General features: G+C 36.0%; 1 protein-coding gene across 1 annotated transcript; it reads right to left on the reverse strand.

Annotated features, from left to right (window-relative positions):
- Nucleotides 1-61,214: 61,214 nt before the first annotated feature.
- Nucleotides 61,215-121,438, reverse strand: SLCO4C1 (solute carrier organic anion transporter family member 4C1). Its single transcript, XM_058536128.1, has 13 exons — nt 121,011-121,438; nt 117,508-117,771; nt 89,467-89,649; nt 81,979-82,075; nt 80,419-80,540; nt 79,148-79,266; nt 76,945-77,089; nt 76,335-76,530; nt 70,582-70,735; nt 66,768-66,958; nt 65,102-65,166; nt 63,409-63,546; nt 61,215-61,517 (listed from the first exon to the last, which is right to left on the reverse strand). Exons 1-13 carry the CDS (start codon nt 121,354-121,356, stop codon nt 61,357-61,359), a joined length of 2,181 nt encoding a protein of 726 aa, XP_058392111.1. The 5' UTR covers nt 121,357-121,438; the 3' UTR covers nt 61,215-61,356.
- Between the last annotated feature and the right edge of the window lie 458 nt (nt 121,439-121,896).

Genomic DNA, 121,896 nt, shown 5'->3' on the forward strand with positions numbered 1-121,896 from the left:
TTTTTAAATTTTTTGTTTATTGCAGTAACATTGGTTTATAACGTTGTATAGATTTCAGGTGTACATCATTATACTTCTATTTCTGCATAGATTACATCATGTTCACCACCAAAATACTAATTACAACCCATCACCACACACATGTGCTGAATTATCCCTTTCGCCCTCCTCCCTCCCCACTTCCCCTCTGGTAACCACCAATCCAATCTGTCTCTATGTGTTTGTTTATTGTTGTTATTATCTACTGCTTAATGAAGGAAATCATACGATATTTGATCTCCCTCTGACTTATTTCACTTTGCATAATACCCTCGATGTCCATCCATGTTGTCACAAATGGCTGGATTTCATCGTTTCTTACGGCTGAGTAGTATTCCATTGTGTATATATACCACATCTTCTTTATCTCTTCATCCCTTGATGGGCACTTAGGTTGCTGCCAAGTCTTGGCTATTGTGAATAACGCTGCAATGAACACAGGAATGCATCTGTCTTTATGCATCAGTGTTTTCACATTCTTTGGATAGATACCCAGCAGTGGAATAGCTGGATCGTATGGTAGTTCTACCCTTGATTTTTTGAGGAATCTCCATACTGTTTTCCATAGTGGCTGCAGCAGTTTGCACTCCCACCAGCAGTGTGTGAGAGTTCCCTTCTCTCCACATCCTCTCCAACACATGTTGTTTCCTGTCTTGTTAATTATAGCTATTCTGACGGGCGTGAGGTGATATCTCATTGCAGTTTTGATTTGCATTTCCCTGAGAGTTAATGATTTTGAACATCTTTTCATGTGTCTGTTGGCCATCTGTGTATCATCTTTGAAGAAATGTCTGTTCAGGTCTTTTGTCCATTTTTTAATTGGGTTGTTAGTTTTTTTGTTGTTGAGATGCATGAGTTCTTTATATATTTTGGAGATTAAACCCTTATCAGATGTATGGTTTGCAAATATCTTCTCCCAATTGTTAGGTTGTCTTTTCATTTTGTTGATGGTTTCCTTTGCTGTGCAGAAGCTTTTTAGTTTGATGTAGTCCCATTTGTTCATTTTTTCTATTGTTTCTCTTGCCCGGTCAGACATGGTGCTTGAAAATATGTTGCAAAGACTGATGTCGAAGACACTACTGCCTATGTTTTCTTCTAGAAGTTTCATAGTTTCAGGTCTTACATTCAAGTCTCTAATCCATTTGGAGTTAATTTTTGTGTATGGTGTAAGGTAAGGGTCTACTTTCATATTTTTGCATGTGGCTATCCAGTTTTCCCAACACCATTTGTTGAAGAGACTTTCTTTTCCTCATTATATGTTCTTGGTTCCTTTGTCAAAGATTAGCTGTCCACAGATGTGTGGGTTTATTTCTGGGCTTTCGATTCTATTCCATTGATCTGTGTGTCTGTTTTTGTGCCAGTACCATGCTGTTTTGGTGACTATAGCTTTGTAGTATATTTTGAAATCAGGGAGTGTGATACCTCCAGCTTTGTTCTTTTTTCTCAGGATTCCTTTAGCTATTTGGGGTCTTTTGTTGTTCCATATACATTTTAGGATTCTTTGTTCTATTTCTATGAAAAATTGTTGTTGGAACTTTGATAGGGATTGCACTGAATCTATAGATTGCTTTAGGAAGTATGGACATCTTAACTATGTTAATTCTTCCAATCCAAGAGCATGGAATATCTTTCCATTTCTTTGTGTCTTCTTCAATTTCTTTCAACAATGTTTTATCCTTTTCTGTGTACAGATCTTTCACCTCTTTGGTTAAGTTTATTCCTAGGTATTTTATTCTTTTTGTTGCAATTGTAAATGGGATGGTATTCTTAATTTCTCTTTCTGCTACTTCATTGATAGTGTATAGAAATGCAACTGATTTTTGTATGTTGATTTTGTATCCTGCAACTTTAGCGTATTCGTTTATTACTTCTAAAAGTTTTCTGGTGGATTCTTTAGGGTTTTCTATATATAAAATCATGTCATCTGCAAATAGTGACAGTTTCACTTCTTCCTTTCCAATTTGGATCCCTTTTATTTCTTTCTCTTGCCTGATTGCTCTGGCTAGGACTTCCAGTATTATGTTAAATAGGAGTGGTGACAGTGGGCATCATTGTCTGGTTCCTGTTCTTAGAAGGGTAGCTTTCAGTTTTTCACCATTGAGGATGATATTAGCTGTGAGTTTGTCATATATGGCCTTTATTAGGTTGAGGTACTTTCCTTCTATACCCATTTTATTCAGAGTTTTTATCATAAATGGATACTCTATCTTGTCAAATGCCTCCTCTGCATCTATTGAGATGATCATGTGATTTTTATTCTTCATTTTATTAATGTAGTGTATTACATTGATTGATTTGCGAATGTTGAACCATCCCTGCATCCCTGGAATGAATCCCACCTGATCATGGTGTATAATCTTTTTAATGTATTGCACGCGATTTGCTAGTATTTTGTTAAGGATTTTTGCATCAATGTTCATCAGTGATATTGGCCTGTAATTTTCTTTTTTTGTGTGTTGTCCTTGTCTGGTTTTGGTATCAGGGTAATGTCAGCTTCGTAGAATGAGTTAGGGAGCTTCTCCCACTCCTCAATTTTTTGGAAGAGTTTGAAAAGGATAGGTATTAAGTCTTCTTTGAATGTTTGGTAGAATTCACCAGGGAAGCCGTCTGGTCCTGGACTTTTATTTTTGGGAATGTTTGTGATTACTGTTTCGATCTCCTTACTGGTGATTGGTCTATTCAAATTCTCTACTTCTTCTTGATCCAGTTTTGGAAAGTTGTATGATTCTAAGAATTTATCCATCTCTTCCAGATTGTCGAATTGGTTGGCATATAGCTTTTCATTGTATTCTCTTATAATCTTTTGTATTTCTGAGGTGTCTGTTGTAACCTCTCCTCTTTCATTTCTGATTTGACTTATTTGTGCCTTCTCTCTTTTTTTCTTGGTGAGTCTAGCTAAAGGTTTGTCAATTTTGTTGATCTTTTCAAAGAACCAGCTCTTGGTTTTATTAATTTTTTTCTATTGTTTTTTTAGTCTCTATTTCATTTATTTCTGCTCTGATTTTTATTATTTCCCTTCTTCTACTGATTTTGGGCTTTGTTTGTTCTTCTTTTTCCAGTTCCTTTAGGTGCATTGTTAGATTGTTTATTTGAGATTTTTCTTGTTTCTTGAGATCGGCCTGTATTGCTATAAACTTCCCTCTTAGAACCGTTTTTGCTGTATCTCATAAATTCTGGCATGTCGTATTTTCATTTTCATTTGTCTCCAGGTATTTTTTTATTTCTTCTTTGATTTCTTCATTGACCCAGTTGTTGTTCAGTCGCATTTTGTTTAATCTCCACGTATTTGTGGCTTTTCTGATTTTCTTCCTATAGTTGATTTCCAGTTTCATACCATTGTGGTCAGAAAAGATGCTTGGTATTATTTCAATCTTCTTAAATTTATGGAGACTTGTTTTGTGGCCTAATATGTGATTAATCCTGAAGAATGTTCCATGTGCATTTGAAAAGAACGTGTATTCTTCAGTTTTTGGATGGAATGCTCTGTATGTCTACTAGGTCCATCTGTTCTAGTGTGCCACTTAAGGCCAGTGTTTTCTTATTGATCTTCTGTTTGGATGATCTATCCGTTGGTGTAAGTGGAGTGTTAAAGTCCCCTACTATTATTGTGTTACTGTCTATTTCTCTTTTTTTGTCTGTTAATAATTGCTTTATATATTTAGGTGCACCTACATTGGGTGCGTAGATATTTACAAGTGTTATATCCTCCTGTTGGATTGTTCCCTTGATCATTATGTAATGCCCTTCTTTGTCTCTTTTTACAGCTTTTGTTTTAAAGTCTATTTTGTCTGATATGCGTACTGCTACCCCAGCTTTCTTTTCATTGCCATTTGCATGGAGTATCTTTTTCCGTCCTTTCCCTTTCAGTTTGTGAGTGTTTTTAGGTCTGAAGTGTGTCTCTTGTATGCAGCATATATATGGGTCTTGTTGTTTTATCCAATCAGCCACCCTATGCCTTTTAATTGGAGCATTTATTCCATTGATGTTTAAAGTAGCTATTGATAAGTATGTACTTACTGCCATTTATTAACTTTTTTTTCTCAGTGTTTTAGTAGTCCTCCTCTGTTCCTTTCTCCTTCTATACAGAATTGATTGTCTCTTTAGTTTGACCTCTGTCTGAAAGCTCTACTCTTTAACTCCCCTTCTCCCTCATTTTATGTTTTTATTATCATATCTAACCTCTTTTTTGTGCATTTGTATCCATTACCCTCTTATCATGGAAATAGATAATTTTTCCTATTTGTGGTCTTCTCTTTTCCTCTTAAATCAATCCCTTTAACATTTCTTGTAGCACTGGTTTCTTGGTGACGAACTCCTTTAATTTTTGCTTGTCTGGGAAATTTTTGATCTCTCCTTCCATTTTGAATGATAACCTTACTGGGTAGAGTATTCTTGGCTGTAAGTTTTTTCCTTTCAGCACTTTAAATATATCGTGCCACTCTCTTCTAGCCTGTAAGGTTTCTGCTGAGGAGTCAGCTGATAGCCTTTCCTTTGGGGTTTCCTTTGTATGTAACTTGTCTTTCTCTTGCGGCTTTTAGGATTCTCTCTTTATCCTTAATTCTGGAAATTTTGATTATGATGTGTCTTGGTGTGGGCCTCTTTGGGTTTATCTTGTTTGGGGCTCTCTGTGATTCCTGTACCTGGATGTCTGTTTCCTTCCTTAGGTTAGGGAAGTTTTCATCTATTATTTCTTGAAATAGATTCTCTGCCCCTTTGTCTCACTCTTCTCCTTTCCGGGACACCTATAACACAGATGTTAGTGTGCTTGATGTTGTCCCAGAGGTCCCTTAGACTGTCCTCACTCCTTTTAATTCTTTTCTCCTTGACCTGTTCAGCTTGGGTAATTTCTTCTAGTCTTTCTTCCAGCTCGCAGATCTTTCTTCTGTATCCTCTACTCTGCTTTTGAGTCCCTCTAGTGAATTTTTCGTTTCCAGTATTGCATTCTTCATTTCTGATTGGTTCTTTTTTATATCTTCCATTCCTTTGTTGACGTTCTCACTGAGTTCATCTATTCTTCTCCTCAGATCACTGAGCATCCTTAACACTCTTAGTTTGAACTCTCTGTCAGGTAGGTTGCTCACTTCTGTTTCACTTAGTTCCTTTTCTGGGGTTTTGTCCTGTTCCCTTACTTGGAATGTATTCCTTTGCCTCCTCATTTTGCCTCTTTCCCTGTGCTTGTGTCTAGGTATCAGGTAGGTCAGCTACGTCTCCTGCTCTTGGATAGGTGACCTTATGTAAGTGATGGCTTAGGAGGCCTGCAGTGTGCTTCCCTCAGTTCTCAATGTTCCAGGGGTGACCCCTATGTGGGCTACGTGTATCCTTCTGTTGTGGCCTGTTTGCTCTCCCTGTATGTGCCCAGGGAGGCCAAGTTATGCTCCTGGCCAGCTGTTGTAATGCTCAGCTGCTTGTAGTTGTTGTGGGCCCTTCAGTCTCTTTATCAGGTGTGGGGAGCCCCAGCACAGTTGGCTGTAAGTTCTAATACCACATTTGTGTTGCAGTATTTCTTTTAAGTGAGTAGGCCCCCAGCGTGGCAGGTTGTTAGGCTCAGGGCCTTACAATTGCTATAAACCTCCAGGCTTTAGGTCTCTTGTCAGCTCTCTGAGGATTGCAGCTGGGTGGGGCTGGCCTCAGGCACGGGAGCACCCAATTGTTTCAGGCTTTGGAAGTTGGGGCAAACTCCCATGTGGGTCTTTGAGAAGCACAAGTCTTCTGCAGCTGACAAGCCCTGCCACCAACAGGTCCACACACACAGTCAAAATAGTCCTGCCTTGTTTGCATGCCCCAACCTCCTGATGTGGAACCAGTCTCTCCACGGCGGGAGCCCCACACACTCCACCACTGCCCCACACTCTCCACCCGCTCCTTGTGCATGCCCTGCCCCACTGAAGTGGGCTCAGTTGCCAGGCTGCAGAGAATCCAGACACCAATCTATGCAGGCCCACAAGTTGCCTGAGGCTTATTGTTGGGTGGGGCCAGTCACTAGGGTGGGCTGCCTCCCCTTGCTGAGCTGGATTAAATTGGTGCTCTAGTGGGTGGGGCAGACCTGGGCTAGCAGGCCCCAGGGAGAACTCCAATGGCATCTGTGTCAGCATGCCCACACCAGGCCACAACAATGGGTGCCACCAATGTCCCAGTCCCTGGACAGGTCTCACCCCTCACCGAGATGCACTCAGGGCCTATTAGGTGAGTCTCTTTTCACCAAAGCACTGTGCACCTTTCTTTCTGGTGATTTTTGGTTGCTTTCTGAAAGGGGTGAGTTTGAGTGTGGGCCCTTTAAGAGCCGGTTTTAATTTCTTTGTGAGCCAGCTTTTCTGGGGGTACTCCCCCATGTTTTAGTAGTAGGCAAAGTCAGATATTATGCCACTCATCTTGACTGTGCTGGGTCCACAAAATGCCCACAGCGGGGGTGATCCCCGGCTCAGGGCCCCGCTTCTCCAGGGAGGGCTGCGTACCTGTGGGCTGCTCCCGGGCGGCTGTGAGGCGCTGTAGCTTGTGAAGGTGGATTTTTTTCTCTCCAGAAGGTTGTTTCTGCCTCTTCCACCTCAATTAGGATTGTCATTTTTTGCAGGAGTTCCTCTTATCCAGTTATCAATTCTGTCTCAGGGGTAATTTTTCCACGAGTAGTTGTAAATTGGCTGTGTCCATGGGAGGAGGTGAGTTCAGAGTCTGCTTACGCCGCCATCTTAAATTCTCTCCTAGATTTCTTTACTAGGAATTATTTTAAAACACACAATTCACAAATATGTTTAATGTTATATATTTTTGATGATCTAAGAAAAACGAGTTTTAATTTATTTTCATTAGGGGCTACTATAAAGAATTAAACTGCTTTGTCACATATAACAGAAAAATGTCATGAGAAATATCATGTTGAATTCAGGCTAACTAAATTCAAGACTGTGTGATTTGCCTTATTGTTGATCTTTATCCTTAGAAAATAATTCCATTGTAATAGAAAAAACCATGAGCATTAGCCTTATAAAGAACTCCACCTTCCCTCTTTCCTCTGCTTGTCATGGTTCTTGATATGTACATTCATTTATTTAGGCATGATATTGGACATAGATCTATTGCTTCATCTGGATTTGATTCCCCATTTATATTCTACTTCTTTCTCACAACAATGATTGCCATGTTCCTGTTACTGCTCTATTTCTATCTTTATTAGGCAACTGTTACTAATTTTTCTTAGTTCGCATTTTCATCCTACACAAAGAAAATAAAAAGTGTTTTGAACTTTACTTCAAGCAGTTTATACCATTTATAGTCTCATGGTGTAGATACCTATCTCTTCCAAAAGCTCAGATAATCTTTCCATTGTTAAAAATCAAAAACAAATGGAGACCAGCCTTGAAAATTCTATGTGCAGACAAAACCAGTTAGGCATACAAACAAAGCTGAATTTAGCTTAATTTGCAAGACTAACTTGACCTGTGTCATTTCTTACTTGTGCCTCTGGAAATCATAAGCAAAACTTAAACTGTTTCCCAAGGTTGACATGAGGTAACCACTAACCAATCCCCTATCATTTAAGAAAATTCTACTATTATGATCAATCCCTGTGAAGAATGAACAGTCACTGTCTTCTCAGTATATAAGTTGCTTCATAAAAATACACTCCTGAGCCTCCTTCCATGTCTTGGTTTGAGTGCTCCCAGTTCAAGAACTGTCTTTTGGTGTGTGCAAATAAACTTTTACTAACTACTATTCTGGTGATTCATTGGCTTTACTTCAGTTATGTCTGAATTTTTGACACCATCATCTCCAAAATTCAGGTTTTAAAAATATCATTGTAGGACTCCCACTTCTAACTATAGAGGATTAAATTTTATTAGACCAATCTTCCTAGTGAGAAAAAATAGAAAATACGGATAAAATATTTTTTAAAATCTCTTTGACAACATCAAAGGGGTACAAAGGCAGGCAAGTCTTGTAGTTTTAAGGCGTTTGTGGTAGACTGACTTCAGAAACTCCCCAGTTCGCCACTCCTCCCATTTGCACCCACTCCCTTTGCAATTTGACTTTGTAAATCCTGGCATCAAAAGATGGACTCTTCCTAGCCAGAGCAATCAGGCAAGAGAAAGAAATAAAAGGGATCCAAATTGGAAAGGAAGAAGTGAAACTGTCGCTATTTGCAGATGACATGATTTTATCCATAGAAAACCCTAAAGAATCCACTAGAAAACTTTTAGAAGTAATAAACGAATATGGTAAAGTTGCAGGATACAAAATCAACATACAAAAATCAGCTGTATTTCTATACACTAACAACGAAGTAGCAGAAAGAGAAATTAAGAATACCATCCCATTTACAATTGCAACAAAAAGAATAAAATACCTAGGAATAAACTTAACCAAAGAGGTGAAAGATCTGTACACAGAAAAGGATAAAACATTGTTGAAAGAAATTGAAGAAGACACAAAGAAATGGAAAGATATTCCATGCTCTTGGATTGGAAGAATTAACATAGTTAAGATGTCCATACTTCCTAAAGCAATCTATAGATTCAGTGCAATCCCTATCAAAGTTCCAACAACATTTTTCACAGAAATAGAACAAAGAATCCTAAAATTTATATGGAACAACAAAAGACCCCGAATAGCTGAAGGAATCCTGAGAAAAAAGAACAAAGCTGGAGGTATCACACTCCCTGATTTCAAAATATACTACAAAGCTATAGTCACCAAAACAGCATGGTACTGGCACAAAAACAGACACACAGATCAATGGAATAGAATCAAAAGCCCAGAAATAAACCCACACATCTACGGACAGCTAATCTTTGACAAAGGAGCCAAGAACATACAATGGAGAAAAGAAAGTCTCTTCAACAAACGGTGTTGGGAAAACTGGATAGCCACATGCAAAAAAAATGAAAGTAGACCCTTACCTTGCACCATAAACAAAAATTAACTCAAATGGATTAAAGACTTGGGTGTAAGACCTGAAACTATGAAACTTCTAGAAGAAAACATAGGCAGTACCCTCTTCAACAACAGTCTTAGCAACATATTTTCAAGCACCGTGTCTGACTGGGCAAGAGAAACAATAGAAAAAATAAACAAATGGGACTACATCAAACTAAAAAGCTTCTGCACAGCAAAGGAAACCATCAACAAAACGAAAAGACAACCTAACAATTGGGAGAAGATATTTGTAAACCATACTTCTGATAAGGGTTTAATCTCCAAAATATATAAAGAACTCATGCATCTCAACAACAAAAAAACTAACAACCCAATTAAAAAAATGGGCAAAAGACCTGAACAGACATTTCTCCAAAGAAGATATACAGATGGCCAACAGGCACATGAAAAGATGTTCAAAATCACTAACTCTCAGGGAAATGCAAATCAAAACTACAATGAGATATCACCTCACGCCGGTCGGAATGGCTATAATTAACAAGACAGGAAACAACATGTGTTGGAGAGGATGTGGAGAGAAGGGAACTCTCATACACTGCTGGTGGGAGTGCAAACTGGTGCAGCCACTATGGAAAACAGTATGGAGATTCCTCAAAAAAATCAAGGATAGAACTACCACATGATCCAGCTATTCCACTGCTGGGTATTTATCCAAAGAACTTGAAAACACCAATGCGTAAAGATACATGCACCCCTGTGTTCATTGCAGCGTTATTCACAATAGCCAAGACTTGGAAGCAACCTAAGTGCCCATCAAGGGACAAATGGATAAAGAAGATGTGGTATATATACGAAATGGAATACTACTCAGCCATAAGAAACGATGAAATCCAGCCATTTGTGACAACATGGATGGACATTGAGGGTATTATGCAAAGTGAAATAAGTCAGAGGGAGAAGGTCAAATACCATATGATTTCCTTCATTAAGTAGTAGATAACAACAACAATAAACAAACACATAGATACAGAGATTGGAATGGTGGTTACCAGAGGGGAAGGGGGAGGGAAGAGGGCAAAAGGGATAATTCGGTACATGTGTGTGGTGATGGGTTGTAATTAGTATTTGGGTGGTGAACATGATGTAATCTATGCAGAAATAGAAGTATAATGATGTACACCTCAAACTTATATGATGTTATAAACCAATGTTACCGCAATAAACAAAAAATTTAAAAAAAAAGATGGACTCTTTTCCCACAGCTCTTGTGTATACATAGATCCGTGATATGGTTTTAGCCAACAGGATACAATTGAAGACATGCTGTGCCAGATCCCGCCTAATCTTCAGGAAATTTTTGAGGTTTTCTTCTGTCACTCATGGATCCCTACCCTTGCTGTGTGAACGTGTTTACTGGACAAGACACACATGTAAGACAACACATGTGGGGAACAGCTAAGGTGCCAGGCTCACAGCCAACCAACCTTCAGAAGAAGTGTCTAGTTACTTGTAACTGATTTAAGATAAACGAGGAAACTCAGCTGAAACAAAAACGTCCTCAGCAGAGGCTAGCCTAAATTGCAAACCTACAGAATCATAGTTAAATAAATGTTTGTTATTTTAAGCAGCTAATTTTTGAAGGGGTTTGTTTCACAGCCTTTTCCTCTATTCGGGAAAACAGAAAAGGACTGGTGCAGCGGTTCTCCCTTTTAAACACATTTAGATTCTTCTCAAAAGAACTTACCCCTTTTAGCTCTCTTTGTTCAATGGGTAAAATTAGATGCATGTTGATCATTTCTATGATTCGTGGGATGACTTCTCCCTGCCCATTTGATAGTCTTCCAATTCTATAGGTTAAAATAAAAAGGGCAGTGATAAGTTTTAAGGGTTGCCCATGACAAATAAAATAATCAAAAAAGTCCCTAGATTTTAGGCTTTCAGCTTGTGCAAATCCATTTAATTAGGAGAAAAAAACTACTTTATTAAGAATGTAGCTTTTCACCTTAACTTTAGAAGCACAGTAATAGTTATCCCAAGCTGTGATTAAGCTGACCTTAGATTTAGTAGGATAAGCTAGAAGAGGCGAGTATTTGTGTTAATGGAAAAAGCCCAGGTCTCATTTATCTGTGTCAGTTCATTTGTTGTATTACGAATTAGTTTTTCATGCCCTTACCTTTAGAATCCACATATTCCCCTTCCCACTAGGCTAGATCTCAAAGAGGCCTTGTTTTCACTCTCCTATGCCTTTTAAGAGTGCTAAGTGTAGATTATTTTATCACTGGGACACAATACTACTGCCCCAAGGTAAAAGTCAGTTCTGGTCAATCAACACACCAGCAAATATAAAAAAGAAATCTTTCTCTTTTCTGGAAGAGTCTTGTCCAACAGTTTTCCCATTGCTGCACGGTTGTTGGGCTCTCCCTTCCCTGCTGGAGAGGAAGAGATACTCAACAAAGGAATAGTACACATGCTCCTACTCACGTGCTAGGAGGTAGATTCTGGAGAGTCAACTTTTCATTTGCCCAACTGTGTAGCAGCTCCATTGCCCAGTCTTCTGCACATACCAAGTATGATATGGGATTAATTCTCTGTCAGAGTCACTTCCACCAGAGCTGAAGAGTTGCTGTGACTCTCTCATATATCTCTTTTAAGAGCTTTATGATAATAAGGGTGTGATGCTTCTACTGAACTCTCTTATCCTAGCACATGCTTCAATAGTTCAAGGAACTTGAAAAATACTTTTCTCTTCTTTCCCTTACTCCATCCCTATCTTTACTCTGCACACTTACTGTAAAACATTAGTATAATAAGAATTAAACGGCATGCAAAAAAAATAGCTAAAGGGAGTTTTTCAATCAAAAAGTGAATGATGAAAGGAAAGAAACAAAAATGGAAAGAGCAGAAATATGGGTGCATGCAATAGACTATCTTTCTTCTCATGAGTTTTCTAAATCATATGTGATGACTAAGACGAAAATTTTAACACCAAATGATACTCAGGATGATGGTATTTAAAATGGAAGTCCCCAGTGGAAGTAATTTTTCCACACTTCACTTGAAATGGTAAAACATTGGTGTTAGTAGAGTCTGATGTCACATGTATATTGTAATACTCAAACTAACCACTAAAAAGAAACTATACAAACTATAAACTCAAAAATACTACAAATAAATCAAGATGGAATCCTAAAAAAATGTTCAATGAACCCACAAGAAAGTATGAAAAGAGTAACAGAAGAATGAGAAACTGAAGAAACAAAAGGAAAACAAACAACAAAATGGCAGATTTGAACCCTAACATATCAACAATTATTTTAAATGTAAATGATTTAACAACAATTAAAAGGCAGAGATTAAAGAGTGCATTAAAAAAATAAAATAAAGGAAACCTGACAAATAACATCACGGGTAACATCAACGGTGATAAGTTATCCTGGCAGTGTGTACCCTCGATATGATGTAATGAAAATGCCGCATTACTTCTGTGGTATTTCTCCCCAAAACCAGTAATTTCAGTCTTATCAAGAGAAAAACAATAGAAAAGTCTCATTTGAGAGACATTCTACAAAATACCCAGCCAGTAATTCTCAAAACTGTCAAAGTCATCAAAAATAAGGAAATTGTGAAAAAATATCACAATCAAGAGAGTCCTAAGGAAACATAACTATTGGATGAGATTCTGAGGGGGAAAAATGACATTGGGCAAAACTGAGGAACTCTGAATAACATATGGATTTTAGTGATTAATAACATATCAATATTAGTTCTTTAATTTTGATAAATGTACCAGAATAATGTAAAATACTAACAGAAAAAGTGGGTAGAAGGTCTCCGGGGACTCTGGTTTATTTGCAAATATTTTTGTGCAAGAACTCTGCAAATCTAAACCTGCTCTAAAATAAAAATTTTATTTAAAAAAATTAATCAAATTATAACATAGCATAGTTTTGTCTTATATCCTTTCTCCTTAAAATCCTGTTTTATAGCAGCCCTAAACTAAGCAATGACAATAAAGCAATCAAATTTGTGCATTTGGAAAAAAAAGAGATACTATTTAATATCAAATATCAAAAACTTAACCTTAGATTTATCATCTTAGAAAATTTTTAAGTATACAGTACAATCTTTCTCTATGCTATAGATCTCTGGGACTTACTCATCTTATATAATTCAACTTTTGTACCCTTTGTCTAATACCTCCCCATCTTCCCTTCCTCTCAGTCCCTGGCAACCACCGTTCTTCTTTCTGCTTCTATGAGGTTTGCTATTTTATATTCCTCATATAAGTGATATGTAATAATAAAGAGAATGAAGGAAACTTTTATAGTGATTGATATATTTATGACATGGATTGTAGTGATGGTTTCACAAGTGTATACTTATCTCCAAACTCATCAAATTGTATATATAAAAAAAAAGTGTATTACATGAAGAGCAATGCAGTGATACATTCTCAATGCTATTGTCAGACACATTATTATATTATAATAATATAATATATTATTTTATATTGATAATAACAATATACAATATTATTGAAAGGAATTAATGAAGGCTTAGATAAGAATAAGTGGAGGTATATACCATGTTCATGGACTAGAAAACTCAATATCATAAAAATATATTCTCTTTAAATTGGGCAAACCTAATCAAAACCTCAGTAGGATTTTTGTAGGAACTGACAAGCTGATTTTAAAACTTATAAAGTTAGACAAAATATCTTGAAGAAGGGAAAATAAGTGGAGGAGTTAATCTCCCAGATGCAGAGATTTAATTTTAAGATACAGTGATTAAGAGTGTGTGGTATTGGTGCAAGATTGGATAAATAAACCAATGGAACAGAATTGGCATATTGATACTTGTTTTATTACAAAGATCATAGTGTAGAATAATGGGAATTTTTTTACAATAAACAGTGTTGGGTTAATCATATATCCAAATGGGGCAAAAAAAATCTTAATGCATACCTCAAACAGTACACAGAATTTAACACCATGATTGTTGAACTTACACATAAAAATTAAAACAATAAAGTTTCTAGAAGATAACAGAGGAGAATATCTTCACGATCTTGGTTTAGGGAAATATTTCTCAAATGGGGCATAGAAAGCATAAAAATAAAAAAGTTTATAAAGTAAGACTGTATTAAAAATGTTTCTTTTGTTTATCAAAAAAAAACTACATCAAAACAGTGAACCAGCAAACTACATTCTTACAGAAGATATTTACAATACAAACGCTTGAATCTTGAATATAAGAACAATATTCTACAATTCAATGAAATGTCAGACAATCCAACAGAAAAATGAAAAGAGATTTAAAAAGCAACTCTACAAAAGGAGATATACAGATGATCAGTAGGCATTTGAAAAGATGCTCAACTTCATTATTTATCAGGAAAATGCAAATTAAAGCAAGCGATACCACTATACTCCCAGTAGTTTGGCCAAAACTTCCAAGACTGGCACTTCCAAATGTTGGCAAGAATGAAATGCAACCAAAATTTGCACTTTCATACACTATTGAGGGAGAGTAAACTGACAAAACCATTCTGGAAAACTGTAATTATTTTATGAACACGCATATACTACACACCCAAAAAATTTTTCTTCAAAATATGTACCCAATAGAAATGGATAACTATGTGCATAAAAAAACACAAACAAGAATATTAATAATAGCATTATCTGTAATCATCCCAACATGAAAACAAGCAAAATGTCCATTTACAAATTATGATATATTCATATAATGGAATACTGTATGAACTATAGCTACATGCAACCACTAGATATTGTAAATATATTGTGAAGAAATGGCATAACAACGTCATGTTTTAATTTTTGTAAATTCACAAACTTACAAAATTAATCCAAAGTGTTAAAAGATACAATGTGTTACTTTTCTAGTAACTTGACGTGGATAATAATTACATGAGTGTATTCATTTGGTGTACTTTTTTCTGATACTTATGTTATTCTCTAATAATAAAAAGGCATATACAAACCTACACATGTAATAAATTTGCACAGAACTAAATATAGGCATGAACACACACACGTAATTGACTAAAGTAAAATTGAGGAAATCTGAATAAAATTGATAGATTGCATCAATGTCAAAATCTTTGTTATGATATTGTAATATAGTTTTGCAAGATGTTACCATTTGGGGAAATTGGGTAAAAGGTACACAGGATCACAGAATCTTTTTATATTATCTCTTACAACACCATGTGTATCTACAATGATTTTAAAATAAAAATTTTAGGGGCCGGCCTGGTGGCGCAAGTGGTTAAGTGAGAGCGCTCCTCTGTGGCGGCCCGGGGTTCTCTTGTTCGGATCCCGGGCACGCACCGACGCACTCCTTGGCAAGCCATGCTGTGTCGGTGTCTCATATAAAGTGGAGGAAGATGGGCATAGATGTTAGCCCAGGACCAGTCTTCCTTGGCAGAAAAAAGAGGAGGATTGGCAGATATTAGCACAGGGCTGATCACCTCACAAAAAAAAAAAACAAAAAATTTTAATTAAAAGTACTGAATAAAATCTATTAAAATTCAATGCAAAATGAATATGTTTTCAGACAAAAAAGAAACTAAAGGAATATTTCCCCTGCAAACTCATCCTATAAGAAATACTGAATGATTTCTTTGACCTAAAGGTAAATGATCCCTAACAAAAGCAAAGTACTTCAGGAAGGAATATATAGTACAATAAAGAATAAATATTTGTGTAAATATAAAAGGATGTTGATTTTCTAAACCAACTTTTATATCTAAGTATTGTGAGGTTTATTAAATATGTGAAAGTAAGATATAGGACAACAAATACAAAAAGCAGAAAGGGGAAAAATGAAGTTCAACTCTCGTAAGTTTCTTGTATTGTTTAGGAGTGGTAAAAGTAATAATTTAAAGCAAATTTTAATAAATGAAGACTGCATATTTTAATTCCTAAAACAAACACTATAAAAATGCTTATAGAAGAGATTAATGGGGTAAAAATGTCTGATGACTACAAAACAATACAAGAAAAGTGGTATAAAGAAAGAAATAAAAGAACAGACAGGAAACATATAAGACAAATCTCAAGAGAGTAAATTTAGGCCAAATTCTGTCAATAATTATATTTTATATAATTAGACTAAACACTCCAAAAATTTTTTTTCCATTATATGGCATTAAAACAAAACCAAATTACATGTGTTTTATAAGAGATACAGAAAGATTGGAAGTTGAAGAATGAGAAAAAAATATAATATGCTAAAACTATCCATAACTGAAAGTTGTTGTGGCTATAATAACATCAGATAATGCAGACTTTAAGCAAAATATATTACTAGAGATAATGACAAAAGATTTGATCCAGTAGGCTAATATAACATTCTAAATTTATATGCAACTAATAACATAGCTTCAAAATCTACAAAACAAAAATGAACAGAACTAAATGAAGAAAAATGCAAATACATTATCATAGTTACAGATTTAAATGCATCTATCTCAACAAGCTTGATAGAACAAGCAAACCAAAAAAAAAATCAGTAAAGATATACAAGATTTGAACTATATTATTACCATCCTTCTTATGAACATAATTTTTTAAATGTTATCAGCTCAAACCCAGCAACATGTAAAAAGTATAATACCTCATCTTCAAGTGGATTTTATTCCAAGTAAACTATTAAGGGTAGTTAATAATTACAAAAGTAAACAATTTATCATCTTCTTAAAGTATTCGAAATCATATAATTATGTCAATAAATGTCAATAAATGTAAAAAGTATTTGGCAAAATTCATTCATGATGAAAACTATTGGCAAAGTATGGAAAGAAAGAAACTTTCTCTATCCGTAAACAGTATCTATTAAATTCTAACAACAAAGTCATATTTAATGATTTACTGGTGAAATTTTGAGAGCTTGCCTACTGAAATTGTGAATGAGACGTCTCTGACCACTATTATCCCTTCCACTCAATATTATACTGAAGGATCTAGCCTATGGAATAATGTAAAAGCCAATTAGATGTTTTGGAGACAGAGAAGTGAGAGGGATTATTTTCTTTTTACCTTTATCCTTATGTATCAGTTGAATTTTATACTACGAACAAATATTACCTTTTCAAATATAATTTTAAAATATTAATTTAAGATTCTACTTTTGTAGATTTATTCTCTTGGCTTAAGGCAATGTTTTCTGAAAGACACTGTGTTTGTCCGGGTTCTCCAGAGAAATAGAACCAATAGGATATGTGTATGTATAGAGAGAGATTTATTTTAAGGAATTGACTCATCCAGTTATGGCAGGCTGGCAGTCTGAAATGCGTAGACCAGGCCAGCAGGCTGGAAATCAGGCAAGGTTTCTATGGCGCAGTCTTGAGGCTCTTAACGGCTTCAACTAATTGGATGAGACCCACCTACAATACGGAGAGTAATTGGCTTTACTCAAATACTGATTGTAAATGTTAATCACATCTAAAAAATGTGATCTAGACTACTGTTTGACCATACAACGGGGCAGCATAGTATAGCCAAGTTGACACAAAATATTAACCATCACTAATAGTATGTGAACAACTAATTGTGTACAGATTATTTTAGGTGAGACATTAACAAACTTTTTGAACCAGTTATGTATGATATTTGTTTTAAGGCATACTTGAAAAAGCATAAATAAAATATTAAACCCGTGATATTAAGCAGATTATTGCAAAGAATAATTCCAAAGCTATTTAAATAAAATAAATGTATTAAGTAACAGTACAAGTTGTATGTGGCAAAAGTGTGAAGGTGGTACTAAAATGACTGACGTTTAGAACTCTGGCCTCAGACCTTGTACCATTACAAATGAAAGTATTCCTTTAATGTTAATGAAACTAGTAGATACTTTCCAAGGAGTGGATTTCAATTAATGAAAGACATGTGCTAAGGATAGCATAGGAGACACAATCTTTGCAGTTAGAAGTGACCAATGAGATAAAAGTGGAAATTAGGTAGGGCTTCTGGGAAATATTTTGCCCCCTGCCCTTTCTTTTTTCAACGGCTAAAAAGAGGATATGATAACTCAACAGCCATGTTGAACCACAAGGCAAGCTTAGGATGAAAGCCATGTGCTAAGGATGGTGGAGTAGAACGGCAAAACTAGTCAGGGGCCCTGATGATCATAACACCAACATACTAGTCTTTGGCTGCCCACCTCTAATTTCTTATACATGAAGAAAGAAAAAAACCTCTCTCTTGTTTAAGCCACTTTAAGTGGACTGCAGCTTCTGGCAGCTGCATGCCATCTCTAACTGCGACAGGAAGGACTTCTAAGGAAATCGAAGAAGGAAAAACACCGAGCAGCAGTTAAGTTAGGAGGACACGTTAGAGACAGGACATAAAAACAAACTGCTAAAACCAGCCCTGAAACAGACAGTAGCTCAGCTAAGAAAGCAACAGTTTTTGAAATATTTAAGACTTGTTGACAATACCATTATAGTTTTTTTCTCATTCTACCATTTAATTCTTCTTGAGTTTTGTTTTAACTGAAATGTGATATAGAAATGTGAATATGGTTGCCCTCAGAATTCTCAACCAGGGGTCGGCCCAGTGGCGTAGCAGTTAAATTCGCATATTCTGGTTCTTTGGTTCCCCGGTTCAGATCCTGGGCACGGACTCACCACTCATCAAGCCATGCTGAGGCGGCGTCCCAGATAGAAGAGCTACAACTCTACAACTATGTAGTGGGGCTTTGGGAAGAAAAAAAAAAAAGAGGAATATTAGCAACAGATGTTAGCGCAGGGCCAATCTTTCTTAAAAAAAAAAAAAAGATTGAATGTTTAAAAAAAAAAAAAAAAGAAATCTCAATGAGACTTTAACCTTGCACAGTTCTGGGCAGGGATAACCTGAGACTGAAAAACTGTAAAAAGAAATGTGAGAGGGTCTGTATGAGCTAAAGGATTAAACACACAAATCACAAGAACCCACAATAAAATAATGAAATAAAAAGATCACTAAAGAAAAATTAACATTATTCTTCCATTTTATGGATGAGTTACTGATTGACAGCTTTTCATGGTCTTTACTACTGTGTTAAACTCTAAATAATAAAATCTGAACTCACTAAATAGGCTACTTTATATTTTTCCAAAAACTTCTTCACTTTCCATAATAAATTATTATTGGATTACTTTAATAGTGAAATGTTCTTGTGTATTGAATGATATAAAACAAAACATTAAAGTGAAATAAAATAATTTCTACATAAGTACTTACTGGATGAATGAAGAGGACAGTACTTTGCTACACAGAGGATGATTATAAGCAGTTTCTTAATTGGAAATAATATTAAGATATGAGGTAAAGTAGTAACTCTTTATAGTACACATGGTAATAACCACAGGGATGAGCTATTTCGATAATGAAGTTTCCTCCTCTTTAGTTTTTAAAGCAAACTATGTCCTCATTTTTAATAATGTCAGAGATAGTACTATTTTGTTACCTGCAATTCAGTTCTTATCACATACTTTGTTTTTCAGTTTTATTTCTTTCATAGCTGCTTGCCTCTTACTTTCTAGACTAAGGAGGTCAAGGAGAAATACATGAGACGCGAAGTAGACGTAAATGAGACACATCATTTAAGATTATAGGAGGAAATAAAGTCAAGAAAGAAAGTCAGAGTTCTTAGCTCAGCGCTCCCGGAGCAGACTGTATACGTGGAAGGAATTGCCAGTGGTCAGGACAACACTCTCAGAAGCTCTCCTTCACTGATTTCTCCACCACTGCCTGGGGCCAGACATCAGAATGATTCACCTCAACAATCCAAAAGCTCAACAGAGATCTAGTAAAAAGAGCTTTGTATTTCTTATTATCTTGACTTGTTTCCAGTGGAGAGACAGATCATTCAGGATAAATTGGAATGTATGAAAGTATAAGTATGTAAGTAGATTGGATCAGAACCTTTATTGTCATTGGAGGAGAGCCTGATACGTCAGAGCTTTTCATGAAATGCAGATATTACACAGTATAATTGTGTGAAACTATAGTTCTTAGAGTGGGAAAGTTATCCTAAAGAAGTAGAAATTTATTAATTAAATGTATAGATTGATTTCCCACACTTCACATAAACTTTAAAGTGACATCCTACCTTTGCATTTTGTCATATTTAAGTCTGGAGGCCTTGTCTTTCTAAATGTAATATAAATGAAGTAGTATTATTTTCCCTCAAATCTACAACTTAAATCAAATCACTTAGGACACTGAAAATTATCATTGTATGGATTTTTTGTCCTAAATACTACTAGAGTTTGTGGTGATACCCAAAAGTTTTAATCTAAAGTTATTCAAGTCATAAAAACAATCTTACATTTCAAGTTCTCATATATATAACATCTGAAGTTAACAAATGTCATCACAAATGACCCTGTCTCCTCCAAGTTTATTTTCCTGCTTTTACCTCCCTCTCAGATCTCCTCAGTTAGCATAGTTACTTGAAGTTCTTGTGGTGAATTAACTGAACTGGGCTGGTATTACAGTACCCAGGTGAGGGGCTATGTGGCCGGGGCCAGTGTGGCAGCAGTGGGAGAAGTGAAAGTTACTCAAATTCAGGGTATATTTTTGAATATTGAGATGACTGAATTGCTCATGGTTTAGTCATGGTTTGGTTGTGACGTAAAAGATGCCATTTATTGAGACTGAGAGACTGTCAGGTTTGTAGGCAAAAAAGGTTTTAGGATATATGAAGTTGGTTAGAAAGGTCTATTAAACATTCAAGTACTGAAGTCAAGTAGGCATTTACAGTTATGGAAGTCTGAGTTCAGCAACACAATGAGTGCTTGAGATATTAAGTGGGGAATTACAGGTATAGAGATGGTTTTTGAAGCTATGAGGTTATATCAGATCATCCAGGATATGAGTCTAAACAGAAAAAAAAAAAGATGCAGGGACAAGTACCAGGTGCTCTAATCTTTAGCAATTCAGGAGAAAAGAAGAAATCAGAAAAGAGGTGTGAAAAGGAGCTACTAGTGAGGTAAGAGGAAAAGTGTTCAAGGTTCTGAAGAGTGTTGTAGCCCAGAAGTCAAGTGAAGAAAATATTTTAAAAAGGTGAAATAGATTAATGGTGTTAAATGTTATTAAGATGTCTAGTAAGGGAACACTGTGGATTGTCCATTGGGTTTCAAAGATGGATATCACGGAACACTTTTGCAAGAGAAATTTTAGTGGAGTAGTGGAAATGAAACTCTGATTGGAGTGGGCTGAGAGATTAAGAAGTGCGGAAGGGAGAGAATGAGTATATCTAAGTCTCTGGAGGACTTTTGCTATAAAATGGATTATGCAACAGTAGCTGGAGGGCCATGTTGATATAGGAGAATTATTTTTAATGGGAATTATTTTAATGCATATGTATATATTTCTATACAATATATAGCTAATAATTACCCAGTAGAGAAGGAGAAATTGAAGATGCTGAGGAGTAATGGGATAATTGCAGGAGGTTCTTAGAGTTAGACTGGATGATATCCAATGGTCACATGATGGGCAAGACTTGGGTGGGAGCTTAGACTATTCAACCAAAGCAACAAGAGAGACAGCAGAACAAAAACATAGTAAGTAAGTAGGTATGCAGATTTGCAAGTGGGAAGATAAAATAGTTTTCTTGGGATTGCTCAAATTTTCTCAGGGAAATAAGAGATAAAATCAGCTGAGATTAGGAATGTGTAGAGTGAGTAGAGGTTTTGATTGAGATGAGAATAGGGGAAATAGTTTTCTTGGAAGTAAGAGAGTGAATGGAAACTCTGCCTACTCTTCTGTAACTATGGTTGAATGATCTGTGCTTCTGCCCAAATCTTGCCCACCGTGTAACTAGTGGATATGACCCAGTCTCGCATCAAGAACCTCCTGTAATGAGCCCATAGCTCCTCAGCATCTTCCATTTCTACCTCTTTACTGGGTAACCGTTTTGCTAGACAGTCCTGAGGACTCACTTGAGATGTATGGGCTTAAGTTAAAAATGAGACCAGTAAGTTGGATATTTCTCCCCAGTAACATTCATCCTGTTGGGTACAGTAAGTGAGTGGATAGATATTTGGATTTAAAGAGGTTAGTGTTTTGCTAGATAAGGACAATTGCTGGAGAGAAGAGCAGGGGCGTTAAGTGGTCCTCTGCTTCAGGTCCTCTCAGTGAATCACCAATACCTCCTGCTATCCTTGCAGCTCCTTGTATGTATGCGCGTGCACGCGCACACACACACGCACACACACATCAGATGAACATAGATTTTAGGGGTCATGAGAATCCTCATAAATTTGCTGTGTACAACCCTCTAAAAGTTTTTAAATCATTTTAAGCAGAACTCTCATGAAGGAGACAAAGACACAACATTTGGCTGACAAACTGAAACAGCTCTTAATCAACCCATGAAAATCCCTGGAAACCAGGTAACAGATATAATTTCAAGCATACAAACAAGATGCTGTGTGAATAATTTATGGTGCAAAAATGATGACCAAAGCTTCTCCCTATGAATAAGAATAGAAACATCAGTGAATTTACTTTTGTAGGAGGTATATTAATAGGTAAATAAGTATGATTGATGGGAAAATATAAATTACAAATTTTAAAATGATTAATTCTACACACAATTCCTAAAATTCCATTGTTAAGGTTGACCATGTTTAGCTAAAGAGATAATAAAAAATTATTTGGCTTAGATCTAATACTTGTGAATGTTGGTTTTGGCCCTCACTGTAGCATAAAATTATAGGGAAAAATAAGTACATATTGTGGCTACTAGAAAAACCTCATTCAGATATTTTCCAAATGTTCTGAGTCAAAAACAGGCATGAATAAAGATGTTCACTATCCTCTCAACACTGAAGTCTCTCATATTATTATATATAAGTGACCCTAAATGTAGTTGAAGGTCCAATCCCAAATTGTATAGCACTATACAATTTAGAGTTGATAGACAGAAAGAGAGATAGAATAGATATATACCCAAATGCGTGAAGAATGGAACAAAAGGAGATGATAGAACTACTTGTGTGGTAGAAAGACAGTTTGAGCACTTCACAAGATTGCTAATATCACAATATTATTCTTAAAATGTCTTTCTGTTTATTTTTCACTTATCTAAATCACTCATAATCATGATGTTTTACCTAATTTATTTGAGGAAAAAAGAAAGAACTCGTGAATATTTTAGCATTACTAGGAAAAACTAGGCAACAATCCACTCTTTCAAGTACTTATTTATTGGTATTTATTTATGCAAGTAAGAAAATAAAAGTGGGCCATGTGTAACAAGCAAAATGTTTGTTGAATATTACCTGATTTATAGTCTCCTCTTTATAAGCTCATTTCTTCCTCTCAATCCCTACCTGCCGCTGGGATCTCAAGAATAGAAACAGGGTAAATACCATTACAGAAAGGAGACATTGACTTAAGGGAATTCCTGGGGGAGGAGAAGAGAATGGAAAAGCACCCCCTGAGTCCCCAAGAGATGCTAAAAAAAAAAGAGACACAAAGGTGGTGAGAGAGGTCAACCTATGTCCTCGTTTTTCCTTTCTGGAAAATTCCTGCTGGGAATGGCAGATCTTGAAAATAGGAGAGGGGGAGAAAGGATAGTAACATGCTTACGCAGGATACTCTGGGAGGCTGCAAGAAGCCTCTAGGGCAGGAGTGAGCAAATCTTTTCTGTAAAAGTCCAGATATTAAAGATTTTAGGCTTCGTGTCATATATGGTCTCTGTGGCAACACTCAACTCTGCTCTTGTGGCATGAAAGCAGCCATAGACAACATGTAAATGAATGAGTGTGGCTGTGTTCTAATAAAACTTTCTTTACAATATCAGGTGGCAAGTGGATTTGGCCTAAGGCTGTAGCTCACGTACCCCTGCTCTGGGGGAAGCCTTGCACGTGGCCACATTCAACATGGCATGTCAGGAATCACATAGTATTGGCGCAAGGAAGTGATCAGAGAGATAGCCTAAAGTAGCCCCCTCTTCTGGTCACCTCCAACTATGGGGGCTGTGGAGGAGCTTCAACACTTTTATTATACCCTGGCAAAGAGAAACAGTGGATCATCAGAAGCCTGAGGGTTTGGGATCAAGAGAATGCTATCTGTAGGGATTTCGTGATTGGTGGCAAAAGGTGGAATCTATGCACTCCAATAGTAAGTTTCAGCACAATGCCCTGTTAAATTAATTAAACAAGGAAGCCATTAAACTGAAGTTGCTCTCATGCCATGGCGGCATACATAAGCAAACTAAAATCTAAGCCTGTAAATGCCTCAAGGTTACAAAATTGAAACCTAAGGACAACCCATCACAGACAACCAACTAGGCTTGAAGCTATAGCTGGTCAATAATTTCTTTACTTTACTTCTGCCTTTTCTCTATAAAAGTCTCTCCCCGAGCTCCTGTCGGTGGTGGAGCGTTCCTAACAACTTCTGGCTTTGCACTGCCTGACTAGATTTGATTTTTGCTCAAATAAACTCTTAAATTTTTTAATATGCCTCAGTTTATCTTTTAACAGCCCAAACATCTATGGATCCACCACGGCAATCACTAACTCAAGGAACACACAGGACTAGTCACTCCACAGCAGAGATCGGAGAAAATCAAGAGAAAAATCACTTGATTCTCCTGACATCACCATGTGGTCACATAAGCCCCACATCATATGTACCAGAAGACATCTTAGCAAACTGCTGGGATAATAAAAAAAATTTTTTGAAATATCAAACCATCCCAAAGAGAATAAGTTACCAAGTTACGTAAAGAAATTGTTTAAATTGCTGAATTTGAATGATCTTACTGTATTGTAAATTAATATAGTGAGGTGGGGGGTGGGAGGACATGAGAACTCTATTCTACCCTACAAGGTCTTGGCATTGTCAGGAAAATCAGATAGATTACAGGAAGCAAAGAAACACTTTTACTTGAACAGAAAAGTATAAAAAAACAAATATTCAACTGTATTACATGATTTCACATAGGGTATTTCTCATTCCTAGAAAATTTATTTTGTGAAGAAAGGATGTCAGTCCAATGCCTATCCTCACAATTCTACACCCTTCCTACATATCAAGATAGAAAAATAATCCCCATGCAACTTTTCTCCTTTAGATCAAAGATTGATACAACTCTAATAGGAAGAGAAAAACTGAACAAATAATGCAATCCCACAGAATAAGAAAAAAATATTCAAACAGCTGGATTTATTTGTAAGGTTAGGAATTTGCTTCAATTTCTCTTAACAGTAGCCTCTCTACTTCCAAATTTCAAATGATAAAATGCAAATATGAGAATACTAGGAATGATCAAAAGGGTTTTTTAAGCATGTGACTTTAATTAAATCTAGATGGTATGTTAAACTAAGAGAAAAAAATTGATTTGGTTAAAGTAGCTTTTCCACCCTCAGTAGGCTTGCCTTTGCTTTTATGACACTGATGTGCTGCTCACTGCACTAAGAAGACAATTTGCCCTTGTCTGTAGATTAAGCAAGACTTATCCTTGCTCCTGATGGCTATTGCATGTCATCTTTGTACCACAATGGTGTTATGGAAGAAAACACAAAGTTGATCTATATCATTTTAAAGGCAATCTTTCTCTAACTATTCATTGATGGGCCAGTTTCTAAAATATTATAACTGAGGATAGAAATTAAGCTCCATTTTCCCAGATGACTCTTGTAAAATATGAATGACGGAGTTAAGCAGCAAGAATCTGGAAGTAGGACAGTATTTTATAGCTAGAAATTTGTTTTATTTTTTTCATTAATTCTAAAGCTTTTCAATTAGGATGTTCCTTTAAAGAGTGAGTCAGTGATGTCAAGAACTTTCCAGAAACCCCACGTTCTAGTATTGCGTGACTACAATAAAGCTTTTGCAAAGACCCCTGCTATTTATTTACTTACTTAATTTTTTTGCTGCATGAGGAGAAGTCTCATTCCTGAAGGCAGAGATTTGACTTGATTTCTCTAAGTCATTAGAATATTGTGCAAAATGGAAATAAAAGATCCCTGGATCTCAAAAGTTAGAGGTAACTGATAGTATATGAAAGAACAGGGCCAAATATTCAAAGCAAATAATAAATACTATATTATTATGGTAGTTATTATTACAAACAATTAGTATCATATTATGGTAATAATACCACGTTTAATTATATAAATCCATATTTTTTCTCATAATTTTACTTTAATTGAAGGGTAAGTGAGTGGTATGCAAGAACCCAGGTTCTGATCTCTGGCTCTTAGCTCTTAACAAATCCTTTAAATCTCACCATAACATAAAAAATAATGACTGCATTTAAGAGCTCCTTCTATTTAAGGGCATAGTTAATTAAAATAAGAGTACCCTTAATTGATATCTCCATTTCCTAATATTTATTTCTTTTAACTGCCTAATTCCACAGAGTATAATGTGTCTAATCATGATAAAAGAAAGACAAATCATCAGAGCTTTAAGTTTTGAATTTGGAATTTTCAAGAAACTTTGTTCTCCGGGATAAAGAAAAACAGGTCAATATATTTGTACTCTCTATAGTTTACCTTTTCCTGACTTCAAGGCTTTAACTAGATCTTTAGTATTGTCTTACTAAGAGAGTTTTGCAGGGTAAGAAAACAAAATCTTCTTGAAGTCAAGTCTTTCCGCTGTCCTTTGAAAAACATCAGTCTAATGAAGAGATTATTTTAAGTATGATGAGGTGGGGAGAGAAACAGCCACATCTTCCAGAGGGTCATGACCCTCAATATTGGGAAATAGAATATTGGGAAGAATTTTCTTCTCTCTGAGAGGACAACAATCCTGCAGAGTATCTCTAAGCTTTTTTCAATGCTCCTCAATGCTTCATATTTGCCAGCAGTGATAAAAGCCAAGAGAATGGATTGAGAGGGAGGGAAGAAGGTCAATTGGAGATTAGAGGAAGATAAAGAGGCGTCTGGCGGGGAAAGTAGCATTCGTATTTCCAGTCTAGATTCCCTGACAGTGGCAATGCTGGGCTCGTTATCTCTGATGCAATATAACTTCATTTCTGATTTATCTTGTGAAGAGAAGTAAAAGTTACAAAAGATAAATAGTGATTACAATTGATGTATTTCATATTTCTGTTTCTTTCAGTTCATTTACCAGGGAAAAAAAAGTCAAACATTGTCAAATAATCTAGATGATTTCCTATGGTCTTCTACTTATCCAGGGTTTCTGTTAGTAAATTTTATGATGCATGCTGTTATTTCTAAGTATTGAAACTCATTTCCTGAACTATACTTAGTTATAGAGCTGTTAAGAATAATTATTTACTATAGATCCAAGGCTGCATGAAAAAGGACAATTATTTACTGGATCCAAGGCTGCATCAAAAAGAAAAAGTAGTTTTCCTTTTGTGTACAGGAAAGAACGAGTGAGGTCTTCATGTTACTGTGCCTACACAGCCCTAAAGTATATTCTTTCATTCATTTTATAGTAGTTAGTTTGAATAACAGTCATTTAACCCTCTCAAATTTCCATTTCCTCATCTATTAAACCCACCCCAAAATGTTGTGTAGACTAAAGAAGTTAATATATGTGAAGATACGTGAATTGGTTTCAGAAACACAGCAGATTCTATGTCCAAACCCTATTGATTCGTTAAGTGCCAACTATGAGATAACTGACGTGAAAGCATGCAAGGATATATATGGCACATTCTCTACTCTAAACTTCTGAGGCACATTCATGACTAGGTCAGGAGCAGAACTTAAAGCATGACCAATAAACTTGTTGCATATCAGCATTCTGTCCCCGACAATGGTTTATTCAAGGTGTTTTACGTGCTTCCTGCCTGGGCCATGGGAAGCCTTTCTACTGGGAGCCCAGAACTCTTTCAGCACTCACTGGTCAGCAACACCAGCACTGTCTGCAGTTTAGGGAGATTTAAAGTCATCTGGGCTAGGCGTCTGAGTAAGGCACCCTGGACCAAGTTCCACCATGCTTCTCTTCTCCCCACCCACGGTGCTCCATCATCGTTTTAGTCATGACTTCGCTTTATTGCTTATGGAAAAATTACTAACAGGTCATAGATAAGCCACATAGAAAACAGCAAGCTCATAATAAATATGCCATGGAAGAAATGACTGGCAGATAATGTCCTGGTAATGGAACTAGGTGGATAGGAGACCCATTCACTAGATTTGTGTGACAAGAAATATAATTTTTATGGTGTGTTTAAGGCAGGGATTGTCACATCTTCTTTAAAAGAATGGTTAGTATGATAAAAGAAATGTATGTTTTATGCCAGCACTATGAGGATACTTTGACATTTCATTTTCTGAAAGATATTTTCCAAGTTTCTCTCTAATATTTCCATAAATCAGTAGCTGAGTATATAAAATCGTGATTATGTAGTCTCTGTGAAATCACAGAAAACCTTCTCTAGGTGACTAACTTCAATATTTTCAAAATCTGTATGTTTTAAATAGTAGCTTAAAATGTTAGTTTAAATTATAAGCAATCAAATTTCTGGCCCTTCCAGCCTGCTCCGTACCTGGGTCAAACCCGCTCAGATAACCAGAGAATTGCCCCAGGATGCCAGTAAGTATGGCAACTATCTTTGTGTAAGCTTCTTGGGATGGGCCGAGGGATGTGGCTGGGCATTGACAACATCTTAGTATAGTAAGGAATGCTAAAGAGTTCAAAAGATTTAAGACAGTTTGAATCTGTGGAATCAGATTCAAGTAATAGAATAAGTATAGTCAAAAAGAAGAGGAAAGTGTAGACTCTAAATCCAGTTTTGGTAGCACTGGGTATCTGATGCTTACGGGACAATCTGAAATGTGTGCCTGGGACTTGAGAACTGATTTGGGCAACTCTTATATAGCATAAATAAGAAGATGGGTTGGAAACAGGAGAAAAATTGACATCTAGGAGGCAGGAAGAAGGCCCAAAAAAGGAATAAGCTTAAAGGTTGAAGAAGCACCAGATATTAATGAATTGTTATTTTTATTGACATTAGCAGCATTATGCTAGTTTTTCAATATTAGAAGTTTTTATCCGAGATAATTTGCCTCTAACATTAATTTGGAGATGTACTAAAAGTTTATAGAGTATTTGGTTTTGCAATAGTAAGCTTCATTCATCACTGATTAGGAGTGGGTATAAGAGGAAATGTACAGACTAATATTTACAAAAGTAGACATCATTCCCTGAGACCTCAGTTTTCAAATATTGCTGAATAAATTCTTCTTCAACTTTCAGAAACATTACCCTCAGGAAAGCTTGAGAACAAAGGTCAAAACTTAAGTCAAAACTAGGTTTTATTTTAGTTAATTCCAAGTGATTGAGAACAAGGTATTTTGTTGAAAGCTAGTTTGTAACTATAGTTATTGTATTCATTATCACATACTCCATAATAACATAGTCATTTGCTCAAAATGACTTTGCCTTTGTTTAATAAAAATGCTGTTTCAATGTTTCCTAACTCAGAAATAACCTAAAATAACACTGTCCCTGCAAAGTTAGCCATTGCTGGGAATGCAAGTGTTGCTCCCTAATCAGTGTCATACTTCAGGTCCTAGCATTCTTGTGACTAGAGAAAATATGATGCAGTAAAAGCACGCCAGAAAGATATTAGTAGGAGGAAAGAGAAAAAAGACTATGAGGTCCTATTTGGGAGACTCTTCAGGCTTATTATTTCTCATGGTAGTATCTTAGCAGCATTTTCCATTAGTTTACTGTTAAAGCTTCTGATAGCTAGATATTAAATAAATTCAGTAATGATTTTAGTAAATTATTTCTCATTTTCTCAGCCTACTAGCTTAAGGCTGCTTATCAGTAATGGAGAAAGAATGATTCCTTTGATTTTCAGAGTGCTTTACTGTTATTTACACACAGGTTTTTGATTAACAAAGCTATGTGGAGCGCATAACTCTTAAGGCACACATTGAGCTAAAATTTATCCCACGTGAACAAATCAAAGAGCTTGCCTTTTTGACCGACTCCTGATTGTTTTCACGCCATAAGCTGCTAGTATTTAGTTTTCAATTAAAAAAATGTAAGGTTGTGCTTCTGAGCATAAAAATGAAGTATTCTGTTCTGATGTATTTCTATTACTGAGGTCAAGAAACTTTTTAAAAACACAATTTGACTCCTTCTATGAAGGAAAAAAAAAGAATATACGTGTGTGTGTGCATCTGCAAAGGCTTGGAGTTATGCTTAACCATTCCATAGCAAATGTATCTAAACACTTTTGTATAAATTCTAGAAAGCACTGCGTTTGTATCTATACGAGATGAAAAAAACTTGGCAATGAGTCAAAAGACTTTTTGCCTTCCCTTGAATGACTAAAATCTTCCCTTTTTGGCTGATTATTCTAACATCATGTGCAGACAAAGGGTTAGTATCTTTTCCAAATTTTACAAATTTCACAAATCACAAGTTTCAGGAAGTCCTAAACTATATGCTTCACTTTGAGATCCAGCAATTTCTGTACATCTTTTTCATAAATACATGGGAGGAGTAGAGTGAAAGAGGATGTGCTACGAAAGGTATATCAAAGTTTAAGGAACTGTAACTGAAGGAAAATTTTAGACGTTCCACTGAAAAACCCACAAAGTCTTTGTGAGTCAATGTTTTTTCCTAAAAATAATCAGTTTTCCCATATAAATTAATAGGTTTTTAACTTTAATTTAGTCTTTATATAATATATACACAGACTTTGAAATGTCAAACAGTACTGAAAGCTTAATAAAAACAAGAGTTTCTGTTAATACCTACCTCTTCACCCTACTTCCACCCACGTACACCATCCTACTGACCAGAGGTAATTATTCTCGTCTGTTTTCTGTTTCTTATTTATTTACTTCTCTATTACTAAATAATATATTTGCAGTTAGTTCTTTGTTCATTAATTTTAGGTGTTATCCATTGACTTCTTGTGGTAGTAGATGAAACATATTTCCTACCACATATTTTACCCTCCCCTCATCCACCTACTATAATAATTTTTGCCCAACCTTTATTCCATCGTTTACTATTTGTATAGTCACATGTTTCTACACCAAATGTTATATTACAATTATGTTTCTTTTCCTGTCAACATTTGTAGTAGTGGTGTTTTTCTGACAGTTATTTTTTCATTTGCATGTTATTTATTTTTGAAGTTCAGGCTGCTATCCATCACTGTGTCCATCAGGGTCTAAAACCCACTACTAGATTCTATTTTCTAGGCACACAAGTTACTACGCACAATTTGTTTGTTTCCTTATTTTCAGCTCAGATCCTCACTTCTGCTCTCATTCGACTAGTTGGGTCTTCTCTGGTTAAATTTCCCTGGAGATTTTATCTCCCTTATTCTGATTATTTTTGAAATACCTAGTTGAGACTATTAGAATATATTATAACATAAAGAGTTTTGAAACAAGTCAGGAAATTTAAACCAATTCAATTAATAAACTTACATGAGTCGTTTTCTCAAAAACCTGCTTGATTTTCTGCAGGAGAGGATGGGAGGAATTTTGGGGGCATGTAAAGGTGTACAAAATAATAACAACAATAATAAAAACTTTTTCCTTAGTTCTTACAATGTACTCCCAGATACTATACTAAGCACTTTGCACAGAGAAGCATTGGGTAAAAAGAAAGCTGTCAATCTTGCATGAATATTAGAATCTTAATTTAAATTAACATCTCTAGGGGTAGGCCTCAGACACAACATTTTATAAATCATTGTCATGTGCAAGCCAGGTACAAAATTTGAGGCCACGAGAACCTGGATATGGATCCCACTTCCACTGTTTGATTGCTGTGTGACAATCTTAACTTGTTTTAATTCCTTCATCCATAAGAGAAATTATGTTACCTGCATCTTAGAGTTATTTAAGAATGACATATGAAATCTAAAATAAGAATTACTATTTATTCAGAGCAAAACATGTGTCAGGCACTGAGCTAAGCAGTTTTACATATAGCTTTAATATGCATTTCAACTGTACATGGCAGATATCTGCTTGATTTAAATATAAATAAATAGAAGTTTAGAGATGTTAAAACTGTCACCCAAAATCACGAAAACAGTATTCTAAGAAATGATTTTCAAATGCCACCACTGTCATTGAAGAACTGAAACTCTTGGACACCACCTTGGCAATGATAGGCACTTGATAAGTACTGGATATTTTTATTTTATTTGAAGAGGTTGGCTGGATTATTGGGATACTTGGCTAAACTTATCACCCCCACAGGATAAGAAAACGTTCCTGGAAATGCCCTCTATTCCAAACAAATAAAGGGACTTCTCCTGTTACTCTAGTGATGTTTCCCCAAAGGACTCTCTGCCGACTACTGAAGCAATTGGTTAAAAATTGGATTACTCTTACTGTTGAGATTCAGAAGGACAAGCTCCTCAGTCTAGTTTTTAATTGTCAAACAATAGAAATGATCTGAAACATTCCTAATGGGACAAATCATCGAAACTCTCTGAGCCTGAATTTATTTATCAGACAAAAAATGAGGTTTGCCTAAATGATTTCAGTCTCCAAAGATTCCATCTAGTTCCATGATTTTCTGTCATTTTTATCACATTATCTCTTCTTTTCTATCTTACTTTTAAAAAACAATATGCCTGACATCAGCATCATGCCAGAGTGTCTTGTTCTCTTTGTCTCTCCCCTCTAAGTTACAACAATTAGGGCATCCATTGACCAACAAAGAACTCCCTGCACAGCACACCAGAGCACCTGAGGGATCCATACATCTATACATCTGAAGGTGGGTGGACTAGACCTTTGGAAGGCAGTGGAACAAAGGGAGCAGCCTCCGCCCCCTCCCCAGTGGCAGTGATCCAAAACACAGATATCCCCAGCAGTGGCAGTGGTGCTCTGACCTGAGGTTTCAAAAAGCATGCTGTCAGTGGAAACCAGAGGGTGTAGGAGCAGCAACGGCACTCTCAGCTTAGCCCCAGCCCCTCCTTTAGCAGTGGCACCCACAACCTGTGGCTTCAGGAGTAACAACAGAACCCATGACCCAGCCCCCAGTGGTGGTACTCCCAAAAACAGCCCTACCAGTAGAACAGGCTGCATACAAGACCCTGGGCCCCTGGCAGTGTCACTGACACCTATGAACCCAGTGCCACTGGCAGTTGTGCTGGTCAGCACCCCTGATAACCCAAGAGTAACAACACAGATGGTGCAGAGGGCAGCAGCACCTGAGCCCTTGGAGAACTCACAGAGAGCCAGTGGGGGAACACAAGACCCATGGTCACCTCGGAGGCAGCAGAAGTGCTTGTAGCCTGGTGATCCCAGGGGTGACACTTGAGACTGCAGCAACATCATAAGCAGCAAGACACTAGCAACCTCAGAGGTACAAGCAACACAAGGAGGGCACTGTCAATGCCTCTCACAGAAGCAGTGGAGGGTGAAAAGTAAATGCTCTCAAATGTAACCAGAAGGAGTTCAGAATCAAAGTAATCAAAGCTATACCCAAACAAGAAAGATGTTTACTACCACAAATGTGCCAGCAGATGATCAACTCATCAAGCACCATGAAGAACTACAGTAACACTGTAGAACAGAAAGAAAATGACAATTCTCCAGAAACCAAACTTGAAGCCACAGAAGATTACAATCTGACAGAAAATTCAAGATAGCTGTCATGAAGAAACTCCACAGGTTACAAGAAAACTCAGAAAGACAGTTCAATGAGCTCAGGAATAAAATTAATGAACAGAAGGAGTACTTCACCAAAGAGATTGAAACTCTAAAAACAAAAACAGAAATTTTTAAGATGAAGAACACAATTAATGAGATGAAAAATAAAGTAGAAAACATTGGAAATAGAGCAGACCATGTGGAAGAGAGAATTACTGGGCTCGAAGATAGAAATCTAGAAATGATTCAGTTGGAGGAAGAGTGAGAACTAAGATTTTTTTTTAAATGAAGAAATTCTATGAGAAATATCCAACTCAATTAGGAAAAGTAACATAAGTATAATGAATACCCCAGAAGGAGAAGAGAAGGGAAAGGAGCAGAGAGCTTATTCAAAGAAATAATAGCTGAGAACCTCCCAAACCTGGGGAAGGAACTGGATATACAAGTACATGCAGCTAACAGAACTCCTAATTATCTCAGCAAAAAATCCTTCTTCAAGGAACATTATATTAAAACTGTCAAAGTAATGACAAAGAAAAAATATTAGGGGTGGCCAGAGAGAAGAAAATAACTTAAAAAGAAACCCCCATCAAGCTATCAGTGGATTTCTCAGCAGAAAGTTGACAGGCTAGGAGTGAGTGGAATGACGTATTCAAAATATTGAAAGACAATAACTATCAGCCAAGAATATTCTATCCAGCAAAGTTATCCTTCAGATATGAAGGATAAATAAAGGTTTTTCCAGAAAAACAAAAGCTGAGGGAGTTCATCACCACTAGACGTGCCTTACAAGAAATGTTGAAAGGAGCCCTCCTACCTGAAACAAAAAGGCAAGGTTTACAAAGCTTTGAGCAAGGACATAAATAGACAAAATCAGAAAGTTGCAGCTCTATATCAGAATAGATTAGCAAACACTTATTTATAACATAAAGGAAAAAGGGAAATTATCAAAAATAACTACAAACACTTCAATTTGGTAAGAAACTCACAACACAAAAAAGGATAATATGTGACAACAAAAATATAGAAAAGGAAGAAGAAAAGGATGGAACCTGCATAGGCTAATGGAGATAAGATCAGCAGAAAAAGGACAATCTCATCTATGAGATCTTTTATACAAACCACATGGTAAGCAAAAAATTAAAAATCAGAGTAGAGTCACAAAACACAAATAAAGAGAAAACTGAGAAAAACGTCACAGAAAACCACCAAACTGAAATGGCAGACAGAAATACTATGTAAAAGAAACAACGGAAAATAGAACAACCAGAAAACAAAAGATAAAATGGCAGTATTAAGTCTTCATATATCAATAATCACTGTAAAGTGTATTGAATTCACCAATCAAAAGACACAGAGTGGCTAGATGGATTAAAAAACAAGACCCAACAGTATGCTGCCTCCAAGGGACCCATCTCAGCTCTACAGCAAACATAAGTTTATAGTGAAGGAGTGAAAGATGATACTCCAAACAAACAGCAAGCAAAAGAAAGCAAGTGTAGCCACAGTTATATCAGACAAAATAGACTTCAAGCCAAAAAAAGATAATAAGAGACAAAAAAGGACAGTATATAATGCTAAAAGGGATATTTCACCAAGAAGATATAACACATATTAATATACACACACCTAATATGGGAGCATCAAAGTATATAAAACAACTATTAACAGACCTAAAGGGATAAATTGATAGCAACACAACAATAGTAGGGGACGTTAACATCCCACTTACATCAATTGATAGATCATCCAGACAGAAAGTCAATAGGGAAACAGCCTTAAATGAAATTAGATGGACTTAGGTGAAACAGATGGACTTTATAGATATCTATAGATCATTCCATCCAAAAGCAGCATAATACACATTCTTCTCAAGTGCACATGAAATATTCTCAAAAGTAGACCATATGTTGGAAAACAAAACAAGCCTCAATAAATTTAAGAAGACTGAAGTCATATCAAGCATCTTTTCCAACCACAATGGTATGAAACTGTAAACTGACCACCAGAAGAAAGCTGTAAAAATCACAAATACGTGGACACTAACCAACATGCTATTGAACTACTATTGGATCAATGAAGAAATCAAAGGAGAAATCAAAAAATACCTGGAGACAAGTGAAAATGAAAACACAACATATCAAAACTTATGGGATATAGCAAAAACAGTACTCAGAGGGAAGTATACAGCAGTACAGGCCTACCTCAACAAACAAGAAAAATCTCAAATAAATAATCTAACACTATACTTAAAAGAACTACAAAAAGGAAAACAAATGAAGCCTGAAGTCAGTACCTGAAAGAAAATAATAAAAATCAGAGTGGAAATAAATGAAATAGAGACTAAAAAGGCAATAGAAAGGATCAATGAAACTAAGAGCTGGTTCTTGGAAAAGATAGACAAAATTGACAAATCCTTAGCTAGACTCACTAAGAAAAAAAGAGAGAAGGCTCAAATAAAATCAAAAATTAAAGAGGAAAAATTACAGTGGGCACCACAGAAACACAAAGGATTATAATAGAACACTACAAAAAGCTGTATACCAAAAAAATTGATATTCTAGAAGAAATGGATAAATTCTTAGAATCATACTACCTTCCAAAACTTAATCAAGAAGCAATAGGGACTCTGAATAGACCAATCACAAATAAAGAGATTGAAACAGTAATCAAAAACCTCCCACACAACAAAAGTCCTGGACTAGACATCTTCTCTGGTGAATTCTACCAAACATTCAAAGACTTAATACCTATCCTTCTCAAACCCTTCCAAAAAATTGAAGAGGGCAGGATGCTTCCTAACTCAGTTACAAGGCCAACATTACCTGATACATAAACCAGACCAGGACAATAGAAAAAAAGAAAATTACAGGCCAATATCTCTGATGAACATAGATGCAAAAATCCTCAACAAATGTTAGCAAATTGAACACAACAATATATTAAAAGGATCATACACCACAATCAAGTGGGATTTACTCCTGGGATGCAGGGATGAATCGATATCCACAAATCAATCAATGTGATACACTACATTAACAAAATGAAGAATAAAAGTCATATGATCATCTCAATAGATGCAGAGAAAACATTTGACAAGATTCAAAATCTATTTATGATTAAAAACTCTCAATAAAATGGGTATAGAAGGAAAGTACCTCAACATAATGAAGGCCATATATGACAAACTCACAGCCAACATCATATTCAATAGTGGAAAACTGAAAACTATTCCTCTAAGAACAGGAATAAAACAAGGATGCCCCCTCTTTTCACTTTTATTCAACATAGTTTTGGAAGTCTTAGCCAGAGCAAATAGGCAAGAAAAAGAAATAAAAGTGATCCAAACTGGAAAGGAAGAAGTAAAACTTTCACTATTTGTAGAGGACATGATTCTATATATAGAAATCCCTTAAGAATCCACAAAAAAGAAAATTAGAAATAATTAACGAACACAGTAAAGTTGCAGGATACAAAATCAACATACACAAATCAGTTGCATTTCTGTACACTAATAATGAATTAGCAGAAAAAGAAGTCAAGAATACAATCCCATTTACAATCGCACCAAAAAGAAGAAAATATCTAGGAATAAACCTAACCAAGGAGATGAAAGACCTATACACTGAAAACTAAAAGACGTTATTGAAAGAAATCGAAGATGACATAAAGAAATGGAAAAATATTCCATGCTCATGGATTGGAATAATAAACATAGTTAACATGTCTATATTACCTAAAGCAATCTACAGATTCAGTGCAATCCCAATCAGAATCCCAGTGACATTCTTCACGGAAATAGAAGAAAGAATCCCAAAATTTATATGGAACAACAAAACACCCTAAGTAGCCAAAGCAATCCTGAGAAAAAATAACAAAAGCTAGAGGTATCACACTCTCTGATTTCAAAATATACTACAAAGCTATCGTAATCAAAGCAGAATGGGACGGGCAGAAAAACAGGCACACAAACCAATGGAATAGAATTGGGAGCCCAGAAATAAAACTACACATCTGTAGACAGCTAATTTTGGACAAGGGAGCCAAGAACATACAATGGAGAAAGGAAAGTCTCTTCAACAAATGGTGTTGGGAAAACTGGACACATGCAAAAGAATGAAAGTAGACCATTACCTTACACCATACACAAAAATTAACTCAAAATGGATTGAAAACTTGAATGTAAGACCTGAAACCATGAAACTTCTGGAAGAAAACATAGGAAGTACGTGCTTTGACATCAGTCTTAGCAACGTATTTTCCTTTTTTTTTTTTTTTTTTTGGACATTATAATCTTACAGTTTTATTACTTTCATTAACATAAAATATTAAACCAAGGCTGGTCACGTATAAGTCAGTAGAGGCCACGCTTATTTACATTCTTAAACCTGTTTAGCATGCACTGTGTCAGGTTTTAGAGAGGCAAAACTTCAGCCATTAAAGCAATTAATACAAATTCCAATTTAACCGGTTAAAATAATGATAAAATGAATGATGAATAAATAAATAACGGAGGCCTTGCACACCACTATTTTCAAACTCAGCCTTTTAACAACAACAATTCCGATTAACAATTGACAAAGAAGTTACCAGATTACCTCAATTCTAAGGCACGTTTTGCACAATTTCAACTACAAAATTGGGATGTAGTTTATAATCAGTGTATATTTTAATGTTGCATGTTTATTTTCCTCTGAAAAACTACTATTAAATGAATAGTGGATCTTCCAACTGATGATTTTTTTTTTAATTTTTTGTTTATTGCAGTAACATTGGTTTATGACATTGTAAAAATTTCAGGTGTACATCATTGTACTTCTATTTCTGCATAGATTACATCATGTTCACCACCAAAATACTAATTACAACCCATCACCACACACATGTACCGAATTATCCCTTTCACCCTCCTCCCTCCCCCCTTCCCCTCTGGTAACCACCAATCCAATCTCTGTCCCTATGTGTTTGTTTATTGTTGCTATTATCTACTACTTAATGAAGGAAATCATACGGTATTTGACCTTCTCCCTCTGACTTATTTCACTTTGCATTATACCCTCAATGTCCATCCATGTTGTCACAAATGGCTGGATTTCATCGTTTCTTATGGCTGAGTAGTATTCCTTTGTGTATATATACCACTGCTTCTTTATCCATTCGTCCCTTGATGGACACTTAGGTTGCTTCCAAGTCTTGGCTATTGTGAATAACGCTGCAATGAACACAGGGGTGCATTTACCTTTACAAATTGGTGTTTTCAAGATCTTTGGATAAATACCCAACAGTGGAATAGCTGGATCATAATGGTAGTTCTATCCTAGATTTTTTGAGGAATCTCCATACTGTTTTCCATAGTGGCTGCACCAGTTTGCACTCCCACCAGCAGTGTATGAGAGTTCCCTTCTCTCCACATCCTCTTCAACACATGTTGTTTCCTGTCTTGTTAATTATAGCCATTCTGACGGGCGTGAGGTGATATCTCATTGTAGTTTTGATTTGCGTTTCCCTGAGAGTTAGTGATTTTGAACATCTTTTCATGTGCCTGTTGGCCATCTGTATATCTTCTTTGGAGAAATGTCTGTTCAGGTCTTTTGCCCATTTTTTAATTGGGTTGTTAGTTTTTTTGTTGTTGAAATGCATGAGTTCTTTATATATTTTGGAGATTAAGCCCTTATCAGAAGTATGGTTTGCAAATATCTTCACCCAATTGTTAGGTTGTCTTTTCGTTTTGCTGATGGTTTCTTTTGCTGTGCAGAAGCTTTTTAGTTTGATGTAGTCCCATTTGTTTATTTTTTCTATTGTTTCTCTTGCCCAGTCAGACGTGGTGTTTGAAAAGATGTTGCTAAGACTGATGTCGAAGAGCGTACTGCCTATGTTTTCTTCTAGAAGTTTCACAGTTTCAGGTCTTACATTCAAGTCTTTAATCCATTTTGAGTTAATTTTTGTGTATGGTGTAAGGTAAGGGTCTACTTTCATATTTTTGCATGTGGCTATCCAGTTTTCCCAACACCATTTGTTGAAGAGACTTTGTGTTCCCCATTGTACGTTCTTGGCTCCTTTGTCAAAGATTAGCTGTCCATAGATGTGTGGGTTTATTTCTGGGCTTTCGATTCTATTCCGTTGATCTGTGTGTCTGTTTTTGTGCCAGTACCATGCTGTTTTGGTTACTATAGCTTTGTAGTATATTTTGAAATCAGGGAGTGTGATACCTCCAGCTTTGTTCTTTTTTCTCAGGATTCCTTTAGCTATTCGGGGTCTTTTGTTGTTCCATATAAATTTTAGGATTCTTTGTTCTATTTCTGTGAAAAGTGTTATTGGAACTTTGATAGGAATTGCATTGAATCTATAGATGGCTTTAGGAAGTATGGACATCTTAACTATGTTAATTCTTCCAATCCAAGAGCACGGAATGTCTTTCCATTTCTTTGTGTCTTCTTCAATTTCTTTCAGAAATGTTTTATAGTTTTCGGTGTACAGATCTCTCACCTCTTTGCTTAAGTTTATTCCTAGGTATTTTATTCTTTTTGTTGCAATTGTAAATGGGATGGTATTCTTAATTTCTCTTTCTGCTACTTCGTTGTTAGTGTACAGAAATGCAACTGATTTTTGTATGTTGATTTTGTATCCTGCAACTTTAGCGTATTCGTTTATTACTTCTAAAAGATTTCTGGTGGATTCTTTAGGGTTTTCTATATATAAAATCATGTCATCTGCAAATAGTGACAGTTTCACTTCTTCCTTTCCAATTTGGATCCCTTTTATTTCTTTCTCTTGCCTGATTGCTCTGGCTAGGACTTCCAGTAATATGTTAAATAGGAGTGGTGACAGTGGGCATCATTGTCTGGTTCCTGTTCTTAGAGGGATGGCTTTCAGTTTTTCACCATTGAGGATGATATTAGCTGTGGGTTTCTCATATAGGGTCTTTATTATGTTGAGATACTTCCCTTCTATACTCATTTTATTCAGAGTTTTTATCATAAATTGATGCTGTATCCTATCAAATGCTTTCTCTGCATCTATTGAGATGATCATGTGATTTTTGTTCTTCATTTTATTAATGTGGTGTACTACATTAATTGATTTGCGAATGTTAAACCATCCCTGCATCCCTGGAATAAATCCCACTTGATCATGGTGTATAATCTTTTTAACGTATTGTTGTATGCGATTTGCTAGTATTTTGTTGAGGATTTTTGCATCGATGTTCATCAGTGATATTGGCCTGTAATTTTCTTTTTTTGTGTTTTCCTTGTCTGGTTTTGGTATCAGGGTAATGTCAGCTTCGTAGAATGAGTTAGGGAGCTTCCCCCCCTCCTCAATTTTTTGGAAGAGTTTGAGAAGGATAGGTATTAAGTCTTCTTTGAATGTTTGGTAGAATTCACCAGGGAAGCCATCTGGTCCTGCACTTTTATTTTTGGGGAGGTTTGTGATTACTGTTTCGATCTCCTTACTGGTGATTGGTCTATTCAAATTCTCTACTTCTTCTTGATCCAGTTTTGGAAGGTTGTATGATTCTAAGAATTTATCCATTTCTTCCAGATTGTCCAATTGGTTGGCATATAGCTTTTCATAGTATTCTCTTATAATCTTTTGTATTTCCGAGGTGTCTGTTGTAACCTCTCCTCTTTCATTCCTGATTTTACTTATTTGTGCCCTATCTCTTTTTTTCTTGGTGAGTCTAGCTAAAGATTTGTCAATTTTGTTGATCTTTTCAAAGAACCAGCTCTTGGTTTTATTAATTTTTTCTATTGTTTTTTTGGTCTCTATTTCATTTATTTCTGCTCTGATTTTTATTATTTCCCTTCTTCTACTGATTTTGGGCTTGGTTTGTTCTTCTTTTTCCAGTTCCTTTAGGTGCATTGTTAGAGTGTTTATTTGAGATGTTTCTTGTTTGTTGAGATAGGCCTTTATCGCTATAAACTTCCCTCTTAGAACCGCTTTTGCTGTATCCCATAAATTCTGGCATGTCGTATTTTCATTTTCATTTGTCTCCAGGTATTTTTTTATTTCTTCTTTGATTTCTTCATTAACCCAGTCGTTGTTCATTAGCATTTTGTTTAATCTCCACGTATTTGTGGCTTTTCTGATTTTCTTCCTATAGTTGATTTCTAGTTTCATACCGTTGTGGTCAGAAAAGATGCTTGGTATTATTTCAATCTTCTTAAATTTATGGAGACTTGTTTTGTGGCCTAATATGTGATCAGTCCTGGAGAATGTTCCATGTGCATTTGAAAAGAACGCGTATTCTTCGGTTTTTGGATGGAATGCTATGTATATATCTACTAGGTCCATCTGTTCTAGTGTGTCATTTAAGGCCAATGTTTCCTTATTGATCTTCTGTTTGGATGATCTATCCGTTGGTGTAAGTGGAGTGTTAAAGTCACCTACTATTATTGTGTTACTGTCTATTTCTGTTTTTATGTCTGTTAATAATTGCTTTATATATTTAGGTGCACCTACATTGGGTGCGTAGATATTTACAAGTGTTATATCCTCTTGTTGGATTGTTCCCTTGATCATTATGGAATGCCCTTCTTTGTCTCTTTTTACAGTTTTTGTTTTAAAGTCTATTTTTTCTGATATGAGTACTGCTACCCCAGCTTTCTTTTCATTGCCATTTGCGTGGAGTATCTTTTTCCATCCCTTCACTTTCAGTTTGTGAGTGTCTTTAGGTGTGAAGTGTGTCTCTTGTATGCAGCATATATATGGGTCTTGTTGTTTTATCCAGTCAGCCACCCTATGCCTTTTAATTGGAGCATTTAGTCCATTGACGTTTACAGTAGCTATTGATAAGTATGTACTTACTGCCATTTTTTAACTTTTTTTTCCTCAGTGTTTTAGTAGTCCTTCTCTGTTCCTTTCTTCTTCTATACAGAATTGATGGTCACTTTAGATTGACCTCTGTCTGAAAGCTGTACTCTTAACTCCCCTCCTCCCTCCTTTTATGTTTTTGATATCATATCTAACCTCTTTTTTGTGTATTTGTATCCATTACGTTCTAATCATGGAAATAGATAATTTTTCCTATTTGTGGTCTTCTCTTGTCCCCTTAAATCAGTCCCTTTAACATTTCTTGTAGCACTGGTTTCTTGGTGACAAACTCCTTTAATTTTTGCTTACTGGGAAAATTTTGATCTCTCCTTCCATTTTGAATGATAACCTTGCTGGGTAGAGTATTCTTGGCTGTAAGTTTTTTCCTTTTAGCACTTTAAATATATCATGTCATTCTCTTCTAGCCTGTAAGGTTTCTGCTGAGAAGTCAGCTAATAGCCTTATGGGGTTTCCTTTGTATGTAACTTGACATTCTCTTGCGGCTTTTAGGATTCTCTCTTTATGTTTAATTCTGGACATTTTGATTATGATGTGTCTTGGTGTGGGCCTCTTTGGATTTATCTTGTTTGGGGCTCTCTGTGATTCCTGTACCTGGATGTCTATTTCCTTCCTTAGGTTAGGGAAGTTTTCATCTATTATTTCTTGAAATAGATTCTCTGCCCCCTTGTCTCGCTCTTCTCCTTCTGGGACACCTATAACACGGATGTTAGTGCACTTGATGTTGTCCCAGAGGTTCCTTAGACTGTCCTCACTCTTTTTAATTCTTTTCTCTTTTACCTGTTCACCTTGGGTAATTTCTTCTAGTCTTTCTTCCAGCTCACAGATCCATTCTTCTGTATCCTCTATTCTGCTTTTGAGTCCCTCTAATGAATTTTTCATTTCCAGTATTGTATTCTTCATTTCTGATTGGTTCTTTTTTATATCTTCCATTTCTTTGTTGACATTCTCACTGAGTTCATCTATTCTTCTCCTCAGATCACTGAGCATCCTTAACACTCTTAGTTTGAACTCTCTGTCAGGTAGGTTGCTCATTTCTGTTTCACTTAGTTCCTTTTCTGGGGTTTTGTCCTGTTCCCTTACTTGGAATGTATTCCTTTGCCTCCTCATTTTGCCTCTTTCCCTGTGCTTGTGTCTACGTATTAGGTAGGTTAGCTACGTCTCCTGCTCTTGGATAGGTGACCTTATGTAAGTGATGCCTTAGGAGGCTTCCAGTGTGCTTCCCTCAGTTCTCAATGTTCCAGGGGTGACCCCTATGTGGGCTACTTGTGTCCTTCTGTTGTGGCCTGTTTGCTCTCCCTGTAGATGCCCAGGGAGGCCGAGTTATGCTCCTGGCCAGCTGTTGTAATGTTCAGCTGCTTGTAGTTGCTGTGGGCCCTTCAGTCTCTTTATCAGGTGCGGGGAGCCCCAGCACAGTTGGCTGCAAGTTCTAATACCACATTTGTGTTGCAGTATTTCTTTTAAGTGAGTAGGCCCCCAGCGTGGCAGGTTGTTAGGCTCAGGGCCTTACAATTGCTGTAAGCCTCTAGCCTATTAGGTCTCTTGTCAGCTCTCTGAGGATTGCAGCTTGGTGGGGCTGGCCTCAGGCACAGGAGCACCCAATTGTTTCAGGCTTTGGAAGGTGTGGCAAACCCCCTATGTGGGTCTTTGAGAAGCACAAGTCTTCTGCAGCTGACAAGCCCTGCCGCCCACAGGTCCACACACACAGTCAACACAGTCCTGCCCCTTGTGAGCGCCCCGACCTCCCCAAGCGGACCCAGTCTCTCCACGGCGGGAGCCCCACACACTCCGCCACCGCCCCACACTCTCCACCCGCTCCTTGTGCACACCCTGCCCCGCTCAAATCGGCTCAGTTGCCAGGCTGCAGAGAATCCACTCACCAATCTATGCAGGCCCACAAGTTGCCTGAGGGCTTGTTGTTGGGTGGGGCCAGTCTCTAGTGTGTGCTGCCTGCCCTGGCTGAGCTGGATTAAATCGGTGCTCTAGCGGGTGGGGCAGACCCTGGGCTAGCAGGCCTCAGGGAGAACTCCAATGGCGTCTGTGTCAGCATGCCCACACCAGGCCACAACAATGGCCGCCGCCAATGTCCCAGTCCCTGGAGAGGTCTCACCCCTCACCGAGATGCACTCAGGGCCTATTAGGTGAGTCTCTTTTCACCACAGCACTGTGCACCTTTCTTTCTGGTGATTTTAGGATGCTTTCTGAAACGGGTGAGTTTGTGTGCGGGCCCTTTAAGTGCCAGTTTTAGTTTCTTTGTGAACCGGGTTTTCTGGGGGTGCTCCCCAGTGTTTTAGCAGCAGGCAAAGTCAGATATTATGTCGCTGGTCTCGATTGTGCTGGGTCCACAAAATGCCCACAGCGGGGGCGCTCCCGGCCAGGGCCCCGCTCCTCCAGGGAGGCTGCGTACGTGTGAGCTGCTCCCAGCAGCCGTGAAGCTGGCGGCTTGTGAAGGTGGCGTTTTTCCTCTCCAGAAGGGAGTCTCTGCCTCTTCCACCTCAGTTAGGATTGTCCGTTGTTGCAGGAGTTCCTCTTATGCAGTTTTCAGTTCTGTCTCAGGGGTAATTTTTCCACGAGTAGTTGTAAATTGGCTGTGTCCATGGGAGGAGGTGAGTTCCGAGTCCGCTTACACTGCCATCTTGACTCCGCATCCTCAACATATTTTCAAGTACCATGTCTGACCAGGCAAGAGAAACAATAGAAAAACAAATGGGACTACATCAAACTAAAAACTTTTGCACAGCAAAGGAAACCATCAACAAAACGAAAAGACAACCTAACAATTGGGAGAAGATATTTGCAAACCATATATCTGATATGGGATTAATATCCAAAATATGTAAAGAACTCATACATCTCAACAACAATAAAACAAACAACCCAATAAAAAAATGGGCAGAGAATATGAACAGATATTTTTCCAAAGAAGAAAATAGAGATGGCCAACAGGCACATGAAAAGATGTTCAACATCACTAAATTTTAGGGAAATGCAAATCAAAACTACAATGAGATATCATCTCACACCCATCAGAATGACTATTATTAAAAAGATGAGAAGTAACAATTGCTACAAAGGATGTGGAGAAAAAGAAATCCTTACGCACTGCTGATGGGAATGCAAACCGTGCAGCCACTATGGAAAATAGCATGGAGATTTCGCAAAAAGTTAAAAGTAGAAATACCATATGATCCAGTTATTCCACTTCTGAGTATTCATCTAAAGAACACAAAAACAGGAATGCATAAAGATATATGCATCCCTATGTTCGCTGTAGCATTATTCACAACAGCCAAGACTTGGAAGCAACCTAAGTGCCCAGCAACAGGTGAATGGATAAAGAAGATGTGGAGTATATATATGTACACACACACACAGAATGGAATACTACTCAGCCATAAAAAAGACAAAATCATGCCATTTGCGACAACATGGATGGACCTTGAGGGTATTATGCTAAACGAAATAAGTCAGACAGAGAAAGGCAAATAACATATGATTTCACACATACATGGAAGATAAACTAACAAATTCATAGATATGAAGAACGGATTGGTGGTTATCAGAGGGAAAGGTCGTAGGGGGAAGGCAAAAGGGTAAAGAGGGGGCTGGCCCAGTGGCATAGTGGTTATGTTCATGCACTCTGCTTTGGCAGCCTGGGGTTCGCAGATTCGAATCCTGATCTTGGACCTACACACCGCTCATCAAGCCATGCTGTGGCGACATCCCATATACAAAATAGAGGAAGACTGGCACAGCTGTCAGCTCAGGGACAATCTTACTCCAGCAAAAAGAGGAAGATTGGCAACAGAGATTAGCTCAGGGCCAATCTTCCTTACCAAAAAAAAAAGAAAAGAAAAGTGGGTAAAGGGGCACATATATATGGTGATGGACGGAAACTAGACTTTTGGTGGTGAACATGATGCAGTCTATACAGAAGTCAAAGTATAGTGATGTACACCTGGAATTTATACAACATTATAAATCAATGTGACATCAATAAAATAATTTTAAAAAAAGAATAATAATCTAAAACTATAAGGGACCCAAGCAGTTATTCCAGTCCTTCTTGCCAGCGAGAGATACTTGCTGAAGCTTTTCTTATGAAAAAAGAACACGTTTATTAAACTTTTTTCTAACAAGTTACTGCACTATGTGTTTACCCGTGTTACTTAAATGAAACAAAGTGATGACCATTCTGTAATGCTTATAGTAAAGTATTTAAAGAACACTCTAAACAGTAAAAAACACTTTTTATAAAGACATTTCCAACAAGCTACTTGCTTGATGTGATCAGCACAGCGTTATTTTAGTTAATGGAAGTGATACACGTTCTGTAATGCTCGTAGGGAAGATTTTCAGAACACTTCTTATAAATAAGTTTTTTTTTTATTGTATTTTTTTTGTGAGGAAGATCAGCCCTGAGCTAACATCCATGCTAATCCTCCTCTTTTTTGCTAAGGAAGACCAGCTCTGAGCTAACATCTATTGCCAATCCTCCTCCTTTTTTTCCCCAAAGCCCCAGTAGATAGTTGTACGTCATAGCTGCACATCCTTCTAGTTGCTGTATGTGGGAGGCGGCCTCAGCATGGCAGGAGAAGCGGTGCATCGCTGCGCGCCTGGGATCCGAACCCAGGCCGCCAGTAGCGGAGGGCGCGCACTTAACCACTAAGCCACAGGGCTGGCCCCAAAACTCTTTTAAAATATAAAATGGAATATAAAAAACTGGCATTAAAAGTACAGCCAGTGGAGGCTCTCCCACTTCCAGCCAAGATGGATTAACAGAGACTGGATTTAACCTCCGGTCCTAAATAAGTTTTTAACAACCTACTTGAAAGATGTATTCAGCACAGTGTAGTTTCACTGAATGGAAGCTAAACTCATTCTGAACACATATGTTGAATTAAGTGCCCTTGAAATAAGATGTTCCCTATGAGCTACTTGCAGATATGTTCAGATGTTCAGCACGGTTTTATTTTAGAGAATGTAAGTGATACCTACTCTGTAATGTTTGTAGTGAAGTGTTTAAAAATACTGTTAATAAAGTTGTTTTTAACAAGATAATAATAAGTAAATAAAATAAAAAACAATATATTTCACAGAAAGTCTAGAAGTTATATCAAGAGCTCCTTTGATGGTGTCATGTTGACATTCAATTGATGCATTTAGGCACAACATTGACTTATAAACCCTCAGGTTGACACATTTCATGAATGCTAGACTGAGTCACACGCTTGTCATATTGTCAGTGCAATTTAAAAATATTTTTAACATTTATATTGCACAAAATAATTTCCTATGGACATGTGCTTGAAAAAAGAAAGTTCTAAATGAAAAGCAGAATTTGACTCAAAGTTTGAATCACACCTGCAAAAGACACTCCATAATACTTCCAAGTGACAATATACAATGCAAAATTATTTCTGTTTCTAAAGTTAATGGGGAAGTATGATATTCATACATTAGAAATCTATGAGGTTGTTTAAAAACTGGGTTAGATCTATCTAAAGAGATGTTGACTATGTCCATGATATAGTAAATGAAAGGGGGAACAAAGTAGTGTAGAATTCTGTATAACACAATTGCATTTTCCAGTTTTTTTAATTAAATAAACAAACAACTGAATAAATAAGAAAACTCTGTGTGAATATATGTGTGCGTCTGTGTTAGCAGGAAAAAATTAGAAAGACTATGCACTGTTACACTAGTTAATTAGAGTGGTGAGATTGTGTAAAGATAGAGAAAGGAATAGTGAAGGGATGGGAGGATTATTTGATTTGTTTCAGTAGTCATATATTAATTTTATAATTTTAACAAATACAGTAAAATATCAATAAAGTATAATCTCCTGAAAGGAAAGTTCCAGAACCTTATTTGCACGAGATTCCTATGTCTTACAAATTTTAACACACAGGAAGACTTTTTCTCATAATTTAACCGTATTTCTTCTTTGTCAGTCGTTTTTTAAAAACGCTTTTTCCATAAGGCTATGGAAAGTAAGATGATACCACAATTTAGGTGCTGAATTTGACTCTCTGGCAAACCACACTCTAAGTTTGTTAAAATAATGTAAAAAAATAGTCATCATACCCTGTTTACATACTAATCTTGTCATTTTTCTGGCAACCTACTTAATCCCTGTTAGATTGCTCATTGTCTCTAAAAACAATGTTTAAAAAGAAGTGTGATACCTGCCTTCTAACTTTGAGAAGGTTATGGTCATTTTCAGCATATAAAAAACAACTTCAGCATATAAAAAAGTGAAAATGTCTATAAGTATAAATCTATAATAATCATGACTTGTTTGAAATATCTGAATCAGATAAAAACATGGAAGATTACAAACTTTGTGTCTAGGATCATATTCTGAAATTAGGCGAAAAGGTTGAGGAAATATCATTAAAAACAGAATTTCCCCCCAACAGAAAGTAGCTACAATTACATGTTTTCTAAAGTAAATAAATGCTCTAGGAAAAGGGAGGGAGAAGTTTCTCCCCTTATTTTCCATAGGGAGAATTAAGCCTCTTGTTTTTAAATTGTATTTGCCCTTATACATCTCAGGATGCCATAAACTCACAAAGACTCCGGAGGATATTTAAAATTTTTAAAAGAACACAGTGATACTCCATATCTGTTGTGCTCTGTACAAATTGCTAGCTTGAGGAATTCAAAGTCTTAACATTTGATTGCACTATGTTCCTTTAGATGATGTCATGTGTTTGCAAAGCTGGGTTTTTAGCAATCACTATGATAAAAAGCAAGTCCCTATGAAAATCAATGTGCGATAGGAAACAAGGATGGCAAGGCCATATCTGATTCCAAGGTTTTAGACGTTGTGCACTGTCCCACGGGTGCACACAGTAGTAATTGTGATCATTTAACAATGAAATAAAAATATAATTTTTCTTTCTATTTATATGTGTTGTTTTTTTCATGTAACTATTAAACTTTTAGGAAATAAATATTTATTGAGTTTTTGGAGCTATCTAGTCAATAAAAACAACAGTTAGCCATTTCTTTGGGTCTAGATGTCCCATGTAAAAATTACTGAGCCACTAAGGTTGTTGAGGAAAATTTGGGAAGCCCTGGACCAGGACATAATCTCTGCAAAACTCCTGTGCCCTAGAGGAGTACAGTCAGCTCACCTCAGTCTGTGTTCTTCATAACTTTAATGGTAGAAAGAAAGATATATGCTCCCTCCCACCTTCTGAGAGTTAAGTGCATATTCATTAGAATGGGGATGATTCTAAGACAATCTTTTTATCTAGGACAGATTGAAGATAGCGCCAAATTCAGGTTTTGTTTCTCCTTTCTATGCCCAGGGTCCACTGGTGTCTTGTCATAGGAATAATAAAGCACATTATTCAAATTTATATGAGCATAAGAATGAATTAATTAAAAAATGACTTTCCACCAAAATGGAGACACCTACCCAACAGGGGCCTAGACTTTCTGGGCCTTGCAATTCACTGAAAATTGGGAAAATTCTCTGATAACACATCACTTCATCAATTAAACAGTTATTCACGTATAAATCCAGCAGTTTTGTACCTGGTGAAGAGGATATGATGTTGGGAGTCTTGTCTTCAGCTTGATAAGCATAGCCTATTGCATCTCCTTTCTTTAAGGTTCATGCGTATAGATTGTATATCTGCAATGTAGCTAATTATCTAAGCATTAACAAGAAAAAGATAAGGAAAGAAACAGAGAAAGGCAAAAAGGAGCTAACGTGTATGCCGTTGTATGCTTCTGTGTTCTCTTATAAATACTGGATTCATGAACCATTGCCAACGCAGTTCATTCACTTTAGCTGGAATGAAACACAATAGCAATGTAATTTTCTTAGTCTCCCATGTGATTTTCCCTCCATGCATTACATTTCCATCCCTCATTTCTTTTGTCTCATTTCATGTCTTCTATTATCATGGCTTTAATGTGCTTACTCCCCAATCTCTTATTGGCCTGCATTCAAACCATTTATTGTAGGTAATTAGCTTTAGTGTGTCTGAGCTTGTGTTATCTCAGCCTGTTCTGTTCACAGCAGAGTCTTTTGTGAGTATTCTTCTTATATCAGAATTTAAAAGAGTTAGAATAGGATCAATGTCTTTTGAAGACACGGTGGCTTAGTTTTTCACAGTTTCTAGCAACTAATTGCTCTGTTATACTCTTTTGATTAAAAATACAAATCTATTGACAGACGTACTGTTTAATTTAAAAATAATAGGTTAAGTCAGACCAAAATTTAAGAAGGGCTGCTATATTACAGAGTCCCTAAATCCAAAACCAAATACCAAACAACCACAAGGATATGCTGCATAAAATGTGCTCAGAGAGACTTGAGGGCAAATTGAAGTCAAAGATTTTGCATCCCCTTGACCAAGACAAGCCTTAACATTTCCCTCAGCTTGACTAAACATTAGAATAGCTTCTTCCTGACTCTAGCCCCCTGACCTCGCTTTTCTCAGAACACTGGTTTAGAAAACTGGTCATTGTAAATTCTTTCTCTGCCCCTTTGAGATATAACTAGTTTTTAAAGCTTCTTGCCTATTTTACAATCTAGAAATGTCTTTCTCAAGGACTTGAGAGCCATACCTTTGAAATGTCATCACTAAGGAGGATAGCACCCTATCCTCATTCCTCCCATTGCCGTGGAAAGATAGGAGCCTAACTTCAACGGGAAAAGTTTACATTTCCTTTGGTTAAAGCCATTGGGCAAACACAGATGGCCTAGGATCTCTCCCTCATCCCACCTCTTCAAAACCATAGGCCTTTTGTTTCTGTGGAGCTGAATTCAGACTGACTTCTGGTCTCTCTCCCCTATTGCAACAACCTTGAATAAAGTCTTCCTTTTCTGTTTAACCTTGCCCAGTGCAATTTTTGCTTTGACACTCTAATGCCTGATAAAATTATAAAAAATGTTCAAAATCATCAATTTTATTTCACAGCTTTTTCCCAGCACTGGCTCTGGCCAATCAGCTGGGTGTTGTGGAGCTAGAAAATAAGAATTCAAGAGAATAAGCATTTCCATTTCCAGTTTATATCAACAGATGATTCATATCTCAGATTATTAAATTATCATACATTCATGAAAGAAATAATGTTTGAAAATAAAAATTAAGCCAAGAAATTAAATTTAGTATTTTATCATTCTTGATTCTTCCTTGGTTCAATTTTGTTGACAATACATATAGCTAATGGAGAAATAAAAATTTAATCTAGATCTAGACGTGGCATTCTGTTTATTCTGCTTTCACATGATACAACCCAATACATATTTATTGAAGAAATTTAATACTATGTTTATATGTTATCCTTTCCTTGAAATTATAGCCATAACATGCAATATTTGTTGCTGGTTTATAGTCAGTTGTCGAGATAGGGATCATTTATGGGTTTAGATAGGATTGCTGATGGGTTTAGAATACAGAGGCAGAAGGAGTCTGGGAGTCAGCTGGGTACAGCCACTAATCAAAATGGAGAAAACAAGAGAGGTAAGAAAGGAGGCAGAGAGGGTGGGGGCAGGGCAGATGGTGGGTTCAGTTGCTGACAAATTGAGTGTATGATGCCTGTGATTTAACCCATGGGAGATGTCCACTAAAAGCCTGAATATGGGGGGGGGGGGGCGTTGCAGATCAGGGCTGGAGTTGGGAATTGGAAGGCATGAGGGCAGAGAGAGAATTTTCTACGGAAGGGAGAACCTTGAACTCTTTAAATGTGAAGGAGATGGAAGAGACAAGAGATTAATATAGTCTACAGAGCAGAGGGAAATTGAGTAAGGTTGGAGAAAAAAGGTCAGAGGGAATCAGAACGGAACGAAGGGACCACCTTTAAAACAAAGGACCTCTTTTCCCCTGAGAGAGGATGAAGGATAGATAAATGTTAATTTGCAAACAGGGTATACAGAGATGTAAATGGAAGCTGAGAAGAGTCCTATTTAATAGTCGTTCTACTCTGTAAAGTAACAAGCACTATCACCTGTGGAAAATGAGGTTAGCATGCATAATCAGGGCCTCTAAATGTCTGTCCCATTAAGAAAATAGCTCTAACTAAGCCAGTTTGGGCATGGAGCTGTGCAAGTCATTTGTGATCAGGCATCTGTCACTGTCCTGCATAAAAATCCCAGATAGGGTCATTGAGTCACTCCCATTGTGTGTTTTGGTAATAACTTGAATACTCCGTATTGTATTTCTTTATGGATTTCACTGTAAGCACTGGCTTGGGAGACGGGGCAAGAGGGGAGGGGCTACGTTTCTGTATTATCAGTGCTACGCTTGGCGCCAAACTCCTCTACAAAAAATGCCTGGTGATAAAATTGAACTGTATTTCAATATAATTGATTAAATACAGTTCTATTTACAAAGGTCCATGAGCCTCTAAAGAATAAGTATAGACAAAGCACCTCTCTCTCTCCGCGCCCTATCCTTCCAATTTTTGGAGCTCAAAACAGTTCCTGGCGTTAAGTAAAGGGACAACAAATGTTTCTGGAAGCCGAATGTTTTGACTTTTTGTGTAAATCTTGAATCGCTTATTGTTAACTCTTCACATACTTATGATTTATTTCATCAACTAGATTCTGAGTTTTTGAGCAGAGTAACTCTAGTCATAACACTGCATATTAAAGCCCCAATTGGCTTAAAAAGAAAACTTTGAAAGAGGCAGTTTTGTAAGAAAACTACATAACATAATGCATTTCTTGCTCAGCCAAAAAGGGTTTGAGAATTAGAAACACAATTGAAATCACCTTTTAATAGCAAGTATGTAGTAAGTATGAGAACATACTATCTACAATACTATCTATGATACTGATGAGAGGAAATGCCAGTATAATAGTAAAACATGTTAATCATTTTAGTATGTACAGAATACATGCTTACCAATGAAAAGAAAACCTGGTCAAAATTTTGAAATTTATTATTTTTTGGTATTTTTCTATGCTTTTTAAAGATCACATTCCTTTTACCAAAGATAATTTAAATAGCTATTTGGTATTTAAAAGTTAAATAGAAAATAATATCGAAAATTCACTCTTAGTCAATATCTGGAAAGAAAATCTGTGAAATCAGAAATATGTGCCGTTCTATTGCTAAACAAGAAAAGGAGTCAAAAGAGCGAAAGCTGCATCCACCGAACAATTCTCTTTAGTTACTAAATAGTTTCTCTTCTAACTGGAAATCTTTCCAATGATCTACAATGAGAAAAGAATTCTGGCAAAATTAGTAGATGGATAGGAACAATGACAATGAAAAAATGCAAATACAGTATTTACCAAGGAGCCAGAAATACTCAGTCAAGAAAAGGAAAAGGTTCAGAAAGCAAAGCACCTTTACTGTGGTAGTAAAACAACACCGCCACCTGCCGGTGGAAACATAAATTGCAAACCTGGAGAGAATATGAAGGGATTTACATTTAACACTTTTTTCTTAATTGAGACCAGCACATTTTTATGTCCAATGCCTCAAAATCACTTACTAACTATAACTTCGTCAAATATAATTTTAGGATTAAAAGATTTATTGGATAATCCCCAAAAGTAGAAGTTGTGCTTTGGGTTTTGTAAAAAATCTGTGTAGTTATCCTCAGTATATTCCAGTGAAAAAAACAAAAAGCCCGAGCTTTGGAGCCACAGATACCCGGATTCAAGTTCCTGCTCTGACATCTGCTAGCTTTTTGGCCTTGAAAACTTAATTTCCCTGGGCTCTTGTTGTCTTACATGTGAAACAATTGAGAGGAATATAGTGAGTATAAATGTGGAATACCTCTAGCACATTTCCTCATACCCAATAGATAGGCAACAACTGATATTTTCAACAAACAATAACATTTCACTCATTTTCACTAGAATTACTTGATCTTTGCTATGTTTTTTTTAAGTGTTTTCATGAGCAGTGTTACCCAACAGGTTTTGCTGCTTGTAATTTTCAGACTTTCAAATTGCCTGTCACAGACATATGGTAATTATCATTACACCACTCACTCATATCAAAGGAAAGACAATAATAGGTTGATTTAATCTAACCAAAGCAAAAGCAGGATGTATCTAAGACAAGAAAAAGAGAGAGGAGAAGGGAAAAAAATCCAGACACATTTGATACAGTGATTTATTTTTTCCTTTTCTTGGGCAAGCCTCTGCTTTGCTGACAACTAGCAGAGACCAGAGTATTGTGTCATTGGGAAGCCAGAGGGGTGAGTTGTTTCTGTATTCTTTGCAAGATCTCAAGAACATAGCTGAGGAGCATGCTCCAGGATGTTGTTGTTTTGTCTGTCGGTGTCTTTAGCATCTCCACTTAGTTATGTCGAATCTGCTCCATTTTCCTTATCTGAATTTCTCACGTTACCGTGACCACATGATGCCATGCACTCATCTCAACTATTCTTGCATCTCCCCATGAAATATCCTATAGTGAGTATTATGCCCACATTATTACTGAAATAACTCACTAATGCAGGAAAAGAATGAATTTACAAAGTGGTGTTCTCTAATTTTTTAGTTCTGAAAGCAAGAGCCTTAGAAATAATTTTTAAAAAGGTCAATTTCTCCCCATTGCTCTCCAACTTTCTACCACCCTCCCTTCCCAAACTCACCTTGCCTGATCCCAGAGAGCACATGCTCTGTACTTACAGAAGAAGCCCCAATTGTATCTCAGTCCTCAAAATTACCCCATTATTCATTCTCTCTCCTTTGTTTTCAGACCAAATTTTATTCTCTTAGAGATCAAAATAAGAAATAGGAAAACATGTTAAATCACTGACAACAAAATGTGATTAATGCTCTTCTCGCATTTTCTTCAATGGTAGCTTATATTCAGCAGTTTCCAACTCTCATTTCACTTTAGAGTCACCTAGGAAATTTTTAACAAACGGATTTAATTTGTCCCAAATGGGGCTTGAACATTGTTAATTTTTAAAGCTCCGTGAGTGACTTCAATTTTTGTCATTGTTGCCAACCATTCGACCCAAACTCTAGTTAATGAATTTCAAAAAGTAAAGGAATAGATATTTTCATAGGTTAGAGAGGAAAAAATATACTAAAATCATAGTGTTCATTTCCTCTGAATAAGTAAAAGGTGGATTCATAGTTAGTAAAGTAACTCAAAAAGGTGGAACTCATGAAAAACCACCTGTAAAAGGCCTTATTCTTATCCCATTGCTACCTTCAAATACATTCTGTAGGATCTGCTAACTCTACCCCCTTCTCGACCTACTTGGATAAATTCCATAGCTATGAGGCCATTTTTAGGTTTTAGAAAGTCCCATTTCTCTCATGCCCCCAAATTAGAACTGACTTGTGGACAAGGGTCCTACTAAGAGGAGGAGGGATAAGTTCCTCACCAGTCACTTTCATCTTCTGTATTCTCCTGCATGGGGGGCAAAGAGAGGAAGAGAGGCCAAAACCTTATGCCCCTAGAACCTGAATAATTTTCTCTTCACTAACACTGGCTGACCTCCATGCCCTCCATTATGATAGCTGCTTAATTACGGAGTGCAATCGTGGGTCCGTATTGACTTCTGAACTGATCAATTCCCAGACAGGTTGATGCTCCCTTGAGCCGATTTCTTACAGACCTACTCACCTTAGTTCCTGCCTCTAGTAGGACCTCCCAGCAGGCAGCTCTTAGGGGCAGAGTCCCATCAGGACTGCTCAAGAATGTCATGTTTCTGGGGCCGGCCCCATGGCTTGGCGGTTAAGTGCGCACACTCTGCTACTGGCGGCCCTGGGTTCGGATCCCGGGCGTGCACCAACGCACCGCTTGTCCGGCCATGCTGAGGCCGTGTCCCACATACAGCAACTAGAAGGATGTGCAACTATCTACTGGGGCTTTGGGGAGAAAAAGGGAAAAAAAGGAGGAGGATTGGCAATAGATGTTAGCTTAGGGCCCGTCTTCCTCAGCCAAAAGTGGAGGATTGACATGGATGTTAGCTCAGGGCTGATCCTCCTCACAAAAAAAAAAAAAGAATGTTGTGTTTCATGGCATCTCACGGCAAGGGAAATTCTCACCGTCAGATGTTATAAGTGCAGCTGTTCCTGTAAGCCTTCCTCTCTGTGTATTGTGGTCCCTAGATTAAACCAGGAACCCACTTCTGTGTTCCTTTCCTCCCTCAACATATTGAGGTACACACTCCATTCTGATGGGACTGAAGTCAGCAAACATCCAACTAAAGAGGAGATACCAGCCTCCTTTATTAGAAACATCCTCATCACTAGCACGATTCTCTTAGGGCCGTCTCATTTGACTTGGAAGCACCCAGCAATAATTGTTTTTTTTAACGTTGTTTCTAATATCATTTCTTCCTTGCAAATCAACTCTATTGGGGCATAATCTATCTGTAGTGAAATTCATCATTTAATATGTACAGTTCAACAATTCAAAAAAAGACACTAACTTTACTATCACAGGAAATAGTTCTGCCACGCCCTTTTGCAGCCGTGTATTAACTATTTCTCCAATGCTAATATCCTGGTCTAGATAATTGTCCTATGGATATGTAAAATGCTAACATTAGGAGAAGCTGAGTAAAGCTTATGCGAGAATTGTACGTACTATTTTTACAACTTTTTATGTCTAAAATTATTACAAAATAAAGTTTAAAAAAGAAAGAAATTAATCTAAAAAGAAAAAATTAGGATGTCAATTTTTGAGGATAATTTTTATAAGCTAAATTAATGTTAGCCAAAACACTAAAATGTTTTGATCTAATTTACTGATTCAATTTTTAAAAATAGATTATGTCTCTTATTTTTTTTTGATCACCCACATGTAATGTAATGTAATGTATAAGTTAACATTTATTGTTTTGGATACAAAAAGACTGAAGGAGCCTCAATGTGTTGTAGTGAGGGGAAAAGGACATCTCAAATTAAAGTCCAATCTGATTTCTTTAAAAATATTGTACTATTTTGATAACCAAAGATAAATTAAATATAATCTTTCCAAAATGCATAACTTTTGCGGTGTCAGATATTTCACCACCAACCACGTGCAACATGTATCCTACTCATGTAAATCTAATATGGGTTTCCCTGCTATCTGAAAGTAGAGCGTTCCTTTGAAACCTTTCCTGAGCTGAAATGGAGTAAAGCAAAGAAGCAATTACCCTGCTGTGGCGGCGTCCCATATAAAGGGGAGGAAGATGGCACGAGGAAGATTAGCCCAGGGCCAGTCTTCCTCAGCAGAAAAAGAGGAGGATCGGCAGATGTTAGCACAGAGCTGATCTTCCTCACAAAAAAAAAAAACAAAGCCGTGGCCACTGGATACTTAGAGGCTGAGAGTGGTTCCCAGGAAGGAGCCAGGCGGTGCCACTCTCGCTGCTTGGAATGCCCACTGCCCCTATAACGGCTCCCTGCAAAACAAATGCTCAACGGAGAAGTGAAAATCCTCTTTGGATTTCTTTCAGTTAGTGAAAATAGGTATTAATGTAGGTCTTTCGTAAAAGCAAAATAGTGTAAAGCGAACTTTCAGATAGCAAGGAACCTCTGTATCCACATGTCATAGCGGAAACTATTGTGTGAAAGAATTTTAGTATATATTTCATAATGAATGTGATTTATATTGAATTACATACATCTATTGAGATACCAGAAATCATCAGATTAATCAAATTACATTCACCAAGATCAAAAGTACACTGCTTCAGGGGCCGGCCTGGTGGCTTGGTGGTTAAGTTCAGGTGCTCCAGTTCAGCAACCCGGGGTTCACAGATTTGGATCCCAGGCCAGAGCTACACACTACTTATCAAGCCATGCTGTGGTGGGGTCCCATATACAAAATAGAGGAAGATGGGCACAGATGTTAACTCAGCAACAATTTTCAGGACCAATCTTCCTCAGCAAAAAGAGGAAGATTGGCAATGGATGTTAGCTCATAGCCAATCTTCCTCACCAAAAAAAAAAAAAGTACACTGATTTTTCCCTTTCCCAACCATCAAACATGCCTGTATTCATAAACAGAGATAAATCATATTTCAAAATCTGTGCCATTTAATAAGGTTAAACACATAAAACATTCTAGTACAAACATTCTGATTTTAAAAAAACGTGCATATACATTTTGCATAATTGTTTACAATAAAGAAAATCTTGAAATAGAGCTAAAATTTTATTTACATTATAATTCAATTTACATAGCTAAATCAATTGCATACAGTTCTTTCCATGTAGGAATTAAGGAAATTCCTACAATTTCCTTAATTGTAGGAAATCCAAATGTTAAAAGTTCTAAGACATATATCTAATTGTGTACAAAAATCATCATAGATCAACTTTTAGATTCCAGCGTACTTAAAAATCATTACAAATTGTGAAAAATACATATTATGAAAAATTTGTTCTAAAAGTAGCATAATACCAACCCATATCATGTAGGTGAATCCAGAAGTATAAATGTTTATAAATTACAAGTGTCTATACTGCCCTATCATGAAAGGAGGTATTCTATGTAAATATGTATATTATAAATAAAAGAGTCTGACTTCCTTCAAGTTCCAAAATTATTTTCATTTTAACCATTTTCACTAAAAAGTTTGTAAAAATGTATCATCTTGTAAAATTGAGTACACTGAATATAATGAAACCTTTGAAGACTAAAAACCATTATGAATGCCAATTATTTAGTAACTTGCTCATCAAACTATTTCTATGTATGGGGTGATTTTTTTCCTCTCTCTAAATTAAGTGGCTTTAGACAACATGTTTCTACAGAAACATAGAGGAAACTCTGTTTCCTCTGTTGATTTTTTCCTCTCTCTAAATTAAGTGGCTTTAGACTAATACGTTTCTACAGAAACATAGAGGAAACTCTGTTTCCTCTGTTGCTGTTGTTTCACATCTTTTTTTTTTTTTAAAGACTTCTCTTATATTTTTTTATTTTTTTATTTATTATTATTATTATTTTTTTTTTTTTTGTGGGGGAGATCAGCCCTGAGCTAACATCTGTGCTAATCCTCCTCTTTTTGCTGAGGAAGACCACCTCTGAGCTAAAATCTATTGCCAATCCTCCTCCTTTTTTTTTTCCTTCCCCAAAGCTCCAGTACATAGTTGTACGTCATAGTTGCACATCCTTCTAGTTGCTGGACGTGGGATGCGGCCTCAGCATGGCCAGAGAAGCGGTGCGTCGTGCGCGCCCGGGATCCGAACCCGGGGCCGCCAGTAGAGGAGCGCACGCACTTAACCGCTAAGCCACCCAGCCGCCCTGTTGTTTCACATCTTTATCAATGAGTTCCTGAGGATTTGCCACTATTTTACAGCTAGAAAACTTTTCTATTGAAGTCCCTGCTTCCATATACCAGACACAGAAAGCCTAAACTCTCATTTCAGCCATGGCTCCAAGTGGGAGCAGCATTTAAAATGTGTCTGGCTGGGTGGGAGACTGCTTCTCAATCGAGGTATTGCGAGTTTGTTCTCCTGCCTACCTTGCACTGCCTCTTTGATTGCTATGAATTTCCTGCTTCTCAATAGACAAAAACTCAAAAACCTGGGTTTTTGACTACCCACCTGGTTTCAACCTCTGGTGTTTATAGATTCCTGGTTTAAGTAGATCTGTCTCTCTGATTGCTGACCCACTGCTCCTCTAATGCTCTAATAGTCAAGGGGGCTTGCTAACCTAACTCTAATTCATTCCTTCTTGCATTTCCATTTATAAATGTTACTAGTTTCTTGAATCCTCATTGGCCACAGATTACCACCAAACGTAACCTCTTAAACTCTGTGAATTACTGGTCCTTCTGATCCTGGTTTCCTACCAGGTCTTTACTCTCAGTTTGTTATTCTGATCACACTGCTTGTAAAATGCTAACCTAGGGGAAAGCCGATAATGGATCTTATTAAATTAACAACCTTATTTTATGAAAATTTCAAATGGGTATGAACTTCAACACTTTTCCTGATCAGTAAAATTCTTGACCAGGTAGAAGTTATTTTTGTTGATGTTCACTGATCTATTTCCTCCATATTTTGAGTAGACATCGTTGGCCTAAGTCTGACTTGAATAAATGGAGTGTTATAATGTTATCAGATATGTGAAATACTTTATTTTTCAAATAAATGGATCAGTTAAAGAGTAGAGTTTAACGTTTTAATCAAACAATAATACATGCCTACTATGAGTAAAGCAATATTTTAGGTACTGTAAGTAATATACTTGGTGATCAGTTTTTAAAGTGAGAAAAATTAAAATACTGAGTATATAAACATTGATCAATAGTTCATTGAGAGATCTTTTCAAAAGAAAACCAATAAAATGCACCTAAGCCATTAAAAAAAGAGAAATATTTTCGCGTCTAATTGGCACTTGACTGAAGCTGGGAGACATAGTTGCATAATACTATCACAGAATCACAAAAGGTATTAAAAACCAGCAATATCAACAAATTATCTCCTGGAATTCTTGAGTTCAAGTGAAAATAACGTGTATACAATGCTAATATTTCTGTATTCATTTTATACTGGGACAAAAAGAAGATAAGTAACCTATATTCTAATAGTCCAGTCACTTTCTGTGATAAAGGACAGACTAGTATATGTAAATTTAAAAACAAATAATATTATTTAGCTAGTTTTAAATTCATGGGCTTTCAATAATAGTTCTTGAAAATCATCACATAGATTTAATTAGTTTAAATATTTACACCATAAATTTTCTAAATAAGCCAAACTACTGTCAATGATTATTAAAAAAAAACAAGTTGTAAGAGGGATAGAAACATCACTTTGTTTTTAACGTATCAACTGTTAACTAATCATTGGCTTTTTTTTCCTACTTTAGTTTATTAGTTGGAGATTTCACACCTAGACAATGGGAAGTGTGTGTGTTTTGAGGCTTTTGGTAGACTTTGAAGGCACACATCTCTTTCTTACATTAAAACAAAAATAAATAAGAGTCCATACATATACAGAAAACACATTTATTTAAAAATATCAATTTTTAAAATATGATTGTCCATATTGGGTAGATAATGCTGCAATGGCAATGTACATTCTTACAAATGAAGGCGAATTTTCCCGCTGTAAAATAGTCTCCTCTTTTTCTATTTCACCCTTCACTTCTTGATTTGTTGAGATCACATTCTAATGAAACAGCAGTCACAACTGCTTTCTGATTCTGAAATGACACATTCGTGCCTACTGGTGGTGGTTTATACAAAAAGACTGCAAGCCCATTGAAGGAAATGGTGATAACTTTACAAGTAACACCTAAATATAAAAACAAAAATTAATCATGCATCCGGGCCTTTAATTATTACAAAAATAAACCCTCATTGAGAAATTCTTCATGAATAGAAACTCCCTACTTTAAAGAAAAGGAGGATACAAACATTCTAGTTCTGTTTTAAATTTTTAAAACTTTAGGGAGAAAGGTGATATTCTTCAATAAAACATCTGTATACAAGTCAATAAACTAGCCTTTATTTTCTTTCTAAACAATAAAAATGTACAATGATTATTCTATTCTTGTTTATGACTATAGATTCTTGTAACAGAAGTGTTGTATAGAATTAAATAAGCCCATGTTCCACTTCTAACTTTATTAACACAATACCATATCTATAAAAAACTGCAAGCAACCAAAAGTCAATGACAAAGGAAAATAGCTTACAACATCCTTGAACCTGAATAGTAAGTTGCAAAATTTTCGTGTCCATGATGGAAAATAATTCTAAAAGTAAAAAAGTCTTTGGAGTTCTTAGGAGAAAGCCTCTATGGGAATGTATCACATTCAATACTCAATCAAATTTACTTTTAAGTATCAACTAAAAATATGACACATAAAGATTCACTTCACAAGCTTTGATTTGTTTTTAAAGAGCTCTGATTTTGAGCTCGACTATTTGAAGAGAAACTAGTTCTGGCCACAGTACAAGCATTTATGTGCCAGTCAAATAAATTAAATGACCTCAAAATATAGTTTTTGCAATAGCTAATATTTTACTCAAAATGTGTATTTGAAAAACAGGAATGCTCATTGTGCTAAGCGTGTCTAGATTCATAGGAAGATTAATTACGTAGGTATTACTGTTAAAATGTTTTTGGAAAGTTTAAAGGTATACATGTTTTGGGGAAAAAAATTCTCGCATTCATCACAGAGTAGGAAAAGCTACCATTCATTATCTGTATCTTTTGATTAAAAAGTACAAACATAACTAATTAAATAAATTTTTAAACATAAAAACACATTGAATAAAAAAATCTTTTTAACAGGTGAAAGTGGTGGGAAGATTAATTTTGCCTATTCTAGTCAATATTTACTCTCCCACTGTTTTTTGGTTTTATGTATTTATTTCTTCAGTGGATATTTTATTACTCTGTCACTATAAATTCAGACAGTATACTCTGGGTTTAAGCATATGTAAGAGTAATAAGCTATCTTGATACATGTGCCAAAATAATTGCAATCACAATCACAATGAAAATCACACATTATGTAAATGTGTGTGTGTGTGTGTGTGTGTGTGTGTGTGTATACACACATATATTTCTATCTAGGATTTCTCTATTTTTAAATATTCTAATTTCTTGCATTGTTTTTTAAATTTTAAATTTTATCTTACCCTTACAAACTAGATACATTGCTCTACTTAATCTTAATTTTCATTTATTGCTTAACCAAGACTATACCAGACAGACTACCAAAGGCAAGAGGTTAAACATCATGGCTAACCTTCTAAACTATTAAAAGGTTTCTTACAACGTGCCCTAGAGCCTAAAGATACTTCCCGACCTCAGCTTTATGTGTTTTCCAAAGCCCAGGTACCTAGATGACAATGATTCCAGAGAATTTCTCAGAATTCTCTTTTAGCTTTTTGATAGACTTCCTGAAAGAAGTTTGAGAGAAGTTGTTAAAATATAATTATATGATATGTGATGTAATGAAAGCTAAAATGTTATTCTCTTTTTTAGACTGAGCCCTACAGACTCCAGTTAATGCCTTTCATAACATGCTATGATAATTGAGCTCTGCTTCAGGACTATGGAATAGCCCAATAGCGTGGGCTGAACATTTCAAAACCCAAGTAATTAACAATAAGATTTTTTTTCTCTTGACATCATTGATTTACTCTAAAGTTATCAAGAAGTCACCACTTACATATGGCCACTAGCATATGGGCCATCTTGATGTTATCATACATCCAGCAAGCTCCTTTAATTCCACATTCATTAATATCCCAGAGAATACATGTGCTGTCTATGGTGACACCAAATATAATTGGTCCAGGTATTGTGCCTAGAATAAATATACGTGAAATACACATGAGTAAAGATTACAGTTTATAGTTACAGATTTTTATATACATGGTTATACAAATAAGAAGAGGTATTAATATGTCCATATGCAAATCAATCAGTTCATGCACAATTAATAGGAATATAAAGAAACACAGATAAAACATTCTAAAATAATTATATATAATTATATATTTCTAATCAAGTCAAAAAAATTATTTTAATAAAAATCTCTGGCATATATTGGGTTAACATTAAGTAAATATTTTAATTCACTGCTTTTCTAATTTGACGAATGTGTCTTTGAAATTAGCTATTATAATTTTAAAAAGTCAAAATAAATTATTGATGCACAAAATAAGTCTGCTGAAGTACAGTATATGTGTTATGTGTATGTGTGTGTGCACATGTATATAAATTAATGTGGGCATATGTATACATATACATACACTCACTGACATGTACGTGCATGCATGAGTGTACGTGTACACACACACAAGCACACACACATTCATACTAAGATGCCTAGGAGTACTACTGTCTTAAACACACACACTCTCCCCTGCATGAGGTCATGAGGCATTAAACTGCCACATAGTTAAGGAACTTCCAATTGTTACAAATCAAATGCGTGATTTAAAATGGTATTTCTTAGACAAAGATTTCAGCTACATCCAGCCTCTTCTTCCATGACCTGCAGCATGATAGAGTCAAAAGAGCACTGGACTGAGAGTAAGGAGACCGTTTTCCTAGTCTCATTTTCACCACTAACTGGGGAACTGTGGGCAAATCCCTGCATCTCTCAAGGCCTTAATTTACTCATCAGAGAAATGGGAAAGTTGGTCTAGGTGATCTCTAATGTTCCTGCTTTTGGTTTTTGTTTTTATAAATAATCTTAATATTATGTGTATAATATTGTGTGTATAATTATACACACATACAATTATGTGAATAACTTAAGGTTTCTGTCTTTCTTCTTATTCTTCCTACATTTGCTTTATAAAATTATCTGCTAGAAATTCTTTCTTCCATCAATTCTTAACTAGCCACAATATCTACACCACAGTTTTTATTGAAACATTTTAACTCATATTTTTCATTGCTAATGCAACAAAATCATGTCCCAAATGGAGATAAATGCAGTGAGAAAAGGAATTACAGTAGTTATAAATGAGATTTCATCATAATTTATGTTAATAATAGGTTTTATATGAATGAAAAAAATTATGTCTTTTACTATGCTCTATTAGAAATGTGTTGATGATCATACGTTATATTTCAAATAAATATGATATACTCTTTAAGGTTATATTTGCAACAGAATTGGAAACGTCAGTTGACCAACCAGGTAGGTAAAAAGTAAAGTCATTATTTTCTTATGTGATGTATAAATATTACTACATCTTGAGTATTGGAAGACAGCTTTCTTCAACAGCTATTATAGAGTTTTCCAGTGCTTTTAATTATTTTATTGGCACATACCATAAATGAGTAAATCAATAATACTAATGAACAGAAATAACCCAGTTACCAATGAATTAAGAAAAATGGCATACCTAATAATCGAAGCAACATAAACTGTATTCCCAATGCTAGAGCCCGTTGCCTTTGATCAACACACCTGCAGATATTAAATACATATGAGACCAAAAATGGTTGTATAGTATATTCACTCTTTGAGCAAATTCATTTTTATACCAGCTTAGCATTTCTAGATTAAAGTAAATATTATGCACACAAAAGAAACAAATTATTTGCAACAATTTACATACAGTTCTACCCTTCTGGAACTATAAAAGAAGAAAAATGTGGACCAGCCCGGTGGCGCAAGCGGTTAAGTGAGTGCGCTCCACTGCGGCGGCCTGGGGTTCGCGGGTTCGGATCCCGGGTGCACACCAATGCACCGCTTGGTAGACCACGCTGCAGCAGCGTCCCATGTAGAGTGGAGGAGGATGGGCATGGATGTTAGCTCAGGGCCACTCTTCCTCAAGAAAAAAAAAGGGGAGGATTGGCATCGGACGTTAGCTCAGAGCTAGTCCTCCTCACAAAAAAAAAAAAAAAAAAAAACAAGAAAAATGTTACCTGAACTAAAATACTGCAAAGAGTCAAATAAATTTTAACGAATGTATTGAATATGTATGAATTTTAACAAACATAAAAGAGAAAGGACATTCATTAACAAGACCTATTTTTGACTATCGCTTAAGTTACAAATCACATGACTTAAGTCACAAGCAAATAATTCTTACTCTAAGTCTTACTACCTTTGAGATAGAAATCACACCTAGGGGATAAGTGTACAAATTTGAGGCAATGTAAAACAGTTGCGGAGGCTCAATCTGATTCAACAATAATTCTTTAAATAATGACTGTCAAAGATGAATGAGACATGATGTTGGCACACAAGAGAGTTACATGAGAGATAAAAGAGATCAGCTAGTCTTTAAAAACAAATATGTAGTTGAAGGATGACGTAGATAATTTTTCAAAAATAAAATTTTTAGAAGTACTTTCTCTATTCTCTAAATCACTCCAATTTCCACGTACTGTCAACAGACTAGTAATGTTTTTAGACAGACTCTCTAAAACTTCCATTTGTCAAAAAGTATGTGAAAAAGTAGTGAGTGAGTATCAAGGAAGAAAAATTAGAGAGGGAAAAGGCAGAGTTTCTTAGGAAAGATACAGAAAGCCTGATTAGCTTAAGGAAAGGTAGATAGAAAATATTTTTATAGCAGTATAGAAGGAGAAAGAGCAACTGAAAGCATAAAACTCTGCAAAGAGCCAGGTGACAGCCAGTTTCTTATCTATTAGTGCTGTTTATAGGAAGGTTTAACGTCACAGCACCTACTGTATCAGGTAGAATACACATCATTCTGATTCTGACATATATGGAGCACATTGTATTTCTATCATACTCTAATACAATTGAACATATCTCCATCTTACAACTGAAGCCTCATGAAAGAAGCGGAGAAACTAACATCAAGTACATGCCAGGTAGGCAATATGAAGACACGTTCACATGCATGATCTCATTTAAACCTCATACATCTGGGATCAATGAGGTAGCTTTTCCATTGTCACTGAACTAATGATCTTGTAAGGGCTGAATTGGTATTGGAACCAATGGTCAACATAAACCCCAAATGAACCCCCGAGTCCATTTTCTTTTCACTCAACATGTTGCCTTAGGGATGGCAAATTTCACAATATAATACATACCTTAGGATGGACACAGTTATAGGAGTACCAGCCATAAAGGTAAAAATAACTGTAACAAAGAAAATGCCAAGGAATATGGGCAAATGTTTACATCGAGTTTCACATTTTCCAGCTTTAGCTTCAAAACCAGAACTTGCCGCAGTAGGTGTTATTTCTGTTTTCCTCTCAATACAGGAACAGTTGTAATATACCTAGAAATATTAGACATGAAAATTACCAAAAGTGCTTATCTTGAAAACATATTTTATCATTGTAAATTAGGTAATCTCTAGACATGGCAAACAGTCTTACACAGTCTTAATCCATACACAACAAATAATGCTGAGAAAGAGTAATTAACCCTGAAGAAATTAAGCAAGTGAAAACAAAGGGCCATATTTATGAGGTAGAATCATCTGTATTTGACTTTTGCGTCCATTACTTTAACTTGTAATCTATTATTGACTCATGACATAAAACAAATTGACAAGAATATAATAATTATGTGATCTCGCACATTCTAGACTCCTTTCAATAGACTATACTTGTTCAAATAGTTTTCCTGCTTTCTTCTTTTCTATTATAGGATGTAAAGAAAAACATGCATAGTGACAATCTCACTCTCCACATTAGTTTCAAAGAATAAATACTATAATTTTAAAAAGTGCCATAGTAAAATTAATTAATATGTCACAAGACTTTGGGAAAGAAAATGCTACTTTCAACTAAGCCTTGTTACTATAATTTTCTGAACTTTTTTGACTTGCTTCACCAAAAGCAAACTGTAACCCTCTTAAGATGATATATTTATGACAATCAAAAACTAGAAGTTATTACATTATCTTCAAGGCTATTTTATATATAAATAACATATTAACTATTTAATATACATACACACATATATATGAATATATACATACATACATATAAATTAATATGAAATGTTAGAAGGTAACGTTAAAAAATCATGAGTCTTACTTTTGTAGGGAAAGGATTCAGATATTTAAAAAGTTAGGCATAATTATTTTTTAAAGGTTTTTCACATCTCAATTCCATCCTTACTATAAATCCTTTTGCACATTTAAGGCCTCAGTCAAGTCAGAGCAAAGCCAGAGAAGTCACAGCGAAGTGGTGCTTTTATTGCTCTGAAGGCCAGAGAACTTTCTGGGTGCTAAAGCTACTCTAAGGTCACTGGTAGTGATTCAGGAAACCTAAATATGCAGATGATACCCCTGAAATAGACTATATATACTCAGCGATCAGATATATCAAATAAGGGAGTAATGTAGCCTTTAAAAATTTTAAGAAGGAAAACTGAGAACAGTATTTTCTATTTTGATGAAACCTTACAACTCTCTTACATAAAAAAGTATACATTTGCCTACAATATAGCTAGCTGTTTGTCAACATCTGTTGTTGTAGTTTGGGTCACTGGTGTGAAATATAAGACTAATATTTCTGTGAACAAATGTGCATAGGCATTTATTATTATCAATATATTTTGTCTATATGAAATATTCCATAAGAAAAAAAATTCTGTGAAAAAATAAGTTGTTACATGGACTACTTGGGCATTAAAAAGCCAGAACAAATAGAAAATTTGGAAGTGAAAATCACATGCTTTTCCCAAATAATCCCTAGAAGACAATTTACTATTTAAAATGACAATTACAGTATTTGGTGAAAAATATAAACATCAAATGGACTATACCAAAAGAACCAATGCCACTTTAAGTGTGCTCTCTGTTTTAGATTTTTATTTCTAATTATTTATTTATTTATTTATTTTGGTTTCCTTGTGCAGAATGGTATTTGTGGCTAGACATCTTTTTTTTTTTTTTTTGGTAAGGAAGATTAGCCTTGAGCTAACATCTGTTGCCAATCCTCCTCTTTTTGCTGAGGAAGATTGGCCCTGAGCTAACATCTGTGCCCATCTTCCTCTATTTTATATGTGGGACGCCTGCCACAGCATGGCCTCAGAAGTGGTGTGTAGGTCTGCGCCCGGGATCCAAACCTGCGAACCCCAGGCTGCCGAAGCGGAGCACGTGAACTTAACCACTACACCACCAGGCTGGCCCCTGTGTCTATATATTTTGATATGTGAGTAAAACTCTTCCAGTAACTTAACTCTTTGTCATAATCTTCTAATTAGAGTTAGTCAATAGCACCTATAGGTCATATTTTATATACAGGAAAATGCTACCTACTTCTCTGCCTCTCAAAGGAATAGTTACCTTCCAGGTAGTTTTGATTCTATGACATGCATCGTACTCACTGATGGAATTTGTTTGCTTGTAACTGACACAAACACCTAATTTTCTCAACGTCTTTTAAAACTAAAGCAATCCCAGATGCCAATTGGTTTGAAGGCATGATAAGCCTCAGTTTGGGGATCTAAAAATCTTCCTGATGTTTTATTAAATTTTCATAGGCATTTCATAGTAGTGATCTAATTAGTTTTATTCCAAGAATTAAAACTGCACATATGTCATTCAAGTCCTTTAGGTCTACTATGATTCACCACAGACATTTTTATCTGACATATTTTTCAATATTCTTAGATGATCATTTTAAAATTCATAAGCTAGGTAATATGAAAAAATGTACATTGTTTCCCACATTCTGAGTTACCCCCAGCAGGAAGATCAAATCCTAGTCCCTTGAAATAAACGTTTAATGTATTTATTATACACAAAATCATTAGATATGTATATATGCAAAACATATATTTTTGTGTGTATGTATGAACATACAAATGTGTATAACCACACACACACATCCATATTAGTTTTAGAAGAAATTTGAAGTAATTTTATAAATTATTTTGATTAATTATTTCTATTTATTTATGTAGAAATCTTTTCTTGCAATCTTAAACTTATCTTTATACGGAAAAGGAATGCCATTTCACTAGTCTATATTTCAAATATTCAAAATTGTGCTGTTTTGTCATATAATTCTGACATATCTTATTCATTGTGGTCTCGTATCATAGTACATATTTCCCTCAGGTCTTTTTAAAGTTATCACCTTATATACTAATTATAACACATTATGTACTACTAGTAATGTGAATATTATTTGTTCCCAAAGCTCTTAAATTTAGCGAAAGTGAAATCTTTAGATTGCAGATGTAGTACAATAAAAATCTATTGGATTCTCTTAAACTATTTAACTGTATTAAAAAGACAATATATCTAGGTAAACTGATAAGCATTCTAATCCAGAATTAAAAGTAAATTTGTATTTGAGAATGTATGAATGATTTGGATATTTTTAGATGAATCCATGATGCATCAAATAAAAACAACAAATATTTATTATGTTTCTTTTATATACACTGTACTTAGTAAGAATAGGAGAAGTTCTCTGACTTCTAGGGGCATAAAGTTGAGAAAAAATAAAAACAATGTAAAAAGGTAAATAATATTTCACTACTGTAACAGAAGTGATGTTACAAAGACGTACGTGAGTTACTGCCAAATTGATTTTTCAACAATAATTGCATCTGAGGTATAAAGGAAGAAAAATCTTTTTCAGAGGGAGTGGGCTTTTTTTTTAAATTAAGGGAAGAACGCAACATAAAATCTACCACCTTAACAAATTTTAACTGTACAATACATTATTGTTGACTATAGGTACAATGTTGTGCAGCAGATCTCTAGAGTTTATTCATCTCACTTGACTGAAACTTTTTGCCTGGCTTCCAAATGGAGGAGGTGGGCGAGGAAGGAAGGAACAGGCACTGCATAATTCCACTAGAGGGATAAAGGAGGCCATCCATAAATATAGAAACACACTGCCTCATGAAGGTAAAGTAGCAGACACAAGTTACCTTTGACTTGCTTTTTGAAATAGAACTTTTACAACCTGCAAAGCAGGGAGAAAAATATTGGACTCCATTTCCTCCACAGAGAGGATAATAATATGATCGCATGCAGTTACAATCAGCATTACAAGGAGCGGTCAAGTTTCCCAGTTCTCCTGTCCTGTGAACAAGAAACGAAAGACAGGCAAATTATCTATGTTATAACTTTTAATGAACAGTTCAGAAGCATTATTATATCTTGCCATTCAGTCATTTATTCACTCACTCAACACATATTTAATTACTGAATGAATAAAACAAATAAAATGGCTGCCTTTTCACATAGAGCTTAACTTCTTGTGGAAGGGAGAGGCAGTAGAAACGATATTATATAATATAATGTCTATCAGTAATAAGAAAAATAGGCAGAGTAAGTAAATAAAGCAGAGTTTCTCATTTGGTACCAGAAAATTCTTTTCTTGGGGAGGAGGGGTGAGGGGGAGCTGGTTCTCTGAACTGTAGGATGTTTAGCAGCATCACTGGCTTCTACCCACTAGACACCAGTAGCCTCCCCTTAGTTATCACAACCAAAATCTCTCCAGGTATTGCCAAATTTCCCTGGAGTGCAGGTAAAATTGTAAACCTGGAAGGATGAATAAAATCATGGAGTTCAACATACTGATTTCATCAATGGGAAAACTGAGGCCCATAGAGATTGAGTTACTTTTCTTTCTTTGCCAAATATAACATTCTTGGTCCTAAGCTCAGTATTGTTCCATGCAGCCTCTTAATAAGGAGGCAACATCTTTGATAATATAAAGGGGTTACCCTAAGCAAAGATACTTCTCCAATGCCTTATTTATTCATTCATTCAACCAATACATATTAAGTGCTAGGCCCTATGCTAGGTATCAAGAATACCGAATACAAAGCTGGGTAAGATAGTCACTGTCCTTAAAGATTTCACAGTCTAGGAGTAGAGATGGACACAGATAATTATACACTAACATGGTAAGTGTGGTTATAGATATCCGCAAAGTGTATTTTATGAGCACTGAGGAATGAGACTTAAAACAAGCCCAAGTTTAGATAAGAGGGTCTGAAGGAGCTACCGCCTGAGATGAGTCTTAAAGGACGAGTAATAGTTAGCTGGGTAAATGGGGAAGGTGAAGGGTAGTTCAAAGAAGCTGGTACAAAGGCATAAAGGTGAAAATAGCATCCTATATGGAGAAATATGAATGATGTCTGGGGCAGAGAGTGAGAGAAAATGTAGCTGGAGAAGAGTCAGAGACCAGATTATTGAGGGCCTAATGGGCCTTATTAAAAATAATGGGTTTTAACCTACTTTGAAAAGGTAGTCAAAGTATTTTTAGACTGGCAAGTGACACTGTCAAAAGCCCATTTTAAAGAAATAATCCTAGAGTTAAACAGAGCGTGAATTTGAAGGAAGAGGACCAGTTACAGTACCCCAGAGAGTAAGTTATAACAATGTATAGGAGAACTAAAATAGAACATTTGATTAAAGGAAAGAGATTTGAGAAATATTTTGGATGCAGAATCAGTAAGATTTGGTGTTTGATTGACTGATTGAAGATGAGAACAGAATGGAAGAGTAAAGAATGACTCTTAGTGTCTAACTTGGTGTTTTGGTTTTGGGGAAGAGATGAGGTATGGTTTTATACATATTGAGACTAAGAGTCTCAAATTTAGTGAAGAAATGTGGCCTGGAGCTAGATATCTTAATATCCATTTGCATATAGATGTAGCTGAAACCAAGAGAATGATAGGATCAACCACATAAAAAGTGTAGAGTGAGAAGAGTACAGAGGTCTTGGGTGTCCACTTATTTCATGAACACAGGAAGCTCCAATTATGTGCTAGACTCAAAGTGGTGGAAATATATCTAAAAGAAATAAAGAAATAGAGATGCAGATAAAGATAGAGAAAGGAAGGAAGGGAGGAAGAGGAAGGAAGGGAGGGAGGGAGGATTAAATCCCCTGCAACCATGAAGCTAACTTAAGCTATCTATTAATACTATTAAGTATTAATAGATAATAATTGCTGTATTGCAAAATGATGATATTTAAGGAGTAGGTGGAGAACAAAAAGCTCATGAAGGAAATAGATTAAAGAGAAGGATAGAGGGGCCAGTCCGGTGGTGTAGCAGTTAAGTTCACATGCTCTGCTTCAGCGGCCCAGGGTTTGCAGGTTCGGATCCCGGGCGTGGACCGACACACCCCTTGTCAAGCCATGCTGTGGCAGTGTCCCATATAAAGTAGAGGAAGATGGGCACAGATGTTAGCCCAGGTCCAATCTTCCTCAGCAAAAAGAGGAGGATTGGCATCAGGTGTTAGCTCAGGGCTGATCTTCCTCACAAAAGGAAAAAAGAGAAGGATAGAAAACAAACTGGAAACAAATCAGTGAGAAGTTTGAAGAAAAGAGTGATCAAAGAGTAAATTTTAAGTAATTCCTCACTCTTCACTCTATGTGGAGTCTCTTCTAATCTATTCCTCGGGCTGCTGATAGATTTCTTTAACAAGCATGATTCTATTCACAAAAGCAAGCATTACAGTCTCTGCCCACAACTAGTTTACAATATAGATACAGAAATAAGGTGGGGCCAGCCCGGTGGCATAGTGGTTAAGTTTGCGCACTCTGCTTTGGCAGCCCAGGGTTCACAGGTTCGGGTCCCAGGCATGGACCTACACACTGCTCATCAAGCCATGCTGTGGCGGTGTCCCACATACAAAATAGAGGAAGATTGGCACAGATGTTAGCTCAGGGACAATCTTCCTCACCAAAAAAAAAAAAAAAAAGAAAAAGAAATAAGGTGACAAGGGAAAAACTCTCTCCGCAACTCTAGAAATAGCTTCTATGCAATAATTTTTAAATTTAAATTTTCCAATGTATAATTCTAATGTTATTGATAAATGATTACTGAGAACATGAAAGTTTAAGATAGTATGATGCAAACTACATAGCATATATTCCTTAATATCAAGGGTCAGTCACTTTAGCCTATATATTTTATAAAAATTTACTTCATGAGGTAAAGGAGAAACTATTATTAGGAAAATAGCCAATGCCTGCTAAGTTTATTAAATTGTCTTAATATATACATATTATTTTTAAAATATATAAAATATTTTAAATTTTTAAAATTTTCATATTTAAACAATATATACACATGTGTGCGTTTATATATGTAAAACATGTTTATTACAAATAGTAGAATTTAAACATTAATTTCTTATTTGAATCCAAACTATTCTGTAATTATGCCTCTACAGTAAGGAAAGAGTTCCCTAAACCTATTTCAACAGCTTGATAGATATGCCTCTTTAAGGTGCTATTTGAAATAAGCAATGAAATTCTAGCTATAGGCCCAAGAGAGAAAAAATATTGTGTGTACTTACGATGGTATTTCATATTTTATGAGGTTCTAAGTATAAAGTAAAACACAAATCACCATTACCAACACTGATTTTCAAAACAAACCCAAAGATCCTATAGATTGTCAAGGCAAGATAAGAACAATGGGAAATTTTAATAACTAATAGATTTCTAGAAATATACTTAGACAATCTCTTCTCAATTGAATTTAGTGTTGTGCCATATTAAACATTTAATAATGAATTCATTTAAAATATTATGAATATTTAAAATATCCCCTGAAATGATCAGTATTATTGATCTTAAGCTTTTTGGATATATTGTTAAATAGGGCTTTAAATTTTTTTATCAATAAGCCTAATTCATTAGTTCATAGTCTTAAAAGCTCTTTTAACCACCTGTGGTTATGTGGCAAAGCGCAAAGACTCTTTGCACCACTCTACTAGAAACCCTACAGCTTCACCACCTCTAATTCTTTCTCCCACTCACTAACGAGGTATTTCTTGAGCTTCTTCATCTGTTCTTCTTTCTATATATTTTTTCTTATACACACATTTCTTAGATGAGGCTATTTCGACTAAACTGTCAATGATATGGACATTTTGATATGCAGGATACAGAGCTAAAATTAAGAATTTGGGGCAACAGAGAAAAAATGATCTGAAATGTCACACCTCCTTTGGGACATTAAACTCTATCTATATTTATATCTACACACACACGTCTGTGTGTGTGAATGTGTGTGTGTATGTGTGTATACTCATTTTCAGTTTTTTTCCATGACTAAGAATGTGTATATACATTAAGCACTATCTCTATGTCCCAAATATTGATCTCTCTCAGTCACCAACCCCCACATGCTTTGAAAACCCTCAAACTGACACCATCTCACTTGCCTTCCCTTTTGATTAAGCTAAGGACAACTCATCTGATGATGACTCTTGTTTAAAGTAGAAAATACCAGATGGATTCACATCTACATCATTCATTGGTCAAGGTGATAGACTTTCTTCTAAAAGGAACACACAAAAAAAACTGGTTTCTTTGGATTTGTTTGGGTTAAGTTTATAGGTGTGAAAGTCAGGTCTGCATGACTTACCTCTGCCTAGCTTTCAACATTTCCAGATATTTATCTAATGACCTAAGTTCCATTCAAAGCGGTCCCTGAACCCAGCCTCACTATCTAGCATTTATGCCTTGGCTTAACATATTCCCTCTGCCTTTTCCTCTTCTCAGATTTTTCTCTCTCAAAGCCGTATCCTTAAAGGATATTTAAACCCCATTTCTCTATTATGCCGCAGCGTTTCTAAATCTAATCAAAGGAAATTGAAAAGCTCTCTTTCTTTTGAATTCCATAGTCCTTGTCTATCTCTTGCATTGTTTATTCACTGTTTTGTTTCCTAATCTCTCTTGCTACATTGTAAATTCCGTTAGAGTAGGAATTTTTGCCCTAAAGTTCTGCCAGAGGAAGCAGTCAACAAATGTTGAATAAATGTAATGGAGCTGAACTAAACACTGCTTTAGAATGCTCAGCCACTCATTAATGTAAAAGAATGACAGACATGAACAGCAATACAAATCATGATAATTGTTACTAGCAAACTTTTCCAAACAAAGTACATTTTATTTAGTTTATCTGAATGCCATATAATATAAAATTACGGAGTCCTTGAACAGGAGTACCACCTCCCTCAACATACATCCTCAAACCCATATAATGAGACAAATGAAGCAGTGTTGTGGGCCCTAAAATACACAGCTGTGCGATGCCCTCCTGCCTGATCTCCTACTCGTGGCTTAGGATTTCAAAGCAAAGCAAACAAGGCAAAGAAAGGTAAAATGGTCAAACCAGTTATAGGGAGAAACATATTTACAGGTCAGAACAACAAGAAGTTATTTATTTCTCTATGATAAACATGAACTTCTAAAGTAGACACAATAATGATTAGTATCACCTAGGACTAGATTCATTTTAATTTCTCTGCTGGTCTATTTTCAACCCACCTAATAAGAGAAGTTCACCAAGGGGAGTCATCTCCATTTTTAAAAATTTAAATCAATAGAAACATATAATGTGAAATTCTCCCTAGGATGTTGAATCCCCTAAGGGAAAAGATTCTATAATATTAATCTTTGTATCCCTAAGCATAGTACCTAGTACAGAATAGTTGCTCCTTAAATGTTCTCTGAATAAATACCCAACTTTTAATAAGATATCAATTATTTAAACTAAAAAATAAAGACTAGATATTCTTACATAGGAGCAGCCTTCCAATAAAAAAAAAAGCAAATCTCTCATCATTTTATTTAAGAAAGCATATACTTGGAAATACACACGTAGTTTATTATTCTGGTATTAATAGCAAAAAGCATTGAGATATATTTACCCATTATATGATTCAGACACACCAGCAAATGGCTCATTTTCACAGTTGGCATAAAGAAATACAAAACTTAGCACAAGTGCAACCATAGATGTAAGCAGAGCAAACTTCATTGTGTTTTTACACGCCATTTTGAATTTAGAAACAAGGACACCACCTAAAATCTGACCAAGAGCAGCTCCAGGAATTAAAACAGCCCCTAATGAGAAAGAAGACACAGACTGTGAGAAAACATACAAGTGTACTCAGTGACTCATACTGACAATTGCAAAACATCAAAAACAAGCACCAATATGGTTTTAACATATGAAAGCATTCATGTGATTTAGAAACATATGAATAAATGACTTAGTTATATTAAATAAGAGATTAATAAAATTAATGTTTTGAATATTAAGATTAACATATATTCTCTTTAGCTATGTAGCCTCTATATCTCTCAAGTTCACATAATAGATTGTTCAATGTCAGAAAATCAGAAACTTTTATCAAAATCAGTACAAAGTTTAAATTTCAAGGAGAGGGCTATCCAAAATTATAAGCTATTCTAATAGGCATTTAATATAGTAAAGTAAAATTACTAGATTAAGTTAGAATAAAGAAAATGTTTTACCTCCAAGGGTAGCTGCAAAACTGGATGACAATCCAAATTGATTTTCTATAAATTTAGGTAAAAATGTAGCAAATCCAGTAGTAACTAAGGCTTCTGAAGAAGTTGATACAACTAAACACATAAAGACAGTATTCCTCATCAAATTCTAAAGAAAAAATACAGTTCACCAAATGAATAACTATGATTATACTGCAAAATGCAGCATAGAATGGTAGCATGATGAAATGGCAAATTTTTAATAAACAATATAATTATCTATAAAATTTCAGCATTTCCTCCAGCACAAAAGGATAAATATGGATTATTAATAGCTTTATATATACGATGTTGGCAAAAACTATATGTGGAGCACCTAGAGAATCGACAGATGATTCATTGGTAGGGTGACTGAGCCTTTATCATATGCAAGAGACCAGGAAAAGGAAATCTCCCCTGGAAATGTTCCCTTCCCTAGTCTTACTGTAAATCTCCGTACAATATATCTACCCCTTATTTGATATTTTTATTGTGTTTTGAATTCCTATGTCCAGTAAATGAAGAACTTGACTGTAAGCACAGATGAGAACGGTCTCTAAGAATCAAACTTGCAGTATTGTAAGTAAAGGACTATGAGTAAAGGACTCAGTAGCTAAGAACTTTAGATAGGTATGGAGTTAAGCAATTTTAAATAGGTGTCTACATTTCTGGACTTATCAGAATCTTATTAATCTATCAGAAGGGAATATAGAGATTCATTATTCCAATATATTTAACCATAAAGTGAAAACCAAATCATAGTTCTGGAATATTAAATGCAAAAAATTTCATAAAACTGTGCAAAACATACATGCACACACCCACACCCACACACGGGAGTCACAAAAGGACAAGATAAGAGATTTAGAAGTCAGAGCCAGATGATCTAACGTAAGAGTAACAAAGTGACAAAAGGGGAAAAAATACCTGAATGAAGACATGCAACAAATAAAAAATAATAATAATAATAGTAAATATTTATCTTCAGATTGAAAAAGATAATGAATTCCTAGCAAGGATTAATGAAAAAAGACACATACTTAGGCATAACCTAGTAAATTTCCTGAAATCAAAGATAAATGAAAAAATTTACAAATCTGCAAATGGAAAGAATAAGTAAGAATCACATTAACACAGATCTCTACTGCAACACATTTAACTAGAAAAGAGCAAAACAACATCCACAGACTACTGGGATTAAACGAATATCATCCAAAAGTATTCATCCAGTCAGAAATATCATTTTGACATTCAAGGATACTTAGATGATATCCTACCTGAGGAAAACCAGCAATAAAATGCTGTATCCACAGAGATCTGAATCAGAATCGAGATCTCGAAGCATGAGATCATAAGGATAAAAAAAACTGCGGTGAGTAATGACTCTTGAGGGTAAGATAAATAAGAATTTATAAAATAAATCAAATAGAAATATATGAAATAGAACAGAACTACTATAAAAGAAAAGAATAGTTGGATTTAAAAATTACGAACAATCTCAGCAAAACACAAGAATGTGCCTATATGAGAGAAGAGGAGGAAGAGTTGAAAGGTGGAATGAACGGAGTAAAAACACTTTAAAGCTTTCATGTGAGGAGGAAAAAAAATAATGAAAAGTAAAAAATTTCAAATCTTGAAAAGGTAAAATTATAAACTCCGCTTATGTACAAAACTTTTATGATGCTAAATAGAAAGAATGCTTTTCTGCTGAGGCCAACAGAATAGACCATAAAACTTTTGTTTCTTTAACCTCAAATTCAAATCAAGTAACCACTAACTGCACTTCTTTTCACAAGGGAAAAATATTGGTTTGGCATTCTCAGATATATATTTCCAATTCAGTGATAACTGATCGATCCATTACATAAGGGAAATGGCATGGAATAATGGGCTATGGTGCTAATGAGGAACCACTGAAGATCGATATTGCCAATAAGATAACTCATCTTCTTTCAACCATTATACTCTGGAGTAGTTTTCATTTACTGAAAGCACTATAAAATTAAATCTGAAGAGTCATTTATAAGAGCTAGAATTACAGCAAACAAGCAAACAAGAATGCATTATGACAATGTGTGTATGTATATATGTATATGTGTGTTTATGTGTATAGGTAATATATACATGTATCTACATATATATTTGTACGTGTGGGGGGGGGGGGTGCGTGTGTAGAGTCTTACTTTACCTTTAGAGCTGCTGGAAAATCTTTAAAACTTTTCCCAAAATTCTCATCTGTGTGTTTTAAGGAACTACTCTTATTCTGATGAGTCTGGGAAGTTTTTCCATCTTGAATTTTTGCTGTACCTAAAAAAAATAGTAAATGTACTTGCTCTATGACTTCATTCTTCATTTTTAAAAATGCTTACTTTTTAATTGACATACACTTCTACAAGTATATAAATTCCATAACATAAGAAGCCAGTTCCTCTCTTTGTCAATAAAATTCTACGAATATCTATGTCTGTAATCTGGCAGTCCTAAGAGCTAGTATTACTACCATTAGCTAAGGAAGTTCCAACCAGTCTAAAAATTAAGATGAGACAATTTTGCTCCAATCACATATTTATTCTCTTTGTTTAAAATCTCTCAAAAACTTTTTCTTCATTCCAAATGGTTCTGTTTCTCATCCTTTATACATTAAACAAATTATGTTTGAGGCTTTTTTCCTTTATTCTCTTTAATTCTAACATGCTCTGCAGATGAAATAATATTTATCATCTATTACCATGTCTCTTTGATTTTTAATAATGGTATTGTGAATAAAACTGAGAAAACAGTTAATGTAATCACAAGTTGGATGGGACCAGGATAGAAAGAAATCAATGAGTCTATCTACCTCTATTCTGCCAACTTCTCTTTTGCCCATTTCTAAAAGTTAATCATCTATCCTATTACATATGACAATAGAAACAACTAAATACCTTCGGCCTAGAAAAAAATGCCTCTACAGATATGTATTTGAACTACATGATTATACAGAAGCAAAATCTCATAGAGAAAGTAATGGATATTATTTTCTTTTAATCTTCACTTTTTGGACAGACTGTTGGTATTGAAATATGGTGAAAAATGAGTACACTACAGTGTGACTTCAGTGACAATTGGAAAAAAAAAATACTTGTACTTTCATCAACAGATAATTAACATCAATAATTTAAAGCATATTGGCTCTCGAAGTTAATGACTAACAATACAAACTAATAATTTAAAAGATAGGAGGTGAATATGTACAATTTTATTGATTATTAACTGGAAATAAATAAAAACCATGAATATTAAGATTGCTACCCAATATTTCCTAAAATAAAGGCAGATATTCAAAAGTTCATATAGGGCAGACAACTGAGATTCTATAAAACGAACTGAATTTTCTAGGGTTCTTATTAATCATACAGAAAGCAACACTTGGCCTACAATTGAAATAAAACTCCCTGGTTTTAAAGAAAACATTTTTACCTGGTAAGTGTTTTGGAAAGCAAGAAAAAGGTATTATCAAAGACCAAGCAAAGAGCCAAGACACAAGAAATCCAATCCACCACGCCCCCAGCCATCGCGGATCATCCTCAGCGATATCAATGCTATGTGATAGAAAAACAAGACGTAAAAGTCAACTCTATCTTGTTAATTAAAACTCAGTTATGATAATTATATACTTCATAACTCAAATGCATATATAGAGGAATATTATTATAATATTCAAAGTTTAAATGGAGCCATTGTGACAAATCAGACAACAGCTAGGCATAAAGAAAGCTATAAGAAAAATGGTTTACAAAGTATTACAAGATGGCAAGTATGACATAAAAGTTTAAAATATTTAAAAGTAAATATAAGTATGCTGAATATTTGAAAGCATACATAGAATTTCTGAACATTTTTTATCTATCTTTAGCCAAGTTTTCTTCTCTACTACATTAAATTAAATACATCTCACAGCAAATCACCAACCTGTGTTAAAAGCCCATACACGCTGCTTCAATTATGGCATTCATTTAAATGTAAAATTCTTCTTAAAGTGATTAAGTTTTCTATACTGCTTCTCATATTTTTATATCAATAGGCTCTTTCCAAAAACACATGACTCCTACAACTCACGTAATTCTCCACTGAAATTAAAATGTCCTTTCTTGAAAACCCAGCTCTCTGCTTTAAGGGCTTGCTCTGCACATCTTTTTATATATCTCAAAAAGATTAACCTAGGACTAACAGCTTAAAGAAAAAATCACAGACCCATGACCACATTTTCTTATTCAATGTTCACAGTCATGCAAAGGATTGTGTAGTTATGATTCCCCGTGGTAAAATGAGAAAATATGGCCTCACCAAAGGTCACTAACTTCTCTATTCAGGAAAAGGAGAAGGCAACTCAGTGGTGAAGAGGGGTATTTTGAACTCAAAAAGATCTACTTCAATTCATGCTTAGGCCACTTACCAAGCTGTATGCCACTCCTCCACCTTATTGGATTATTAAGAGGATTAAATAAAATGGCATGTAAAATAAGGTAATACACAAAGCATATGTTGCCTAGAACATAGTATGGGATAAATAAACATTACCTATTATTATCCTCCTTTGTCACCGTTGTTAAAACCACACACTTGTGATCTCTACGACATTATCAGAGCTACGATAGAACTTAGTCTGAGAATCGTAGACTCTTGAGATTTCAGGCTATCTATCTCTAGCTAAATATTCTGAAAATATAACTAATTTTGATTAAATTATTCTTTTTGAAAAATGCATGGGATCCTAGATGTGTATTTTGAAAATTTTCACCAGGTGACCATTAAGCACCCTTATTTATGAATAAATGCATTATACTAATAGATGTGGAGGCATTAATTTATGAAGCAATGCAGCCAAAATATTATATAAACATTGTGTGTATTCAATTTTGTTTCCTGGAAAATCCCTCATGCTATACTAAGGAAATACTGTGAAAATGTTCTGTCTATGATGCTAATCTTATTAAAATAAAATAAATTTAAATAAAAGAAAGATAGATATCGCCTTGCCTTTCTCCCATACCAACATCAATGTACAGGGTTAGCAGTTGTCCTCCCAACACATAGCCAATAGCAGGGCCTAATATTGACATAGAATAGCCAATTCCTAGAAAAAAAAGAACAAAGACATTGAAAATGGTCATCTGTACAACTTTGCTTTGAATGTCTAACAATAGCGAAGAAAGGCAAATATTTTACTATAGAAAAATTGAAATGATTAGAATTATATCAAAATTACACATATTTTCACTAAAAAAATATCATTTGAAGGTATCACTTGTCAAGACGAGGAGCTTAAAATATATAATTCAATGTAAAAGTTGTTAGACTATAATAATTGCAATAAGTCCATGGAAAGTTATATTATGTTAACTGGCAGCATGGGTAGTACATCTACCATTATCCTGTATGGACGGTGATAATAATTATTGTTTACAATTCTTATGGAAGAAAACAATGTGAAATGAGAAGTTTTTTTCCACTCTGTACTTACTCCAAAAATATTTTTTATTTTGCACTACAGCAGCTGATCTTAAAACCTGGGTCTGCTCATTAGTCTGTTTCTTAAAAGTAAGCCAATTTAAACCCCCACTGTTAGTGAATCTTCCATTTTTACTTGCAGCAGAATTAAACAGACATGATTTCTCTCAGATATTTAATTTTGTGCTATATATAACATTTAATTTTTGCAAAAAGATTTATGCATACATCAGTATCCTAGTATATTATTACCTTCTGGATTCTCATTCTCATACACAAAAGAACAGGAATATACCATACCAAAGCTAAGCATACATCAATGGCAAAAATGACTTATGTACTAGACCAAGTCTCCAAAGCAAAGGTCATGCAAGATGATCTGAAAACATATAAGAAATTTTATTTATCTATCAACTACCTTAATTTATATAATTAAGTTGTAATATGATTATATTTATATCAGAGTTATTAATACTATATAATTTATAACTAATATTAACTTAAATAATATAATTAGCTTGTTTGTATCTATACTTAATTAAATTAATATGAGTTAATTTAAACTTGATTTATATATAGTTACATTTTAAAATGTAAAAAAAATTAGTATTTTAAGTATACACTTTATAAATAATTAAGTGTGTATATATAAAGGATTCATGCTCAAAAAATTTTATAGATAAAAGTACATGATTAAAGATGCTGGAAATAAGTACTTCTCAAATTACCTTCGGTGAGAGACCTTTGTTTAAAAATAATTTCCAGGGCGGGCCCCGTGGCTTAGCGGTTAAGTGCGCGCACTCCGCCGCTGGCGGCCCGGGTTCAGATCCCGGGTGCGCACCCACGCACCGCTTATCCGGCCATGCTGAGGCCGCGTCCCACATACAGCAACTAGAAGGATGTGCAGCTATGACATACAACTATCTACTGGGGCTTTGGGGGGAAAAAAATAAATAAATAAAATTATTAAAAAATAAAAAATAAATAAAAAATAAAATAAAAAAATAATTTCCAATTGGGTTTAGACTGGTACATTTGTAAGGATATCTTATAAGTTTTGGTGAAGTATAAAACTGCTATAAAAGTTTCTAAAAGTTTATTTTCATTTTCTACCTTATCTTCATGTTCACATGGGTACATGGAACACACATTAAGTAGCACTGCCTAGGTCACCTGCTTTTTCCAGTCTTCAGCAACTATTCCATGCTTAGCAAGAAAGACTGCTTTGTATATGTTCACAAATACACTCATAAAAGAAATACATCAAGAAAGCAAAAGATTTAAAGTTTTCAAGTGACAAAAAAGTGAATTTGATATAACCCCAAAATTACAAATTCCGGGAACGGTGGACTATGGTGGACTAGTGTTTCCAAACAAATTTCCTACTAAGGAAAACTTCTAAAAACTGTAAAAATTATTTCTAAATATCTGCTGGAAGGCAAAGAGATAAAAATAGTGAAGGACCCTGAGTCAAGATTCTGGAGAAGAGAGATACCTAGCAAATTGCGACAATTTTTCCTGGGTATATTTGCTGATTCTGGAAGAGGCATTGGGAGGGTAAGCAGTCCTTGGCTGGTCTCTAAGAAGTAGGAAAACAAAAGTTGCAATTCAGAACCCCTAACTTGGGAGTACATCTTGTAAACTTCACCCGCCCTACATTTTATGTTGGTGCCTAGGAGGCTAAACTCTAAATAGAAGGGTGAGTTAGAAGTAAATTTGCTCACAGAGTAAGTGCAGCCTAGCTTCAAGTAAACTCAATCCCTGAAATTGATAAAGAGCATCCCAGATTGCAGTGTTCCCACGTATGTCAGAGATTGAGAAATTATTAAAAGACACACAGACTGGGTTTGGAAAAAAATTCTAGAACTAAAAAATACACTTGTTAAAATTAAAATGAAAGAGATCCACAGCAAACTACTCAAAACTGAATTGAGGATTACTAAATTGGAAGACACATCATTAAATCAGTGAATATTTATCAAGAAGCACAGAAAAAACAAAGGATAGAAAAGAAAGTAAAAGACAACACATTAAAAAAAAAAAAGGTCTAGCATACATGTAATTGGAGTCCCAGGAGAGCAATAATAGGGCAGAAGTTATATTGAAATAAATAATCATAGGAAATATCCAAAAACCAACGAAAAATCTCAACAGAAAAATATTCATGAAGTCATATAAATCCAAAATAGGTTAAATAAAAGGAATTTTACACCTACACACATCATAGTAAATAAAACTGATGACAATCAAATGGAAAGAGAAAAGAATCTTAAAAAAATAGAAACATACATAAGAAACAATGGAAGTGAAAAGACAACAGAACGATATTTTTAAAGAACTGAGAGAAAATTAATGACTAACTAGTCATCTATTCCTAGTGAAAATATTCATCAGGGAAAAGGGTAAGAACAATCATTTTTAGATGAAAAACTAAGAGAATTCATCAGAAGCAGACTGTTGCAGTAAATTAACTCAAGACTATTCTTCGAGTTAAAGGAAAATGATTCTAGATTGAAGCTCAGAAGTGCAGAGGAAAGAAGAGTGATAAAAAAGCTAAACGTTGGTAAAAGTGGAGGACTATTTCAAAATAAAACACTAATAATAATTATTTCAGGAATTTAAATATATAAGGGATTAAAGTACACAGAAATAATTGAATAAATGTTGGGAGGGGGATAAGTGAAGTTAAAGGGTTCTAAGACCTTTGTGATGATCAGGAATGTGGTAAAAGTATCAATTAACATTAGAATTTCATAAAATCAAGTTTGCATGTAAGGTAACTGGTAGATGAATACTAGAAGAGTGAATACCTAGGAAATCAATAGAGGGAGAAATGAAATAAATATTAAATTATCAAAAAGAAAAAAAAAGGGCAAGAAATAAGAACATACAGCAAATAGGAAGCACATATTAAGATGAAAGATTTAAACACAAAATAACATTAATGAATTAAAAAGCCCAATTAAAGGACAAAGATTGTTAACCCAAGGAAAGCAACAAAGACAAAGATATAAAGGAGGAACATCATGGAAAAGGTTGTGAGGATAGAGAGGTTGCATTAACACTTTTTTCTTCTTCATTCTAATAGGTAGCAAATTTTGACTGTTTCCATTTTGCCCATTTTTGCCTTGCTATGCATAAAATGCATTTCACATAGAGGAATGTATGCTGCCAGTAATAAATACTATTTTAAAAGAAAGAAAGAATGTAGGAAGATTTTAGATTTTAGAAGATTTTAGAATTTAGAAATACAAAAAGCGTAAGAAAGGAGGAATTTCATTCAACAAAACCTAATTATCTAATGAAAAATATTGGTTACCTGAAATTGAAAAATATATATATATGATACTATAATTAAGAGAAGTGTTCATATCTTCCTTAACAGAAAAATAACAGTAAGGGATAAAATTAAAATGAGTTTCTTAGTTTTGTTACTTTTGTTTTTTTCCTTTACTCTCAAAAATTACAGTTGGATGAATTCTTACAATACAGGAGAGAGTTAACATAGCAGGTCTGTGACTGCTACCTTCAGAAAGACCTGCTTGCAAAGTTGGCCCTTGTCTGGCAATTGAGATCTTAAATATCCAGAGGGATGCCCCCATTCCCTAACAAGGGTGGCTCACTGTGCCTAAACTGTTTGTACAAACGATGTGGTTTTGCTGAACCCCTGTATTCCCTCTGAGAGTCTAGAACTATGGTATATGTGAGACAGAGGGTCCTTAAATGATCAATCTCCAACAGAATCCCTGGGCATTGAATCTCTAATAAACTTAGCTGGTAGAAAACATTTCACACATATTGTCACAACTGTTGCTGGCAGAATTAACTGTGACCTGTATGGCTCCCCTAGGAGGGAGCAGACTCCTGGAAGCTTGCAACTGGTTTTGTCTGTACTTTACCTCATACACCTCTTCCTTTTGCTGATTTTGCTTTGTATCCTTTTGCTGTAATAAATCATAGCCCTAAGTATGATTATATGCTGAGTCCTGTGAGTCCTCTTACAGAATTATCAAATCTAGGACGGTCTTGCAGGCCTCCACTCCACTTCCCATGATTAAATAATTTTTGAAAAACTTCCTATTTTTGTGTTAGTAAAACTGTTATTTGTGTTATTAAAACTGTTTTTATGAGAAGTATTGATCAAGAGAGGACTTCAGAAAGGAAATTTGTTGGGCCGGCCCCGTGGCTTAGCGGTTAAGTGCGCACGCTCCACTACTGACGGCCTGGGTTCGGATCCCGGGCGCGCACCGACGCACCGCTTCTCCAGCCATGCTGAGGCCGCGTCCCACACACAGCAACTAGAAGGATGTGCAACTATGACATACAACTATCTACTGGGGCTTTGGGGAAAAAAAGGAGGCGGATTGGCAATAGATGTTAGCTCCGAGCTGGTCTTCCTCAGCAAAAACGAGGAGGATTAGCACGGATGTTAGCTCAGGGCTGATCTTCCTCACAAAAATAAATAAATAAATAAAAAAGAAAGGAAATTTGTTGAACTTGAAGGGTGAAAAGCGTCACTATTAGCTAATTGTTAAATTAGTAAATACAGAGTAAGTTGTACAGATCAGCCAGAACGTGGAGAGAGAGAGAGCATCAGATCTTGTGCAGAAACCAAGGTAAAATAAGTAGAGAGAACAAGTATTAAGTGTAGTGGTTTCCATATTGGGATGGGCCTAAGTCGATTTAATACTCTCTGTCAGGGCTGCATTGAACACACTTGATTTCCAGTGACTATGGCAATAGGTCCTTGCTATAGATTGAATGTTTGTGTCCCCCACAAAATTGATGTTGAAATCTAATCCCCCATGTGTTAGTACGTGGATGTGAAGCCTCCGGAAGTGATTAGGTCACAACAGTGGAGTCTTTGGAAGTGATTAGATCATGAGAGTAGAGCCTTCATAAATGGGATTAGTACCCTTATAAGAAGAGGCCTCAGAAAGCTCCCTCATCCCTTCCGGCATTTGAAGACACCACAAAAAGATGGCTGTCTATGAACCAGGAAGCAGGCCCTCAACAGATATTAAATCTGTGGGCACCCTGATCTTGGACTTCCCAGCCTCCAGGACTGTAGAAAATAAATTTCTGTTGTTTATAAGCCAACCAGTCTATGGTAGTCTGTTATGGCAGCCCAAATGGACTAAGACAGTCCCCTACATAAGAATAATAGACTGACAAAGTGAAAACTTATGTGCACATAAACTATGCATTAATTGGATGTAGGGCCATGCATAGTCTAATTAGCTCCACCTTGCAGGAACATCAGGGAAGGAATTTAAGAGAAACTTATGCTGCTAAGAATTAGATCACAAATGAAAAAAACTGAGTCACATATAAAAAGAGTTAATATGAAATGGAAAACTCCACAGAGTTTCTGAGTACTATTTTGCAGTTTCTTTTGTTGACTCTAGTCAAGTCCAGGTAGGATGTAGTAAGTCACATAGAAGGGCAGAGCTCAATCTCCACACCCTACGTAAATCAGCCTGGAATTCAAACAATCGAGACAGTCTACTGCTTGAATGGCTCTTCAAGGAAGGCTGGCATGCCCAGAACATGAAATAGAACAGGATGTCAACAAAAGTCATAACCGCATTTAACTGAAGGACATGATGTCAGTAGATAAACAAAAAAAGTAATATTGCATTTATCTAATGGAATAACCTATGAAGTTACAACTAACTTATTTTTAAAGTATAATTGACATATAACGTCCTATTAGTTTCAGGTGTACATCATAGTGATTTGATATTTATATACATTACAAAATGATCACAATGATAAGTCTGGTTACAATCTGTCACCATACAAAGTTATTACAATATTATTGACTATATTCCCTATGCTGTACATTACACCCCTGACTTATTATAAGTGGAAGTTTGTCCCCTTCACCTATTTCGCCCAACTCCTCCCTCCTCTGGTAACCACCAGTTCGTTTCCTAAGAGGCTGTTTCTGTTTTGTTTTGTTTATTCATTTGTTTTGCTTTTTAGTTTCCACATACAAGTGAAATCATACGGTATTTATCTTTCTCTGCCTGACTTATTCCACTTAGCATAATACCCTCTTGGTCCATCCATGTTGTCACAAATAGCAAGATTTCATTCTTTTTTGTGGTAGAGTAATATTCCATCGTATATATATATATACCACATTTTCTTTATCCATTCATCTCTAAATGGACACTTACGTTGCTTCCATATCTTAACTATTGTAAATAACGCTGCAGTGAACATAGGGGTGCATATATCTCTTCAAATTAGTGTTTTTACTTTCTGCAGATAAATACCCAGAAGTAGAATTGCTGGTTCGTATGGTATTTCTACTTTTAATTTTTGAAGAGCCTGCATACTGTTTTCCATAGTGGCTGCACCAATTTACATTCCCACCAATAGGGTACAAGTGTTCCCTTTTCTCCACATCTTTGCCAACACTTATTTTTTATCTTTTTGATAATAGCCATCTGACAGGTGTGAGGTGGTATTTCATTGTGGTTTTGATTTGCATTTCCCTGATGATCAGTGATGCTGAGCGTCTTTTCATGTGCCTGTTGGCCATCTGTACATCTTCTTTGGTTAGTAAATGGCCATCTGTACATCTTCTTTGGGTTAGTAAATGGATTTCCTTCCCATATAGTCTAAGTGCCCTTTAACCCGCTGTTTTTTTGCTGTGCTCCAGGGCGTGCAAGTCTGCACTGGGGCCCCTCAGTGATACCCCTCCCTGTTGCAGGTCACCGTGTCGAGGGTGCAGTCTCCCTCTCTCCTACCCATGTCTATCATTTGTTGTGCAGAAGCTGTTCAATCAGCCCTCAGTTCTTCTTCAGGAGGAACTGCTCTATATGTAGGTGTAGATTCAGTGTGTCCATTCGAGGAGCTGAGTTTAGGGTCTTCCTATGCCACCATCTTGGACCCCCCCCTCATGTTTTCTTAACAACTAACTTTTTAATAAGCATATGTTATGCTTTACTTACAAGCAATAAGATGAAATAATACTGAGACATTTACCTTAGAAAGCAAACTTACCTATATAGAGAGAAGACTTGTGTGTGGGCACAGAATCATCAATAAAGGCTGTTCCCAGGGTATACAGAGGAGTTCCTCCTGTACCCAATAATAGTTGTCCCAAGATGAAGACATACAAGTAGCTAGAAAGTGAAGAACTTGAAGAGGTACAACTGGTTCTATTCCTTGTTGTTAAGCAAGTATCTTTAGGGAAAAAAAATAAAATTGTGACTTTATAGAAATTTAGCTAATAATTTAAATATCTTACAAATCATACTTGCCTAACATAACCTTCCTTACTTCTTCCAATTGCTTTGATTATATTTAAACTACTTTAAAATACATATATTACTAAAGAAAATTTATGAAATATCATGTCAAAATTTAGAAGATATACACCAAAACTGAGAAATATCACTTTAAGAATCAAAATTAACAAATTTTCAGGTAAATGAATATAAACACAATTGAAGCAAGTGGTACCAGGGAAGAAGAGTTTTCAGATTAAGAGGAAAAAAACTAGCCTTTATTTTTTTCCAAGTCATAAATACAATATAACTACCATACTGAATTTATCAATAAACATCTTAAACACATTTAAAAAATATACTTAGGTTATAGGATATTTTGTCCAAAACAGTAATTCTCAGTATTCACTAGAGTAATATTTGGAAGTTATATGTAGTTCTTTTTTACAGCTCAAACTATTTTATTAAACTTATTTTTTAAAGCAATCTTTGGGTCTGTAGGCTATTCTTTTGAATACCTTCAAAGCAGAAATGATTATCTTTAAGATTTGATTAAAATCTTTTTTAAAACCACATTCAAAGGCTGGGTATTATAGTAAATCCATATTTTCTAAACTCATTTGATAATATTAACGAACAAAAATGCTTGTTAAAATTATATTCCCAGCCCTTTCCCACTGAATCTGGTATAGTATCCAGGAATTTGCATTTTAACAATGGCCTCAGCTAATTCTATTTTCATTTCCTTGATATCAGATCCAAATTTATTATTTCCTGATTGAGGAGATAAGTAAGGCCCCCAAAGCACCACCCTTGAAGATTCTTTAACTGGTTCATGGTCATCAAGGATACCATGTTATATTTAGTTGTCATGCCCCCTTGGCTCCTCCTGGCTGTGACAATTTCTCAGATTTTTCTTTTTTTGATGACCTTGGCAGTTTTGAGGAGTATTGGGCAGATATTTTGTAGAATGTCCTTCAACTGGGATTTGTCTGATGTTTCTCCTATGATTAGCCTGGGCTTATGGGTTTTGTGGCGGAGGACCACACAGGCAAAATGCCATTTTGATCACATCACATCAAGGGTACATGCTACCAGCATCACTTATCACTCTTGATGATCACCTGGCTGAGGTAGTGTTTGTCAGCTTAATCCACTGTGAAGTCACTCTTTTTTCTCCACACTTTCCATATTATACTCTCTGGAAGAACGTCACTATGCACACCCCACACTTCAGAAGTGGGGTGTTATGTGTCATCTCTTTGAGGGTGGAGTATCTACATAAATTACTTGGAATTCTTCTGCACTCAACACTTGTCTCTTCTCCTATATTAATTTATTCAATTTTTTTTTTTTTTTTTGGTTGAGGAAGATTTACCCTGAACTAACATCTGTTGCCAATCTTCCTCCTTTTTTGCTTGAGGAAAATTAGTTCTGAGCTAACATCTGTGCCAATCCTCCTCAATTTTGTATGTGGGTCACTGCCACAGCATGGCTGACGAGTGGTGTAGGTCTGTGAACCCACAAACCCAGGACACCAAAGTGGAGCATGCCGAACTTAACCACTACGCCATGGGGCAGGCCCCATCAATCATTTGTCTTTCAGTGTGGATGCATGGATATATATTTTATACTTTGGGTTATAATCCAATGCTACTTTATTTTGTTGCTCAAATTATTCCAGCTTTGGCTACCTGGAATTCTTTCAGTTGGTTCCTGTGTCCCTTTGACACACTTCTCTCACTGTGGATGTTTTTGTTTGTTTTGAGCACTTCCTTATTTTCTGGCAAGATGAGATACTCCAGGTTCATCCTGTATATTTCCTGCCCTAGTCCTAGAATCAACCATTTCTCCAAGGGGCCCTGGTTTCTTTAATTACAGAATGGGAAATAACTTTATCATCCAGAATACAGTGATTATGTACAGTTCCTTTTGCCTTCAGGCTTGCAGACTGCACTCATTTGCAGAGTTACTTAGGTCAGCACCCTTTCCCCACCCTCTTTAGTAAGGTTGTTTCATACATTTGTATTAATTACACTTAGATCCTTTTATCACATTCTGCATTTCAATCTGAAACTTTTGACCTCTTAAATGATTTTTATAAATTTGTATATGTTAAAGTTCACTCTTTGTGTTGTAAAGTTCAACAAATTTTGACAAATACATAGTGTCATGTGTCCACAACTAAACTGTCATGTACAATAGTTTTACCACCCTAAAAAAAAATCTCCTATGCTCCCATCTATTTAACCCTCCTCCTTTCTGTCTGAACCCTTGGCAACTACTAATCTTTTTCCCATTGCTATGGTTTTGCCTTTCCAGATTGGCATATACTTGGAATCATAAAGTATCTATCCTTTTCAGACTGGATTGTTTTACTTAGTAATATGCATTTAAGATTCATCCATGGCTTTCTGTGGCTTGAAATGTGATTTCTTGTATCAATTCTAATAAAAGCAATAGAAGGAAATTATTCAGAAAAAATACAAAGAGGAATGTATTGGATACAGTAGTTTTCACAAGTAGATCATATTACATATGACTTAAAAAAAAAAGTAACAAAAATACTAGGATATATTTCAGTGGGAAAAGATAGGGATGCAGCATTCTGTTGGATTAACCCAAGAGCTTTTATTAAATTTGCTATGTGTAGGTTTATTGCTGGATGCTCGGTTTTGTGTCACTGATCTTTGCAGTCTCTCTCCAGCATAAATCTCTTGTAATTACTTCAGCTGTCTCAGGTTTGAGGGTATCAATATCTCAGCCTGCTGTAACCCATCTGACAGTACTGCGCATGACAGGCTCTGTAACGGTTATCAGATCTCATTTTATCATTTCTCCCAAATAAACAAGGACCTAGATCTACTTGTGAAAACTATCTTTATATATATATGGAAAATGTGGGGAAAAAAGAGTGACTTGACAGTGGATTAAGCTGACAAACACTACCTCAGCCAGGTGATCATCAAGAGTGATAAGTGATGCTGGTAGCATGTACCCTTGATATGTGATCAAAATGGCATTTTGCCTGTGTGGTCCTCCCACCACAAAACCCATAAGCCCAGGCTAATCATAGGAGAAGCATCAGACAAATCCCAGTTGAAGGACATTCTACAAAATATCTGACCAATGTACCTCAAAACTGCCAAGGTCATCAAAAGAAAAAGAAAGCTCTGAGAAATTGTCACAGCCAGGAGGAGCCAAGGGGACATGACAACCAATGTAATATGGTATCTTGGATCAGATCCTAGAACAGAAAAAGGACATTAAATAAAAACTAAGGAAATCTGAATAAAGTATGGACCTCAGTTAATAAGTATAAACATTAATAGCTGATGTATCAATATTAGTTCATTTAGCATAAGAAATGTAGCATACAAAGTAAGATGTTCATAATAGGGGGAAATAGTTGTGGTGTATATGGAAACTCTCTAGACTATCTTCATAATTTTTCAGTATATCTACAACTGTTCTAAAACTCAAGTTTTACTAAAACTTTTTAAAGTATAGACTAAAACAATCAATTACAAATAAAGGCTTAAACTTTCATAAATATTAAAAATAAAAAATAAAAATATATGGCAGTAATTTTAATTAAGCAGATACAACTGGAGATGGAAGAATACATAGAAAGAGGTAAAACAACAGACTGCAATATTCATCTTTCTCAGGCCAAGAGAGCAAATGGTCAAAAATAAGCAAGGATAACGAAGACCTAAACAATGTAATTAGTAACACTGAATTTAGGAAAACACGTCAAATTCTATTCTCTGATAAAATTGTGCCTTCCATTTTTAGGTCACATGGACAATTCTAAAAAAATTGACCACATATTGTGCTACAAAAATATCTATATACATTCCAAAGAGTAAATAAGAATAACATTCTATGACCAAAATGAAATAAAACTAGAAATTTATAACACAACAGAAAACGAAAAGGAATCTGGAATTTTTAAAAATTTAAAACACTATTAAATTATTCCTGGATCAAAAAAAATTGGAATTACAAAATTTCTCAGAAATGATGATACTAGAAACAATACACATCAAAATTTATATGATACATATAACTAAAATAGTACTTATAGGAACAGCATCTAAGTCAAACAGAAAAAGAACCAAAAAAAGGAAATCAAAATTTAAAATATATAAAAATAAATCACACATTAATGAGTTACTCCCAACACTAACACCACTGGAGCTAGAAGAGCTTATCACAGAGTATCTACGCAGGAAATAACATGCAAAAGTATACCCAGAAAAAAATATTGAAAAAGGCAAACAAGAGGCCTCTCTAAACTATAAAGCAATAAAACAATTACAACAATGAAGAATTAACAAATGAATAGAAATCTGATTAACAGAATGAAAAATAATAAAATTAACAAAAAGTAAATCCTTTGAAATAATCAGTAAAATAAACTACTAGCTAACATAATATAAAAGGAGAAACTACATATATACAAATAATGTGTGAAAAAAAAGAAAGGACATATAAAGAGAGGACATTTCTAAAAAATCATGAGACTACTTAGAGCAGATTTCTAGCAAATGAATTTGAAAATGTAAAATGGTTAATTCCCAAGCCCAGACAGTTTCAAAGATGAATTTTACCAAACCTTTAAATATTAAGTAATGACAATAATAATCATAATAATAATATGCCTAATCTACTTAAACTATTCCCGAACACAGAAAAAGGATTAAAAATTACTAAAATATTTTTATGCATTGAGTACAAACTGATAATAACACATGAAAAAGATTAACAACAAAAGAAACCCATAGACCAATCTCATATCTGAATATCAATGCAAAAAAATCATAAATTAAATATTAGCAACAAAATCCAACAACATATTAAAAAATACAGCATGACTTTTTAAAGAAGCACACTAGAAAATCTATTAAGAAAATTTAATAAATTTCATTTAATTATAAAAATCACATGATCATTTTCATAGATTTTGTGTTTTTTTTTTGGTTTTTTTTTTGGTGAGGCAGATTGGCCAATCCTCCTCTTTTTGCTGAGGAAGGTTGGCCCTGGGCTAACATCCATGCCCATCTTCCTCTACTTTATATAGGACGCCACCACAGCATGGCTTGATAAGCGGTGCGCCGGTCCACCCTCTGGATCAGAACCCGAGAACCCCGCCCGCCAAAGTGGAGCGTGCAAACCTAACCACTAAGCCACTGGGCCTACTTTCATAGATTTTCAGTAAACATTTGAAAATGTCAACACCAAATCATATTATCAACATAAAATAGGAATAGATATTTCTTTAACGTGGTCAAATATATGGGTACATAAGTGTGTATATGTTCACGTGTATGCATATGCACACATACGTATGCATATACATATACAAACTGGTAAAATCGGAACTAAGACAAGGATGCTTGTTACCTCTGCAACTTTTCAATACTGCATTAGAGGGAAATAGAAAGAACTCAAGGCCTACGATATGGCATTCGAGAGGTAAAACTATCTCCATTTGCAGAAGTTATTATTGCCTTTCCAGAACACTGAAAATAATCAATGGAAAAACTACTTAAAAACAAGAGAATTTAGTAAAATAGTAAAATATAAAATTAACATACAAAAAACTCAGTAGGCTTCACATGCACAAGTTAGGTGATATGATGGAAGAAAAAACCAATTTATGATAGAAAAAATAAACTAAATACACTTAGAAATAAATGTGAACATCCTATATGAAGATTACAGTCTGCCTAGCATCACAGAGAAGCAAGCAAGGTGGGGCAGATCAAGGAACACAGTTTGTCACAAAGGCAAGGTGCCAGAGAAAGATTCTAAATTTGAACAGCAATCTTCGGATGTGGGAAGAAGTAAAAGCTAAATAATCTACTCTTGAGGAACATCCATCTCAACCAGAGAGAATCCCCACTTGTCCAGAACAGGGTTCCAGTGCCTCTCCTGCATGAATATTAGGCTATGCAGAACTCCAAGATGGTCCCCCAAGATTCCCCATCCTAATTCCTGGGACTGTGGATATGACAATATCACAGCTTTGACCATGTTACAGTGGCAAAAGCGATTTTGCAGAGTAATTTAAGGTTATTAATCAGTTGACTTTGAATTAGTCAGAACGGAGATTATATGGCTGTGCTCAATCTAATCACATGAGCCCTTTGAAAGCAGAGGTTTTTTTCTGGCTGGCAGCAGCAACAGAAGTCACAGGATTTTGAAGCAAAGGGATTCTATGAGCTGTTGCTGGCTTTGAAGAAGGAGATGACCATGTGCCAAGGAATGTGGGGAGCTTCTAGAAGCTGAGAGCAACTCCCACTGACGATCGTCCAGGAAATGGGGATCTCAGTTCAACAATTCCAAGAAACTGATACTTCCAACAGTTTAATGAGCTTGGAGGAGAATTCTTCTCTAGAGCCTCAAATGAGAATGCAGCCAGCTGACACCTTGAGTCTGAGACTCTGAGCTGAGAACCCAGCTGAGCTGTGTCAAGACTCTTGACCCATGGAGATGGTAAGATAATATATTTGTGCTGTTTCAAGTTGTTAAGTTTGCATAATAAGTTACGCAACAATAGAAAAATAATACAAACATCTCACAAAAAGCTGGCCAAGGAATAATTTGCCTCACTCAAAGGCAAATTTTGGTTGAATAATAACCAAAAAGGAAAAGCAAATGACATGGCAGAAAAATATCGCCATAATGTACTTAAAATTTACCATATTGCCATACTTTAAAAAAAGTGATGAAAACAATTGCTTCTTAAAATCAAAAGCTGAAAACAGGGATTTAATAAGCTCATAAGTGTGGTAAGAAAGGGAAGAAAAAAATGGGCTGAAAGATCTCAGGAAAGACATGGAAATAAAAGTCATGCCAGAATAGACAAAAGAGAGAATAGAAACTGTGAGAATTACAAGGACACACAGAATAGGCTTGAGAAACACGAACAAAATTAAATAAACAAAAACTAAGACTTAAAAGATTCAAGAGAAAATTATAGAAATGAGATCCAGACAGAAGAAATCAAACATATGCATAATCAATCAGAATAGAAAAATTATATATTCAAAGACAAAACTTAGGAAACTTGCCCGAAATAAATGAAGACTGATCTATAGTTTAAAAGGGCAAAAAGCATCCCAGGAAAATTTGATGTATGACTTTCAGCAAGAAGACATTCCCTTGTAAAGTTACTGTATTTTATGGATGAAGAAAGACTTCTTTAAACATGCAGGAAAAAAGATAGTCACTTATGCAGAGGAAAATAAAAAACACTTCACTGGCATCAGAATTCTCTAAAGTAACATTTATCCCATACAGTTAAAGGACTGATAAAAAAGTGATCAATGAAACATAATGTGACTCACAAATTTTATGCTCAGCCAAACTGTCATTCAAATATAAAGGCAAAAGACAAATATTTAAACACATTTAAAATCTTATGGAATTAGCCTTTCTTGAAAGAAAAAAAAAAAACCTCCTAGAGTGTACATTTCAGCCCACCAAGAAATACTTCATTCAGAGATGCCATGGAGAACTGAAGACCATTCATCATAAGCAATATTAAGCAATTCATTGAATTGTATCTAACACAGCTTTATAAAATAGCTAGATTTACCTATTATGTGAATTATGCAGTATTATTAGTTGAGGAAACTATTTAAACCTAGAATTTCAATTTCTAATGGGAAATCAAAAAGTTTCTGACAAAATACTTTGAACACTAATTTAAAAGCACATGATTTCACAATACACCACAAGAGGGCGCTCCTATGTTGTTTATGAACAGGGCAGCATTGCCAATAAAATTAAGGCTTAGAACTTCACTTAATGGGCAAACCAGTTTCCAGTCCTGTCCGCTACCATTTGCAGGAACCAAAGGCAAAATGGCAAAAGAAAATCTACATACCAGAATATTTAGAAGTTAAATACTAAGCTCAGCCCAACCTTCAACCCCACTCAGAAGCCCACAGCCTGCTCCTCCCCAGGCATTTACCTTCAAAACAGAGGTAAATGAGAGCTAAAAGAGACCAGGTCCAGGGCCGGCCTGGTGGCACAGCAGTTAAGTGCGCGAGCTCCACTTCGGGGGCCCTGGGTTCGCAGGTTCCGATCCCGGGTGCACACCAATGCACCACTTGTCAAGCCATACTGTGGCGGCGTCCCATATAAAGTAGAGGAAGTTGGGCACGGATGTTAGCCCAGGGCCAATCTTCCTCAGCAAAAAAAAAAAAAGAGGAGGATTGGCATCAAATGTTAGCACAGGGCTGATCTTCCTCACAAAAAAAAAAAAAGAGAGAGACCAGGTTTTCCTTTGGGCCTATCCTGCTGCCAGGGGTAGGGCAGGATGCTGCAGCCTGAGATGGGATTCCACTCCCCCAGCCACGCTTCTGACAGTATGTCCAGGAGGTGCCCATGCCTCCTGAGAAGAAGCATAGTTTTCTGGGGAGCCCCATCTGCCTAATTACCTGCATCAGGTACTCTGAGGTGGCTAACTTTAATCAACAACAGCCTCTCTTTCTCCCTTCCCAAGGAGTGACTGGAATTTTCTCCCCCTGGCTCCACTTCCCATCTCCTAGCCGCTGCCCCAAAGAAAGAGAAGGAGCTGTTGCTTTTGTTTAAACTTGACTATTCCCAAGTCTAAACAGCATCTTCTGGCCTGGAGACTGCATCTCATTCCTACATCCCTCTCCTATAACCTCTGTTCACTTATGCTGTTACCAGTCTTTCAAAAACCTTTCTCACAAAACTTTAAAGAGAAAAACAAATTATCTTTGAGTCTCAGTGTCTGTGATATGGGTCCTTCTAAGCATAGGGCTCAAGGCAGGGCCCTTCTTGCCCAGGCCTAAGGGCAGCTGGTGGTAGAAGATTTGAGAAAGCAGCAAGAAAAATACTCTTCTTGAAGGTGAGGAGCAACACTCCAAAGTCCAGATTTCGCTTGCCTGCAACAAATGACGTAGGAACAGATGAGCCAGGTGGCAGCAGGGACTTCTTGGGCTGCTTTGGTTCATAAAAAGAGATAGTGTGGGGTGGGAAGAGGTTGCACAAAGAAACTCACAGACAATTCAGGACTCCATCTTTGCGGGAACTGAAAAGGTGAGAGAGCCTTTGCCTGTGCAACCAACCTGCCCAGAATGCTAGCCTGATCACTCACCTCCTGTGGGAACCTAACTGAGTCAATAAAGCGACCTTCAAAAGGAGCTATCACAGCATCCACACAAAGATGTTATAAGAACAAAGAGCAACATACTTTTATTAAAATTAAGGTAGGACACGGACCACAAAAATATTTTCATAGAGCAGATGAAATATGCCAACATACATTGCATCATGAAACAAAGCAATTATTTACATGAAGGAAGATGGTAAAGCAGAAATGAAATAACTTAGAAAAGAAGTGGTGAGAGAAAGAAAGAGGAGATGAAACATGTGCTGGCAGAAATCAGGAAAGAAATAAAAGGGAAAAATTTAAACCCCATAGAAAGGAAGATAAAATCGAAAGGGGCACAAGGATGAACAGATTGAGAAAACACAGTAACAGGGATATAGTATCAAAATTAGAAAAGTGAGTAAAATGAAGGATAAATAAAAAAGCAGAGGAAATGTTAAGTATATCTAAGGTGACCAAGGAGATCACATATACACATAATTGAAGTACCTAAGAAAAAAGACTAACATGGAACAAAATACTCAAAGATATAATTTAAGAAAATAACCCCCAAATTTAAAAATATGTATGTAAATCTATATACTTCAATCAGCATAACTGGGTGTCAGGGAAACATGACATGAACAGTCATCATCAAGACATAGCGTAGTCTGGACTTTGAAGAGACACTCCAAATTACAGACATATGGACTATCGAGAATATTTTTTGTAGAGAATACCAGCAGTATATTGTATATCAAGTGTCACAAGCACCTCCAAATGATTTTAGAATACACAGGTGGGGCTGGCCCCGTGGCTTAGCGGTTAAGTGCGCGCGCTCTGCTACTGGCGGCCCCGGTTCGGATCCCGGGCGCGCACCGACACACTGCTTCTCCGGCCATGCTGAGGCCGCATCCCACATACAGCAACTAGAAGGATGTGCAGCTATGACATACAACTATCTACTAGGGCTTTGGGGGAAAAATAAATAAATAAATAAAATTAAAAAAAAAAAGAATACACAGGTGGACAGAGGCTATTGAGTATAGTCATGAGTCGCTTAACGACAGGGATTTCGTCGTTATGTGAACATCATGGAGTGTACTTACACAAACCTAGATGGTACAGCCTACTACACATCTAGGCTATATGGTACTAATCTTATGGGACCACCGTTGTATATGTGGTGCATCATTGACTAAAACAACATTGTTATGCAGCGCATGATTATACTTTGTATAAGAATGGATGGGAAATTCCAAAAAAGGCAATGACCAAACCACAACTATACAAAAGAGAAACACTAAAGTTACAAATATGAATGACACCTTGTGACAAATAACACACTAACCTTTAACTACCATGAAATGTATCCTATTTTATTCACATTATATTGTTCAGGAGGAAAGAACACTATATAAATAAATACTGTTAGACTTTATGGCACTTCTCAGTACTCAAAGCTTCCACATACATTTCCTAGCCTAATCTTTACAACAACTTTGCGCAATCATTTTATAAATGAAGAAACTGAAGCCCAAAGTCAATGCTATTCATAGTCAGATTTTGCAACATAACCCAATAATCTGATTTCTATTCTTCTGATCCTCCAATGTATTCTCCGTGATCTTTGAGCTACAATTTAATGAGCTGAGCCATCATCTAAAGAGGTATAAAGCAAGATTTCTTCAAGTGTACTTTATGGAACCCTAGGCTTCTGAGAATTTCCATGAACAAAAGGGTTCTAGGGTCAGATTAGTTTGGGAAACACTGTGCTCTACTATTGTACCTCTCCCCTTAGAGAGTAACAAGCATGCATTTCTATGTAATATGATCAAATTTTACACATTATCTATCATATATTCAAGTTACTTTTTTTCTCCATTAATGTCTAACATCTCACAGACTAGTGCTCTATAAAACACACTTTTGAAAAATACTAGTTTGAAGTGTAACAAAGGTGTCAAGTAAAACAAAACACCCTAGGTAATTAAAAATTTTAAATTTAACCCTTGTATAGATACACTTAAATCTTAGAAGGTTAGTGTTATCAATGATCACTTAATGATTCCCATTGCCAAGATTTAGGATTTTGCCTTTCACCTTCTCTCTTACTATTTCTCTCCTTTGGAATGAACATCCACTGTCATGGCTGTAGAAACTGCGAAGAGCACTGCATATCTCAGTTTCGAACTTCCACTATCTCTTATGCTCTAGAGCTATATTTCTAATGCCAAATTTCTACCTCCAATCTCTAAAACAAAACTCACCATCCTTCTCACAAAACCAACTTCTGTACCTGATTTTCCAATATCTATTTATAACATCCATTTTCTAGTCATCAAGTTTAAAACATCAAAATCATTCAACAATATATTCCTTGTCTGTAATGACCACACTATATGTTTTCCCTACTGAATTCATACCCATTGTTCAAGCTCAGCTCAAATTCCACTTTCTGTTAAAAGTTCTCCCAGTTGCCCAAAGGAGATTCTCTCTTCATTTACAAATACAGCAGTCTCCCCCGCCCATCCGTGAGGAATATGTTGCAAGACCCCCAGTGGATGCCTGAAATCTCAGATAGTACCGAACCCTCTAGATACTATGTTTTTTTCCTATATATACATACCTATGATAAAGTTTAATTTATAAGTTAGGCACAGTAAGAGATTAACAATAATAACTAAAAATAAACTAGAACAATTATAACAATATACTGTAATAAGTTATGTGAAGAATGTGGTTTCTCCCTCTCTCTCAAAATATCTTATTGTACTGTATTTTTGGACTGTGGTTGACACTGCCGGTAACTGAAACCGTGGATAAGGAGGGACCACTGTATCTTTCCCCATTCAGTGATTATAAGCTCCAAAGTTTTAAGTGCCTGTATGACTCACTGGGTTCTCACTTATCATGCCTTACTTATATCTTATCTTCATTTATGTTAATAGCAATAATAATAGTAATATTTACTGAGTGCTTATCTTATGCAAGATCCTTCATTGGCATGCATTATCTCATCTCCAGAAAAATCCTATTGAAGAGGTACTAGTATTACTTTCCTCATTTTACAGATGAGAAAAGTCAGGATTAGATTAACTTATCCAAAATCTCTAAGACATAAGAGTCTAAGTTTTTAACAGATTCATTTCATGGTTTATGGTGACATAAAGTAAAATTAATCAGTTACTCAAATAATTTGGAATGTGAATTCAAAACATTTTTTTAAGGGTTTCTCACTAAGAAGATAAAATAAAGAGACAAAAATTTTTGATAAATGACTGAACAGTCAACCTCCTTATCTTCTCTAAATTACAAACCCATGACCCAAACAGCCACTAACTCATTAACCCAAAAACAGAATCCAATACCATGAATATAATAGAAATGACCACAAATGTTTAAAAAATTCTTAAGACATTAGAAAATTCTATACATACTCTTATACCAAGAAATGTGAAAATCTCCTAAAATAAAAATGTTGACTATAAATGATATAAAATTTGAATGAAGCTATGATTCTGGAATAAATTGAAATGGGAATGAAAAGTCTATCTCTAAAATCAGCCTATCTGAAATGGTTTTCCTGGAGAATTTATATCAAAGCTCAACCAAGAACAATCATTCCCAATGATTGCCAAGAGGCACCAATCCATTGCCACCCCCTAGTTCTCTACCCTGTGCATTCTGGCTACAAGAGGACCCAGCAACAGAGTGATTTCTGCCTTATTTAATGCATATACCATGTTCTGTAGGGAGGGAAATCTTATTTTAAAAGTTCTAACACAACAGACACCATTCTAGCAAGTCAGCAGCTTCTGGGTGTTGGGGTACATAGTAAGACACACAAGTGAATTTCATGAGCAGGAGTTTGTTACCATACTTATTTTGCTGCAAATGAGTTTCTTGGTCAGAAATGATGTTGTATAGGCTATAATAATGAATAAGGCATTTTGTAAGTCAAACAATGCTGTGTGTTGGTAGAAGCACTGCAGGTAGTGAAAACAAATTATTATCTAGAATACAGTCATGCATTGCTTAATGATGGGCATACATTCTGAGAAATGCATCGCTAGGCAATTTCACCGTTGTGCAAACACCAGAGTGTACTTACACAAACCTAGATGGTATAGCCTACTATACACCTGGGCTATATATGGTACTAATCTTGTGGGACCACCATCGTATATCGTATATGCGGTCCATCATTGACCAAAATGTCGTTATACAGTGCATGACCGTATATATTTATCCCAGGGGGCACTGCAACCAGGATAGATATATTTTGGTTGCCATGGGGTATACTGGTTGCCCTGGGGAATGCTGCCATATCAGGAACTCTCAGGACTGCGTTCTGCAGTTGGTAAATAGGTAGTTGGACCAGCCTTGATGAGGGAAGGGCATATTTTGGAACCCATGCTTAGCTTCCTTTTGTGCTATAGGGCCACTTTTTACATGGGACAATTCCACAAGCACCACAGCAGCTAGGGAAAAACACTGATTGACATTCACTGAACAGACCATCTTTTCTTCCTGATTGAGAGCCCCTTCCACAAAGGATGCCCTCATGTGAGCATTAACAAGTGGCAAAAATATCTATATTCTTGAGTCCATGCCAAGAGGCATATTGCACATCTCTCAGCTGGAACTCGTTGTACCTGTAAACAACTTTCATTTGTGTTTTTTCCACGCTTCTGATTGGTCAGCTTATCTATTAGTGTTGTCCATGAATCAATTTAAATCTGTACCTCAGGCCTTCTTCTATCAAAAGTGAATTTCCACTTACCATTGCCTTTAGGGACATGCCTGATTGGGGCTGTTATTCGAGGGCTGTCCACTTTTGGTGGGGGCCAGCATACCTTGCAAACCCTTGGTAAATCAAGCTACACTTCTTCCTCCTCTGTTAGCCAGCACAGAGAACTCTGTGAGGCCCTTAGAATAAAGACACCTAGGTTTTTGTAGTAAGGCCATGTTAACTTCTGCCTATAATGATAACCTTTCTCCATCTGAAAAGAGGGAAGTGCAAAGCAATAAAAACCAGTAGCATAGTAGTCTGAGATGCCTGCCTATACAGTTACTTGTGCCTTCCAAACCTACTTGTACCTACCATTTAACAGTGACTGCTACTTCACATGTCTAATTTTACGATTTATTACGGTAGATAACACATACTTCCTGATGGGGAGTTCAGGTCACCTGGTGTTCATCATCATGTTTATGTCTAACATACCAGCATCTAGGAGCAAATCAAGCATTGCTTTTCAAATGAAGAATAGCGTAGGCAAAAAAAGCTTGTTCTTACTACAAAAATCTCCAGGTCCTCACTGTGATTTCCCTATGGAGACTTGCCAGAGGCTTCCTACATCATCCCTGTCTGCCATAAACACTGTCCATACCTGCAGCAAGAATTTTATCTTGTTCTAGTTCCCACTCAAATCTGGCAGCCTTATGCATTACCCAGTAAATGGGCTGGAGTAATGTACACAAATGAGGTTGATGATGTCTGCCAAATCCCAAAAGGTATACCAGGCACTGTGCAAGTGCAGAGTGCGCAAGGTGCAGATATTGTGACATGGCCCGGGCCACTGGATCCCTAGAAATTTAACTGTTATGATGGGCCCTTGAATGTTGTTGTGGTTTATCTCCTATTGTCTAGCATGTATATGCTTTACCAAGGCATTTAAAACACTTAATAGTTAACTTAATACCATCAATGTAAAGTCCAGTGTGATGTTCTATGAATAGTAAGATGATCATGGTACCTCCAGACCAGAGGTTCACAACCTCGGCACTATTGACATTTGGGGCCAGATAATTCTTTGTTGTGGTGGGCTCTCCTGTGCCTTGTAGGATGTTTACCAGTGTCCCTGGCCTCTACCCACTAGTCACCAGTAGTACCCTCCATCCCAGTCATAACAATCAAAAATGTCTCCAGAAATGGAAATTGGCCCCAGTTGAGAACCACTGCCCCTGAACATATTATAAAAAAGAGCAAGAAGATGCATGTAGTACTGAGATAAGATAGCGATGGTGTACTCTTTTTCCTCCACAGAAAAGCAAATCATCTTGATTGTCTTTGCAGTTGAGAAGTGAAAGAAAACATTTCTTGATCAACAGCTACATATTAGCTGTCAGGGTCTGGGCTGATTTGCTCCAGAAAAGGTACCAAATCTGGAACCATGGCTGTAATTACTATCACCACCTGATTACGTTTACAATGATCTAAAGTCATTTTCCATGACTTTATCTTGCATTTGCACCAAATACATGAAAAAAAAGGTGAGAATATAGTAGGGATCACCATCTCTGTATTTTTCAAATCTTTGATGGTATCACTAAGCTCTATAATTCCCTTAAGGACACAGCATTATTTCTGGTTTGCTATCTCATTCAGGGGCTTCTACTTAGCTTTTCCTACAATAATATCTCTCAATCCACAAGTCAGGCAACCAATGGAGGGATTCTGCCAGCTAGTATATCTACAGCCCTTCTACATCCTAAGACTAGGGAAATAACTACACGATGGGTATCTCTGGACCCACTGTGAGGTAGAGAAGTCTTGAACCACCTCTATTATTGGAACTCTGTAAGTCCCTCTCTCACCAGCAGACTAGGGCAGTATTCTAGAACTCCAGAGATCAGATCAGTTCAGAGCCCTTATCTAATCACCTCCAGTGAGTCTGAATATGACCATTTCCCCTCAGCACTCAGATAAAAGGCTTCAGGCTGGGTTTGGGGGAAGAGAAACATAACATACTTCTGGCTATGTTGTAAAGTTCTTCAAAGAGATCTAGCCTCCCTATCAGTAATGAGGTCTGGATCTGTGAATTTGCTTAGGCCTGGAATTGGTTAAAAGGTTGTGAAACTGCACCATATTGATTCAGATAGGGTTTCTGACCATGAGACTCACAATTTTTCTACTTATATATGTCAACTCAGTCTCTGTACTTGTTTGGATAATTAAGCCAACCTTGCCTCTGAAAGTTAGCATGGCCACTTAGTTTCTATCTCCCCAGGATCTGGATGGGCACATGAAGACTATTCAGTACAATGTATATCCTATAGGTCTTTCCAAATTTGTGAAAAGCAAAGGTTACTATAAGAATATAAGATTAAATTAGATGTGATAGTGTGGGGGATCAGAATTGGCCACCTCAAAATATATCTCTTTACCTTGATTATTTTCTCTGAAAGAAACTGACCTCTCTTCACCACTAACTGCCTAAAAGAATTTAACTCTGGGTATGGATAGACTGAGAGGGTCCTTGCTAAGCCCATTCCAAGTAAAAGTAGACATTATCCTTTGTAAGAGACATTTAGATTTGTAAGGAAATCTCCATTTGTAAAAGTATCTCCCTCTCTGTACCAGGAAACAGGGGGGATGACCTTATCTCTAGAAACTCTTAACAGTGCAGAAGGCAAGGACTTAAATCTCTTAAATCTGCATATTAACCTTATTCCTATGTACTGTGCTTTTCTGGTAATCTCCCATAGCTGACTACTCCCACTCCCAACATCCTCCTTTGTCTTTAGCTGACAGTAGTATTTAAGCTGAGAATCTCCGCCATCTTATCTTGTCAAGATACTCAGTTACCCAGTAGGTCTCTCCCATGTATACATGTTATAAAGCTTTGTTTGATTTTCTCCTACTATTCAGTCTCATGTCAATTTAACTTGTAGCCCAGCCAGAAAGGAGCCAGATTGGTAGAGGATAGTCTTCCTCATCTTCAATAGCAAAAAGCCCTGGATGTTAATTCCATTTATTAACCATTTACAGAGTAGCTAATATAAACCAGGGATACTTTAGCTACTGAAAAAGTTGAACAAATTATGACTCCAGTACTCCCAAAAAAATTCAGTCTGACGTAGTAACAATGGTAATTGATATTATAAAATTTAGAACCTGACAAATACCAAATTTATATGCCGTAAATATTATATAGTAATAAAAACAAACAAAAGGAAATTAGGAAGAAATGCAAAAAAAATGAATTGAAAATGTCAGAACATAACAGATTCATATAAAAAAGAATGGATAAAAATCATAGACCAGGCAACGTAATAAGTGAAATTTTAATGCTACATTAGGACTTGAGAATATACTTCAGTTTGAAGTAAGCAGAATTCTGTCACAAAAATTGTATCCTGAAAAATGGCATATTTAGCAAAAACAAAAAGACCAATATTTTACACCATTAGTTATGTCCTCTTCTTAATGTCACATAGTCTTTAAAAAAAAAAATCCTGACAAAAGGTAAAATACTTTTTTTTTTTCCTGAGGAAGATTCACCCTGAGCTAACCTTTGTTGCCATTCTTCCTCTATTTTGTATGTGGGTCGCTGCCACAGCATGGCTGCTGACGAGTGGTGTAGGTCCATACCTGGGAACCGAACCCAGGTTGCTGAAGTGGAGCACACTGAACTTAACCACTAGGCCACAGGGCTGGCCCCTAATATACTTTTTACTATAGACTTATGAATTGCTTTTATAAAACTGAAATTGGAAAAATGACTAGATTGATAACAATATGGAGATGATAGGAAATAGAATTTACAAAAAAAGAAAATGGCATAGCTATGGGTAATTTTTCCAATTTTTCAAGAAAGAAATATTTTCCACATGCTATTGCTAGGGACCCTATGAACAATTTAGTAATATTAAAGAGCCTTAGAATTATTTCAATAAAGAAATTCTTTAACTTTGTTTATTCCTTAACTTTCTGAAATAGTTCCTTCCTCCCCTCCCCCTTCTTTGCTGTGGGGGGCTCTCCTGTGCATTGTAGGATATCCCTCCCCTTACTCAACAAATATCTACTAACTGTCTACTATATGCCAGATAATGTACTGAATAATAGCACAAGCTCGTGTGCTAAAACTCTTTTTTAAGTAACATTTTAACATCCTACAGAGCTTTATGGGACACTGACTTTTTGATCCTTGCCAATAACCCAAATAACTGACAGTAATGACATTTTTGGTGGTCAGCGGATCTTTGCCAAATATTCTGGATGGAATAAAAGGGAATAGAAAGACTAGGACTTTAGAGTTGGAAGAGGCAACTGCTTCTCATCCAAATCCAATAAAAGATAAACTCAGAAGGCCTTTGAGCGACAAAGATCAATTAAAACAGACTGTGGCCTGGACAAATCAAGGTTACCTATTGTTAATACCATTGAATGGATTAAGGTGGCACCAAGTAAATCCTTTTAATTGGAAAACACGGCTCAGAGAAAAGTACTTAAGGGTATGACTCTCCCATTAGTTTGATAGGCTTAAGTAGGTCCAGAGAGAGGCATGAGGTTAAGAAAGATCAGACATATAGCAAAACTATGAGTATGGTTATTGGCATAAATACCTGAATCAATTAGACAACAAACCAGTTTTCAAAACATTTGCACTGCCAAATGAACCATTAGCCTCCTCTAAGAGAGATTATGACTGAATGACTATTAAAATGACCCTTAGTTCCCAAATTTCTTCGGGGTAATACAGCTTCTAAGCACTGAAGGGGTATATTCTCCATTTGCCCTCTTCAAATGTAGCCAAGAATGATAACAAAAAAGGACCCACAGAGAACAAGGAACTATGAAGCCCCTCCCAAGAAGCAGAAGTAGGGTTTACTTGAGGAGCAAGCACAACATTTTCCCAGTGGGATTTCAGGATTTCTCTGAACCAGTGACTCCTGTGTATTTCCCTTTCCAACTGGTAATGATTATTGTGACAAATACATTTCTTATATGTTTTCGTTATTAAAAGAAGGAAACAGAAAATGCTAATCGGGAATATAAAGAGAGTCGAATTAACTCAATATGTGTCACAGACTTAAAGGGAAAATGGAAAACTATAAAACTTTTTGGAAAAAAAAATAGGAGAAAATCTTTGGGACCTAGGGCTAGGGAAAGAATTCTCAGACTTAACAACAAAAGCATAATCCATTAAAGGAAAAATTGATAAATTGAACTTCATCAAAATTAAAAAATTTTTCCTCTGTGACAAGCCCTGTTAAGAGGATGAAAAGACAAGCTACAGACTGGATGAAAATATCTGCAAACCACCTATCTGATAAAGATGTAGTACTTAGAACACGTAAGTAATTCTCACAATTCAACAGTAAAAAATAAACAATCCAGTTAGAAAATGGGCAAAAAAAACACGAACAGACATTACACCAAGGAGGATAAACAGATGGCAAACGAGCACAAGCCAAGACGCTCAACATCATTAGCCATTAGAGAAACGAAAATTAAAACCACAGTAAGATTTCACTGCAGCCTATCAGAATGGCTAAAATAAAAAATAATGATAGCACCAAATGCTGGCAAGGATGCAGATTAACTGGATCACTCACACATTGCTGATGGAAATATAAAGTGGTAGTCACTCTGGAAAACAGCTGAACAGTTTCTCAAAAACCTAAACATAGAACTATTATTTGACCCAGCAGTTTTACTCCTGGGCATCTACCCCAGAGAAATGAAAACTATGTTTGCACAAAAATCTGTACACTAATGTTCATAACTTTATTTGTAATAGCCAAAATACTGGGATCAACCCAGATGTCCTTTATGGAGTGAATGGTTCAACAAACCGTGGTACATACAATCCATGAAATACTTACTAATTAGCAATAAAAAGGAATGAACAATTGATAAACACAACCTCACTAAGTCTTCAGAGAATTATTCTAAGTGAAAAAAAGCCAATTCCAAAATGTTGTCAAAATATTAAATATCAAAATATAGTAAAATCTTTAAGCATAAAAATATTATCATGAGGTAATTTATAATAGAAAACCTTTTAAATGTAAATATTTAACTCTATGAGAATGGTTAAAATATAAAATGGAATGCTATGCAAGAAAAGGATGCTGACAGGTTGCAAACTATGCAAAACTGTATATTGACTCTGTAAAAAATAGGCACAGTAAGAACATTAAGACAATCGCAAAGCTGTTTTCCTTGAGAAAAGAATAATAATGAATAGGGATTTTTCTCTTTCCACTTTATATTTTAACCATTCTCATAGAGTTGAATATTTACATTTAAAATGTTTTCTATTATAAACCACCTCATGATAACATTTTTAAGTTTAAAGATTTTTTTCTATCTTCTGAATATCTTACAAAGGAAATATCATGTTTAAAATTAGAAAAAAAATTAAAGATATTTAAAAAGAGGCAACTTGGCCATTTAAAAGATAATATTTTAAATTAACTAATACTTGAGGGTATTAGGTTAGCAAAATAAGTCAGACAGAGAAAGCAAAATACCTACTGTATATTTCACTCATATGTAGAAGATAAAAATAACAACAAAACACAGAGATATAGAGATTGCACTGGTGGTTACCAGGGGAGGGGGATGAGGGGGGAGGGCAAAAGGAGTAAAAGGGAACATGTGTACGGTGACAGATAAAAAGATTTTTTTAAAAGGCAATATTTTAATATGTTATTTTAAGTGGATTCAATTAATCTGAGCTACACCAAATAAATTTATTTCCTTATCTCGAAGGAAGAATACAATCCTGGAAACATATCTAATTAAAACTCTTTCTAATATGTTACTTTGAAAGTGTTTGGCCAGACTTGGGGGATATGTCACTATCTAGTGGCACCTACAAAAAAATATGTACCATATTGAAAGATTTTTAGTTGTTCATATTATTTGGTAACTACCATTGCCAATAACCAAACAAACCAAGAAAGGCAGTTTTTTTACATTAGTATAGCTGTTACTTAATTATCATAAACATCATTATTATTCATTGCTACTATTTAGTGAGCACTTACCACACACCAGGCACTGCCTTATCACTGTATGTGCACATTCTCCTACAAGGTAGCAGTTATTATCATCATCATACGAGGTAGCAGTTATTATCATCATCATGATTTAAAGTTGAAGAAACTTGTCCAGGGTCACATAGCTTTATCACACAGTGTTCAAGCAAAAATTTAAACCTGGTTTTGTCTGACCCTAATATCCCTGCTATACTGCTGCAAACTTGCACTCAGTGTAAAACGCTAATAGCATAATAAAAGAGAAAAAATACATTAAAACTCACATTGGCTAATATGTGCATTTTTAAGAACAGTGACTAAGAAAATAGAATTTCCTCATTTCTTTCTTACCACAAACCACATTTTTACCAACCTTTCTGGGGAAGCTACAAAAAGCATTGCCTAAGCATTACCTCTCACACATTATATCCGGTTAGACACAGCTATACCTGTGGTCCAACTGAATGCCCTATCAGAGCATTTCCTTTTATTTTATACATGAAGACTAATAAGGGTAATCGCTACTAATAGTCTATCAAAAAACAATCCCAACATTTTAGCACCCACCACCTTAGAAGTACAGTAGTTATGTAGTGAAATCAATATTTAACCAAGTAATTAAGATGAAAACCAAAAGTAGAATATCAAAACATTTTGCTACTATTTCTGAATATCCTTCTCATTTTAGCTTCCTTTTTCACATTGCAAATTTTTCAGATCCCAAATCTTACCCATAGAGATCACTTTACGGCTAATAATTTTGCCTCGATAACACAGTTCTTCCCAATTCAGTGGCCAAAAAAAGAGAAAACGCCCTGTTTTTCTTTAGTCCAACTTTATGGAAAATGCAAACAAAGAATCCCAAACTGCCTTCATCTGCCCTTACCTACTCTTTTCACCTTCTGTGGAAGGACAAGTCATCAGCCTCCTAATACACCTCCACTGAAGGGATCCATTCACTCATTAATACATTTGACAACTCAACAAGCATTTCTTGAGCACCTACTATACATCACATGCTCTTCCAGGTGCTGCCATAATGAAGTTTCTAAATTCAACAAGAACTTTCAAAATCACATCCTTAGGTGTTAAGACAGCATAGAACATATTTTCCCAAAGCCTGTTCACCAAAAGACTAATCTGGAGGAGGAAACATCGAGTGAGCAGTGGAAGCAGGGTAAAGGGGACAAGCACAGCAATGGAGTCCCTTGGTCAATAAGTTTAGACCTCTACATACCATATCCCCTGACTAAAGATTCACATGATGCAATAGAGATACCTCCTTAACTTTCATTTTTTCGCCAACTCATTGAACCATGGAACACATTTTTAATATGCTCTTAATTCCTTCTGAAACTGTGCTCCACAGAGCATATGTTGGGAAATGCTGGAACATTATTTTCCTTGGTCAAGGCCTCGGATTTTTTAAATCTCTACCTATCTGCAAACCATAGCTGTGAGCAGAACTGAGTTTGTGCTAACATATCATTGACACATGCTTTCCTACTTATTTTTCTCTGTGAGTTTCCTCTATTTCAGAAGTTTGGTCATTTGAATTTCAACAAAACTGCTACATTAAGGTACCTAGTATTTCAGGATGGTTGTGAAACTCCTGTTTTAAAAGGAAGATATAAAGCAATAACCCTGAAATGAAAAGAAAACTTTTTCTCTTTGCCCACAATGGAAACTTTACAAAATAATTAAAGACTAAACTGAGCATGTATTTCCCAAAATAGACTGATAAGATAATCTGGGTAATTTTAAAAAATATAAATTCCTGAGTCCTACTCCAGACCTACTGAATCAGGATCTCCAAGGGGCATTAAATAAGGGTGGCAACCATCCAGGGCAATTCATTTTATCTATAAAGCTTGGGGAAGACGAAGAGCCCCTGATATTAAAGTGTATAGTTTCATCTGGAACCACTGACTATCCCTAAAAGTTGGCTCTAGATCTTTTATTGTGTGTATTAAATTTAAAAATCTTTTTGAATAATTTGTTTTATTACACCATTATATCTTCTAACCTAAGAAATCACCTCTCCTCTTTATCCATTTCAGTTATAATAAAATTGAAATATAAGAAAAATAAAAGTGATTTCCATAAGGAAGAAGTAAGATCAAGAAGGAAAAACACTCAGAGGCCGAGCAAAATTAAAGCATCTTGTGTTGAATTAGGGGTTGAAAAACTCTTAAGGTTCTTGGCCCTATATCTTCTCCAATCTAGGCAAGCATGCTATACTAAAAAAAAAAATCTTAAGGATACAAGATAAAAGACAAAACTAACTAAAAATTAAGTCCAACTTTGAGCCCCTTTCTAATCATTTTCCTAGTTCAACTTTTTTAAGTAGTCACTCTGAGTAACCAAATTTCTTTGGTGTAGAGTTCTCCCCGAAATACCAATCTAAACCATTAGAAATTTAGTGCCAAAGCAAATGGTAAGTGTTGAGAGCTACCTTTTTTTGAGAGAAAGGGATGGAAAAGAAAAACAAGAAAATAATACAATTTAGGAAAAGTTATCCAACTATTGGTCAATTTAGAAAAAGAGCTTTACTGAATTTAGTAATTACTTTTCTACAATTCCTAAGTATTTACTAATGACCCCCCTCCCGAAGTCTCAAAGAGACAAAAAGATTATTTTGCTTAATGACATTAAATTAACACTAATGCAAAAGGAATTAAAAAGTGCTTGGATGAAAATAAAATGTTATGTGGTAAAGATTTCTTTATTTAGGACACTTTTAAATATTTAAAAGTTATATTAAAATATGTTGTGGTATGTTAATGTTATGTTAAAACATATCCAAAGTGAGTGTCAAATATGATTTACTTGAAAATGTTTTATGACACTATTCTATTTTCAGGTAAACATATACAATAATTAGCCCCCAGAAGCATTTATTTCTCTTAATTTTAATTCTTCCTTTCTTTGTATCCAATAACAACAACCAAAACTTCCCTTTGAAAAATGTTATCTCCATTCAAAGTTAGATAAACATCTCTAACTCTTATGTCTCCATAAAAGTTTCCCTGAAAAAAATACTTTCCCAAACCTACTTGAATTTACTTTTTTACAGAACAATAGAAAATTAAACCTGCTTCCAAACACACTTTTCTACCTTGTGCTAACTCTTAACCTTCTTTCATGTTATTCTAACACCTGTGGACATTATACAAGTTTATCATATTTCATATTTTGTTTTCTTCTACTCCCCAACTATATTACATTACTTTAATCTCCTGTTACAGAGATCATCTCATCAAAAAACAACAACAACAAAACAAAAGCACACAAGAGAACACGTAAATTCTCTCAATGTCAGTTTCAAATTAAATTACATGTATGATTTCAATTAATAAAATGATTTCTTAATGTTAGGTTCTTTATGTTATGTTACCTAAGAAGATTGTACATTTCCTTGCTGCTAATTTAGATACAGGAAGTTTCAACTCATTCATTTTCCTTTTCCCACTTAAATCTCCAGTTTTCTTCTACACTCTCCTTAGCATTGGACAAATAATTTAGATTTTTGGTTACAGGATCGCATATTTGCAAAAGTGGATTAATTCACTTGAGCAAACAAGCTATTATGTTTTCAAGAAAGTACAGACTATTATAGCTGGCTATTTGAAACTGAGGAAGAAATGGTTTAAATTCATAAAAATAATTCACATAAATTATTATTGTTAATAAACCTATAAGTAATAAACAAAAATGTAAAAACATTAAACATCAAACTAAACACTAAACAACAAAAATTAAACTAGTGTTAGTTTTAGCTATTATTGACCATCTATGAAATCACTATAAAGTCACTTCACCTCTTGTCCTAAGGTTCCACATTGTAAAAGCAGGGATTTACAATTTCTGACGTTCCTTCTGTTTCTAAATTTCCTTTAGATATGTAATGCAATTTCAATCCTGAGTTTGTACCTGTTATATTGTAAACACCTACACATACACACAAACTTACCATAATGACGTTTCTATTAAAGAAAACTTTCAGGAAAAAAAGAATGTAAAAATTCAAAATAGCAACTAGGCATTTTCATATACCAATTGTGGGAAAGTAACTGGTATATCCCCTCCTAAAAGTCAGTGTGATGTTATCTATCAAAAACTAGAATGAGGAAGCCCTTCAAACCCGGCATTTGCACTTCTAGGAATGAAGACTAAAGAATGACTTGCACATTCACATAAACAAAAGTATATGTTCGAAGATACATATTGCAACCTTGGATATACAATACGCAGTTCGTACTAAATCCAAACCTGGTTTCTTGATTTCCACTCTCATTTCTGTTCTTCCTAGTCTTCCGCATTCTAGTAAATGGCCCCAGCTGGTCAAGCCAAATATCAAGGAGTAATTATTCATTCCTCCTTCACAATCACTCCACTAGAAAGCCTTATCTTTTTCCTTTAAAATACATTGAAAATGAGTCACTCCTCTAGATCCCTACTGCTACTGACCCAGTCCCAACCCCTTTATCTCTCGCCTGGACTACAGTAAAAACCTCCTGGGTAAATTCCTCCCATTTACTCTTGTCCTTCAGAACAAGAGAAGCCAAACTGGCCATTTTAAAACATAAATAAGATCACGCACTTCCCTGTGTAAAACTCTCTCATGACTTCCCATTGCATTTAAAGGAAAATATAAATGCCTCATGCTGGCATCTACCTGCCTCTCCAAGTTCATCTTACGCCACATTCTCTCTTGCTTTGACCATTCTGGCCAAAATTGACAATTCCTAAAACCTATCAAACTCTTCCCTGCTTCAAAGCCCTTGGTCATGTTTTTCTCCAGCCTTCTCATTATCCAATTCTTATCACAATAGCTTTCCCTTGCCCACATATTTTCCCTTTTGTACACTATTACTTCATACTATTTGTTCTCTTCCTACACTCACCTCAATCTTCAATTATCTTGTTTATTTGCTTATTAATTTTGTATTTCTTCCCACTAGGACATGAAATCCAGATGGCATGAAACTGTTTCACCACTATTATCTCAGCACCATGTATAGTCCATATCAATAAATATTCATTGCTGAATGACAGAATAACATAAGAGTAACCTGAGGTTTTCTTTAATTTGCCACACGTAAGCTATTATTTAAATTGTGAATCTTAATTTAGAGTAAAAATTTTATAGATCAGCCAATTCCTCAATCTAATCTACTTCAACTAAAATAATGAAAAGTATCAATAAGATAGATCAATAAGAATTTCATAAAAACTTGCACAGTACAAAATAATACACTAAAAGTTTATCATCTGGCTTCAGCAATCTTCTGGCCTTCATCTCTGGCCACACACACATACACCTTAATTTGTGGCCATTTCCCTTTGGGAAATATAAATTGTTCAGATTGGCTGCAACTCAAGGTGTGTGTGGCAAGCAATGAAACTAAGAAGATTGCTGAGGACAGATCAGGCTTTTGTACTGGAATAGGTGTTTACGTTTTAGTTTAGAGAGTCAGGGCTTTTGTTTAAAGTTTGTACACTTTAAGAACATGTAGGACATCTGATCGACTGGAAGAGTGAGGGATTAGATTCAGTGCAAAGATTACCACCTAAATGCTATAAATACAATAATATTTTTGCTAACACAGAATCAGTATCATGTTTCTTGTGTGACAGACTAAAATTAGCTTTTCCCTTACTGTTAAGATTTCAGAGGCGTTATACTAAAGCCTATGTGTCTTATTCCTATGTGCCTTGTCCCTGTGAAATTACGTGAAGTTGACCTTCTGGAATCTTGTCCAGTCTTAGATAACGAACTAGAAGCTACATAAGTGCTCTTTCTTCTGATAACATAACATATTCTCCTTATCTTATTCATTCCAAACCGTACTACATTTTTTAAAACATCCTCTATTGGTCCAATGATTGCATATTCTATTTTTATTTCCAAAATGAAGCCTGCTTACCTAACAAGTGTACTCCTAAAACCATGCGGCATAATATATACTTTGTTATTGAAAAGCTTTTCCTATTTGTCATCATTCTATTATTGGGGAAATGGTCTTGGGAAATGTTAAGACTTTAATATTGGTTTTCAATATTAATACTCACAAATATAACAATCTTAACTTTTTGAAAATAATATCTATAGTACAGCAGACTCCCATTCTCCTTTCTTCCACTCCAAGCCTTTTCTTCACTTACCTAATCCCTGAAAGCTTCTGATTTTGTAGCTCTCTGATTTTATTTCAATATTTGCTATTAAAAGTCCCAGGAAGGACAATAAAAATATGAAGATCTACTTACATTAGCACATTCCTTTGGCTCCATCATAATTGTTTTTCTATTAAAAATAATTCTTTGAAAAAAAGTAGAATATAAATAATCAAATTTCCTTTTTGAGACTTTGAATAACATACCTCTTCACCCAACCAGAGCAACACATTAGATAACTCATGAAGTTCTGTGTCTCTAAACTAGAGAGTCATAAGCAGAGCTAGCTCCAGTTTTCAGGAAAAGCCCCACTCCTATAAACTTCACCTCTCTTTATCTCAAATCAGGAGTCAACATGTTCAGCTGAGCTATAAGCTCAGCAAATAAAACCACAAAGGGAAAAAGTATAGATCTTAGAACCCCAATAAGGTCACAACACCTGCAAAGGAAAACTGGTCGTCACTTTTTGAGGACTGTGTGTAATACTGGGAATGAGTATCAGAGGATTAAAAACTTGGAGAACCACTGAAGCGATGAATAATGCACACAATCTGTCTCTGTAATCTCCTACTTCACACAATTCACATCACAACAAAGCAGTGAGCAGTGAAAAAGACTTAAGCTCTTAACCTACTTACCTGTATGAGTGAATTGCAATATAGAGTTAATGGCCTAGTTTCATACTACTTCTTAGAGTAAAACAAAAACACAACAGAAACGTACCTTCAAAAAGTGATCCCAATTGGTATTTTCCACTAAAAAATTTTGGCAATGAAAATACAAGTGCTCCCAGTCCTATCATAAAGGATGCAAACGCAAGCCATCTTGGTTTGTGTCCTCTTTCACCAAAGAATGATACAAACAAAGACAACAAACAGAATGAGATATCATAGCTTGATGATATCAGGCCCGTCAGGGAACTCTTCATCTCATAGCGCTTCTCAATCGTGGAAATGCTGATATTTACTAGGCCATTTACTACAACGCCTAAAAGAGAAAAAAAGAAATTTATGTGCATTATTCCAGCTTTACCATATAGATTATGATTATTAACACAACGTACTAAAGTTTGGTTGTTCGTTTCTCTTGATATTTTTAAATGTACCAATTTTAAAAGTCTCAAAGTTTCAAAGCTGGGCAACTCAAATATAAACATACTTCCTTACAAATCAGTTTGCTCTTAAATTGTACACTTGTGAATTTTCAAGTGTTAAATACAAGTGATGCTTATCACATACTAAATTGTAGTTAACTTCATTTTTCTAAATGACAACAAAAAGTCATACTGGTGAAGTCTCATGAAGCTGGTTTGCTAGAGTTTCCAAGGGTAGCAGACTCCCATGGCCCTCACTTGGAAGAGTACAAAAAGTACAAGTGACTCCAGAGGTCATTAGAGTAATGTTCAATTGCTTCCCAAGGTTACTCAATCCTTAAATATATTTATTCATAACAAGAGATCCTTGACTTAGTCTCAAGAAAGGTGAAACTGAGCTCTCAACTCTTTTTTTTTGTCTAACACTCTTCTAGACAATAAAGTTATGATTTGAAAGGTCCTGGAGCAAAAATAAACATAAACTAAGATTCTTATTTCAACCACTGTCATTCTAAATCATATGCAAAGTAAAAGCGAAACAACTTACACTTCATCTACTAAACAAGGAAAAGCTGGAAATCCAGCTTTGACTGACTTAACAAAAATGTGCTGTCTAGATAAAGATTAAATTTACAGGAATTTAAACATTACTATACATTGAAAATAAAAAGCATCTGATCAAATTACAAAGTTCTTAACTAGTTACCTTTTACTTAAGAGAATACCATGGATTGTTTTCATTCATTAATTCATAGAAAGAGTATATACAAGCCAAGATCTCTACAATCTCTTCAAATTTTGCTTCATCAAGACTATAACTGGAGGGCCGGCCCCGTGGCTTAGCAGTTAAGTGCTCACGCTCCGCTACTGACGGCCTGGGTTCGGATCCCAGGCGCGCACTGACGCAGTGCTTGTCCGGCGATGCTGAGGCCGCGTCCCACATACAGCAACTAGAAGGATGTGCAACTATGACATACGACTATCTACTGGGGCTTTGGGGGAAAAAAAGGAGGAGGATTGGCAATAGATGTTAGCTCAGAGCCAGTCTGCCTCAGCAAAAAGAGGAGGATTAGCATGGATGTTAGCTCAGGGCTGATCTTCCTCACTAAAAAAAAAAAAAAAAAAAGACTATAACTGGAAATAAATTTCCAGAAGATTGACATAAGTTTTAACAGTTCTAACATGATTTTTATTTCTATGCCAGTTTATTAAGTCTATAAGCCAATTTACAATTCCTGAGATTTCAAGACAAAGTATCCAAAGTACCTAGGAACAACATGTTGATAAGGAGACAAAGTTATCTAAGAATGTGAAAATTTCCCCATCCAAAAATCAATCAGCTTCCCAACATACTTGCCGTACTGATCAAAAGTCAGTCATTGGAACTCAATGGCCTTACGGTAAACCTCTCTGGAAAGAAAATTTGTAAACTCTTATGAAAGGATAGCGTTTTAAGCCTATGCATCCCAATGTGAATTCTATGCTACAACAGTTCCAAAAACTCTGCTTAAAAAAAAATAGAAATTCCGTGAAATACTGGGTACTATGTCCCTTTATTATAAATGCATGAAGACAGGAAGCACATTAGGAAATTAAGTGCTAAGAGAAATTGTGTTTATCTTTGAGAAATGCTGGACAGATTTTAGGGGGTTTTTTCCCCCAATTAAACACCTATTAAAATTAAAGACCATGGAAATGGTCTTCCCAAATATCATGTTTGAGAAACATGGTAACAATGTTTTCAGTCATTCAAACTTAAACTGAAACAAGAATTAATTTTTTACTTGTATCCAACTCTTTGAACTTTGCGTTCCTTTGACACTGAGATCCTTCACCATCACTGATTTTGGACAACTAAGATCACGACATTGAGAGTAGGTGAACTTTGGTGGGGACAAGAAAGGTGGAAAGGGAAATAACTCTTTAGCACAAAACTACTGTTAATAGAAAGGCTGCAATTGACTTGCAATTAACAAATATTTACTTAGCACCTAAGCGCAAAGCAAGGGACACTGAGTTTCTTTGAGACAGGGGACCAGCAATAACAGGAAGGACATATTTAGATTTGTTCTTTTGTTAATCTTAAAAAAGCAATTTCCAATCCCCTTCCCCCAATATTTCTTGGGTTGTATCTCTTCCATTCAGTCCTTGATTGCCTCTTTACAAAATATTTTGAAAATATATGTATATATATTTTGAAACCATGACTCAAGTGACCAAAAAATATCTACATACCATCAAATTCTAACTAACCTACAGCATGTCCTTCAATGTTCCACCTTAATGCCCACCCCTCCTCAATTTGTCACCTTAGAGTAACTTTCCATTTCTTCCATCCCCTGCATTAGATGCAACACCCTAGCAGCTTTTACCTTCTCTATGCTTTCTTTCTTGGGAGCCATTCTCCTACCCTACCACTCACTCCTCCAAACCGAGCTTAGATTGCAAACTCCTGAGGGTATAAACCTGGACTTTATCAGTAACTCCCATGAGAATCTAAAAGATGTCCTTGAACAAAACAGATAATGCATAACTCGTGTTTGAATAGCGCCTTTCAATAATGCCTGAAGCCTTTGCTAACTTCCTCATTGGGCTCCAGTTGAGCTTACATACAACTCACACTAAATATACTCACAAAACCTGAATGCTTATCTCTAACCTATACTATACATAGTCAACAAGATTCTCCTTTTGAAAACCCCCCTACTCTCATCTGCAAATTTATTAATCATTCCATTCCGGAAACAATGTAAAAAGTCCCTTGAATAACGGGTTTAGTAAAATTATAAGCTTTTGTAATGTAGAACGGATTCCCCCAGGGCAAACCACTCCCAAAGGAAGGCTCCCGTAGTTTCCACCTCCCTTGGAGGAATCGAATCTGCTAAACTAAGGTAGCACGCAAAAGAGAAAAGATTTAAATGTTGCGATAAAGGAGAAGCTAAAATGTGGAAGCCTAAACCTGGTTGGTTGACGTCAGTGGGAACGCCTTCATGTCCCAAGCCCCCGGCCGTCTCGCCCGGCGCGTCGCCCCCCGGGGCTCCGGGCGCACCTGCCCCGTCCTCCCCGCCAGCTCCCCGCGCCCTCCTCGCCCTCGGCTCGGCCGACGCCCTCTGGAGCCGGCGCTGGGCATTACCTTGCGAAAGGGCCAAGAGGCAGTAGTGAAGCAGAAAGCCCTGGGGAGTGTTGCAGCGCTGGAGACACCGGGGTTGGAAGCTCCCCCAGCCGCAGGGCCCCTCCTCAAACTCGGACAGCGACTCCGGCCCGGCCCGCTCCTGGGCGCCGGGGGGAGTTGCTGGAGGCAGAAGTGGCTCCGGTGACTTCTGGGGCTCCTGAGACTCCTGTGGCTGGGAATCCGCTCTCTGGGTGTTGGTGGCCAAGGCAGAGACCTCGACGTGAGAGGGCGATGCAGACGAGCGGCGCGGGGCGTCTGGGCTGGAGGGGACGAAAGCCGGGTTCTCAATGCCTTTGCGGCCCTTCATGGTCAGGATGGGTACTCCCGACTCCAGCGCGTCGGAGCGGCAAAAAACCCAGGTCCCGCTCTGGCTCCTCCCCTGGGCAGGTGGCAGCGCCCCCGTGCGGGAAGAGCTCCCGCCTCCCCGCTGTGCCTCTTCTAGGGCTCTCGCCGCTCGCGGCCGCCGGGGGCGCAGGGCGCCGGGCCCGCTGGCCTTGGAGTTGGCGCTCGGCCGCGCCTCACCTGTCGCCGCCGGGACCAACCGGAATGCGCGGCGTGGGCGTGCCACCCGGCCGCCGCCAGAGGAGCAGGCGAGGGCCGCCAGCCCGCCGTGCTCCTCCCGGAGCCCAGGTTCTGGGAAGCAAATAGAGGTTGTGGGAGTCTGGTGGCCGTGAAGCTCCCCCTGGGTGCTGACAGGAAAGCTGTAAACAGTTGCATCAGGAGATGGTTCAAGGAAATATCCTGGGGTTTTCTTCCTTTGCTGTTTACCAAACCGGGCTAGGTCTGGACTCCAAGGATCAAGCAGCCACAGGTACAATACTTAGGATTCCATGAGCATCATGGTAAG

This window comes from Diceros bicornis, chromosome 1 (genome assembly GCF_020826845.1).
Source record: "Diceros bicornis minor isolate mBicDic1 chromosome 1, mDicBic1.mat.cur, whole genome shotgun sequence".
Taxonomy (NCBI): domain Eukaryota; kingdom Metazoa; phylum Chordata; class Mammalia; order Perissodactyla; family Rhinocerotidae; genus Diceros; species Diceros bicornis.

Excerpts from the sequence above, each read along its gene's own strand:
- SLCO4C1 (XM_058536128.1), bottom strand. The coding sequence starts at position 121,356 with ATGAAGGGCCGCAAAGGCATTGAGAACCCGGCTTTCGTCCCCTCCAGC. Across the intron at positions 76,531-76,944 it reads TTTTGCAGCTACCCTTGGAG|GGGCTGTTTTAATTCCTGGA; the intron begins GTAAAACATTTT and ends CTTTCTCATTAG. Across the intron at positions 70,736-76,334 it reads GTGTCTGAATCATATAATGG|GACAGGAGAACTGGGAAACT; the intron begins GTAAATATATCT and ends TCTTGTTCACAG.